Source organism: Ursus americanus, chromosome 7, assembly GCF_024610735.1.
Source record: "Ursus americanus isolate L20-20 chromosome 7, mUrsAme1.1.p, whole genome shotgun sequence".
Taxonomy (NCBI): Eukaryota; Metazoa; Chordata; class Mammalia; order Carnivora; family Ursidae; genus Ursus; species Ursus americanus.
Window position 1 is genome coordinate 50,009,348 of NC_142133.1, and position 144,179 is coordinate 50,153,526.

At 43.5% G+C, this 144,179-nt stretch overlaps 4 protein-coding genes and 2 long non-coding RNA genes across 6 annotated transcripts; 3 read left to right on the forward strand and 3 right to left on the reverse strand.

The window, feature by feature from the left end:
* The first annotated feature begins 7,933 nt into the window (after window positions 1–7,933).
* Window positions 7,934–14,588, forward strand: IL1B (interleukin 1 beta). The gene is made up of 7 exons (XM_045808917.2): window positions 7,934–8,024; window positions 8,470–8,531; window positions 9,087–9,138; window positions 10,783–10,987; window positions 11,522–11,686; window positions 12,906–13,036; window positions 13,793–14,588. Exons 1-7 carry the CDS (start codon window positions 7,953–7,955, stop codon window positions 14,000–14,002), a joined length of 897 nt encoding a protein of 298 aa, XP_045664873.1. The 5' UTR covers window positions 7,934–7,952; the 3' UTR covers window positions 14,003–14,588.
* On the reverse strand, window positions 10,879–79,223 carry LOC123799743 (uncharacterized). Its single transcript, XR_006781683.2, has 3 exons — window positions 79,094–79,223; window positions 17,909–17,999; window positions 10,879–10,994 (listed from the first exon to the last, which is right to left on the reverse strand). It is a non-coding gene; the product is annotated as an uncharacterized LOC123799743 (long non-coding RNA).
* On the forward strand, window positions 56,965–66,549 carry IL1A (interleukin 1 alpha). The gene is made up of 7 exons (XM_045808919.2): window positions 56,965–57,034; window positions 57,671–57,725; window positions 58,701–58,749; window positions 59,439–59,649; window positions 61,202–61,375; window positions 62,695–62,813; window positions 65,226–66,549. Exons 2-7 carry the CDS (start codon window positions 57,679–57,681, stop codon window positions 65,421–65,423), a joined length of 798 nt encoding a protein of 265 aa, XP_045664875.1. The 5' UTR covers window positions 56,965–57,034; window positions 57,671–57,678; the 3' UTR covers window positions 65,424–66,549.
* A 182-nt stretch (window positions 79,224–79,405) lies between the features above and the next one.
* CKAP2L (cytoskeleton associated protein 2L) lies at window positions 79,406–106,025 on the forward strand. The gene is made up of 9 exons (XM_045808920.2): window positions 79,406–79,512; window positions 81,328–81,394; window positions 82,998–83,049; window positions 86,486–87,738; window positions 91,111–91,318; window positions 95,896–96,051; window positions 101,584–101,647; window positions 103,240–103,429; window positions 104,837–106,025. The coding sequence occupies exons 1-9, from the start codon at window positions 79,482–79,484 to the stop codon at window positions 105,060–105,062; spliced, it is 2,247 nt and encodes a 748-aa protein (XP_045664876.2). The 5' UTR covers window positions 79,406–79,481; the 3' UTR covers window positions 105,063–106,025.
* Window positions 106,026–107,896: 1,871 nt separating this feature from the next.
* NT5DC4 (5'-nucleotidase domain containing 4) lies at window positions 107,897–118,231 on the reverse strand. The gene is given in 19 exon segments (XM_087863199.1): window positions 107,897–110,129; window positions 112,760–112,784; window positions 112,786–112,812; window positions 113,113–113,164; window positions 113,869–114,039; window positions 114,165–114,222; window positions 114,471–114,587; window positions 115,123–115,134; window positions 115,409–115,429; window positions 115,744–115,827; window positions 116,059–116,112; window positions 116,339–116,438; window positions 116,760–116,790; window positions 116,793–116,816; window positions 116,927–117,015; window positions 117,230–117,284; window positions 117,287–117,324; window positions 117,409–117,522; window positions 118,155–118,231. Coding segments are annotated over 19 exon segments (1,239 nt in total). The 3' UTR covers window positions 107,897–110,039.
* Window positions 118,232–138,191: 19,960 nt separating this feature from the next.
* LOC148109687 (uncharacterized) lies at window positions 138,192–142,805 on the reverse strand. Its single transcript, XR_015725085.1, has 3 exons — window positions 142,677–142,805; window positions 140,047–140,152; window positions 138,192–139,129 (listed from the first exon to the last, which is right to left on the reverse strand). It is a non-coding gene; the product is annotated as an uncharacterized LOC148109687 (long non-coding RNA).
* Window positions 142,806–144,179: the final 1,374 nt, after the last annotated feature.

Here is a 144,179-nt window from a genome sequence, read left to right on the forward strand (position 1 = left end):
CTCATAGATTCATTAGTACATATTGGAAGAGTTCCCAACCTCTAATGCCAGGGAGAGAAAGGAATCCCAAGTCAGAGGTTGCTGAACTCTGGAATATCTATCCATTTACCGAAGTGTGGGCAGAATTTGTATAACACCTTTACACAATCAAACTTCCTCATTCCACATTGCTCAGTAATTAGGGGAGATTAACCACCTAGAGTCTGGGTTCTAGACTTGACCATTGCACCCAACAAATCCTGAGTTGCTTTGCTAAGAACTTTGTATTCCCAGAACATAGAAAACTCAGTTCCAGCCAACAAGGAGGAAGTAATTGGAGAAGTGAAATTAACTAAGTCCTGGAAGGAAATGGCCAAATCACCTTCAATTATGTAATAATCAGCAAGTAGAATACATACACCACTGACCGTTTAGGAGAGAAGTATTTCATCATAGATTTTAGGAGCAAAGTATTTTTAAGCATTACTTTTTTTTTAAAGTGTATGATTCCAGGGGCAGTAATCCTAAAGGGTTTTTTTTGACAGTGCTATAACAGTCTTAAAGAATAAGGAAAGGACATAGGAAATAAACAAGAGAGCTACAAGTAGCAGGTGAGAAAATAAAAAGGAATAAGGAAGAAACTCGGAAAAGGGAAGAGAGAGCACTGAATACCCAGTTTGGAAAGTCCCAGTGCTACTCTGAGAGAAGAAGAAAGAAGAGAATTCACACAACATGTCACAGCCAGGTGGGAAAAGGAGGAAGGGCAAGGGAACAAAGTTTACCCTAACCCTAAGAGGTCAGTGTGGAAACATTTATGGGCGGAGTTGCCAAGATAATGAATCTGCCAAACTAATGTCATTTAGAATATGATTGAATCATTGAGAAAGAGGTCTGCAGATGGGCAACTGTGGACAGCACAAGATCGGAGCAAAAAAATGTTTGTAACAATTAAAAGTGACTTTTAAAAAAAGGACCTGGTTTAGGTTCAACTAAACCATGTTTGAGTCATGGTTCCAGCCTTTACTAGTTGTTTGATCTTCGATAAGTTCTGTCAGTCTCAGTTTTCACATGGGTGAAGTGGGTCAATACTATCTACCTTAAAGTTAATTGCAAAGACTAAATAAGACAATGAAAAAAGTGTCTCGTACTCAATAAAGGACAGGTTTTTTTAAGTATTGTTCCTAAATTTATATCCAAGAAATATGGTTTAATACAATGGTGTAAGACAGGGGCCTACATCCTATGACCTGCAGGACAAATCCAGTTAAGCCCATTCATTTACGTATTATCTATGGGTGCTTTCTCACAACAATGACAGGGTTGAATAGTTGTAACAGAGACCCTATGACCCACAAAGCCTAAAATATTTACTATTTGGTCCTTTATAATGTTTCCAGACTCCTAGTATAAGCAGTACCAGAGCTCTGTGTTTGTGACTGACTATCTTATATCCACTATGTGCAAGAAAAGATATAGAGTAGAAATGCCTTGCATCCCCCTCACCTACCAAAGGGCTTTTGCTGTTGAACCTAAAGGAAGGACAAGCTTTCATCGGCCTCTCAGAGGTGGAATAACAACTCAGCGGTAGGGAGAAGCCTCTGCAGACCATATACCTCACCAAACCCAGAAGCTTGCTCATGTATTTGAGTCCTCCTTGTTTTAGACCAGGGAGGAGAATGGAGCATCCCTGGAATCCGCCTGTCTTTTCTGAGCACCTAGATCCAGGAGGGGGCAGACTCAAAGGAGATGATGCTAGAAGAGGAAGAGCAGAGGTCTCAAAACTAAATATCAGACTCTCCAATCTGAAATAATCCCTGAAACAGAAAGAAAAGGAGAGAGGTATCCATGGAGACAGGCATGGCTACACAGGACATTTTAAATACTTCCAGATACCAGAAAGACCCATAGGAATGATGGAAAGAAATGATAGACTCTTAAGAAGAATATTAGGAAGTCAATGCCAAGGATGAGATGGGACTTGGAACATGGTGGGGACAGTCACGGCTTAATGCTTTTCTGTGCAAGACAATCAACAAGAACAAAATGGCCCATGGCAGAGAGTAGATATTACTATAACTACACATGATAATATAAGAACTAACCCATGATTATTTGTCTTCTTGCTCAAAATGATTGAAGACCATTTGGGTGAGGCCGATCTTGCTAAGAGAGGCTAAAATCTTAAGATCAGACATAAGATAGTACCAAGGCATTTGCTGCTCTGAATAAATGTCAGTCTCCTGTCTTGGAGAAATGACCTGCTAGTGTAGAGGACAACTTGCAGGTGAAAAGGGCTTGAGTGACTCAAGAAGGAAGAATCCCCCTAAAACTGGAGCTTCCCACTACACCCTGGCATTGCCAACTCCCTACTTCTGCTTCTTTCATTTTCTTGGGTCTGCGTTGCTATTTACATCATCATCATTCTTCCAGGCCCTCCCCCAGTGCAACTATTTCTGTAGTGAGAAGTTTTCTGTTGATTAGGCACTGGAAGGAAGTGCTATGGCCTGAGTAGTCTCCTTGAAGAGACAGGGTTTGATACATGCATTGTGCAATATGCTCGCCTGACACAAGAAGAAGTTTCACTTCCTGAGATGGACAGGATGCTGCCAGGTTTGGGGTCCAGGCTGTGAGGCTGGGATGAGACATGGCAGAACTGTAGAAACTACTACGTCAAGGGGCATTGCCCCATGGTTCCAAAATTTCCCTTGAGCAAAAAGAATGGGAACTTATGCACCCTGGATACTAAAAGATGGAGAAGTAGATTCAAGATTCCTGACCTCAATCTCAAGTCCTTAGAAACAGAATGGATTAACTCAGAAATGACACTTGGGTCTTTTGCATACCTCCCTTTCTGTCACTGGCTTTCACCCTCCTTCACTCAGCTTCTAATCACATCAACAGGCTGAGGGCATCTCTGTGTTCTCTGTCAGGAGAGCCCACAGAGCTATCAGACCTCCAGGTCTTGCTGACCCCAGCATAAAGACTCTAAGGAAGACAGTAGTTCCTTCAATGAAGTTTGGGGACCACTACTTAATTTACAGAGTGAAGCCTGTGGAGGCAAAACAGAAAAGTCGATCAGGCTCCTTAGACAGGGCCTCTAAAGCATCTGCAGAACCAGACACCCGATTTTATGAGGGTTCAGAGCTGGGAACTGACTGTCGCTTACCAAATTCACAAGAAATTGACACATTGAACAGGATGCCCCTTTTATTTTATTTTTAAGATTTTATTTATTTATTTATTTATTTATTTATTTGAGAGAGAGAGAGTGGGTGCGCACAAGCGAGGGGCAGGGGCAGAGGGAGAGGGAGACGCAGGCTCCCTGTTGAGCAGGGAGCCAGACGTGGGGCTCAGTCCCAGGACCCTGGGATCATGACCTGTGCTGAAGCCAGATGCCTAACCGACTGAGCCACCCAGGTGCCCCCAGGATGCAGCTTTTAGATTGCCTGTGGAACATATAACTTACCAAAGATGGCATTCTTGTGTCTGCCTTCCTGATATCAAGTCACTAGGAGCCAAATTAAGAATCAGAAGGCTGTTTGGTGAGCCAGCTTGCTGGGTAATCCCTGCCCCACAGTAGAGTCTATTTCCCTCCTATCTGGAAAAGTCAGGGACTTACAACCATGGACAACACCAAGCAAGCACAGTACCTGGCACATAGTAGGCACATGCTCATTTGAGGGAAAACACTGTCAAATTCCTGCTCGCCCATGCAGGCAAGAAACTTTTACTGCCTCAGTTTGCATGCCAGGCACTATGCCAAACCCAGCTCTAAGAATTCATAGCTTCCTAAGGGAACAAAATAAGCCAGCAAGGTTTCAATTCAGTGCTATAAGTGCTGTAATACAGATGTGCCAGAAGGGATGGGGAAGGCCCCATTCCTAGGCTTCATGCACAATTTATGACCTGGTCATTCAATCATTCTACAAATGTGAAGGCTAACCTGGGGTAGTACTCTGGGCAGGTACTCTGCTGGTCTCTGATTTCAACAAACTCTGGGGTATTCTGATACACTAACAACAAAATATCTATAAGAAAAATAAAAGAATCCCATTTATAATAGTATCAAAAACAATAAAATAAATAGGAATAATTTAACCAAGAAGATGAAAGATCTGTACACTGAAAACTATGAGACATTAATGAAAGAAATTAAAGAAAACACAAATAAATAGAAAGATAGCCCAAATTCGTGGACTGGAATAATTAACACTATTATAATGTCCACTATAGATTCAATGAACAATTACTAAAATTCCAGTGGCATATTTTACAGAAATAGAAAAAAAAAATCCTGGCGCACCTGGGTGGCTCAGTCACTTGAGCATCCGACTCGTGATTTGGTTCATATCATAATCTCAGGGGCCGTGAGATTGAGCCCCGAGTCAAGCTCTGCCCTGGGCAGGAAGCCTGCTTGGGCTTCTCTCTCTCCCTCTCCCTCTGCCCCTCCCCCACCCTCTTATGCTCTCTTTCTCTCGAAAGAAAGAAAGAAAGAAAGAAAGAAAGAAAGAAAGAAAGAAAGAAAGAAAGAAAGAAAGAAAGAAGAGTCCTAAAATTTGTATGGAACCAAAGACCCCGAATAGCCAAAACAATCTTGAGAAAGAAAAACAAAGCTGGAGGCATCACGTTTCCTAATTTCTTTTTTTTTAAAAGATTTTATTTTATTTATTTATTTGACACAGAGAGAGACAGCCAGTGAGAGAGGGAACACAAGCAGGGGGAGTGGGAGAGGAAGAAGCAGGCTCCCAGAAGAGCATGGAGCCCCACGTGGGGCTCGATCCCGAACCCTGGGATCATGTCCTGAGCTGAAGGCAGACGCTTAACGACTGAGCCACCCAGGCACCCCTCACATTTCCTAATTTCAAACTAAACTACAAAGCCATAATAATCAGAACAGTATAGTAATGGCATAAAAACAGACACATAGACCAAAGGAACAGAATTAAGAGCCCAGAAATAAGCCCATGCATATATGGTCAGCTAATATTTAATAAGGAAATCAAGAGTACTCAATGGAGAAAAGATAAGTCTTCCTAATATATGGTGTTGGAAGAACTGGATATTCACATTCAAAAGAATGAAATTGGAGACCCCTACCTTGCACCACTTACAAAAATTAACTCAAAATGTATTAAAGACTTAAAGTAAGACCTGAAACTGTAAAGCTCCTGCAAGAAAATATAGGGCAAATCTCCCCGACACTAATCTTGGTGATGGTTTTTTGAATATGACACCAAAAGCACAAGCAACAAAAGCAAAAATTAACAAGGAGGACTATGTCACGCTGAGTAGCTTTTGCACAGCAAAAGAAACAATAAAAAAAAAAAGAGCAATATCAGAATAGAAGGTATTTGCAAATCATATTACAGGTAAGGGGTTAATATCCAAAATATATAAGGAACTCTTATAACTCAATAGCAAAAAATAAATAATCCAATTTAAAAATGGGCATGGGCACCTGGGTGGCTCAGTTGGTAAAGTGTCCGCCTTCGGCTCCAGTCATGATCCCGGGGTCCTGGGATCAAGCCCCACATCGAGCTCCCTGCTCAGCGGGGAGTCTGCTTCTCCTTCTCCCTCTCCCCACCTCCCGCTCGTGCTTTCTCTCTCTCTCTCTCTCTCTCAAATAAATAAAATCTTTTAAAAAATAAAATAAAAAGGGGCAGAAGACCTCAATAGGCATTTTTTTCAAAAAAGACATTCAAATGGCCAACAGCTACATGAAAAATGCCTAACATCACTAATCACCAGGGAAATTTAAATAGAAAGCACAAGAGATAATTGCTTCACATCTCTTAGAACGGCTATCATCAAAAAGATAGGCGATCACAAGTTTTGGTGAGAATGTAGAGAAAAGGGAAACCTAGAGCATTGTTGGCAGGAATGTAAACTGGTAGAACCTCTATGGAAAACAAACAATATGGAGGTTACTCAGAAAATTAAAGCTAGAAAGACCATATGATCCAGGATTTCTCCTTCTAGGTATATATCCAAAGGAATTGAAATCACTGTCTCAGGCATCTGCACTCTCACATTCATTGCAGCCAAGACAGGGAAACAACCTCAATGTCCATCAACAGATGAATGGGTTAAAAATGTGATATATAAAAGAATATCATTCAGTCATAAAAAAGAAGAAAATCCTGCCAATTGTGACCATATGATGGACCTTGAGGGCATTACGCTAAGTGAAAAAAGTGAGACAGAAAAGAAAAAATGTTTTATTATTTCACCTACATGTGGAATCATTAAAAAAAAAAAAAGGGCAAACTCATAGAAACAGAGAAAGGAATGGGAAGAGTTTGGTCAAACTTCAAGTTATAAGATGAATAAGTTCTGGGAATCTAATACACAACATGGTGACTATTATTAACCACAGCATATCATATACTTGAAAGTGGCTAAGGGGTAGATCTTAAATGTTCTCACCATAAAAAGATAAATATGTATAATTATGTGAGGTGATGGATATGCTGATTAACCTTATTGCGGTAATCTTATTGTAATGTGTATGTATAGCAAACCATTGTGCTGTACACCTTACGCTTACACAACGTTTTTTTTAATTATATCTCAATAGAGCTGGGGAAAAAAAACAGTCTAATAACACTTGGAGATATTAAGAGATATAGTCACAGTTGGATATTCTTATAAAAACAATATTCCACTTTTCAAAGTTAAGAGAAAAATTATTTTAGGCAGAAAACATCTTATCTGCATTTTAAAAAAGGGATTGTGATCCTGAAAGCTTGACTTATTTGATGTGGGGAACAAAGGCAGAAGAAAAAATAATAAATTTCCTTACTACCTACAGTCCATTGACAAGTGCTTGAAACAGACAGAGTGACATTCACCTAGGGACTCAACTGCCTTGATGTCAATACTTTGCTAAAGGCAAAAGACAATCCTAGCCTGACACCTCCCCCCCTCCAGGATCCTGTAAGTCTACTTTAACATATAAAAATTCCTTTAAAAATTTCCTTTATCTCTAAACCCCCCAAGATACTTGTTAGCAATCACCCCCCCCCCCCCCGCATATGGCCCACTGATATACATGTGAAAGGTTTCATGAGCAAGATTTTGTTAGATGGTAATAAATGACCTTTTTCCCAACAATAGCTAGCCCCCTCAAGGTCCTGGAAAACTTGCTTCCAAATTCCTTAGAGACTTACGCTATCCCTAACCCCAGCCCAACTTGAAAGTATATAAGCCTCGTGACCCCGGTGCAGCTCTTCCTGCCCACTGGTCCCATCCCTGTGCTTTAATAAAACCACCTTTTTGCACCAAAGACATCTCAAGAATTCTTTCTTGGCCGTCAGCTTTGAACCCTAACATTCTTTCCAACATCATTTTTCACAACCTGGTCTGAAAGGGTTGAATGAGCTTATCTGCAAGGTTCTCCCAGCCCCATCAGGAGCCTGAACACCTGCACAACTATATATTTTCTGCCCCATCCTAGGAGGTCACCTGTCTCCCCAGAGGCTTCTGTAACTAACCCTGAGCTAAAGTAGAGAACAGCACCCTCAGTTCAGACTGAAAAGTTTACTGTCACTTCTTTATACCCCTTAATCTATCTCCAAGTGGGAAGGCTCCCAAATGTAAGTGCAATGCATGAGTGAGGGAGCCTGTTCATGTAGGTATCTGTGTGTCCTCCATTTTGTTCGAGACCCTAAATTAAAATAGTATTCTAACCTAGGAAAATCCTATATTTTAATATTGACATAATTTGTGTAACAGTTATCAGAAAAACTATATGTATTTGCATAATGACACATTTGCAAAAATGTGTCATCATTTGCTACCACTTGCCCTTCCATGCGCTAGACAATTATTTCAGTTTACCCTCCCCCAAAAGTTCCCACTGATCGTCTTTTTTTTTTTTAAACTTGGTTGTGAAATCAGTTAACCAAAGGGGAAATTCTTCAGCTCTCCACTTCTGCTTTTGAAGAATATAAAAGTGGGGTAGCAATTGGCAGATGGCACAGCTTTTCAAGGCACAGTGGTCTACTCCAGGATTCTATTCTCTCCAGCTGGTCTTCACTACTCAGGTACAACTTGAACTAACTCTTCTTTATGACTGGGTTCCAGTCCAGTCTCTCTGTCTCTCTGTCTCTGTCTCTCCCTCCCTCCCTCCCTCTCTCCCTTCCTTTCTGCCTGAGGGCTGGGCTTTTTACAAAAATGCCACATGTATTATGGCTATGATTTGTGAAATATTCTGGGAATGAGTATTGCTTATGTAGCAGCTGACATCTGAGAGATCAGTGTCAAAGCCTCTGCTCCAGATCTAATGAATATACTCCTGGTTTGGGTTTGGTTTAGCAAATGTTTCTTCTGGACCCAAAGGAAGGCTCTCTCATACATTCACTCATTCATTTAAAGATTGTTCCTTTACATGCCTGCCATGTGCCAGGTGCTAAGGGAAACTCACATGTGAAGGCAGCCCTCATGGATACTGGCGTGGCAGGAGTCACTTATTTTCTCCTCTTTACACAGGTTTCTGAAGCAGCCATGGCAAGAGTACCTGAACCCACCAGTGAAATGTCTTACTACTGCAGGTCAGTGGGGAGACTGAGACCAGCAATGGGAGCAGATCCAGAGCTCCTCTTTCAAGAGTGGAGTGTTATCTGTGCTTGGAGACCAGATTTGTCCCCCAAACTGCCTCTTTCAGTGGCAAGCACGGCTCCAAGTTAACCTGGTTTAAAGAATGATTTCCCACCACGAGTCCAGCCTTTGGACCCATAGGCCATCCAGATGTTGCTGCAGCGGCTTCCTGCAGATGGCAAATAGGAAGAAAAGATTCCAAGTGCACAATACAGGAGATCTCTTGGCAAAGTCTGGCTTGACAGAGAGGAAAAGCTCAGATGCGAAGTGGGTGGAAGTTCGGTCTCAGGATCCAACAGGGCATACCCAGGATATCTGTCCTGCCTCCTATGCCATTCCATGCATATTACCACAAAACTTGCCAGCAGCTTTCGGCAACTTTAAGGGACATACTATTTGCAGTTTCCTATTAATAATGAAGACTGTTTGCAGGGAATTTAAAAAAAAAGAAAAGAAAAGAAAACTTGTCTGGGAGATGTACTTGAGCAATCTCTCTGTTTTTATTGCAGTGACAATGAGAATGACCTATTCTTTGAGGCTGATGGCCCCAGAAAGATGAAGGTAAGACCATGGGCTTAGCTCACAAACTCCTGGATAGACTCTGACATGGGAGAGGCTCCAGGAAAAGGGTTCTGGGCCACCTTGTTTCCATGGTATTTTGTGATGGAAGGACTTTTACAACTCTTCTAGTGAGACAGACACAGATGGCACTGCATGCTGATTGGTCACTATACCACTCCCACAGTCACTCACTAAGGCCTGGTGACGATGGCCAGGCTTGTGGAGAGCAAGGAGGAATGGCAGTGGTGATAAAGTTCACTGTGTCTTGTTCGGAAGGCAGCCAAGGCTCCAATGCAAATTTGATTTTCCTTTTAGGAGAGGGTTCTGCCTACATAAAATCACTTAAGTCCTTGGGAATTAACATATGCCTGCCCCCCTTAAAAGGAAGAATAGTTTTTCCTCCCTGGGGTGGAGCTTATGACAATAAGATGTGGATGATGTAAACAAAAAGATGAATTAAGAGTTGAAAGAGATTCATTCACTTGCTGTTTGACCTTAAAGAAGCCATTTCACCCCTTGGGGCTCTGAAAAATAAGGGGAATGAACTAGATGATCTTTGAGCTCCTGGCATCCTATAACGTTCAATTCTGAAATATTGTCAATGATGGCTAAGTTTATCCCTGGAAATCGGTGTTTCTCTGACTCTCAACCTTACTGGGAGCCATTTTAACATTCGAGCTACCCCTTCTCTTCTGTACAAGGCCTGATGGCTTTCCGAGGTGGTATAGCCATCAACCCAGCTAGGTCAGCGGGACACATTAGCAAGCAGCTACTTTTCTCCTTTTTTTTTCCAATTCTTGGCAGCCTCCCCTAGCCTAATAATCCAGTCCCTACTCGTAAAAAGCACATTTCTTTAAATGTTTTAAAACCAGTCACTGGTTTTAAAACCAGCCCCGGGTGCGGTGTGGCTTCTCAGTCCAGCCCTAACCCCCACTGCTCCTTCCAGCATCCTGGCTCACTGTCATCCGGAGCCTCAGCTCTGGGCAGGAACTTCTGTCACACCCAGCTTTCCTCTGTGTCGTTAGAGGCCTCTTTAACTGTCCTTTGAGAGTTCAAACCATTATCATGCTGCCAGGGCAACCCCACTTAAGCCTTCATACAGTTATACTGTTTCTCTGAATAACGGGAAGGTGGGAACATATTTCACAAACAGTAACCACTTTTAAAGTATTTGTAGAATGCTTATAAGACAGTGTTTAGAAAAAAAGAAAGAACTTGTATAGAATAATTAAAAAACATGTTGAATGAACATAGATGAATGGAAAATGTTATGATCATCATTGCCATGAAAAATTAAATACATTGTGTTAAAGCATTAGGGATACAAAAAGACACAGAAGGTAAGAAGGTATAAATTTACGGTTAGGTGGAGTAGTGTATAAAAAAGATAAATGAGGCAGACATGGGTTTTATTCTAAAAGAATACCATATAGGGCACCAGAAAGCCCACAGTTCTGGTTTTGGGTCTGCCAATAACTTGCCACGTGCCCTTAGATAAACCACTGAACCTCTCTGGGCTTCGGAGAGAAGAGAGTTGAACATTAGAAGCTCAGTTATCTCCACGGTGCCTTGGCCTCTCTGATGTAAAAACAGGAGTTCTCTGGTCCAAATGCCTTAACACGCTCTTCCTTGGTCTCTCCACAGTGCTGCTTCCAAGACCTGAACAACAGCTTTCTGGAAGATGAGGGCATCCAGCTGCACATTTCCCACCAGCTCCAGAACAAGAGTCTGAGGCATTTCGTGTCAGTCGTTGTGGCTTTAGAGAAGCTGAAGAAGATCTCTTTACCCTGCTCACAGCTCTTCCAGGATGATGACCTGAAGAATGTCTTTTCCTGCATCTTTGAAGAAGGTATTTACTGAGAACCAAGCATAGACAGGAGATCTCTGGTCATCTGCTTCTCAGAGTCCATAATGCGTCAACTAAACTACCCCGAAGCTGAAGCCTTTTAAAAGTAGAAGGCCTAGTATTGAGAGAAAAACAGAGAAGCCTAGAAACCAAATGAATTATCTCTTTAGTTGAAACTATTCTTAAAGTAAGACCTTGATAACTACTCACATTTGCCAGTCACTCTACCCATCTCAGAGGCTTTCACTTGCATTACCTCCTGCAAGTCTCACGATGTCCTTGTTGGGCTAGTGCTACTGCCATTGCCATTTTATGTGAGTAGCTCTATTGCTAGTCCACAGCAAGCCTGAATCCACATCTTATGGTGCCAGGTCCAGTGTTCTCACACACCCCACCTTCTCCCCACCAAGGTTATAATCAAACTCCAGCTGTGCATGCTCAGATATCCTCCAAAAAAAACCAAATTCTGCTGCCTTCTATGCTCTGGCCTGCCCTTCCAATTTTCTTCCTAAACAGCATATATGCTCCACATTTCAGAACCCATCATCTCTGAAGCGTGTGATGATGATGCCCTTGTGTGTGACGCACCCCTGCAATCGGTGGACTGCAAGTTCCGGGACGTGAACCAAAAATCCCTGGTGCTGTATAACTCGTATGAGTTGCGGGCTCTCCACCTCAATGGGAGTAGTGTGAACCAACAAGGTAAATGGGGACATCTTGATTCCTTTCTTGGCCTCCTGGCTGCTTGCTAATTCTTTTTTTTTAACAAAGTAGAATAATAAGGCAAATTATGAACATAAATGAAAAAACATGTAATAATGAACATCTAAACTTTCTGTTTGGGTCCTAGCAATGACATCAGATTGATTCCCTTAGAGTGTTCATTTTTCAACAAGAGATGAGACTCTGAGAAATTAGAATGCTCAAGAACACCCAGGACCATTGTCCAGCCAAGTCTTTGAATGATAGTGCAATGTCGATGCTTCCATTAGAAAGGGGTCATTTGATGGACATGACCTAACTGCCTGTGGGCTCCTTTTTCCTGTTGTTGAGGTTGAAACTAGAGTGGCAAACAGATAATGGGTCCATCCTCATTCCCAACTCTGCCCCGTTAACCCTAACATCCTTCCCGCCCCATACCAGATGGTTCCTTGTAGGGAAATTTTACTGACAAGCAGGAACTTATCTCTCCCTATTGTAACTAGCAAATGTTTCGAGTCTGTAGAGCCCATTACTTGTGGAAATCTGCCTGGCGCCTTGCCACTGTGGCTGAACCCCGTATGCAGGAGCACAGCCAAGGGCGCAGCTGAAAGGAGCAGCCTGTTCTCTTCCAAGGCGGCTGACCTTGGAGAGAGGCATCTCAGCCAGGCCAGGACAAACCTGTTTCTTTAGAACTGGGTTGTGAGCATGACCTAACGGTCCCCAAATGAGATGGCTGTGACTAAGGAAGATTAAAATGAGTGTCCCTTTGGAGCCACTTTTCCCAGCTAAGCCTCCCCTCTCCCAAGTTCTTCCCATTTGCTCCATGTTCCTGAGACAGATTTGGGCCCGTTTCCCTTCAGGAGCCCTGATCTACCTCTTTTCTTGCCTTTCCCATGGATCAAATTACCCCGCTCACTTGGATGGCCACACCACCGGCCGGTCACCAAATGGCTTCCTTCCTTCAGTTGTCAAAACTTAGACCCCCTAAGTCTTCATTGCCACTGTAATGAGGCTTTAAGAAACCCCCAGACCTTCTTTGGAGAAAAGAATCAACCAACTGACCCTGCTATTGTCTGTGGGAAGCCAAGTTATCCTACCCGTTAGGCCACAGGAACCTCAGTGTGGGTTCCCACGGAAGATGTTAATTGTGAGTCCCGTGGTTGGGCCAGCTCTGCACTGCTGTGTGTTCCTAACCACAAGGCCCCTTTCTTTTCTCTAGCGGTGTTCCGCATGAGCTTTGTGCAAGGGGATGAAAGTAGTAACAAGATACCTGTGGCCTTGTGCATCAAGGAAAAGAATCTGTACCTGTCCTGTGTGATGAAAGATGGGAAGCCCACCCTGCAGCTGGAGGTGAGTGAGTACCAGGGGCTGAAGGCTTCCCAGGCTTCTCTCAAACACTCTCAGGCCTCACTTACTTCCAAGATATCCACCTTCCCCACCGCCCCCCAGGAAATCTGGGAGCAGAGCTACTTGATAATTTTGCATAAATGTAAATAAATTTAATGTAATTGTTAGATGCATGCAACTTTCACTCCCAACACAGAAAACTAAGTCATTTGCTGATATATTATATCCTGCCATTGTTACCACCCAACAGATGACACAATGTTAGGGTTAGAAGCTTTATAACCTTGTTAGGGTTGCTCCATTTGATAAATGACACTTTGGGAAATTAATCAATTCAAGGGAGCTGCCACTTGTCATCTCCTCCACTCCCAAAATCACCCTCTACCCTACCTCACCCCCAACAAGCTTTCCCAGCAAAAGTTTCATTTCTAAGTTGAAGTCATTCTAGCCAAGGCCATAAGGAAAAATACAGCAAAAGTCCCTGGAAACTAGCTACTCCTAGAAGTTTTAATCCAATTTTCACTTTTTAATAAAATCCCCACTTATATTATGCTCCCTACCATTTGATACTAAGTTTCAGAAAAGAGTAGGAGTTTTTCAGGCACTACACAGAAAGTTGGGGTCACAAGGGTAAATCAGGAGTCTGAATCCTGGTCCTATGACTCATCAGTTTCCTCTCTAGCTGAACCAGAGAATAACTTCAGCAGAGTGTCTTTTGTCCCTTCCCTCATAAAAATTCTCATTTCTGTTTTGTTGCAGATGTTAGACCCCAGAGTTTACCCAAAGAAGAAGATGGAAAAGCGATTTGTCTTCAACAAGACACAAATCAAGCACAGGTTGGAATTTGAGTCTTCCCAGTTCCCCAACTGGTACATCAGCACCTCTCAAGCAGAAGAAATGCCTGTCTTCCTGGGAAATACCAAAGGTGGTCAGGATATAACTGACTTCACCATGGAACCCACTTCCTAGAGACCTGGACCCAGAAAGTCCACAAGTGCTGAGTAACACTTAGTGCTAGTGGAAGGGGAATAGAATGCTTTAAACATGGCCTCAAGCCGAACTTCACTATCTCATCGGTGCACACATCACTTCATTATCTAATCAGTGCACAGCTGCCTTCCCTAAATCACTGCTAAGAAAATCTCCTGCCTACCAGCCAGGTGGAATAGCCCCCTTTTGCCAAGGCCAATCCTCAGACCCCCTCTGCTGAGTCAGGTCCCTCTCATCTCTTCTACTTACTCGAAGCCAGCATGGCAGAAGCCATTACACCTTAGGTTCAAAGGAACCCTCTGTCCTTTGTGCCCAGCTTCTGATGAACAACCACAAAACTATTTATTTATTTATTTATTTATTGGTGGGTTATTCTATTTAATTTAAGTCAAGCGGGTCAAGAAGCATCAGTGTCTGTGAAACAGCCCACTCTTCAATAGCTATGAAATGAATTTAATTTGCACTAATGTGCCATCTTTTCATCAAGTCCTTTCACCAAGACTGAAAAATGTATAAGCTCAGATTGTTTAAATAGGAATATTTATGAATGATTAAGTATGATCACACTGCTTCAATGATTCTGAAATAAATTTCACTGAAAAAAATTTTTTTTCCATGTGGTAATTGCCTTTTCTTGGCTCTGACACAGAAGAGTAAAGATAAATGGGGCCATAAGAGTTCTCCTTGGGAAGCTGGAAGCCCACTCCTCATCACTGAGCATGGCAAAATACCTAGGAACATCACTGACCAACAAAGACAAGCCCACCTTCCTCCCCTTCATTTCTGTTTCTCCACAAAAGGATATTTGGTACACAAGTTTCGTCTGAAAAAATAGGATCAGCTGAAGTAAGGGAGGAAGTGTTGGTGGTAACCACTGTCGACAATTTCTCTACTCATTTATTCAACAAACATTTATTAAGTAAATCCTATGTGCCAGGAGCTGGGAGTACAGAAACAAGACAGGTAAGACATTCCTAGTTAGATAGGAGAGGCAGATAGATACAAGCAAAAATAAGGCAATGTGGCAAATAGAGGTAAGATAAAGTATGAAAGGAGCAGCCAGGAGGACAACATCTACTGTGGAGGACAGAGGGTCAGGAAGATGACATATGAGTCAGACCTAAAAGAATGAGCAGGAGTTCCTCACATAGAAAAGAAGGGAAAGGGTACTCTTAGTAGTGGGACCAGTATGATCAAGAGCATGGAGCAAAAAATGAATAATAAATGATGTAAGGAGTAAACTGTCAGAATTGCAGAAGTCACCAGAAGCAAAGTCAAAACACAAAAACAACCCACGGAAAAAATATTTGTAACTGTACCTCAGGCAAAGGGGTAATTTGTTTACTATATACAGGGTTTCTTCAAAACATTAGAAAAAACCTGAACAGGGAAAAATCCAACAAACAATATATTAACAGGCAGTCCACAGAAAAGGAACTACTATTAGATCTTGGACAGAGTAAAACATGCTCAATACTACTTACGATAAGAAAACTGAAATAACTGTACTTTGATATACCAACGTTCTCCTATCAGATTATCAAAAGTCAAAAGTTTAACAACACACTCTGTTGGGAAGACTGGGGAAACTCCTGCTCTTAACCACTACAGTTGGGAGTATAAATTGGCAGAACTCCTGTAGAGGAACATTTGATAAAACTATGAAAATTACAAATGAACAACCCCTTTGGCCCAGCAATTTCACTTATGAGGATTTATCCTATGTATATCCACCCATGTGAAATGACACATGATCAAAATTATTCATTACACATAACTTGTAAAAGCAAAAGATTGAGAAAAAGAACCCCAAATGTCTATCAATGGGAGCCTGTCTAAATGAATTATGGGACAACCATACAATGGAATGCCATGCAGCTGTAAAAAAGAATCAGAGGGGCACCTGGGTAGTTCAGTCTGTTAAGTGTCTGACTAGATTTCAGCTCAGGTCATGATCTCAGGGTTGTGAGACTGAGCCCATATTGGGCATGGAGCCTGTTTAAGATATTTCCTCTCTCTCTCTCATTCTCTCTCTCTCCCTCTCTTCTCCCCTCCCTCCCTTTCGCAAAAAATCAGAAAGCATTCGATACCAACACGGAAGCCTGTTCAAGATATGCTGGTAACTAAAAAAGAGCGAGAGGCAGACAGTGTTTATAGTGCACTGACTTTTAGGTAACAAAGATCAGGGGGAAAGATTAGACAGTACTTTCCAATGTGTTTGTATTTGATTTCAAAAATTCTGAAAGATATGTATGAAATTTAAAAAGTAGCTGTGAGGGGCTGGGGAATAAAATATAGGGAACAATGGTGGGAGGAAGACATTTCTCTAGATACTTTTTATACAGTTTGATTTTTTAATCGTGTGACTGTATTACTACTTAGAAATAAAATGGTAAAAATTTTTAAAAGGTATTTGTCAGATATATATATATAATATATAATACATATATATTATATATACAATATATATATATATAAATTGCTGGGCCAAAGGGGATGTTCATTTATAATTTTCATAGTTATTATCAAGTCATATATATATGACTTAATTGAAATGTCCCAGTTGTCAGCAGCTCGCTCCTAGTACCCTTTCCCCCTCCTCCTTCACAGCTTTCCAAGCTAGGGCACAGGAGCTGGATGGAGGCCCTACAACCTGGCAGAGCCCCCTCTCCCAGCTCTGTCTGCTTCATAACTGCACTGCAAAGGATGGGAAGGTATCCAAGTGGTGCTCATTCCCCAGTACATGATAGAGCTGCTGGGAGGTAGGCAGCTGGCCCAGGGAAGAGAGCAGAAGTACCCCTGGGAGTCCCAGCAAGGATACTGTCCCCTTTCCTTGGTTGATTGATACAATTCCACCCACCTCTCACAGGTCCAAAAGAGAGAACATGAGAAAGAATGACAAACCGTGAAGCCATCTAACCTTATGGGGAAGCCAGATTCCAAATCATCTATGTGAGTGTAAACTGCTACAGCCATTTTAGAGAGAAAATTGGCAGTGTCTCATTTATTTTTAACATGACTTATGACTCAGCAATTCCACTATTTGGTGTCTTCCCTAAAGAAACAATTTCAAGGATGTTTATTTTAGAATTGTTTATAAAAAGTTAAACAAAATAAACTGGAAACAACCTAAATGTCTACGGGTAAGGAAAAGGTTAAATAAACCATGGCGAGTTAAAAATAAAAATAAAAATAAGTAGTGCTGAAATGGAAAAAGATTCAGACAAATCATTGAAAGAAAAGGTCAAACTGCAAAACCTTAAGTACAGGATGATACTGTTCACATAAAAGAAAAAAGTACCACACATCCAAAATGCATGGCCATATGCTTCTAAGAGTAAGTAAGTAAGACAGAGAGCTCTGGAAAGGTATTGACTAGACTGAAAAGAGTGGTTTTGTGGGGTGGGTTGGGGCAGGGGAGGGGATCATCAAGAGGAACTTTAGCTTTATTTATGCTTGAATTTTTTACAAGAAGATGTATTTGTGAATTACTTATATAATTTTTTTAAAAAATCCTCTGCATTAAAATGTTCAAAAGGCCTGAGTTTCAATTCCTGGAACTGAGCCAAAGATTAAAACTGATCCCCCAAAGACTATCATATTCCTGGTTTGGAGTCAAGTTCTTTCCCTGTTAACAGCTCTCCCTTTCTCTGCACTAGGTGTTCTTATCCTGGAAAAGAGAAATAGGCTATTTCTAAATGGAAAAGATCAAATGATTTGAGTGCAGAGAACCAGAACCCTCCCCCAACTCTATCAACCACATGAAATATGACCAGAAGTAGGAAGTCTTTATAATGGGCTGAGAAGTTAATTTTTCTCCACCTCCAGCAGGTAACACACCATATCACCACAGCTCTTACCAGCTTTCAAAGAGATCCCACGTACCTGGAGAGTAGGAGGCAAGTGCTTCTAAATTTGAGTCCATAGGGTTAGGGTGTGTCTTATCCTATATGCTTGGGCTGGAGTAAGCCAGTATCTGTTGGGGGGGGAAGATAAATGATGCAATGGTATGAGCACATCTAGTCTGAAAGGCAGGTTGAGGGTGGGTGGCTGCTACAATGTCATGGTCAATGACGGAAGCATTATTCAGCGTGTCTTCTGTACAGATCTCCTCCCTGTCCCATCCCTCATCCCCCTGTACAGCCTTGCTGAATTATCCACAAACATCTGATTCAACTGGAAGCCAGGGTGAGAATGACCTAGAGAACTGGTGTGATGCCCACCCAGGTGTGTAAGACCATAGTCAGAGCCTCCTCCCAGTTCTATGACATCTTACCCACATCTTGGCTCCTAAATTGGCACTTTGGACACAAGCCGAGTGATTAGCTTTTCCCCCCTGGGAAGTTTAGAAGCAATGTTTTTCTTATTTGTATGATTGTCTGTTTACACAAATAATCATGAAAATTAAATTCCCTCTTGGAAAGCAAGTCATAAAACCATGAAATGAAGTATGTGGACGAGGCAAGGTAAGTCTGGGAGGAGCAAGGAGGGTGCCAGGGGCCTAGGCAGCTCTCTCAAATCAGGGACCTCCCTGTGTCTGAGAACATCTCACCTTCTGGCAAATAGGGCAGCTGGAGATAGAGGGGTCCAGGTAAAACCTATCCTAGGGCAAGTGGGGCCCTCTGGGGACTAAGGAGTAAGTTGTTAATGGTATTCAGCCACTCCCTTTCTTGACCTGAGCTTCTACATAGGCTGTTTGAAAGAATCAATGCTTCGCTTTCTCTCCAGCCCCTCCTTGCACCCAAACCCATCAGCTCTCAGAGCCAAAAAAAGGTATGATGTCCTTCATCTGCCAGGGATCAGAATTGTGAGTCAAGGGAGTCCTCCCAGACACCACCTGAGCATCCTGATACTGCAAGTCAACCTGAAGAAGTACCTAGCCAGAAGGGTCCACATGGTTTGCTTGTGAAGGCTGGGTTTGGATGAGTCCTTGGAGCAGAGGGATATGTGGAATCCAGATACATACAGGAGTATCTACACACACATGATTTGGCTTTAAAATATAACATACCAGGAACACCTAGAAAAGATGTCAAATGTGGGAGCTGAGCCTCAGTTCCCTCCTAGCCATAGGGATAAGAACTTTGTCCCAAGTATGTAATGTCCTCTTGATGCACCATCTGTCATGGACCTCGCTTCTAGAGCATCAAGTCCAATTCTCTCCCCGAAAGGCCCTTCCAGGGCCCTAATCTTTGTAGAATGTTGGTCTTCCAATATCTTAGCTTATAAACCACCTATGAGAGTTTTGAAAAATTATGACCTCACCCCTTTGCCAACATACATGTTTTAGGTTAAAACCTAAAATTTTTTATAATTTTTTAAATTTTTTATTTTTTTTATTTTAATGTTTTTTTATTATATTATTAGTCACCATACAGTACATCCCTGGTTTCCGATGTAAAGCTCGATGCTTCATTAGTTGCGTATAACACCCAGTGCACCATGCAACACGTGCCCTCCTCACTACCATCACCAGTCTATCCCATTCCCCCACCCCCCTCCCCTCTGAGGCCCTCAGTTTGTTTCTCAGAGTCCATAGTCTCTCATGTTTCATTCCCCCTTCTGATTACCCCCCCTTTCTTTATCCCTTTCTTCCCCTACCGATCTTCCTAGTTCTTATGTTCCATAGATGAGAGAAATCATATGATATTTGTCTTTCTCTGCTTGACTTATTTCACTTAGCATTATCTCCTCCAGTGCCATCCATGTTGCAGCAAATGTTGAGGACTCTTCTTTCTGATAGCTGAGTAATATTCCATTGTATATATGGACCACAACTTCTTAATCCAGTCATCGTTGAAGGGCATCTCGGTTCCTTCCACGATTTGGCTATTGTGGACAATGCTGCTATGAACATTGGGGTGCATATGGCCCTTCTCTTCACTACGTCTGTATCTTTGGGGTAAACACCCAGTAGTGCAATGGCTGGGTCATAGGGTAGCTCAATTTTTAACTTTTTAAGGGACCTCCACACTGTTTTCCAGAGTGGCTGTGCCAACTTGCATTCCCACCAACAATGTAGGAGGGATCCCCTTTCTCCACATCCTCTCCAGCAATTGTTGTTTCTTGCCTTGTCAATTTTTGCCATTCTAACTGGCGAAAGGTGGTATCTCAGTGTGATTTGGATTTGAATTTCTCTGATGGCTAATGATTTTGAACATTTTTTCATGTGTCTGTTAGCCATTTGTATATCATCATTGGAAGAGTGTCTGTTCATATCTTCTGCCCATTTTATGATTTGTTTATTTGTTTCTCGCGTATTGAGTTAGAGAAGTTCTTTGTAGATCTTGGATGCCAGTCTTTTATCTGTAGCATCATTTGCAAATATCTTCTCCCATTCGGTGGGCTGCCTCTTAGTTTTTTTGACTGTTTCCTTGGCTGTACAGAAGCTTTTTATCTTGATGAAGTCCCACAAGTTCATTTTATCTTTTGTTTCTCTTATAATTTTAAAAAGTTAAAAATAGAGCTACCCTATGATCCAGCCACTGCACTACTGGGTATTTACCCCAAAGATACAGATGTAGTGAAGAGAAGGGCCGTATGCACCCCAATGTTCATAGCAGTATTGTCCACAATAGCTAAATTGTGGAAGGAGCCGAGATGCCCTTCAACAGATGACTGGATTAAGAAGTTGTGGTCCATATATACAATGGAATATTACTCAGCTATCAAAAAGAACGATTTCTCAACATTTGCTGCAACATGGACGGCACTGAAGGAGATAATGCTAAGTGAAATAAGTCAAGCAGACAAAGACAATTATCATATGGTTTCTCTCATCTATGGAACATAAGAACTAGGAAGATCGGTAGGGGAAGAAATGGATAAAGAAAGGGGGGGTAATCAGAAAGGGGAATGAAGCATGAGAGACTATGGACTCTGAGAAACAAACTGAGGGCTTCAGAGGGGAGGGGGGTGGGGGAATGGGATGGACTGGTGATGGGTAGTAAGGAGGGCACGTATTGCATGGTGCACTGGGTGTTATACGCAACTAGTGAATCATCGAACTTTACATAAAAAACCAGGGGTGTACTGTATGGTGAATAACATAATACAATAAAAATATTATTATGAAGAAAAAAATAGTTAATTGCAAATGTATCATTCTGGAATATTGTAAATTTGACATTTAAAAAAAGCCTGTTACGTCACTTGTTAACATATCCAGCAAAATCCTAATACCATAGTAACTATTTCTTATTGTCATCCATCTAAAAATTACAGAACAAATTCCTCTTCAACAGGTGAAAATTAACAACATTCCTTTTTTTCTTGAACTGATATTTCCATTCATTTCCCCCATGAAATTTTATCACAATGTAATACATGTTATGCTTAAAAGCATTTTACTGATCATTCTATGATGCTTTTTTACAACAATAAAAATGTGTTCAATCATAACTTAATTTTTTTAAAAGCTTATTTTTTATGTAATCATAGGATGTTAAATTTTTTTTAAATTCTTCTAGATTGAGTCATCATTATAGTCATTGTTAGTACACAATTGATCAAAATAACATAAATATATAAACATAATATATTATGAATGTTGATTATTAGCAATATATCTTGATGAGACCAAGCTTTTTGGAGGGGTAGGTGGAGAGGGAGAGGGAGAGAGAGAAACTTAACCAGTCTCCACACCCAGTGCTACACCTGATGCGGGGCTCCATCTCATAACCCTGAGATTATGATTGAGCCAAAATCAAGAGTCAGACATTTGACTGACTAAGCCACCCAGGCACCCCAATGAGACTAAGCTTTTAAAAAAGTTATTTCATATATTTATATATTACTCATAATTAGAATGATACTGTTCGACATTGATCCTATTCTTATTTTGTTTTTTTTTAATGTAAGTAGTGGGAAAACATGTACATATAAGTAATACACAGATAGGAATGAAAGGAATTTTATTGTATCAATGTCACACAATTCTTTGAAATCCTTCTAAGTTACTTGCTAAAATCACATAGTCATCTATCATCAAAAATTAGGTTTAATGACTTATTAATCAACAACTTATTTAGGTTCTTTTTCAGTTTTGTTGGAAGATAGAAATGGAAATCACAGGGCGCCTGGGTGGCTCAGGTGGTTGGGTGTCTGCCTTTGGCTCAGATCATGGTCCCAGAGTCCTGGGATCGAGTCCCACATTGGGCTCCTTGCTCAGCGGGGAGTCTGCTTTTCCCTCTGCCTGCTGCTCCCCCTGCTTGTTCTCTCTCTCTCTCTTTCTGATAAATAAATAAATAAAATCTTTAAAAAAAAAGTAATAAAAAAAAATGGAAATCACCCGAGCTGCAAAAGTCCTTAGAGTCCTTCACTGGACACTGAGATATCCCTTTGTTTGTGCCCCAGGAGCTCTGATACTGTAGGGCAAGGTAACTTCCTAAGGTTAGGAATGTGTGGGAAGACTGATGTTCTCATCTTTCTTGAAGAGTAGGTGAAGGGCAAATGTACGATGGGAAGTGAAGGTCAGTCTGGCCTCCTTTCTGCTACTCATGTGGCTGTCTGCCCTGGTGCTGTTTACTGGACTGGATGAATGCCAAGCATGACCACAGCTGATGTCAGGATGTCAGGTGACTACAGTGACAGCATCTAATGGAGCTCCGCTGCACTGTGAGGGGGAGAAGATTGGAGTGGGAGGCCTGGGCCCACTCTTAACCTCTGAACCTTTTTTCTTCCTCTGTAATAATGCAGGGTAGGGGCAAGGTCAGATAATCAGCTCCAGCATATGTGGTTCAGCTCACCATCAGTGATAGGAAAATAACTAAACACAGCAATAGGATAGAGAACAACTGGGTGGGTGCAATGAAAGGTGCTATTTTAGGTAAGGTGGTCAGGGAAGATCCCTCTGAGAAAGTGCATTAAGGAGACACCTGAATATAGATAAGGAACCAATCTTGCAAAGATCTGGGGGAACAGTGTGCCAAGAAGAGGGAACTTCTAGATGTAAAGGCCCCAAGATCAGAAGTGGACTTGACATGAATAAGGCACAGTAAGAAGGCCAACGTGGCTGAAGCAGAGTTAGCACAAGAGAGAGGGGCTACAGAGGAGGATAGGGAGGCAGGCAAGGGCCACGTCTCTATGAGTTGGGACTTAGTGTGTCATACAAAACCACTGGAGGTTCTTAAACGCGAAAGGGATGATTTCCTCATACTTTTTATCGCTCTTGCTGTTGTGTGAAGAATGGACCCTGGAGACAAGAAAAGAGGATGACAAAAGTGGACGTAGACAGACAGGTTAGGAGCTGTGGCAATGGACTACACAGGAAATAGTAGTATCTTGGACAAGGGTAATAAGTGGTGGTGGATATATTCTGGGCATAGAGACAACAGAACTGGCTGATAGAGTAAATGTAGGAGATGAGGGAAAGACAGAATTCAAGGGGGACTTACAGGTTTGAGAGCTGATTAAGTGGGTAAACAGGGGTATATAAAGAAATAGGGAAGCCCTGGGAAGCAGCAGGTATCCTGTTTGTGGGGGAAGGGGTGAACCAAAAGTTCTGTTTTAGCCAAGTTATATTTGAGATACCTATTAGCCATGAGAATATAAAATCCAAATCTCCCTGGAGATTCAGATTCAGGAGTAACTGGCATGTAGAAGGCATACGATACCATGGGTCACCTGACACTACCTAACAAGAGTTTGTTGCTAAAAAAGAGAATGGCCAAAGACTGAGCCCTTGGTACAACAATATAGAGAGGTGGAAAGTAAGAAACAGAGCCATTGAAGGAGACTGAGGAGTAACCAGCGAGGTGAGAGAAAAACCAGGAGAGGGGAGAAGACGACGGGAGGAAGAGGGTAAAGGAGAAGGAGATCCAGCAGGTCCAACAATACCGAGAGGTCAAGTACATGAGGGCGTGGCCTTTGGATTCGGTGATAAAGGTTGTGGGTGGCCATAACAAAAGTGAGGATAGAGCTTGAGGGCTAAACCGTTCTCAGAACTGATTCAGGAGAGAATGAAAGGCAAGCAAGTGGAACCAATGAGTAGGCAAGTCTCCTTTGACTAGTTTTGCTGTAAAAGAAAAGGGGTAGCAAGAGGGACAGAGAAATGCAGTGATAGATGGAGGGGGCCGTGGGATCAAAAGAGGATTTTTCTGTTTAAGATGGGAGTTGTTATAGTACATTGGTAGGTTCATATAATCAATCAGTAGGAAGGACAGAGAAATATGCAGGAGAGAAAAAGACGGATTTACAGGAGCCAAAGCCTGGAGTAGCCTATAAGGGAGGTGACATACATGAATATAGATGCAAATCGGTCAATAATGTCTGGGGTAGAAATACGAGGCAACTCTTTCCTAACCGCACTTGTCTTCTGAATAAGACAGCACAGAGTGTGCTCAGTCATGCTAGCTACTCAGGGCCTTGTGGCTGTTATTCCTGAACAGACTGGGTTCTCTTCTTCTGGCTCCCTAAGCAGGACCATTTTCACTGCCCAGCTCTTACTCTCAGACCAAACAGGTTGAGCTGCCCTGGCCACTGGCACATTCTCTTGGAGTCATCCTCTAACAAACTCCAAATGTTGTGCTTTACCTTTAACCCTGTTAAGGTCCTACTGGATTCTAGAAGAGTCTGAAAGACATCTCTCTCCTACTCATTATCACATGGCAGCTGTGAGCAGTGGCTATCACAGGTATTAAATGCATAAGAATTTATGCCATCACAGGCAATAAATGCATAAGAATGCTGAGATTTTAAAACACTCGTTAATCATTATAATAAGTACAGAATTGTAGTCATCAGGGGCGCCTAGGTAGCGCAGTCGTTAAAGCGTCTGCCTTCGGCTCAGGGCGTGATCCCGGCGTTCCGGGATCGAGTCCCACATCGGGCTCCTCCGCTAGGAGCCTGCTTCTTCCTCTCTCACTCGCCTGCTGTGTTCCCTCTCTCGCTGGCTGTCTCTCTGTCACATAAATAAAAAAAAATAAAATCTTTAAAAAAAAAAAAAAAAAGAATTGTAGTCATCAGCAAACATTGGGGGGAAAATCAGGTACTAAAGAAATTAGAAATTAGCCAATAAAGCAAGAAAATGTATTAACTAGGATCCAGATCAGGGTGAAGATTTCATCTATCTATATCAGGTGGGGAAAGTTGAAAGCAGTTAAGATAAAAATTGGGCAGGGGGCATTTGAAAGATGTCCACGGAGATTAGCTCTGAAACCAATTCCCACTGACTTATCAGTCTGGCCCCAACGTTAAGAATTGACTCTAAGAATTGACTATGGTTTGCATCAAGTTACCCAAGAAGAGACAAATGACAGTGTCTCACGTTCTCAAGGCAATAGCTCACACAAGTTCCTGAATCTTTGACCCGGGAACCTCAGGGTTAGAATCTTTGGCATAGGAACCATCTCAGATGATTAATCTGTGATCTGTGTCCCTGTATTAAGTGGCTTTACAACTCCAGGAAAATATTTAAGGGGAAAAAAAAAAGCATAGAGCTGATGATGTAAATGAACCCACAGCTTTAACACTTTTGTGTTTAGAAATAAGTTTTAAGACTGTCCTGGTAATCTGTCTTCATTATTTAATGAGTTTGAAACGATTAAAGAAACTGAAACATTAAAGAATCTGAAATATTATCTTTGTAATTTCAATTTGAAATGTATAATTGATATTAGACTTCTGATTTTAATTTGAAGGGTAGAAAACAATTTGCTTATGTTTGTTAAAATTGTTTCAATTTTTATAGCCTGATTTACTACATTTTTTTTTTCATCTGCTCTTTTTGGAGTTACAGGAAATTACTTAGGTGCTTGGAAAGATTTTGCTTATTAGATTTTTAAATCTGCCTTGGCAGACATTTGAAATGTTTGAAAGAATTATAGTTAAATTTGCAGATACATTAAATTTGTAATTTAAAATATTTACGGGAACTCGATTAACTGTGGTAGAAAAGAGAGTTAAATACTTAGGGAGACTTAATATGTTAAGTGATAAAATAATTGAGCATGAACTTAAAAATTAAAAGTGGTTTTTCTCATTGTTAAACCCAAAACTGGCCTTATAAATACAACAGCAAGATTTGTAAGTTGAACTTAAAATGTTAAGAAAGTTTTGGTTTTTTGAAATTTATAATTGTAGTAAAATTAATCATGTAAATGTAGGGCTCCAATAACTATAAATGTCTTTCCCATGCACACAAGCAACTCTTAAACAACCCCTCCCAAAAAATTAATTAACTTAATTAAGGAAGTCAGCCTGCCATGGAGGCTGACTCAGAAGACTATGAAGCGAGGTCCCTCCCCAAGTAGTCTTTACGAAGCTGTGCCTTCCTTACTGCTTTCCAATATATTAACAGTCCCTTTGAATCCCTGATGATGGGCAACTGTGCTGCTGAGTCTCAGCACTGAGTCTCAGGACCTGAGTCTCAGTCTGAGGAGTGGACCATCCACAGCCCATCCTCATGCGTACACACACACACACACACACACACACACACACACTTTGGCGACAGAAACGCAATTTAAAAATGATTCAGATTCTCTGCTTATCCCCATGAACCCCATGAAAAGTACACACAGCCCACGTACCACATTTCTTGGTTTTTTTTTTTTCTCTCATCCAGTGCCCGCACCCGCATAGCTGTCTCCACTGTCTCCACCACATTGTTAAAATCCCTACCCCATGTCCTAGACTCTCTGATCTTTACAGATTTGGCATCACTAAAGTCTAAACAACGAGATTGGCTGAGATAGAATTGCCCCCTTGGAGGTTAGAAATAAGAGGAAAAAGGCTAAAACACTGTATGAAGAAAAGTTATCTAAAATGTGGGGGAAAAGGCAAAAAGCCTATTCATGACTTTTCACTAACTAGCATCCATTGCTCTAGGGTAGGAGTTCACAAAACATTTTCTATAAGAGGCCGAATAGTAAATCTTTTAGGCCTGAGGGCCGTAAGGTCTCTGGCACAACTATTCAACACTGCTGTTCTATCTCAAAAGCAGCCATTGACAATCTGTAACAAATGGGTATGCCTGTGTTCCAACACATTTTTATTATAAAAACAGACAGAAGGCCAGATTGAGCCCACAAGCCAGTTTCCTGACCCCTTCTCTAGAGGAAAGTATCTTTTTGTTTGACTTACTATTTACTGTTGATCAAGGCCCAGACACAATAGAGCTAGATGTTAACTTGCAGAAGATGGATGAGTTGTGAGTCATTTTTGTCCAGTAAAACAGTAAAATTGCAAATTATTTCTGTCCAGGAAAACATTAACCCAGCTGTTATGATATTATTGCCCTGGTTTATATCTAACTACTATTTTATTCCAACATTCTTTATCCCACTGATTAGATAGATAGATAGATAGATAGATCTAGTATCTACCTACTATAGATAGACAGATATATATATATATCTAGATGACAGATATATATATATGTAGATATATATATCTAGATGACAGATATATATATAGATAGATATCTATATCTAATATCTATCTACCTACTATAAATAGATAGATAGATAGATAGATAGATAGATAGATAGATAGATAGATAACTCCAGGTGTATATCTATCCCTATCTCCTCCTTTAACCAGCTTTGCCATATTTGGTTGCCCTAATACGGAGTTAAATAAATTTTTGACACATTTACTATATACTTGTAAGACAGTTATATTTTTAATAATTTAAAACTTATACTTTGACAACATCTATGTCAATAATTTTTTTCCTGTCCCCTTAGAACCAGTATCACTTGGGTTAACCCAAACCAGACAGCCTCACCATTCCCCAGGTATTAGAGCTTTGCAGTCCCTCCTCCAGCCCTGACCCACCCTCAGTGCTTGAGCTCCTGGAGTTAAAAGAGACTTGGACATTAAGACTGGGCTGGGTAGATTTAAAGGAAGTGCAGGAAGCAGGATCTACCAGGGCAAGCTCCACCTGTCCTGACTCTCTGACCTCACCCAAGGAGGTCTGTGGGGACAGGGAGGGGACCACTGTCTCCACCTCCTCCTCTGCTCCCCAAACCATGAGTCACACTGAATGCAATAAACCTTTTATAGAATACTGCAAAGGCAGTAAGTATCTGAAATCTTCAAAATGTCTCCCCGTTGGCCCAGAAATTCCACTTATAAGAAAAAAGGAGGGATGTACAACAAATTTTATGTATTTTTATAGATGTTTACTAGCATTATCCTAAATAGCTTTTAAAAAGTTGGAAATAACGTGATCACCCAACAATTGGAAACCAGTTAAATAATTTTTGGGATGTCCACATAATGGAATATTGTGCAGCCATTGAAGATCACATTTAACTAGACTATCTTATGACAGGGATAAATGTTCATTATATAGTGTTAGATGGAAATAAAAGTAAATTACAAAATAAACAATTTTATTCCAAATTTAACCAGCATATATATCTACACAGAACTGTAACATGTTGTACATATATGTTATATACACATACGTATATAATATATAGTATATGTGCTACATGTACTTTATATTATATATAGTACAACATAATATACATTATATGCATATACTATATATTAATATCTGTTCTAGAGAGCATAAAGACTGGACAAAGATGATGGTGAGGATGGGCTATATCTATCCTCCTGCTTAGCCTAGGGGACTGGTTTTGAGCCCTCAGGAGAGGGAGAGGTTAGGACCAGAGAGCAAGGTGACTATTTGTTGAGGGTCTGTGTCTCCTGCTCTTTGTTGGGAGACAAATGACAGCATCACTGCTGAAGACCCCTCTTCACTCATTCTATAGACCGTGGAGCAGCCTTGGGACCCCCAGAACTTAAGGAAGTAATCTGTAGAAGAGAGGAAGTGAAAATGTGTGGACTTTCCCCCGAGCTGTACCATGACTGTGGAAAATTCCTGAAACAGTGGGGAGACTTGGGGAGAAGGAAGAGGCCCTGCATCAGCAAGTCCAGGAGGGAGCCCACACACCATAGTTGTTCATCTCTCTGGCTGATGAGGTCTCAGAACATTTGGTTGCAACATTTGGTGCCCTAGAGATATACAAATACGGTCCTTTGACCACAAAAGGAAATAAGCATAGACTCTGGCTGGGGGTGGGGAGTTGGGGGTGGGGGCAGGGAGGAGAACAGGGATGAGGTTCAAGAAAGTTTTCCTAAAAGAGGTGGAATTTAAGCTAGACCCCGAAAAATAAGAATTTCTATTAATGGACATGGGGCAAGTGAAGCAGAAGCAAAGAAGATAGAGGGGGAACAGTGCAGGGGACAGAGTCAGATGTGACCAGAGGGAGGGTGGGCCATGGCTAATGTAGAAGGAGGTAAGACTGGTGTTTGGAAGAAACAGAATGCCACAGTACAGTTTGGATTTAATTCTGTGGGCAGGAAAGCCAATTGGTCATCTCCCAACCCTGTGACCTGGCTCCAAGATAACAGGAGTTTGTGGAATGTCTGCCACCATTCTCTCCCTCTTAAGAAAAAGAAGACTGAGGCACAGAGAAGGGCGGTGATTTGTTCCAATAGCACCATGATTTGGCACGAAACAAGGACTACACCTCATACCCAAGTATGCTGACTTACTCCCTTCATTGCTAACACATCTACTTTAGCCACTGTGGACTGTTCTTGAGGATAATATTGTTCACCATTATCAGAGCTTCAGCTTCCAAAAAAAAAAAAAAAAAACGGCCAGTGTTAACCATTAGGCACAGAGGTAAGAGTGCTAGGCTGGGATTCCCAGCTTTTAATCAAACTTGTAATCGCCCACTTAACTTCTCCACTCTATCTTCCCACTTATAAAATGGACTCCTTTGAACCAGATGGTATCTGAGGTCCTTTCCAGTTATAAAAACAAATGGTACTGGGATACCTGGGTGGTTCAGTCGGTTAAGTGTCTGCCTTCAGCTTGGTTCATGATCCTGGGGTCCTGGGATAGAGTCCTGCATCCGGCCCTGCTCAGCGGGGAGCCTGCTTCTCCCTCTGCCTGCTGCCTCCCCTGCTTGTGCTTTCTCTCTAAATCTCTCTGTGACAAATAAATAAATAAAATCTTTTTAAAAATAAAATAAAAACAAATGGTACTAATGCCCTATTTTTGTGACTAATTTTGCTATTTTATTAAAAGTAAATTCATCTTTGCCAATTCCCTTCTTATCTCTGCTTCCTCCAGGCCCTTTTCCTAGAAGGAACCAGTACTAATCTTTATTCCTCTCTTAAGTGCTTTATCTCCTTAGTTATTGAGATGATATTTGTCCAGATGGCGGTCCTGGAATGGCCTGGAGGCAACGAAAAAGCAAGTGAAATAGGCCAGTTATAATGAGAATAAAAATACCAACCAACAGTGTAAATTCCTTTTTTACACCAAAAAAGATATTTTCAGTGACGAGAAAGTAAAGAGTAAATCTCCTATAATGCCCACACAGTCACTGAATAACCATATTTGTATAGCACTTTACTATTATTTTTACAAACTTCACATTTTATTCTGCAGAACAATCATGGGGGTGAGTTTAATTTTCAGTCCAATATCTGGCACAGTGCCCAGGACAAGAGCTTAATAAATGTTCAATGAAAAAAAAGGTCCCAATTTTTGTGTCTGTGCCCCTTTTTTCTGGCTTTACTAAAACAGAATTGACATATAATATTGTGTAAGTTTAAGGTGCACAATGTGATGACTTGATAACTGCATATATTGTGAAATGTTGACTACAATAAGGTTAGTCAACACATCCTTCATCTCACATAACTGCCATTTTGTTGTTGCTGTTATGGTAAGAACATTAAAGCTCTATTCTCATAGCAACTTTCAAGCATACAGTATTTTTAACTATGGTCACCATGCTGTGACTTAGATCCCTGAAACTTACTCATCTTAGAAATGAGTGTTTGTACCCTCTGACCAACATCTCCCCCTCCCCCCCATCCCCTACCAGCCCCTGGTAGTCACCATTCTACTCTCTTTCTATGAGTTCAATGTTTTTTATTTTTAATTTTTTTTAATTTATTTTTTTAGAGAGAAAGAGCGAGAGAGAGCACAAGTGGGGTGAGGGGCAGAGGGGGAGAGAGAATCTCAAGCAGCTCCACGTCCAGCATGGAGCCTAAGGTAGGGCTCGATCTCATGACCCTGAGATCATGACCTGAGTCAGATGCTTAACCGACTGAGCAACCCAGGTGACCCTTTTTTTTTCTTTTGTTGTTTTGTTGTTTTGTTTTTAGATTCCACATGTAAGTGAGATCATATGGCATTTGTCTTTCTCTGACTTATTCACTTAGCATAATGCCCTCAAGGTCCATCTGTGTTATTGTAAATGACAGGATTTTCTTCTTATTTATGGTTTAATAATATTCCACTATATATGTATGTGTACATATATATGCATTATATATAACATATATAACATGTAATATATAACATAATATATATCACATATATAACATAAAATATATCATATATATAACATATAATATATAACATATATATCACATATGTAACATACAATATATCATATATATGTTTTCTTTATCCATTCATCCATAGGTGCACCCACATTGTTTCCATGTCTTGGCTATTGTGAATAAAGTTGCAATGTATATGGGAGTACATATATCTCTTTGAGATCGTGATTTAATTTCCTTTGGATATATAACTAGAAGTGGAATTGCTGGATCGTATGGTAGTTCTATTTCCAATTTTTTTTAAGGAACCTCCGTACTGTTTTCCATAATGGCTGCACCAATTTACATTCTTAAAATAGTGCACCAGAGTTCCCTTTCCTCCAAATCCTTGTCGGCATTTTATTATCTCTTGTCTTTTTGATACTAGCCATTCTAACAGGTATGAAACGATAACTCTGATGGTTTTCATCTGTATTTTCCCTGATGTTGAGCACCTTTTCATGTATTTTTTGACCACTTGTATGTCTTCTTTGGAGAAATCTCTATTCAAGTCCTTTGCCCATTTTTAAATTGAATCTTTTTTTTTTCTTTTTGCTATTGAGATATATGAGTTCTCTCTATATTTTGGATATTAACCCCTTACCATATAAATGACTTACAAATATTTTCTCCATTCCATAGATGGCCTTTTCATTTAAGTGCAGAGACATACAGATGCCTGTGTAGCAGCACGCGCCAATTGCAGACATTCATGTAGTAGTAGCAGCCAGAACCAGCAGCAATGGCCTGGGCCAACTGCAAGTGTACTGGCAGCTGCAGGGCCCTGGCTCTAGACATGCACTCCTGTGGCTGCAGGGTCTCTCCACAGGGTGCATGGCAGTGGATACCAGTGCAGGGAGCTGGGCCGGGGCGTGCAAGTGCAGAGCTGGAGGGTCCAGCTGCAGGTGAGCCCAGTAGTGCAGGTCCAACCCTACAAGCAGCTATTAGGACCTTGGCTGTCGGCATGCACTTCCATAGCTATAGGATCTCACCATGGGTGCACACACAGCAGTAGAGGCTAGTGGTGAGAATCAAGCCAGTGGCGTGCAAGTACACAGCTAGAGGGACTAGCCACAAGCAGGCACAAATGGCAGTGGAGGTCAGCTTCTAAGGTCTATGCTGGTATCTCGCACTCACACAGCCACGGAGGCCTGGGTTGGCTGCTGGTTGCCGGTCCCAGGTTCTGGTGGAGGAATGGGGGATGAAGCAGGGAGCGTTTCAGGCAGCTGGAGGCTGGGAATGGGAATGCCTGTGGGGCAAAAAAAAATAAAGTGCAATCTGCAGAAGGTTCATGGCAGCTATGCTGGCTGTCGGTTTCTTTAGTGGTGAAAGCTGCCGGGGTCCTCTGCAGAGCAGGTCACTGGGAACCATGGGCACTCCAGTGCCCAAGACTGATACTTGGTAGCTCCTGCTCTTCTTCCTTATTCCTAGCCATCTCTATACATCTAGCTTTGCTGGCCTCTGGGTGGGGTAAAACTGAAGAGGATCCTTCATGCGATGCCCCAGAAGGCTGGGAAGCTGGCTGCTGACCCCGCTCTCCCCTTCACAGGGAGCAGAACTCTATCTAGTCAGTGAGTTCCCTCTTGGTGCTGAGCCACGTTGGTTCAGGGGGATGGGATAATGCAAGGGAAATGAGGCTGTTCTCTTCCTTCCCTTTTCATGCAGTTATTCTCAGTACTTTTGTTCCACTACATTGCTGAAGTTTCTAGTGTACTCCAGAGATCTCCCAGAGCTGTTTTTCTTCATGGATAGCTGTCAATTGTTGATCTCTATAGGGAGACAGAGGCTGGAGTTTCATATATTACCATCTTGGTGACATCACTTCAATGATCCCATTTTTAGATGAGGAAATTGAGACCCAGAAATTATAAACAATATTAACAAAGTTCATTTGTTCATTCAATAACATTTAGAGAGCACCAATCATGTAGTAGCCCCTCTATCCCTAGGTGCTAGAAACACAGGAGGGAATGTTTTAATATGGGGAGACAAGACAATAAACAAGTACAAAAATAATTTACTTCAGTTAGAGGTAAATGCCATGATGGCAATAACACAGAGTGGTGTGATAGAATCGAAAATGGGGTTCTTGAATAAGTTCATCAAGGAAATGACTCTGAACTAAGATCCAAATAGTAAGAGGGCCCCAATAAGGGAAAGGAAGAACAATCCAGACAGAGAGAACTATAAGTATGAAGGTCCTGAGACAGTAACCAGCTGGATGAGTTCAGGAAAAAACTCAAAGGCCAGTGAGACTGGAGCATAATAAGAAAGGGGAAAATCAATGCTAGGAAGTGGCCTTCTGAGAAACAAAACAGTCTTGGTTTGTAGCATTTACCAGTTGCAAGGTGTAAATACTTCCACCTACCAAGCTACCAAGGTGATGTCACTAAATACAAAATTGGAAAGAGATGCACACAGCCAGCTCTCATGAGCAGCCACCACTGAGAGTGAGATGAAATTGAGAGACAAATAAAGGCCATCCCCACTCGAGTTTTTGTAAGCCATACTGAGGAATCTGGATCAAGATCACTGGAAAAACATGGAAGATTTTAAGCAAAATGTAACATTACCAGATTCATGTTTTTAAAACATTATTCTAGGGGCGCCTGGGAGGCTCAGTTGGTTAAGCAACTGGTTTCGGCTCAGGTCATGATCCTGGAGTCCCAGGATCGAGTCCCACATGGGGCTCCCTGCTCAGCAAGGAGTCTTCTTCTCCCTCTGACCCTTCCCCCTCATGCTCTCTCCCTCTCAAATAAATAAATAAAATCTTAGAAAAAACTAAAAACATTATTCTAACTTCAGTGTGAAGAATGGACTGTATGCACAGGATAAAAACTAGGAGACTATTGCACCATCCAAGGGATGATGGTGGCTTAGACTGTCATGTGTCCAAGCTTCAATAATGGAAGATGAAGAAAAAATAAAGAGATATTGGATTCTAATTTAGAGGTAGAAGTAATGATCTTCCAAGGGCACTGGATGTGGGAAAGAGGAAAATAAATAAATCAAAGGTAACTTCTTACATTTTTCATAAGAGTAATTGGGTAAATCTTGATACCATTTACTAAGGAGGACCAGGAGAGGAACAGGTTTAAAGTAGGTGGTGAGTCAAGGGTTCTGTTTTGGACATGTTTAGTTTGAGACACCAATTATGTATCAAGAGAAGGTGTCAAGGAGTCAGCTAGATATACAAGTCTGAAGCTCAGAGAAAACACACAGGCTGGAGGTACACACTTAGGATTGGACAACAGAGAAATGGACAACAAATGAAGCCATGGGACTAAATTAGACTCCTAAGAAGAAGGCAGACCCGCAGCTGAGCCTGGGACATGCCAACATTGAGAGGTATGAGAAGAGGACCCAGAAAAGGTGATTGAAAAGGACAGCTAGGGCAAAGGAAAACCAGGGGAGGGAGTGTCACAGAAACCAAGGCAAGGAAGCATTTCAAAAAGGAGGGTGTGGTTACTCTGTGTCCTAGGCTGCTGACAGGGGAAGATGAGGACAGAGAAGTGGCCACTAGATGGAGATCAGTCCTGGCTTTGGCATATGAGTCTTAGAGGAACGAAGGACACAGACGACCCATCAGGATAGAAGGAAGAAAGAATTGGGTGATGTAGGCACAGAGACAGCAAATAAAAGTACAACTCTCTGGGAAGAAACACAAAGAAGTGGGGTGGTGGCTGTAGAGGGATATGGGGTCAAGGAAGGATTTCTTCACAAGGGCAGACCCTTGGGCATGTTCATAGCTAATGGCAACAACCTGAGAGAGGGAGGAGTTGATGGTGCTGGTGAGAGAAAAGTCCTGAGCAGGCAGTGGGACATAAACTCCAGAGCTCAAGACAAGGGTTGTCCTCGGGGACACCTCTCCTGTCTTTAGAGAAGGGAGGGTGAGTGGATTCAGTATTGTGGTGGGAAGATAAAGAGCTCCTGCCCAATTGCCTTCGTTGTTTCCATAAAGAACAAGGTGATTATCTTCGGCATGGGAGTTGGGCGAAGGCAAAAACACTTCCTCCTCCTGGTCAGCCTTCTCCCTTCTCCCCACTAAACGTTGTTATACTCAATGCCCAGAACTTCTCCCCCCTCTTTTTTGGGCTGGTTCTTCTGATCCTGCTCTGCCTGACAATGCCATCTCTCTTAAGTAAGATGTCTACTTTTTTAAAACAAAGTATCTGAGAATAACACATTAGTCCCCCCCCCCAAAAAAAGCCTCTCTCTAACAGAAGCATCTCAGATTGGTATGGGAATTTTGTTCCTCCAGAGATGGTAGGAAGACCCTAACCTCAGACCTGATACCACAGCTATTCACATGAACAAAAGATGAATGATATATGAGAAGACTCTGGCATGTAACTCTCTGGAGTTCCAGTACTGTTGCATTACTCATGTTTGACCACCAACCCTCCATTCATGGAAAGTGAGCTTTGGATCATCTGCCCCAAAGAGGGGCAGGACAGCCCAAAACCATTTACATTCCTTGCCAACTCATCGGAAGTGGCAGGATGAGGTTGAGTACAGTCTGTGGAGTATCCATACACTTGACATTCATCTCTGTCTAGTGTTGTAAGAGGGTGGAACTCAAGGGTAGATAACCACACATTTCCCTCCCCCAACAACATCAGGGACATTTGCATCTGCCACCTAAGAGAAAAGTACAATAGGCCTCTAATCAAACAATGGGTGGAGGCCTATCTGAAAAATGAATTCTTTCACCCACAGCTATTTTCTTTTCTGTCAGTAGAAATACTTAGAGATTGAGTTGGCAAATAAGAGCCTGAGACACGTGAGGGGAAATTCTGGTCCCTGCTGCTGCTACTGCTGCTACCACTGAGTAATCACTCTGAATCCACTGTCTCCATAAGAGCTCTGCCTCCCCTCCTTGGGAATTCCCCCAGAACCGGGAGTATGTAGTCATCTTGATGTACTGCTATTTCTAAGGCTGGAAATGGAATATTTGTGGAACTTATTTTGCAAGAGGAAATGGTGACCTCTAAACTTTCATCAAAAGAGAAGGAAGTGAATGCTAATAATAAGGTTCCCTCAGTTAATACCACCCATCAAGGCTGAGAATCTCGTATCTTCACGGTGACCTCAGAAGAGTCCCTGAGAGACAGCTAAGCAGTGACTCCACGGCTCTCCCCAACATAAGCCCCAGTTACCCTTCTTCCTACCATCCACCCTCCATTCTCAGGGGGCCTTGGATTCCATTCCCTAAGATTAGGGATGAAAAAGACTCATCAATAAGAACTTTGCAGTCCCTATCTGAGCCTATTTCCCAAACCTGTCCCAGGGATGTCTCTGCACGGCCCCCCTCACTCATCTGCCAATGTGGCCTCCCCGTGTGAAGAAGGAACTTCCTACCTGGTCACAGAAAAAAGTCCTCCTTTGGATTTCAGGCTGCTCATCAGGCTCAGGCCTCCTAATAGTCTCTTCCTGACTGAAGACCCTGAAATCCCTATCCTTAGGTTCATCCTAAGGTTCATCCTTAGGGTTCATCCTTAACTCTCTTCCCATTCCCCCTCACCTCTTCCCTGGCAGAAGTCCCTTCCCTCGGTGGGAAAAAGACAGTCTCTTCAATAAATGGTGCTGGGAAAATTGGACAGCTACATGCAAAAGAATGAAACTTGACCACTATCTCACACCATACACAAAAATAAACTCCAAATGGATGAAAGACCTCGATGTGAGACAGGAATCCATCAAAATTCTAGAGGAGAACATAGGCAACAACCTCTACGACATCGGCCAAAGCAACCTTTTTCATGACACATCCCCAAAGGCAAGAGAAACAAAAGATAAAATGAATTTATGGGACTTCATCAAGATTAAAAGTTTCTGCACATCCAAGGAAACAGTCAGAAAAACTAAGAGGCAGCCCACGGAATGGGAGAATATATTTGCAAATGACACTACAGATAAAGGACTGGTATCCAAGATCTACAAAGAACTTCTCAAACTCAATACACGAGAAACAAATAAACAAATCAAAAAATGGGCAGAAGATATGAACAGACACTTTTCCAATGAAGACATACAAATGGCTAACAGACACATGAAAAAATGTTCAAAATCATTAGCCATCAAGGAAATTCAAATCAAAACCACACTGAGATACCACCTTACGCCAGTTAGAATGGCAAAAATAGACAAGGCAAGAAACAACAATTGTTGGAGAGGATGTGGAGAAAGGGGATCCCTCCTACATTGTTGGTGGGAATGCAAGTTGGTACAGCCACTCTGGAAAACCGTGTGGAGGTCCCTTAAAAAGTTAAAAATTGAGCTACCCTATGATCCAGCCATTGCACTACTGGGTGTTTACCCCAAAGATACAGACGTAGTGAAGAGAAGGGCCATATGCACCCCAATGTTCATAGCAGCAATGTCCACAATAGCTAAATCGTGGAAGGAGCCGAGATGCCCTGCAACAGATGACTGGATTAAGAAGTTGTGGTCCATATATACAATGGAATATTACTCAGCAATCAGAAAGAATGAGTTCTCAACATTTGCTACAACATGGACGGCACTGGAGGAGATAATGCTTAGTGAAATAAGCCAAGCAGAGAAAGACAACTATCATATGATTTCTCTCATCTATGGAACATAAGAACTAGAATGATCAGTAGGGGAAGAAAGGGATAAAGAAAGGGGGGGTAATCAGAAGGGGGAATGAAACATGAGAGACTATGGACTATGAGAAACAAACTGAGGGCTACAGAGGGGAGGGGGGTGGGGGAATGGGATAGACCGGTGATGGGTAGTAAGGAGGGCACATATTGCATGGTGCACTGGGTGTTATACACAACTAATGAATCATCGAGCCTTACATCGAAAACCGGGGATGTACTGTATGGTGACTAACATAATATAATAAAAAATCATTATTAATTAAAAAAATAAAAATTAAAAAAAAAATAAATTCAAGAGGTAATAAAAAAAAAAAAAAAAAAAAAAAGAAGTCCCTTCCCTAACTAGCTGACTCTTGAGATATCATCAATGGCCTTCACTCTCCTAAATTGAGCTGCGGCATCTCTTTTACCCTTGCAAGATGTCTCCCTTACCTGTGGGCTGGCACATTCTCTTCCTGAGAAGTTTCCCCAAAGCAGCTGCTGAAGTAGAAGGAGGAAAGGAGAGAAGAAGGGAGAGGAGGGAGGTAAGGAAGGAAGGACGACTGGAGGGGAGGAGGAAAAACTACTTTTTACCGAATACCAAATATAACCAATATGTTGGGCAGTCTGAACTTAGTGAATTACAAACAAGAAATGACCTTGTTTTCTTCCAGCAACTGCTTCACACATGCTCTGACATCTCCGGCCAGTGCAGAACTTCCTAGTGAACAACCTTCATATAGGAACAGTCTCAGCCTCCAGGTAAAGATGGCAGATATGAACTCTTTCACCTAATTCTGTTTCTTTCCCAAAACCCCATTAAAATAATAGTAAAGTGATCTTTAAAGGCACAAACCCACGAGCACGGAGAAAATGACGCGGCAACAATGGTGGGGATAGGCACCGTTTTGACCCATCAGGCAATTCCTGGGCATGCACTTCACTGACTTCACATTCACAACAAAAACTCAAGAGTTCCCAGTCTCGTGCAGGAGTTTTTTAGGGGGGAAAATTGCAAGCTGGAAAGCAGTTGCACAAGTGGAAGCTGATCCTAAATGAGCAGTGGAAAAACCGAAACCAGCCAACATCTAGTGCCTCCGAGATTGGAGCAGAGGGTAAAATAAGGAAGACTGGAAGCTAGTTTATTTTTTAATTATTTTTTTTTAAAGATTTTATTTATTTATTCGACAGAGATAGGGACAGCCAGCGAGAGAGGGAACACAAGCAGGGGGAGTGGGAGAGGAAAAAGCAGGCTCATAGCGGAGGAGCCTGATGTGGGGCTCGATCCCATAACACTGGGATCACGCCCTGAGCCGAAGGCAGACGCTTAACCGCTGTGCCACCCAGGCGCCCCAGGAAGCTAGTTTAAACAGTGGTTACAAATCAAAGAAAAAGTATATTTGTAAGTACATATTGTATGATTCCATCTGTATAAAAGTCTAGAAAATATAAACTATCTATAGTGACAGAAAATAGGTTAGTGTTCACTCAGGAATGGAGAAGAGGAGAAAAAGGAATTGCAAAGAGGCCTGAGGAAACAGGTAATAAATATGTTTCCTATCTAGACTGCAGTGATGGTTTCAAGGGGTATGTCAAATCATAAATCGCACAGTTTAAATATGTGCCGTTTATTATATGTCAGCTTTACCTCAATAACACTGTCTTTTAAAAGTACTGGCAGAGCTATGAGGAAATTCTCATTTGTTGCTGACTGTTCAGTCTTTTTAAAGAACAGCATGATAATAATTTAACTAATAGTTGTATCCACAGATCACCTTTCCCATACTAGTAGAAGACAGCAAGTTTATTCTGTAGAAAATGCAAAATAAAGGGGGAATGTGGGACACCAGGCACATTTGAAGGTGGGAGAAAAATACTGAAAACAGGATGATTAATGGAAGCATGTAGCATGATGTTGAGAATCCCAGACTTTCTTCCCCACACCACTTGCAGAAGGATAGTTGCCAGGCTTTTATCCTTTAGGCAGGAGACTAAAAGAGACTTCCCTGGGGAATAAAGTCAATACTAATATTAGGGTTTCTCCAAAGCAATGGCCCTGCCAAGTCATCAAATGGCAGCACTTATAGTCAACAGACCTCACATACACTCAGAACTTCCAATCTACTTTCAAATTACCTAATCTTGAATATAAGCAGAAAAGCTGCTAAACATCTGCAGAAAGTTTTTAGTAAGATGTATATCAAAATAAACCAACCAAACTCTGAAAACTATAAAACACTGATGAAAGAAATTGAAGATGACACAAATGGAAAGATAGTCCATGCTCATGGACTGGGAGAACACTGTTAAATTATCAATACTATCCGAAACAATCTACAAATTTAATGCAATCCCTATTAAAATACCAACAGCATTTTTCACAGAGCTAGAACAAACATCCTAAAATTTGTATGGGACCACAAAAGACCTTAAATAGCCAAAGAAATCTTGGAAAAGAAGAACGAAACTGGAGGTATCACAATCCCAGACTTCAAGATATACTACAAAGTTGTAGTAATCAAAACAGTATGGTCCTGGCACAAAAAATAGACACATAGATCAACAGAACAGAATGAATAACCCAGAAATAAACCCAGATTATATGGTCAGTTAATCTTTGACAAAAGAGGCAAGAATATATGATGGGAAGAAGAGAGTCTCTTCAACAAACGGCGTTGGGTACACTGGACAGCTACACACAAAAGAATGAAACTAGACCACTTCCTTACACCATACACAAAAATAAGCTAAAATGGATTAAAGACCTGAAGGTGAGAGATGAAACCATAAAAATCATAGAAAAGAACACAGGCAGTAATTTCTGACATTGACCATAGCAACATTTTTCTAGACACGTCTCCTGAGGCAAGAAAAATAAAAGCAAAAATAAACTATTGGGATTACATCAAAATAAAAAGCTTCTGCACAGCAAAGGAAGCAATCAACAAAACTAAATGACAACCTACTAAATGGGAGAATATATTTGCAAACGACATATCTGATAAAGGGTTAGTATCCAAAATATATAAAGAACTTACACAACTCAACACTAAAACCCAAATAATCCAGTTAAAAAAATTGGATTTCTCCAAAGAAGACACACAAATGGCTAACAGACACATGAAAAGATGCTCAATATCACTCATCATCAGGGAAACACAAATCAAAACTACAATGATATATTACCTCATACTTTCAGAATGGCTACAATCAAAAACACAAAAAGGAACAAGTGTTGGCAAGGATAAGGAGAAACAGGAACCCTCTTGTACTGTTAGTGAGAATGCAAACTGGTGCAGCCACTGTGGAAAACAGCATGGAGGTTCCTCAAAAAATTAAAAATAGAATTACCATATGATTCAGTAATTCCACTACTGGGTATTTACTCAAAGAATATGAAAACACTAATTTGAAAAGATACATGCACCCTTATGTTTATTGCAGCATTATTTACAATAGCCCAATTACGGAAGCAACCTAAATGTCCATCAATATGAATGGACAAAGAAGATGTGAGATACACACACACACACACACACACACACACACACACACGCACGCACACACAGAATAGAATATTATTCAGCCGTAAAAAAAGAATGAGATCTTGACATTTCCAACAGCACAGATGGATCTAGAGGATATAATGCTAAGTGAAATACGTCAGTCAGAGAAAGACAAATACCATATGGTTTCACTCATATGTGGAATTTAAGAAACAAAACAAATGAACAAAGCAAAAAAGAGAGAGACAAACCAAAAAAGACTCTTAACTACAGAGAAAAAAGCAGTGGTTACCAGAAGAAAAGTTGGTGTAAGGATGGGTGAAATAGGTGAAGGGAATTAAAAGTACACTTATCGTGATGAGCACTGAGAAATGTATAGAATTGTTGAATCACTATATTGTATACCTGAAAGTAATATAATATGGTATGTTAATAACACTGGAATTTTTTTTAAAAGCAGGGGGAAGAAAGAAACTATGCAAAGAGAAGAAACCTGAAAAAAGTATTATGAATATCCTCAGCGTAATAAGATAATAGAACCAGGAAACAAGAACAAAATACTATGTGGGAGAGGGAAGGGAAAATATTCAAAGAACAAGAAAATATGAGAAGAGAAATGAAAACTTAATTAAAGAATTGAAGATAATGTTAAGCAAGTCTCTCAGAAAGTAACGCAAAACGATAAAAGACAGAATAGAATCAATAAGAATATCAGAGGACAGGAAACTCAGAAGGTGAAAATAGAGATTCCAGAGAAAAGGAAAGATAGAAAAAAACTGAGAGAAAAGGCACTTAATCAAATAATTAATAAAGTTTTCAGAACTTGAAAAACAAGTTTCCAGATTGTAATGTTCCCACTGAGTATCTACCATAATGAATGAAAAAAGACCCACCCCATGAGCTTTCAGACACTGGGGATAAAGATATAATCCTACAATATTCCAGATAGAAAACAACAGTCACATGGAAATAATTAAGCATTTGAATGGCATCAGACTTCTCAGCAGCAATATTGGAAATGAGAAGAAAATGGAGCAATACCTTCAAAATCCTAAAGGAAAACTAATTTCAGCCTAAAATTCTTTAACCAACTAAACATTAGCCTGCCTCTGTGTGGGTTTGTATGAACACACATGCGCACGCATGCACACACATATGAAGCAAATATGACAAAACACTGAGGACTCTTGGTTTAGGAAGATGAGTATGCAGATGTTCATTGTGCCATTCTTTAGACCTATCTGTATGTTTGAAAATTTTCACGGCAAGAATGGATGAGGAGGGGACAGAAGGAAGAAGAACGCAGCTTCACACCTAATTCAAAGTTTCTCGCCTTCCCCTGCTCAGCCTGATCTACAGCTCTGGGAAGGGAGAAATGTCTATTTCTTCACTCTTTCCTCCTTCCCCTCATCTGCCCAAGTCAGGGGAGGACTTGGAACCTAGGAAGAGGCAGTGGGAAATAGGGGAAGTCTTCCATACCTGGGGTTTGCCAGAGAAACCAAACCTCCCCAGGGAGCGGGAGTCCTAGGTGGTACTGCTGAGGCCTAGGTGGTATTGGTGCTTGGATACAACTTGTCCAAGCAGGTCAGATGAGGGGGTGGGGCGAGCAGCAGGAAGTCATTCACTGGCATGAGCTGATCTGTATGCAGGTTTGGGAGAACCTGCAGAGGAACCAGCCATGAGAAAACAGCACGGTGTCCCTCTTTGGTCAATGCCTTTGCTCAGGCACAGGAAATCATGGAGAAAGGGGCTTGTAGGAGTTATTTCACCAGAGACTCTGTGAGCCATGGATGTAAAAGTACCCAGGACACAGAGGGAGGCAGTGAATGTGTTCTTTCTTCTTCAGCACAAACATGAATAGCCTCGGTACCTGTACACATACACAGCCCCTCTGGGAGAAACAGGCCTCTGGTGTGGGCACCAGCCTTCTCTGTTGGTCCCAGCAGCAAGGCCAGTGCTGTGCCCTCTCAAAGCATCACAGGCTACTCTCAACAACAGCAGGGGTGGTACGATATGGGAACTGTAGCTGCCAGACTGATTTACATGTGAGATAGCCTCAGAGGACTCTAAGATAAGCCAGGTAAGATTTGCAGGGTGAGGCTCCGAGTTCCTGGTCAGAATGGAACAGGAGCCAAGGAAGCTGGAATGAATTGTTACTACAATTCCTTTACACCCACATAGTTGTGAGGCCAGAGAGTCTTTGTTTGTTTTTCTATGAACAGTCTTTTAACAAAAAACTGCACAAATTTATACAATTTGATCATTGTGACATAGCCATACACCAGTGAAACTATCATCACACTCACAATAATGAACATAAACATTACCCCCAAATGTTTCCTCAAAAAATTTTTTTTCATACCCTTGTATAACCTTCCCTCCCCCTCCCTGCACACCAACACCAGACAACTACTGATGCTTTCTGTCCAATATATGAGTTTGCATTTTCTAGAATTTTATATAAATGAAATCATATAATATGTACTCTTCCATGCCTGGCTTCTTTCAGCATAATTATTTTGAGATTCATCCATATTGTTGCATGTATCATTAGTCCATTCCTTTTTATTGCTGAATAATATTCCATTGTATGAATGTACCATAGCTTGTTTATTCATTCACTTGTTGAGGACATTGCGTTGTTTCCATTTTTAGTAATGACAAAGAATGTTGCTATGAATATTCCTGTAGGGGTATTTGTAAAAACCCATGCTTTTATTCCTTGTGGGTAAATAAAAACCTGGCAGTTGAAGGGCTAGGTCATATGGTAACTACATGTTTAACTTTTTAAGAAACTGTCAAATTGTTTCCCAAGTGTTTGCATCATTTTGCATTCCCACCAGCAGTGTATAAAAATCCTAGTTCTCCTCCATCAACATCAACAATTGGTATGGTCAGTCCTTTTCATTTTACACATTCTTATAGGTGATAATGAAGCCCAGAGAGTCTAGGGTTACATTGGTATCTTCTTCAGCACCCAGAACAATGCCAGTCATAAAGAAAATACTTCTTGCTTGACTGATCGGTCTTTTTACAGTAAATAGAATTAGTTATAAGCCAGTTTGGCCTGGTCGTGCCTCTGGAGACAAAGTTGCTGAGGATTTAAAAAAAGAAAAATCTGTTTCACCACTGCTCCACTGGAGATCGACTAAAACTCAATCCATGAGAAGCAGAAAGGCCAACCCACACTGGCCTTTACACCCTGAGTATTTAGAGTCCACCATATTTCAGGAGGGCCATGGGTACACTGACCCTGCACTGCTCAGAGTAACTAGCTCAATGAGGGTTCTAAGAAGGAAGCAATGTGAGGAGCAGTTAGAGAAGACTTACGGGAGCATATAACAGATGTCATCACATTCCTGAGAGGCTCTCCTGCAGTATCAGAACTTCTATGCATCTTTGAGAGCATACCTTGGATAAACAGATGGAACTCACAGAGTAGCTCATAGCTTTTGGTCCACCAGAGGAAGAACATTCTAATGACAGAGCTTTCCAGGTATAGAGTAGGCTGCTTCACAAAGACACAGGTGTCCCATTTCTCAGATCACCCTCATCTTTGCAGGAATGCAACAGAAGATACCACTCTTACCCTGAGGAAGAAGAAGGACTAGGAAAAGAGCACTCAAATTATAAAAGGTAGAAGGTCAAGCACATACTAGGAGTTTTCTAAAGTCTTCGTTTAATGAAACTGAGTAAGGGCAGAAAATGCTAAATTAGACTCAACAGAGAATGCATTAAAGCAATCCAAGTGGATGGTGATAAAGTAATGAGTTCTAGAGCCTGGCTCAATTAGAATGATGAGAGTTGGGTTGGAAGATTTCCCAGAATATTAAGTAACACTGAGCATGAGGCCAGCTCAGCTGGGGAGAGAGAAGCTGGAAGAACTTTATACAGGGGTCTACTACCCAAAAAACCACCAAGGTTTCCAATAAAAAGAGAAGATCACCTTCCAACCTGCCAACTTCAGAAGCCCAGGAGAGAATATTCCTAAGAACTGAAGGCCAGAGGAAGATCTCTTTATAAAATTTTCTTCTTTTTTTTTTTTTTAAAGATTTTATTTATTTATTTGTCAGAGAGAGAGCGAGCACAAGCAGGGGGAGCAGCAAGCAAAGGGAGAAGCAGGCTCCCCGCTAAGCAGGGAGCCCAATGCAGGGCTCGATCCCAGAACCCCAGGATCATGACCTGAGCCGAAGGCAGACACTTAACCAACTGAGCCATTCAGGCATCCCTCTTTATAAAATTTTCATAGAAAGTTGGGAAAGACATTTTTTTAATGTTTTAAATGTTTTGCAACATGTTTTAAATGTTTACCCCTACCCTGAGGAAGAGGTGGAACTGGAAAAACAGCACCCAAATTCTAAAAGGTCTAAGGTCAGGCACATACTAGGAGTTTTCTAAAGTCTTCGTTTAGTGAAACTGATGAGTGAGGACAGAAAATGCTAAATTAGACTTTAACAGAGAATGACAAAAGTAATAAGTGTTTGTTGTAGAAATTTTTTAAAATAAAGAAAATCACAAATAAGAAAATTAAAAACATCTGTGACCCCACTACCAAAATATTTCTATCGTTGACATACTGGTAGATAGAGAGTCAGTCTTATTTGTTTTTATAAAATGGAATCATAATACAGATACTGCTCAGTAACTGAAATGTAGACCAAAATGGAAAAATACATATTTATTTCATTTGTGTCGATTGGTTTACATTATTATTTTACGAAGAGCTCTTAAAAGCTTACAATAAAAGTTGACCTCTTTCAATAAAAAAGGTAAAAGTCATTAACAGGAAATTTATGAAATATTTTTAAAGCAAAAATAACCAGCACTGATAGAAGTGTGGGAAAGTGGGCGCTTTCATACAAGGCTGGTATCAGTGTAAAGGGACACAACCTTCCTGGAGGGCAATTTGGCAATAGAGTGCCATAAACTTTGGACCCTGAATTCCACTTTTAGAAATTCATCCTAAGGAAATTTCTCCCCAGGATTAGATAAATTTGCCTTTATTTTCTTCTGTTAATTTTATGATGTCACTTTTTTTATGTTTAAGCCTTTTATTTGGAATTTAATTTGGTATGAAGAAAAGAATGTAACTTATTAATTTTTTATTTTTCTGAATGGCTTATTGGTTCCCAAACACTATTTATTAATCAATCCACACTTTCCCCTTCTGATTTTAAATAGTGGAGTTGACTTCAAAATGTAATCTGCTGCCTCTCGGGCAACATTTGAGGAAATCCTGTTTCCTCGCTCAAATCTGTGAGACGATGAATATGTCACTTCCCCTCTTTACACTTTGTTTCTACGAATTCTTTCTTTCCAAACTCTGCAAGGCCATTAGTTTGGTTCTATAGAAATTTCCAGGGCCCAAGGACAAAGCAGAACTAACTACTATGAGGAAATCTAGGAAATGCTTACCTATTCAGTTCGGTCTATCCTATATGGTGACTCAAACTGTCTACAGCCTAAATCATCATTTTCCTCCCCAAACCATTTCCTCCTCAAGATTCCTTTATTTCTATCATCTTGATGTCATCCTAGAGTCCTCCTTCTACTCTCCTGCACACCCAAGACACATTGCATCAGTTCTTCCTTCCCTGCATGGGCCTCTCAGGTCCATTGCCACTGTGATGTCCCATGTCTGCTTCCCTCAGCCCAGGCTCTCCCGCCTTTCACCAGGAGGAGCAGACCAATCTGATTTCACTCACTTCCTGGACTAATCCGTTAAACTCACCACTGTGAGACTTCTGCAGCACATCACTGCTCTGCTCAAAACACTCCAAGTGTTCCTCATTGCTCATAAATGAAAGGCCCGTTGCAATTTGGTCCTACAACACCTACCTCTCCAATCTGTTCTCCTTATTCCGACACAGTACTCTATCTCTTAAACATTTTGTCAAATGTTTCTTTCCTCTTCTATCTCTAGTCTGAACTGGATTTAAGGATGTTTATTCAAGGGACACCAGGGTAGCACAGTCAGGTAAGTATCCGACTCTTGGTTTCAGCTCAAGTCATGATCTCAGGGTCATGGGATTGAGCCCCCTGACAGGCTCTGCACTCAGCACAGAGTCTGCTTAAGACTCTCTCTCCCTCTCCCTCTGCATCTCCTCCCCAAAAATAAATTTTTAAATTTTTTTTAAAAGGATGTTTATTCAAGTATTGAATAAAGTGTTATACCGCCCAGTCTCAATTTTTAAAATTTTAAATATCATTGCACCTTAATGCCTGCGTATTTACTTTTCTCAGTGGGTCAGTAGCCCTTGCAAAAGCAAAATTCCCAGGCCCAAAGTAAACCCATGCTTTTTCCAAGCTCTTCTTTTAAAAGACATAAATATGTCTGCAAGTTGCACCATATTAGGTCTTGGAAATTTTACATCAAATATTTTATCAGACCACTTTCCTCCAAGTCAAGAAAGATCTGGGAACAGAATAGGATACTGGTGACTGAAAAGAAAGTGCTGAAACAAGGTCAGAAGCAGCTGGAAGGAGCAATGAGGCATGCCAAATGAGAGCCCACCATGATTTGGCTGCACTGGGAAGGGTGTGACACACCAACTGTATCTCCATGCGGATGGACCAGGAAGTCAGCTCTCTTGACTCCCAGGATACCACATCCCACGTTTCCTCCTGACATGCTGGGCTTCTGCTTCCCAGTTGCCCTGATTGCTATTCCTGGATGCACACACTCTGACTGGTGGGTATGCTCACCTCCACACCCTCCCCTGGGCCTCGTGCCTACTTCCAAGACTCCATGCCTTAGCCTGTTGCCTCTTCCAAGCTTCAAATCCATGCATGCAATTCTCGTGGGATTTGCTTCATGGGATCCTCACAATCTACTCCATTTTCTCCAATTTTGCCAGCATTTCTCTCAGGATACGGTACTTCAGTAGTCCTCACTACTGCTTCCAGAATATGTATTACTCAAATATCTAATCTGTCTAAGGGGGTGCACTTTTCTTTGAGTTGTCTATCTTCCTCATGCCCCACCTCTAACCAACCACCAAATTGTGATGATTTGACCCTTCTAATAATTCAAATGCACCCACTTCTCTCCATCTCCAAGGCCACCACACAAGTCCAAAGCCATCCTCACTTCTCACCCAGACAATTCATTAGCCTTCTGCCCACATTTGCTCTCTCCTCTTTAGAATCCAGACAGATCTTTTAAAAACACAAAACCAATTTTGCCACTCCGCTGCTTAAAACACTTCTAAACTGCCTTCAGGATATATCCAACGTCCTTAACCTGTTTGCAGGGTTGCCCATGACCTGGCCATGCCTACCTCTTCAGCCATATTACCTGCCACTTTGCCCCTCAGTCTCTGGGCTTCTGCCACCCTGGCCCTTTTCAGTTTCTCTAATACACCAAAGTCCTTCTAGCTTTGGGGCCTATGCACACACTGCTCCCATTGTCTGACACATTAATCTCTTTTCCTACATCTACCTGCACCTTCATCTGGCTAAATCTTACCCTTCCCATCCATGATGCTGCTTTCTCAGGAAGACTTTCCATGACCTTTCAGACTAGATAGGTTTCCCTCCCTCCCCCCTTCCACTCCCCCTGCATATATCTCCACAGCATCCCACACTACCCCCTTCTTAAAAACTACAACTATGATCATGTGTGTTTCTCCACTAGCAGAGATATTCTATGAGGTTCAGAACCCTGTTTGTCTTAATTCACTCAGTCCCCTCCTCCAAGCATGTTCCTGGATCAAAGATCCCCATCTTCTATGAATGATGGCATGTACTGATAATCTTTATAATTATTCCAATCTACCATTACCACTATGGACAAATTTGCATTCTACTTAGAATTCCTTTAACTATAACCTGATTTTTGGTTAGCCACATTGGAAATTCACTGCAACAAATATATGTTTTCCATTCTGTGTCAAGAAGGGCCTGGACTAGCAGAGTAAAGAAAGGTCTAATTCCATAGATATGGAGCGGGGGATAAATCCCAAACAGGGCACAGCCTGAGGAAAGGTATAGAATCAGGAGAATGTCGGACATTTGGGGAGAAAGGAAAGGAAACTAACACTGAACTAACCACTCTTACAAACACAATCTCATTTAATCCTTCCAAAGCCCTGTGAAGTAAGAATCATTAGCCCAGTTTTATAGATGAGGAAACCGAAGCTCTAAAAGTTAAGTAACTTGCCCAAGGCCACACAATAGGGGACATTGACATGAAATACTATGCCTTATGCCTTTACTCACCCTATTTCCTCAGCCTGGAATATCCATTCTCCACTATCCAAACCTACCACTTCAAGTCACAGCTAAAATGCAGCCTCCATGAAATCTTCCTTAATTCTCCATGTTAGCTTCAGCCATTCCCTTCCCATCTGCCTGCTGTGCTCTCTTATAGGACATCTTTTATTCTGCTTGCACTGTGGTCATCTGCACAGGTCTTCCCCACAAGTTAAAAGCTTATTAAGGGCAAGTGGAGTTCTTTGCCACCTCTTTCCCCATGGCCTCTGATACAATACCTCACTATGAAACAGACTGCCAAGTTGGCTTCAGGAAGGTTTCACGCAACTCTGCTCTGTGGGAACTCCTGCTCTCCTCTGACCCCAGGTCCTGGTCCTGAGTCTAGTCTCTCTCAGTCTGCTCTTCCTCTCCCAGGGGAGCTCCAGTGCCTTTGAGCAACCCTGAAGGGAATATAATGACCTACCCGGGACTGCACTGAGATCCCATGGAGAGAAGAGTGCAGAAAAGAGAAAGTAAAATCACATTTCTTCCTTGGATGGCCGTTTTTTTAAATCAAAATACTGTAAAACTTGTCTAGACTTTCTGACTCAGAAACTTAAACTCCCTTTTCTTAAGGGTAATCAAGGCCCCAAATGATCCTTCATCTGTATCAAGCCTGAGTCATCATCAATGGAGTAAAATTGTCATTTCCTTCTAATTTATCAGCAACTGTTATATATTTCTGTACTAGAAATGGAACTTGTTTCTATTTATACCCAGAGTGACAAATCAAATTGTCCAATGAAGTAATGAAAAAGCATGTATCTATTTGTAAAGCAACTATACATGTGACAGAGAAAGATTCTACAAAAGAATAGTAAGGAATGAATCCAGGATGGGCCTTATGCAACCAAACAACACTTCAAGAGTGTAGAGGTACCATGAAGCTGACGTGGTTATGTTCAGGGTAGTCATAACGTGTGGAATGAACAGTCATGGCTGCAAAAATCCCAGTAGACACCCAGTGCAACCTCTTCCCTTTGTAGATAAGGAAAGTTCTGAGATGTGTAGAAATGTTGTAGGTCACACAACAACTGGGTCAAACAACTAGGGTCAAAGCCAAATCCAAGTCTCTTGCCTTTCCAACCACACTGTGTGCCACACCTGCCATTCCCTGCCCTGTGCCACAGTTGCTCTAATCAGGAGTCCATCCTCTCCAACAGCCGGGAATTCATACCAAAAGGAGGGAGAAGAGAACCATGCACTGGGCATAGGACCTTTGCTATTAACTATTTGCATGCATAATAAGTCAGCTTCACATCATAGTGGATGCTTATATTGATATTTATTTTTAAAACGCCTTGAAAAACTATAAAGTACCATATAAATGTTAGATGTGTAATGTAATTATTACATGATTTCTATCTGGGATGTTAACCCAACAGTTTATTACTGGCCTTTTTATTTTCACAGCTAATATATCTTTATATCTGGAATCAGAATTTGGCCAAAATGAAAGCATCTGATTAAGTTCTTGATTCACCTCATTTGAAAATTCATCTCCCAGAGAGTAGAGAATGTGATAAGAAGAATACTAATCTAGACACAATTCTGTCCAAAAAGGAATTGATTATGTGAAAGAGGAATTTTGAGATAAAGTGCATGTCACCTTGGAGTTTGTGATGGAGAAAGGAAAGATAGTTATACATAGTGGTAGTCAGAATAGGTTAGGTTATACCACAGTAACAAATTCTGAAATCTCAGTGACTTCACACAATTAAAGATTTGTTTCTCACTCATGCAAAGTCAAATGCAGGTTGTTCTACTCTCATGCACTTGCAAGCACACCTCATCCATTTGTAGCCACACATCTGGAATACATGACTTCCAAAGTTGCTGCATCAGAGGAAGTTGGAGATGACGGAAGCACACACTGGCCCTCAATTGCATAAGCCTAGAAGTATAACACATCACGTCTCACTTCCTGCTCACAGTGCTTTGGCCAGAAAAAACCATGTGTCCCTAAGCCAACTCTGCAAGGGAGACTAGGAAATGAAGACAGACATTCATCAAGTAATCCCACAAATGGATATTTGGTAAGGAGAGTCTAGCACATATACATTCCCCAGATTTCAGAAAAGCAAATATCGAAATCCTCAGAGTATCCCATTTGTATAAAAATAAATCTATATATGCCTTGACAAAGGAAAGAATGAAAGAAAATACACCAAAATAGTAATAGTGAATACCTCTAGTTATTTAATTGTTTGTGGGTTTTATTTTCTTTTTATTTTTTTTATATTTCCCTAGCAATATTTAATAATCGTGTTTTAAAATCCAGAAAAGTAATCCAGGTGTTTTTTTTTAATTGTGAAACAAGTTCAGACCAGAGACAACTATGACTCCGTGAAGAAAATGACTCAAAAGAAAAGGGAATTTCTTTAAAATGCACTTCTGATTGGGCAATCACAATTAGCCAGCAAGAAGAAAGGTGAGAGACGGGCACAGACATGACTGCGGTCACACAGAAGCTCTCTGATGAACTCTGATTTTTAAGTGCATCTGTGAAAGACAGAAAGACAGTGTGCCAAGGGAGAAGGCAACAAGAGGGCACGGCCCCATGAACTACCATCCCAAAAGAAGAGAGAAAGGGAACTTAGAAACAAAACAAGCACATAAATTAGGGAACAAATAAGCTAAGGCAAAGAAAAGAGAGGGAATCACAGCTAACTGGGGATTTGGTGGCTCAACATGAAGCTGTCCCTTCCCACTACAGGCTTCTGCCAACTTGAATTTCTCTATCTACTCCAAGCCACAGCCATCCCTCGGCTGAGTTCCCAGAGCACTTGCCCAGAGTTTACCTGAAGTTGAACAGGTAAAGACCTTAGTGAGCTCTACACAGGACCCTGATTGTTTAGCTCTTGCCTCCCTTACCATCCTCATCTTACCACTCCATTGGCCCTGCCTTTCTGAGCTCCAGCCTCAATGCCCTACTTTCACTTATTTGACCCCCACAGCCTTTGCTCAGCCTGGAATGTTCCCTCCTCCCTGCCCATTGAACTACCCACTCCCAGTCTAATACTAGCTTCTTTGTTCAAGCCTTTACTAAACTTAGTTTGTTTATCTGCTTATTTAGGTGATTATTGTTGAATGTCTTCACTGTCAGCTTCCAGGAAAGCAAGAACCATAGCTGGTTGTGCTCACTGAATGGGGTTTCATTCTTTTTAGCCCCTTTTTTACTTATAGGTGAGAAGTCATGGGAGACATTTTTTTCTCCCCTCTTTCCTGAGGAGCCAGTATCACTGGGTAGTATCGTATTTTGAACTAGAAATCGATGAAATGGAGTTTTCATTTTTGCTCCCGCTCTCACACAAACTCTCCATGTGACCTTGCAACCCTGACACTTCCCCTCTCCGAAACTGCTTCCTCTTTTAAGAGATGAAACCTAGATAGTGTCTGAGGTGCATCCTTCAATATATCATTCTAGATCCTTCAATAGACTAACAAGACAAAGCAGAAAAACTTAGAAATTAAAAAGAGCAAAGAAAAGGAAGAGGTCACACTAAGAAAAAGAGACAGCCCGGTAGTTGCTTGAGCCTAAGCTCTGGTATCTGAATCCCGTTTCAGCAATTTGGTAAACACGAAATCTTGGACAGATTGGTTAATCTCTCCAGACTTTTACTTCCTCCTCTATGAAATGTGACAAGAACACCTACCTCACAGGTTTAATGCGAAGACTAAATGAGACAATGTATTAGAATGCCTAGAAGACTATGTTAGGTCCTTTCCTCCTGCCCATCGCACTGTCACAGAATTTAAAAGGTTATAATTAAATAGGGCATGAATTGAGACAAAAGACTCAATTGTCTCTGTATGTAATAATGGTTTATGCACACTTCATTCCTCTGAAAAGGCTTTCTACAACCTAAAAACAAATAATTGCATCCCCTGGAAAATTCACAGAGAAGAGCTGTGTTTACTTTTTCATTCAAGCAATGCTGTCAGATCCAATTACATGCAATGATTTTAAAGTTGCTTCCATAGATGTTTATGGATATTTCTTGTCTTCATGGTACAATGGCAAGAGCATGGCTAAATTCCATACCAGACTCCGCCACTGACCATGCACTCAACTATGTTGATCCCCTTCACCCTTTTCCTGTATGTCACAGAATAAAATCAGCTTCCATTGGAGGAGGAGGAGAGAAGGAGGGGGGATATTTCAAACCATTTCTTTTTTCATCTTTTTTTTAAACAAAAAAATCCTAGAATCAATAAATGACAGGGTGTTTGAGGCTGAAAAGACCTTTAAGAATGATCTCTTTCAGCCCCATCACTTGGCATTTGGTGGAGGTAAGAGACTTGAGCACCTAAATGCAGTGGAAAGAGAAGATTGGACTTGGAACAGAAACCTGAGGTTAGGGGCACCTGGGTGGCGCAGTCATTAAACGTCTGCCTTTGGCTCAGGGCGTGATCCCAGATTCCTGGGATTGAGTCCCACATCAGGCTCCTCCGCTGGGAGCCTGCTTCTTCCTCTCCCACTCCCCCTGCTTGTGTTCCCTCTCTCGCTGGCTGTCTCTCCCTGTCAAATAAATAAATAAAATCTTTTAAAAAAAATAAATAAAAACAAAAATAAATAAATAAATAAATAAATAAATAAAAAGAAACCTGAGGTTAGAGTGCTGGCTCTGCCAGCTTTGTAACCATAGGTTGGCCACTTAACATCTTCAAGGGCCCTCAGCTGCGAAAAGAGATAGTGATCACTATCTCTGTGGGTTAAGTGTGGAGCCAGTGAGACAATGCAAGTGAGAGCTCTTTGTAAAGTAGTGAGCGGTTTTCAAATGAAAAGCACCACCATGATTCTTTGGACCCACAACATCCAGGCTTATAGGGTGTATCCACTCACCTACCAAAATATATCATCTCATCTTGCATATCTAATTTTGTGAATCCTGAAAGAAAAATACTTATGTCTAACAAAAACTCTGGCACAGAATAAGTATACAATAAATTTTTTTTTCTGTATGATATAGGTGGGAAATGACTAAAGTTTTTGAAGCCTCCTCAGAGTCAAGAGGTGGGTGTTTGAAGCTCCCAAAGTTCCTGTCACAGGACAGCCCCCAAAGCTGTCACAGGACAGCTCCAGTAGAGCTCTACCTAGTGTGTTTCTCTCTCCATTCCCCAGGGGGAGGTGGTCTGATGATGAGGCTTGTTTCCAAGTCAGTCTTGGTATACACACACAGAAAAATACATTCCCCAAAACAAAGTGAGGACTTCCCACTCTCTAAACCTCACCCATGTTGTTCTTCCTTTAAAAGCCAGTTTCCAAAAAGGTCATATGAAGGAAAGAATTAAGTGAAACCTCAACCTGAGTTGGCTGTCTCAAAAAAATTCCAACTGTCCTTGAGAAATTCAATAACCACATTCAGGGAATTCTAATTCTCTACAACAGAGGAGGGACAAAGACTGGGACGGTGTTAACACTAATGGTAGAAACAAGGATGTTTTCCCGGATTACCAAACAGATGCTATACATTCCTCCCAGAAACTAAATACCTTCAGGGTTTCAAGAGAGGCCTTTACCTGAAAATGTCCTCCCTGCTGAAGTTTTCAAACCAATATTGTCATAAAAACTATATTTTCTTCGGTGAACTAAGGCGTTACAATAATGACTATACAGGTTCCCAAGTGACAGAAGCCATTATTAGCACTGTTATTATTTTTGCTTAGTTGCATCTCCATAGCAGCCCACAATCACCATGTGCTTCGCAACTGTTTCTTGGTAATAGTCCTCACAAGATCTCCAGGAGGCAGAAGGAATAACCAGGATTAACATCTGCGTTGCCTGAAGGAGAACCACAGACATAGAGAACTGGCTACCATCACCATTCAAACAAGGATCCATCCAGAGACACACAAGATCTGCCCCAATCTGGTCCTAAATTTACACTGTCTCCATCAAGGATACATTATTTCTGTGGCTCTTGTTTATAACAATTGTGATCAGGTCTATGACCAGGAGGATCTGGACCGCCAACAGAATCAGAATCAGAGATTTTACACTTAGGATAGACCTTAATAATCATCTAACCAGACCCATTACTTACCATTAAACAAGACTAGAGAAAATACTTTACCCAACTCACACAAGCCTCACTTGACTCCCTGTTCTAAATGGTCTTGCCTTTTTATACCATGTTACATGCATGTTACATATTTATACCATGTTACATTGCAGTGCCTCTCTTTTCTCTCTTTACCTTTTTGTTCCCCTCCTCTACCCTCTTTTTCCATCCGTTTTCTTCATTTAAAATTTACATGGCTTAAACTCCAGGAAACCTTCAACATTTATCTGCCAAGAGTCTGATGTTCTACCACCTGAACGGAGCCAGCCTCAGGATGTCGAAAAAGTCTTTGATAATAACAGCCAGGCAACACTGATGTAGTGTTGTATATAAGAGTCCCTTCCCTTCCCTCAACCTCTATTTTCAAATCCAGCTACCAGCTTTTGGCCAGGGCCTTGCCCATATTTTGCTGAGTCTGCAGCTATCCTCACACACCTTAGTTTTATTCTAGAAAAGACCAGACTTCCCTTTGGGCCCTGATAGGGGGCCACTTTGCTATAATATGGCCAGAGCAGAGAGTTCTCTCCTAAAGTCCTGTCACTTCTGTAGGAAATGGGTTAACAGTATTCAGAGGAATAAGAGGATTAAGACTTTCGTGGTTATCACCTCTCTCTCTCCTACCGGGCCCTAACCAGGAGGTTGTCTCCCCATACTCAGAGTGATTTATGCCTATTCAACAAATGTCCCTCTTCAGAAAAGATGGATCATCTTCCCTCGCAGCCAACCCTTATCTGCCAGGGGCTGCCAAACATTCCATCAATTCATACTCAGCCCTGGGGTACAAAAAACAAATTAAGCTAAAACACAAACTACAATTCCTAAGCTCCTCTCCAACTCCAGCCATCTAGAACTCTGATTTTAGGAGTTCTCCCTTCCTTCCCACCATATGTTTTTAGAAACTTACATTTCCTGCCCTTCTTCCCTTTTTCTAAGACTGCATGTTTATAATTGTTTAGAGCAAAGCCATAAATAAATGAGCCAAGTTAGAAACTCTTGGAATCTCTGCAAACAACACTATTATCAAGTATGTAATCTGTCATTATTTGGCCAGTTTCCGGTTAAAGGAACATAAAAAAATACAATTCTTCCCCGTAAATTCCCCGTGACGCACACAGACCACGCCTACTCCAAGAAGACAAAAGGCGAAGTAGCCTGTCTAGGGCTAAGTCTCCAGACAGAGAGGGAGTCATTTCATTGGCGCCTGAGTCAGCAAAGGTATTGTCCTTATCATATCGTCAACTTTTAAAATATATTTTGCTTTTCTCCCTGGCTGTTGTCTCTCAAACTGCCTTCTCTGAAGTACAAGCCTCTTCCTTCCTTTCTTGTCTGTCCCTGGTTTGGTGTGTGAGTTAGAATCATGGTCAGATTTCAGAAAATAATTCTTTCTACTGATGGGGAACTGAGGGACAGAAGAACTGGTTTCATATGAGGGCATTGGTGGGTGCAGTCAAGCCTTCCCTTGGAGAGTGTCTCTACTACTAAAACTATTAGGAGAAAACTAGAAATTTCCAAATCTGTCTCTCTCTTGCATCTATCTAAGGCAAATACCTCCTTCTTGTGGGTTTTTTTCTTTAATTTATCCAAGCTTTCATTGAATGCCCACTGTGTACAACACATTGGGTTGGGTACATGAAGAATACCAAAGTTCTAAAAGAAGTTTACAATCTAGGAGAGGAGGCAGATACATATGCAAATAACTCACAGGAGTGAAAAGAAGAATGGGGACAATGCTGAGTGTGGGCTAAGTCATTCATTAAGCTTCTCAAGAAGCACAAAGCAGAGTGATTCCCCTTGCAGGCATTTGGTTCAGTGGCTGGCTAGGCTGACAGCCACCCGTGTTCTCTGTTGCAGAAGTCAAGATGGCCAAAGTTCCTGACCTTTTTGAAGACCTGAAGAACTGTTACAGGTAGGAAATCAATTCTATCTCTTGTGATTTAATGAAGGGATCAAGGTACATTAGAATCCATCTAGGAGTTAACAGTAACTAGCATGGAGCCAGACTGGTAGAGGTATAGAGATGTGTCCTACCTGTGAAGTCAGGGCAGGTTCAGCAAAGATCCAGAAAAAGTAAGCATCTAGCATGTTACATTGAGATGACACTGACAGGGAGACAGCCATTTTAGAAAAATTATTTTTACAGTCTCTTGAATCCTAGTGAATTTCAACATCTACTTAGACACAATCTCAGTCAAGTTCACGTGCTCTAATACCATAATGGGTTTTAACAGACTGTCAGAGAGAGAACCCATTCTCAGGAAAACTTCTGGATCGAATCTGAAAGAGGTAATGGCTCCACAGCAATTTGAGCATGCGAATGCACATACATAGTCAAACCTCATTCAGACATAAGAGAAGGGTAAATGAATAAAATTAAAAATTATAGAATACTTTAAACAAACCTGGCATTCCCATTACCTATCAATATATACTAACACAAACTAGGCTATCAAAATGTTGCTGGATAGTTCCCAAGTATAAATTATTAAATCTGTTTTAGTGAATACATGAAAGCAACGTACAACACATGACTTATTTGGTTAAAATTAAAATGAGGGTGCTTCAAAAGCATTTCTCTCTTGAGGAGGTTAACATTTTTCCCTGAAATTCAACTACAACGCTTCAATTTGTTAGCCAAGCCCCATTTTTAGAGATAAAGCACAGGTGAAGTTCAAGACCTGTCCTGATGATTACTAATTCCAAATTAGTGAGGCACAAATTACTGCATATATGTATGTATATGTATAGAAGTCCTTAATTTCCAAAGATGACAGTAATGACTGTATGTGTGTTACCCAAAGCTAATGTGGTCATTAAAATATGTTGCCCAGTGACTGCAGTGATATAATAAACAGAATTACATTCTCATTATCTTGTTTAACAGTGAAAATGAAGAATACAGTTCTGAAATTGACCATCTTTCTCTGAATCAGGTAAACAAATGACTGTAATTCTTATGGGATTGCTATTCTTTTCTTTTTTATTATTAACATATAATGTATTATTTGTTTCAGGGGTACAGTTCTGTGATTCATCAGTCTTATATAACCCAGTGCTCATTACAACACATACCCTCTCCAATGTCCATCACCCAGCTACCCCATCCTTCCCACTCCCCTCCCCTCCAGCAACCCTCAGTTTGTTTCCTAAGATTAAAGAGTCTCTTATGGTTTGTCTCCCTCTCTGGTTTCGTCCTGTTTCGTTTTTACCTCTCTTCTCCTATGATCCTCTGCCTTGTTCCTTAAATTCCACATATAGGATTGCTATTCTTATGCAGTATTTTCTCTACCAGGAGAAAACAGCAATAGCTTGAATCCTAGAAGCTTCTGTTTCACCCTCATTAGAGGTTCAGACCCATATATTTCTTCATTATAAGTGAGACCAACTACCCCTCTACACTAATAGTTGATGATATTCTCCACATTTAACAGATTTTCCAAGGGAAAGATGGGAGGGAGGGAGGGCAAGACAGGGGGTGGGGGGAGAAGAGAGGGAATGGGGAGGAGAAGACTGATGAAATAGAGATCCTTCTCACTAAATCTATTGGATAAAACTTCTACTGAAAGGGATCTCCTTCTATGACCATATGTAGCCCCTCAGTTTCCATTTTCCTTCCTCATAGAAATCTTTCTATGATGTGAGCTATGACCCACTTCATGAGGACTGCATGTCTCTGAGTACCTCTGAAACCTCAAAGACATCTCAGCTTACTTTCAAGGAGAATGTGGTGGTGGTGGCAACCAATGGGAAGATTCTAAAGAAGAGACGGTTGAGTTTAAATCAATTCATCACAGATGATGACCTGGAAGCCATTACCAATGATGCAGAAGAAGGTAAGAAGTCAAGTGCAAATAATATCTTTGTTTTCCATTTTTAAGCAAATAGAGACAACAGAGCACAGGAGAAAATAAAACCTAGAATCAGAGTAAGTAGAGGGCAACCAGCCATCAATCTGATAACTATAAGGAAGGAAAATTAGTTTTTATCCTTCTCCAGTGGGGAGAGAGGAGCAGTGACCTGAGTCTACAGAATATTTCCTCATGGGCTCATTTTGTGGCCATATTGTAAAGGTCATGTGACTTCTATCCTTATGGCAGAAAGCAGTGATGTACTATTAGTGGGTGACTATTTACAAGCTATATTCCTCCAGATAATAACTATGCCCCTTTGGTTAAGTTACTTAACCTTTCCATGCTTCAGTTTCCTCTACTGTAAAATGGAGATAATCAGAGTCCCTTGTTGTGAAGATTAAATGAGTCAATACTTGTAAGCTCCTGGACTAGAATAATGCCTAGTATATAAATACCCAATAAATGTTAGGTATTGCCATTACTCCTCCTACTACTACTAGTACTACTACTACCAACACTGCTAATTTACTAATGACGGCACTATCTCTACACTTCACAACAATCTTACATTCTCATTTTACATAGGAGGAAACTAAGCTCAGATAAGTACCATAATGTGTAAGTGGGAGAGCTTTAAACCAAATTCAGTTCTGATTTTAACAGTCAGGATTATTCTCCCATGCTTCTACTGTATAAGCCTCTACATGAAACATAAACCACATATTTTTTAAATAATAGCTTTTTAAGGTAACAGGCAAACACTAATACACATTCACCTAGAAAATAGGAAGATAAAAGAAAATATAAAAAAGAAAATAAAAATCATTCATACTAACACTAAGAGTTTGCCACTGCCAAGACTAGAGAAAATACAGTATTTGATTAAGGGTCCATCAGGAACTTAAAATCTTTTTCATGTACATATACATTATAAACAAACATTATTAGGATTATATTATATACAATTTTATATTTACTTTTTTCACTTAGCAACATATCAAGAGCATTCTAAGGTACCAGCTTTTCAACATTCTAAGTAATATAACAGTGAATATCCATATCAATAACATCCATATCACATTACTCAGAACCATGAGGAATTGTGAAGCTGTTGATATATACCACTGTCAGAAAGGGGAGTAGACATTTAGACCTGCATTTTCAGCGACATATATGTTTAAATATATTCATTTTTTTTCTCAGTGTATTCATTTGAAAAATGTAGATAGTGGATGCTAGCAGTCTTCCTATTTCCTTAGAAACCTCCAAACGAACAAAATGAGAATATTTAACAAATAATCTCTTTTTAAAAAATTACTGCCAGAGGAACTGAAGTTTAAAAAGAAATAAGTAACCATGAGGATAATCCTAGAAACCACTTCTACTGACCGGGTGACTTCTCCCCAGTTTCTTCACCTGGATTGAAATATTCCTAATGTCCCTTCCATAGGTACTTCTGATGCTTATATTAGAGCAGATATATCATCTGTGTTTATACTTAGACATTAATCTGAGCTTGTGATAATGGTTTTAGAAATCATGAAGCCCAGATCAGCAGCATACAACTTCCGCAGCAACGAAAAATACAACTATATGAGGATCATCAAATCCCAATTCATCCTGAATGACAACCTCAATCAAAGTATAATTCAACAAACAGGAGGAAATTACCTCATGGCTGCTGCATTACAGAATCTGGATGATGCAGGTAAGTGGGTAGCTCCGTCATCTTCCCCCCTCCTCTTATTTCTGTATTTCTTTCAAACTTCCTGCTTTCAAAATAAAAACCTCTCTAGATTCCTAGTTTTGCACAATGCTTCTAGAATAGGATGAAGCACAACACCGCCAGTAAAATCCTGGGCAAGGACGGGGCTTCAGCCAAATCAGGAAGCAAAGTTTCCTATCTTTGAGAGCACTAAGTGTAAACCTTTCTGATGAAGTATCTCCTTTGGTTCTCTCAGATATTCTTATCCTTGGTTTTAAAGATGAGGAAACTGACTCTCAGAAGTATTAAATGACTTATCCAAATTTACCCAGAAGCCAATAAGGAGCAATTACACTCTCCGTTAGAGCTCAAACTTACAAATAACACCAAACTAGAAAGAATCATCATCTTTGATAACATAGTTGTGAAGCAAAACATCCAATAAGCTGAGAATATGTTCTGGAGGATGAAATTTAGTGCCCAAGAAATTTTGTCACACAAATCCAATTTCCATGGTGTACATATTTTAGCTTCAGAATATGTCCTCAGTATACAAAATTAGTTTCAGAACACCAAAGAGTTTACTTTGCAATAAACAAACAGGGCTCTTTCTGTTTGGACATACTTCAGATAACATGCTTTCCACTCCATGACATTTACAAATTATTTTGTGCTATTTTCCTACTTAATATTATTTCACATAATTTCCCCACATATTGAAATAGCGTATATATTTGCCATGTTTAATGGCACAAGAATATTCAATCATGTTGCTATGCTGGTCCCTTGGGATTGCTCTAAGTAACTCTATTGCAAATATCTTTGTATATATAATTTTTTCCCTATGAGGTTATTTCTTTGGATCATACCCCAAAAATGGAACTGCTGGGTTCCTAGGGATAAATAATTATACAGCTCTTATTAAGCATTGTTCTCTAAAGAAAACAACTACTTTTCACTATCACTAGCAACATGAGTGTATCAGCTTCCCTAAACCCCTCCATTTTAGGTTATTATGAGCTCGTGAGCTCACAAGTTGAAGGGTCTTATCCCATTAATGTAAGTACAAGAGATTCAACAAATAGCCCCCAAGCATTCATTCAACATAGAAAATTCTAAAGACATTATGTAAGTATTTACCTAGTAATGCGGCAGTAAATGTGGCAGACATTGTGAAGGATACAATGATGTATGAAATTCCTTTCTGGTGTTTACACCATAATTGGAGACTTAACTACAAACACATACACACAATATACATAACACTTGATTTCATTCAAATACAATGGATTTACTTTCTTTTTGGCTTTTCTCTTTGCCAGTGAAATTTGACATGGGAGCTTACACATCAGAAGATTCTAAACTTCCTGTGACTCTAAGAATCTCAAAAACCCGACTGTTTGTGAGTGCCCAAAATGAAGATGAGCCTGTATTGCTAAAGGTCAGTCATTCTCAGTCTCCAATTTACCTTCATTTATATCCCATATGTTTGTTAATGAGCAGGGTAGCACAATCCTCTCCTCTTCCTACCACAGTTTCCACCTGCCCACCTGCCCCCACATGCTACTTCTCACCTCACTTCTAGGCAGGATCTATGAGAAAGTAAAATGGAGGTGGCAAGAGTGAATAAAAGTTAAATTGCCTTCTTCCTTCTTTTTCCTTACCCTGCCTGACCCTAGCCATCTCCCATCCCAGGGCATCCGTTTACTCCATCCATCCTGAACCTTACTAACATCTACCATCTGACCTATGTGATGGTAGGCATTAAGACAAGGTGCCTGATTCCAAGAAACTCAAATAAGCCAACTAGGAGCAGAGACTGTTAATCACCTGCCAATGGACGCAAAACAAAAACGAGCCAAGACTCAAACCCTGGCCTTTTTACGTCATTGCCTCTCTCTGTTCTTTGGTGCCAGCATTATCCTTCATCCCAGCCCCATCTCCACTACCATCTTCCCCTCAAACATACAGACACACACCTGCACATTATAGCCTCAGACGTTTACTCCACTCATAAGTAGGTGACTCTTATTTAGTAAACATATAATGCAAACCCCCAACTCCAACCAGGATTTTTGCAGGTACATGTATTTCTCTACCTGGATCAAGTGAGGTAAAAGTGATGTCTGCAGACTAGGGCAGTAGCTTCATTCATGAATTCATTCAACAGGCATTATTTATTGAGAGCCTTCTATCTTTCAAACATAGTGCCAACAGCTGTGTAGACCATGGTGAGCCAAAGTCCCTAGCCTCACAGAACTTGGTCTTCTTGGGGACACAGACAGTAGACAAGCCAAACAACCAGCAAAAAAGTACAAGATGCTGTAAAGCAAATAAACAGAGTACTGAGAGAGAAAAATGGGAGAGTGCTCTTTACATAGAGTGGCAAGAGCAGAGCTCCCTGTGAAATGGGATCTGCTGAGAGGAAGGAGCATGACGCAAGGGGGCGGGTGAGGGTAAGCATTCCCAACAGAGGGATCTGAGCGCATCTAGAACCTAGAGCTTCAAGAGTTTAAAGGCCAGCTTCAGAAATCAAAAGGAAGGGGCACCTGGGTAGTGCAGTCATTAAGTGTCTGCCTTCGGCTCAGGGCGTGGTCCCGGCGTTCCGGGATCGAGTCCCACATAGAGTCCCACATCGAGTCCCACATCGAGCTCCTCCGCTGGGAGCCTGCTTCTTCCTCTCCCACTCCCCTGCTGTGTTCCCTCTCTCGCTGGCTGTCTCTCTGTCACATAAATAAATAAAATCTTTAAAAAAAAAAATCAAAAGGAACACTCTAGAACATGGGCACTGTAAGAAGGAGGAAAGACAAGCAGAGGCTAGTGTTTGTACAGCCTTGCATTTGGGTTTCATTTGAGGTACAATGAAAAGCCATTAAAGGGTTTCAAACAGGGAAGTGTTCTAACTTCACTTATATTTTCTAAAATGGAGAAAAGATCAGCAGGAAGACAATGGAGAAAGCACAGAGTCTAATTAGGGGATGATAATAATAATAGTCATGGGAGTGGGGATAGTGAGGCAGATAGAAATAAGTAGACAGAACTGGTTATATCTCAGAGATAGAACCAACAGGAGGGAGGGGAGAAAAAACATTTACTGAGATGGGAAAAAACTAGGAGAGGAATGGGTTTGGGAAATAAATTCCTTGTTGACATTGAAAACCCCAAGGAAACCTCAAAAGAATAATTAGTTGCTTTAGATTAAAAAGAACACAGAAGCATCATCTCAAGTTGAAATGTGAATTTCACTTTTCCATGAAAGTATTATTATTCTATTCATACACACAAGTATAGTACAGCCTAAAGAGATCACAATTGTCAAAAATTGTATTGGAAGGAGTCAGCTGCTGATATACCTGGAAGTGTGGAGGGGGAGGGGGTTTAAACTTTTAATTATTCGCTTAAATATGGAGACAAACATTTCTAATGATAAATTATTTTCCCAAAGATATGATCTGCACACTTAGCGGTCAAAATGTTTAGAAGTCTCAGTTGCTAGTGTCATATTTTATGCAAAATGCCTTATGCATATGTTGAAGGCAGGACAAGAACAATGTTTTTACTCTACCTGCCATGATATAATGAGACACTACTGTCATTGGCAACCCATGACTAATTTGGAATTCTCTCCAGTTAAGTAAGGAAATTAACTATTATGTGTAGACTGGACCATACATCTAATAGGCATGTAATAAATGCTTGCTGAATGAACAAATGAATGAAGAATCTGTATCATCATATTACAGAGTCAGAGTCCTAAAGTGCTATATTTCTCACAAAGGCCAAATGTCAAGGGATTGTACTTCAGTTGTCTAGAATCTTGTTCTCTAACATATCTCTGTTCTCCTTATCATAGGAGATGCCTGAGACACCCAAAACCATCAGAGATGAGACGAACCTTCTCTTCTTCTGGGAACGTCATGGCAGTAAGAACTACTTCACATCAGTTGCCCAGCCAAAGTTGTTCATTGCCACACAGGAACGAAAACTGGTACACATGGCAAGAGGGCAACCCTCTATCACTGACTTTCAGATACTGGAAACCCAGCCTTGACTCTGGAGTCTACTTACTTGTGAAGTGTTGACAGTCCATATGTACTATGTACATGGAGGAGTCAAATCCTTTACTCCTAGTCACTTGCTGAGCATGTGCTGAGCCTTTGAGATTCCAAATGAATGTTTACTCTCTTTGTAAGAGAGTGAGCAAGGTGCAATGGAACCAACACTAATATATAATGTTGTTTGTTATTTAAAGAACACCCTATACTTTGCAAACTACCAATCAGTTTAATTATTATTCTTCATAACAATCTTGGGAGGACTGGAGCTACTGACTATGGCTACCAAAAAGATTCTACCCATATTACAGATGGGTTAAGTAACTGAGGCATTAGAAAACTAAATGCCCACAGCAGCAGTTGGAATAAAAAGCCATAGGCCCAGGATTTCATTCCAACTGCTTGCTCTTAAGTTATTGATGGACTCTTAATCAAATTCTGTAAGTTTCTGGGACCTCAGTTTGATCATCTTCAAAACGGAGGGGATTATACTTATATCCTTCCTGCCTCAACAGTATTTTATGCTAATCAATGACATCAGTTGAATAAAATAATTCTTGAATGAAAATGCTGAGCCTCAAGAGAGCAAAGCATAAATATTTATTATTATTTATGTGTACATATATATTTATAAATATTTTTTAAGATAATTATATTTATGGCAATTCCTTGCATTCTTTGAGTGTGACCAGTCATCCTTAATAATAAGAAAGAGTGTTTTTTAGGCTAAATGAGTTTGATTTAGTTATACTAAGGCATTTTGATCAAGTCCTGCTTTTTATAGTACCTGGGAGCCCTATAATTGTGATAATAAATTTATATTACTACTTTGTGCTGATAATTAACCAATCTTTCACTTCTTTACTTTTAAACTTGCTGTTGCATTCCTTTATCATTCCATTTCACCTGCTATTGAGTCTTACTAGCTAAAATGGGATAAACTTAACTTTGGTAACCCTGAGACAACTGTAAATCAAAACTTTCTTTTCTGGAATGTAAGCAACATTCCTTCTAGGTACTAAAAGTTGTGATCAAACTACAGTATTATATTACTATCAACAATAAGGACTGATACATTATTATTATAAGTTATAACTGAATAAAATTTACAAAAAAAGTAAATCTGACACACATTTATTGTCTTAATCATTATTTTAATGCATGGTAATTAGGAATAAAAGATAAAACTTCACATAAATAACTGTAATTAGTGTTACTTTACAAAACCAAACCAAGGTTTTATGGTTTTTCTCTCCCCTTTGTTAGCTTGCCAGTATGCACAAATGGTATTAAGAATGAGGGACGCCTGGGTGCCTCGGTCGGTTTAGCATCTGACTCTTGATTTCGGCTCAGGTCATGATCTCAGGGTCGTGAGTTCAGGCCCCACAACTGGTTCCCTGCTCAGCGGAGTCTGCTTTGAGATTTTCTTTCTACCTCTCCCGCTGCCTCTTACCCAACCTCTCTCTCTCTCTCTCTAAAATAAGAATAAATAACTCTTTATTTAAAAAAAAAGAATGATAATATTCCCAGGTTCATGTAAAGCTTACATTACACATGTACAACAGTTGTGTTTATAGCCATACAAACTCACACATACAGAACCACATTAAAAACTAATGGACCCATACACCAACAGAAGAAAGAGAAATTCAGGAGTCGATCTCATTTACAATTGCACCAAAAACCTAAGATACCTAGGAATAAAACTAACCAAAGAGGCAAAGAATCTGTATTCAGAAAACTATAGAATACTCATGAAAGAAATTGAGGGAGACACAAAGAAACAAAAAAACGTTCCATGCTCATGGATTAAAAGAACAAATATAGTTAAAATGTCAATGCTACCTAGAGCAATCTACACATTTAATGCAATACCTATCAAAATACCATCAACTTTTTTCAAAGAAATAGAACGAATAATCCTAAAATTTGTATGGAGCCAGATAAGACGCTGAAAAGCCAGAGGAAAGTTGAAAAAGAAAAACAAGGGGCACCTGGGTGGCACAGCGGTTAAGCGCCTGCCTTCGGCTCAGGGCGTGATCCCGGCGTTCCGGGATCGAGCCCCACATCAGGCTCCTCTGCTATGAGCCTGCTTCTTCCTCTCCCACTCCCCCTGCTTGTGTTCCCTCTCTCGCTGGCTGTCTCTATCTCTGTCATATAAATAAATAAAATCTTAAAAAAAAAAAAAAAGAAAAACAAAGCTGGTGGCACCATAATTCCAGACTTCAAGCTCTATTACAAGGTTGTAACCATCAAGACAGTATGGTATTGGCACAAAAAAACAGACATATAGATCAATGGAACAGAATAGAGAACTCAGAAATGGATACTCAACCCTATGGTCCACTAATCTTCCACAAAACAGGAAAGAATATCCAATGCAAACAGGACGGTCTCTTCAACAAATGGTGTTGGGAAAATTGGATGGCCACATGCAGAAACATGAAACTGGACCATTCCCTTACACCATACACAAAAATAGACTCAAAATGGATTAAAGACCTAGATGTGAAACAGGAATCCATCAAAATCCTTAAGGAGAACACAGGCAGCAACATCTTCGACCTCAGCCATAGCAACTTTTTTTTTATAATAATATTTTTTTATTATATTATGTTAGTCGCCATACACTACATCCCTGGTTTTTGAGGTAAAGTTCCATGATTCATTAGTTGCGTATAACACCCAGTGCACCATGCAATATGTGCCCTCCTTACTACCCATCACCAGCCTATCCCATTCCCCCACCCCCCTCCCCTCTGAAGCCCTCAGTTTGTTTCTCAGAGTCCATAGTCTCTCATGCTTCATTCCCCCTTCTGATTACCCCCCCTTTCTTTATCCTTTTCTTCTCCTACCAATCTTCCTAGTTCTTATGTTCCATAGATGAGAGAAACCATATAATTGTCTTTCTCTGCTTGACTTACTTCACTTAGCATTATCTCCTCCAGTGCCGCCCATGTTGCAGGAAATGTTGAGAAATTGTTCTTTTTTTTTTTTTTAAAGATTTTATTTATTTATTCGACAGAGATAGAGACAGCCAGCGAGAGAGGGAACACAAGCAGGGGGAGTGGGAGAGGAAGAAGCAGGCTCATAGCGGAAGAGCCTGATGTGGGGCTCGATCCCATAACGCCGGGATCACGCCCTGAGCCGAAGGCAGACGCTCAACTGCTGTGCCACCCAGGCGCCCCGAGAAATTGTTCTTTTTGATAGCTGAGTAATATTCCATTGTATATATGTACCACATCTTCTTAATCCAGTCATCTGTTGAAGGGCATCTCAGCTCCTTCCACGATTTAGCTATTGTGGACAATGCTGCTATGAACATTGGGGTGCATATGGCCCTTCTCTTCACTACGTCTGTATCTTTGGGGTAAATACCCAGTAGTGCAATAGCTGTGGTCATAGGGTAGCTCAATTTTTAACTTTTTAAGGGACCTCCACACTGTTTTCCAGAGTGGCTGTACCAACTTGCATTCCCACCAACAACGTAGGAGGGATCCCCTTTCTCCACATCCTCTCCAGCAATTGTTGTTTCTTGCCTTGTCAATTTTTGCCATTCTAACTGGCATAAGGTGGTATCTCAGTGTGATTTTGATTTGAATTTCCCTGGTGGCTAATGATTTTGAGCATTTTTTCATGTGTCTGTTAGCCATTTGTATGTCTTCATTGGAAAAGTGTCTATTCATATCTTCTGCACATTTTATGACTTGTTTCTTGTGTATTGAGTTTGAGAAGTTCTTTGTAGATTTTGGATACCAGTCTTTTATCTGTAGTGTCATTTGCAAATATCTTCTCCCATTCGGTGGGCTGCCTCTTAGTTTTGTTTTGTTTTGTTTTTTTTTTTGACTGTTTCCTTGGCTGTGCAGAAGCTTTTTATCTTGATGAAGTGCCACAAGTTCATTTTTTCTTTTGTTTCTCTTGCCTTTGGAGATGTGTCATGAAAAAGGTTGCTGTGGCCGATGTCGTAGAGGTTGCTGCCTATGCTCTCCTCTAGGATTTTGATGGATTCCTGTCTGACATCGAAGTCTTTCATCCATTTGGAGTTTATCTTTGTGTATGGTGTGAGAGAGTGGTCAAGTTTCATTCTTTTGCATGTAGCTGTCCAATTTTCCCAGCACCATTTATTGAAGAGACTATCTTTTTTCTACTGGATGTTTTTTCCTGCTTTATCAAAAATTAGTTGCCCAAAGAGCCGAGGGTCCATTTCTCGGTTCTCTATTCTGTTCCATCGGTCTATGTGTCTGTTTTTGTGCCAGTACCATGCTGTCTTTGTGATCACAGCTTTGTAGTATAACTTGAAATCTGGCATTGTGATGTCCCCAGCTTTGTTTTTTCTTGTTTCCGTGGCGATTCGTGGCCTTTTCTGGTTCCACACAAATTTAAGGACTGTTTGTTCCAGTTCTTTGAAAAATGTCATTGGTATTTTGATCGGGATAGCGTTGAAAGTGTAGATTGCTCTGGGTAGCATGGACATTTTAACTATGTTAATTCTTCCAATCCATGAGCATGGAATATTTTTCCATCTTTTTGTGTCTTCTTCAATGTCTTTCAAGAGTGATTTGTAGTTTCTAGAATATAGGTCCTTTACGTCTCTGGTTAAGTTAATTCCAAGATAACGTATGATCTTTGGTGCTATTGTAAATGGGATGGATTCCCTAATTTCTCTTTCTTCAGTCTCATTGTTCATGTATAGAAATGCAACTGATTTCTGAGCATTGATTTTGTATCCCGCCACATTACTGAATTGCTCTATAACTTCCAGTAATTTGGGTGTGGATTCTTTTGGGTTTTCCATATAGAGTATGTCATCTGTGAAGAGAGACATTTTGACTTCTTCTTTGCCGATTTGGATACCTTTTATCCCTTTTTGTTGTCTGATTGCTGTTGCAAGGACTTCTAGTACTATGTTGAATAATAATGGCGAGAGTGGGCATCCTTATCGTGTTCCTGATCTTAAGGGAAAGGCTTCCAGTTTTTCCCCATTGAGAATGATATTTGCTGTAGGCTTTTCATAGATGGTTTTTATGAGATTGAGGAATGTACCCTCTATCCTTACACTCTGAAGGGTTTTAATCAGGAAAGGATGCTGTATTTTGTCAAATGCTTTTTCTGCATCTATTGAGAGGATCATATGATTTTTGGCTTTTTTCTTGTTGATATAATCTATCGCACTGATAGATTTGTGAATGTTGAACAACCCTTGCATCCCAAGGATGAACCCCCCTAGTCTTGATGGATAATCCTTTTAATGTACTGTTGGATCCTATTAGCTAGGATCTTGTTGAGAATTTTGGCATCCATATTTATCAGGGAAATCGGTCTGTAATTCTCCTTTTTGATGGGGTCTTTGCCTGGTTTGGGAATCAAGGTAATACTGGCCTCATAGAATTAGTTTGGTAGTTTTCCTTCTGTTTCTATTTTTTGAAATAGCTTTAGGAGAATAGGTATTATTTCTTCTTTGAATGTTTGGTAGAATTCCCCAGGGAATCCATCAGGCCCTGGAGTTTTGTTTTTTGGAAGGTTTTTAATCACTGTTTCAATCTCTTCATAATTAATTGGTCTGTTTAAAAAATCAATTTCTTCCTGTTTCAGTCTTAGTAGTTTATAGGTTTCCAGGAAGGCCTCCATCTCTCCCAGGTTGCTTAATTTATTGGCATAAAGCTGTTGATAAAAGTTTCTAATAATCCTTCCAATTTCATTGGTGTTGGTTGTGACCTCTCCCTTTTCATTCATAATTTTATTAATTTGGGTCCTTTCTCTATTCTTTTGGATAAGTCTTGCCAGTGGCTTCTCTATTTTATTTATTCTTTCAAAGAACCAGCTTCTAGTTCTGTTGATCCACTCTACTGTGCTCCTGGTTTCTAATTCATTGATCTCTGCTCTAATCTTGATTAACTGCTTTCTCATGCGTGGATTAGGCCTGTTCTTCTGTTGCTGTTCCAGCTTCTTGAGGTGAGAATATAAAACCTGCATTTTAGATTTTTCTATTCTTTTGAGTGAGACTTGGATGGCTATGTATTTTCCCCTTAGGACTGACTTTGCAGTGTCCCATAGATTTTGGACCATTGTGTTTTCATTCTCGTTGGTCTCCATAAATTATTTAAATTGATTTTTGATTTCCTGGTTTATCGAATCATTCTTGAGCAGGATGGTTCTTAGTCTCCAAGTGTTTGAGTTTTTTCCAAATTTTTCCTTGTGATTGAGTCCCAATTTTAAAGCATTGTGGTCTGAGAATATGCAGGGAATAATTTCAGTCTTTTGGTATCGGTTGAGACCTGTTTTGTGACCCAGAGCATGGTCTGTTCTTGATAATGTTCCATGTGCATTAGAATGAGTATTCTTTTGTTCTGGGGTGTAGTGTTTTATATATATCTATGAGGTCCAACTTGTCTAGTATGGCATTCAAAGCTCTTGTTTCTTTGTTGATTTTCTGCTTAGGTGATCTATCTATTGCTGATAGTGGAGTGTTGAGGTCCCCTACTATTAACGTATTTTTATCTATATGTCTCTTTATTCTGGTTAAGAGCTGGCTTGTGTATCTAGCTGCTCCCCTGTTGGGGGCATAGATATGGTGAATACTGTTGGTGAACACTGTTGGTTGTCCATTCAACTGCCAAACCCCCATCTCTCTTACTAACAGAACCCTGATTTCTTTTCCTTTTAAAGATTTTGTTTGTTTATTTATTTATTTATTTGAGAGAGAGAGCATGAAGAGTAAGAGAGAGATAGAGTGTGCATGAGCAGGGGAGGAGGAGTGGGGAGGGGTAGAAGGAGAGAGAGAAGCAGGCTCCCCACTGAGCAGGGAGCCCAACTCAGGGCTGGATCCCAGGACACTTAACCAGCTTAAGGCAGACACTTAACCAGCTGAGCCACCCAGGCACCCCAGAGCCCGATTTCATTCAGAAGGAAATGTATTGACCCAAAGAATGAATTCAGTTGCTCTAAGCCAATCTTGACCATTCTATCCTCACATTACTGAGTCATGTTGAGTAAGTCCTGACTAAAGAAATGCCAATGTGCTGGGGGCAACTTCTGGGAAAGATTTTCTACCCTGATAAAAGACAGAAGAAAGTCCTTTCCTCCATCCATCTTGCATGAGACATGTTCTATGAGGATGTGAATTTTGGAACTATGTAGCCACCTTGCAACCTTTGCAAGGACATGCTGAAGAAGATAGAATGGCAGGAGAAAAAGAACCAGAATCTATGATGACACTGTTGTACTAAGTACCTATTGCCAGACTTTTTTAAAAAAAACAAGAAACATTATTACGGTTTTAAGCCATTGTCATTTGTTTTCCTATTACTTACATCCAAACTAAGCCTAACTGATACAGAGCACCATAGGGGGAAAAAAAACAACAACAGAAAAAAGGAAAAAGTTTGATCTGTTTGTTTCACCTGGCTCTTTCTAGCTGCCACAACTCTCCTTCAGTGTCCATACCCAAGTCTGGCTACAATAAAACTAGTATCTTGATATTTTAAGAAAGAGAGAAGTAGAGAACACTGAGCAAGCAATACCAATTCAAGAAAACTTTGAAAGTATAATAGCTGCTCTGTCTTTAATAGTGAAATATTGAATCGTTCTAGAAATAGCCTGAAAATGTTATTCTGTATACTTTCTAGTCCAAACTCTCCCACTGCCTAATCAGTAAGAAGGTCACTGCGATGAAATTCAACAGTCTTAGCACTGAACTTGTTGAAGTCTATTTCTTTTATTACAATCATCCAAATTGATGAGAGTAAAGCCAAATTTTCACCATTAAGACTAAGGTACAAAAACAAAAAGCCAAAAAAAATATTTCCCTAACCCACCTCCCACTGTCACCCCTCTGACACTTAAAAATGCCTACATTTGAAATTTTTGGGGTGATGGGAAAAGGTGGGATAGCAATAATTTCACTGTGGTAGATATAAAATATGCTTGTGTATCTATATTTATTCTTGATTGTGATTTACGGCTATATACATTTGTCAAAATTATCCTCCTGAGTCTTGACCAATGTTGGTTTGTCAATACCGTTCATAAAATTGTTGCCAACTGAGTATAGTACTCAAGATATGGTCAGACCAGCACAGCCTAGGGGTGGGATCTTGTCTTTCCTATTTGAGATACCATGGTTTTGTTAGAAAGTGACATTTGCTCTTCAAAAGCAAGTGACATTGTTGATTCAGTGTTTGTAGGCAATTAACACTTATAGGTTCTCAATCTAATTTCAAAACTTTAAATGTATCCGCACTAGGTTTATTCTTGTTAATTTGGCCCCAGTTCTTTCTAGGTTGTTCCAGATTCTAATTTTTATTTAATATACTGTCTCTTCCTTTTAGCTTTGTGACATCAGTAATTTGGTGTGCATATTTTTGTTTATAGTATATTGTACAGTATAAAGAATAGATTATAAACATTTTTACAGTGCGATCCTGTTTTTATTGAAAATACCTACAACTTTACCCATTGATGGACAATTGTTTCCATATTGTGGCTATTGTAAATAATGCTGCAATAAATGTGGAAATGCAGATTATCTCTTTGATATCTTGTTTTCATTTCCTTTGGATATATGCCTAGAAGTGGAAATCCTGGATCATATCACAGTTTTATTTTTAGTTTTTTGAGGAACCTCCATACTGTTTTCTATAGTGGCTTCAGCAATTTACGTTCCCATCAACACTCCCTTTTCTCCATATCCTTGCCAACACTTGTTTTCTCTTGTCTTTTTGATGACAGCCACACTAACTGTGAGGTTGATATATCTCTTTGTGGTTTTGATTTGCATTTCCCTGATGATTAGTGATGTTAAGCATCTTTTCATGTACCTGATGGCCCCATGTGTATCTTTGGGGAAAAAGTCTATTTAGGGGCACCTGGGTGGCTCAGTCAGTTAAGCACCAGACTCTTGGTTTCAGCTCAGGTCATGATCTCAGGGTCATGAGATCAAGCCCCACCTCAGGCTCCACGCTCAGCACGGAGTCTGCTTGAGATTCACTCTCCCCCTCTCCCTCTGCCCCTCTCCCCATTCGTGCTCTGTCAAATAAATAAATAAATCTTTAAAAAAAAAAAAAAGGAAATGTCTATTCAGTTCCTCTGCCCATTTTTTAATTAGAGTGTTTGGGTTTTTTGCTATTGAGTTGTATGTGCTCTTTATAATTTTAAACATCAATCCTTTATCAGATAGACGGTTTGCACATATTTTCTCCCATTCTGTCAGCTGCCTTTTCATTTTATTGATGGTTTCTTTAGCTGTGTTTGTTTGATGTAGCCTCATTTGTTTATTTTTGCTTTCATTGTCTCTACCTTAGTGTCATATCCAAAAAAATTATTTCAAGCCTGATGCCAAGGAGCTTACCTCCTGTTTTCTTTTAGGAATTTTTACAGTTGCAGGTCTTAAATTTAAGTCTGATTTTTGTGTATGGTGTATGACAGGGGTCGTTTCCCAACACCATTATTGAAAAGACTGTTCTTTCCCCATTGTATATTCTTGGCTCCTTTTTTAAAAAGTAATGGGCCATGTATGCATGGGTTTATTTCTGGGCCCTCAATTCCGTTGCATTGGTCCATGTGTCTGTTTTTATGCCAATATCATACTGTTTTGATCACTATAGCTTTGTAATGTAATCTGAAATCAGAAAATGTGATGCCTCCAGCTTTGTTCTTTCTCAAGATGGCTATGGCTATTTGGACCCTTTTGTGATTCCAAACAAATTTTAGGATTGTTTTTCTATTTTTTCTATTTGTGTGAAAAATGCCATTGGAATTTTGACAGGGGTTGCATTGACTCTGATTGGTGTGGACATTTTAAAAATATTAATTTTTCCAATCCATGAACATGGGATATCTTTCCATTTATTTGTGTCTTCTTCAATCTCCTTCATCAATGTTTTTCAGTTTTCAGTGTACAGATCTTTCACCTCTTAAGTTTATTCATAAATATTCTACTCTTTTTGATGCTATTGTAAATGGAACTGTTTTAATTTATCTTTCTGATAGTTGTTAGTATATAGAAATGCAACTGATTTATATATATTGATGTTTTATGCTGCAAATTTACTGAATTCATCACTGTTTCTAACAGCTTTTTTGGTAGAGTCTTTAGAGTTTTCTATATATAATATCATGTCATCTGCAAATAGAGACAATTTTATTTCTTCCTTTCTGACATGAATGCCTTTTATTTATGCCTAATTGCTCTGGCTAGGACTTCTGATACAATGTTGAATAAAAATGATAAGCGTAGGCATCCTTGTCTTGTTCCTGATCTTAGAGGAAAAGCTTTCAGCTTTTCACTACTGAGTATGATGTTAGTTGTGGGCTTGTCATTTATAGCCTTTATAATGTTGAGCTACATTACCTCTATACCCAGTTTGTTAAGAGATTTTAACATTAATGGATATTGAATTTTGTCAAATGCTTTTTCTGCATCTATTGAGATGATATGAGTTTTATACTTCTTTGTTACTATAGTGTATCACATTGATTAATTTGAAGATGTTGAACCATCCTTGCATTCCTGAAATAAATCCCACTTGATCGTGGTGTATGATCTTTTTAATGTAGTGCTGAAATCAGGTTGCTGGGGCGCCTGGGTGGCACAGAGGTTAAGCGTCTGCCTTCGGCTCAGGGCGTGATCCCGGAGTTCTGGGATCGAGCCCCACATCAGGCTCCTCCGCTATGAGCCTGCTTCTTCCTCTCCCACTCCCCCTGCTTGTGTTCCCTCTCTCGCTGGCTGTCTCTATCTCTGTCAAATAAATAAATAAAATCTTTAAAAAAAAAAAAAGAAATCAGGTTGCTAATATTTTGGGGTGATTTTTGCATCTGTGTTCATCAGGGATATTGACCTGTAATTCCGTTTTCTTACAGTGCCCTTGTCTGATTTTGGTATCAGGGTAGTACTGGCCTCATAAAATGAGTTTGTAAGTGTTCCATCCTCATCTACTTCCTGGAAGAGTTTGAGAAGGATTAGTATTAATTTGTCTTTAAATGTTTGGTAGAATTCACCAGTGAAGCCATCTAGTCTTAGATTTTCTTTTGTTGGGGGGGTAGGGGGAGTGACAAGTGTTGAAAATATATGTCCACAATAAAAACTTGTACATGGATGTTCATAGCAGCATTATACTTAATAATGGAAACAACCCAAATGTCTAACAACTAATGAATGGGTAAATAAAATACAGTATATTCATACAATGGAATGTTAACCAGTTATAAAAAGGAATGAAGTACTGACACATGCTACAACATGCCTTGAAGATATTATACTAAATGAAAGAAGTCCATCATAAACCACATACTGTAGAATTTCATGTATATGAAATGTCTAGAACAAGCAAATCTATAGAGATAGGAAGTAGACTAGTGTTTTCCAGGGACTAGGAAGAGGGAAGAATGATGGGGAGTGACTCCTAATAGGTATGCAGTTTCTTTAGGGGGTGATGAAAATGTTCTAAAATTGAATTGCATACTCAAAGTGGATGAATTATATGGTATATGAATATCTTAACAAAGCTATTATAGTAATAATAAGAAGAAGGAGAAACTAGGGAAAAAGGGGAGGAAGAGTTCAGTTCCCAGAAAGGAAAGTATGGAAATGAAATGAAGAAAAAAAGCAGTGTGACTGAACTACAGTGAGCAAGGGGAGAGTAGGATGAACTGAAGCTGAAGAAGTAGACAAAGGTCAGGCCCTGCAGGGATTTGTAGGACTTTAGCCCGAGAGCAATAGGAAGCCATTAAAGCAATAAGGAGAGCTACTGTGGATACATTACTTGATGAGCTGAAAATTGTTAAACCTACCTAGCTTTCTTTCTATACTTTGTGTCCCACAAAATAGTCCCTCAACTATCCAAAGAATGTAGAAAAGGGTGCAGAACTGGCCTATGTTGCTCAAATTGGGACCAATGAGCAAGAGGCTTATCTGAGCACATTTTAAAGAAAGTTTCATAATAATCAGGGCTTTCTAATAAGGTAAGGCAATTCCCTGATACCAGCAGTATTCCTACAAAGATGCAATACCTAATGGGATCTGTAGAATACTCTAGCACTGGGTGGGAGATCAGGAAAGATAATTTCTAAAACTGAAACCCATTCAATCACTAAGATTCTGTAAAGACGAACAGAACTCACTTTCCTTTTCTGAAACTGTCTGTAAAGGAGCCCCTTTCTTACTCATTAACCAAAAAGGCTCTTGCCCAGCTGCTAGTGTTAACCATTAAGAAGACTCATTGTCCTAGACAAAGAGTCCAAAATTTTCATTAAAATAATTATCAATTGTCATATTTTAAGCATATCTGTATACAATTAATGTAAATGTCGAAATGCATAAATCCAGAAACCCCAGTATGACTCCCTACTAAACTCCCCACTTGAGGCCAAAGTGAAGAGCTGCTATACTAGCTTCATGCCTAGCTGAGTACTCAACTGGTGAAGCAAACGTGGCAAACAGGGACCCAGACATAACTGTCCCTCTCTACCCACCTCCCCAGCATCCAGGAGAGAGGAACCCTGACATGCAGAATACCAGAAACATTTCCCAGACCTCTCCATGAAAACAGAGAATAGTCAAAACAGGGGCAAACTTCGAAGGAAAAAGTTTTCAGGCTGAAGTAAGAGGAATGGGGTGTGTCTAATGACTCAGGAAGACTGGGCTGGCCCCTCATCATCCCTTTCTCAGGTCAGCATATACCCAGGTGATAAGGTCAAAGAAAAAACATGCATTAAAAGGAGCCACCCCAGGGGCACCTGGGGGCTCAGTCAGTTAATCAGCTGCCATCCGCCCAGGTCATGATCCCAGGGTCCTGGGGTGGAGCCCCACATCGGGCTCCTTGCTCAGCCGGAGCCTGCTTCTCCCTTTCCCTCTGCTTGCCATTGCCCCTGCTTGTTCTCTCTCTCTCCCTCTCTCTGCCAAATAAATAAATAAAATCTTAAAAAAAAAAAAAAAAAAAAAAGAGCCACCCTCAAAGCATGGCACTTCCTCCAAAAATTAAAAACAGAAATACCATATACTCCAACAATACTACTTCTCTATATACACGCCAAAGAATCGAAAGCAGAGATCCCAACAGGTAGCTGTACACCCATGTTCATAGCAGCGTTATTCACAACAGCTAAAAGGTGGAAGCAACCCAAATGTCCATCCAGAGATGAATGGATAAAGGTGGTACAAGCATACAACGGAATATCATTCATTCAGCCTTAGAAAGGAGGAAATCCCGCCACATGCTGCAACATGGATGAAGCTTGAGGCCTTAATGCTAGGTGAAATAAGCCAGTCACGAAAAGATACGATTCCATTTAAATGCGGGGTCCTAGAGTAATCAAAATCACACATAGAAAGTGAAGTGGTGCTTCCCCAGGCGTGAGGGGAGGAGGTAAGGGGGAGTTCCCCTTTCATGGGGATAAAGTTTCCATTTGGAACCATGAACAAGTTCGGGATTTGGATGGTGGTGAGGGTTGTACAACATTGTGAATGTACGGAATGCCACTGGACTATACACGTAAAACTGATTAAAATGGTAACTTGTCTTACGTATATTTTACCTCAGTGAAAAACAAAAAGAGCAGCCAGACTGCAATACTAAGAACTTAGAGCTTTTAGATTCACGAGAACCTTCACAAGTAGAGCTAATATGCTGGCGAGGCGCCCCGAATTCATCAGCTTTGGGGTTTACCTTACTTTTTCAGAGCTCCTGTGACCTTTAGGGTGTGAGAGGAGTAAGGCGACCCTGCCTATGCGGCCGAGCGAGTTTCCGTAACCGACTCCACAACCGGCCATGCACACGTTCTCGGAAGATACCAACCGGATTCTCCCGCGGACGCGGTCGGAAGTCCCAGCCGCCGCTCTTTATACCGGGGAGCTGCACGTTCTTCCAATCAAAGGGTCCCCGCGGAGGGTTCGAAGGGCAGAGCCAACCGGAAGGCGCTTATTTTCTTTTGTCCCGCCCTCCCCTGCTTCCTACTGGCGCGTTTCAAACCCACAGGAGCCAATGAGAGCGAGCGGACGCGTTGTGCCCCGGCCTTAGCTTCAGGCGCGGCCTTTGAAGAAAAACTGTCGCGGAGGCGTCATGGTGCCACCGGGACCGGCCGCAGCCGCGGGTGAGTATGACCGTGAGTCTCTGCCTCTTGCAGGCGCTCCAGCAACGGCGGGGAATAACGGAAGCCACCGAGTCAGTTATTTTCGCGGAAGGTGCCCGTCCGCTCCCCTGCCTGCCTCGTTCTTCCCCTGGGCGTTTGCAGTCCAGGGAGCGCTAACGGGGAACCCAGGCCCTGGCGCTGGTTGAGACGTCTGACTCTGGGTAGGGGAGAGTAGATGCGGGGCCAGATCCCTCACAGGCATCTTCCCCGTAATTCCTGCAGCAGCTCTGCAAAGAGATGTCATTGTCACCTCGTTTAGGGAGAGAACCTGAGTCCCCTTGCCCGGGTAGCACACCCAGAAGGAAGCCAAGCGTTCCCTAACCCAGATTTTGCTCCAGGCGGAGCCTGGGCGTGGTCCTCTATGCTGCCGTCTGATCTTTGCTGCCAAGAGGCGGGGTCTGACCCCAAGGGGGGTAGGGGAGTGAAGGGGGGGGCGTGGGCGCTGGAAGTTGATGGTTAAATCTGCACCCAGAACTGAGGGTCCTGGGTTCCCTGATCTCTTGAATGTACCTGGAGCCCTTAGCTGCCTTTAAAAATACAGCTCAGATGCCGCCAGCTTCCAAATGCACGCAGTGTTTTGACAGTTTCAGTAACAATACCTGTTGACTATCTGCTAGGTCCTGGGCACTGTCCTAGGCGCTTTACATAACAGCCCTTAAAGATGGGCATTTCTGTCTCCTTTTTATAGGTTCAGCAGCAGCGAGGTTTGCTAACTTGCTAGAAGCCACAGCGCTGGGATTCTAACCCGGTCTCTCAGCCGGTGCTCTCTACACTGCCTGGCATGGCCTAAAATGCATAATCCTCAAAGCTGTCTCCTAGAGATGCATCAGAGCCAGATAGCAAAACACACAGCAACTTTTTTTTTTTTGCCATTATTGAATTTTAGCCTTTTCCAACCACCTATTCCTCTCACTCATTCGCTGCCTCTGAACTCCCATAATTCTTTCTTTGACCCTTTCTAATGATACCTAGATTTTGCCTTATATTGTAATTATTTTATCTTCACTACTAGATTGAAACTTCCTGAAGACAGACATACAGAATTTTCATTCCCTCACAAATGCTTAGAAAGTCACCATGTAATAGATGTTTGCCATGGACCCCCTAACCTGGCCTGTTTTGTCCTTAGGTCCAAAGGAAGCCATGTAAGGGTTTGTTGCAAAAATCATCATCCCTGTCAGAAAAAAACATAATAAGACCAGAGCAAGGGGCGTCTGGGAGTCTCAGTAGGCTAGGCATCGGACTCTTGATTTCAGCTCAGGTCTTGATCTCAGGGTCATGAGTTCAAACCTCATGTTGGGATCCACGCTGGGCATGGAATGTACTTTAAAAATTTTTTAAATTAAAAAAACAAAAACAAAAAACCAGGACTGGTTCCCCAGCTCAGATGAGCCAGTAACAGATTTCTTTGTGCAAAGCATAATATGGTGGTTGTGAGAAAGGACTCTAGGGGTTGGATAAATCCTAGCTTTGCTACATATTAGCTAGATAACTTGGGCATACCATTTACCCTCTTTAGATTTCAGACTGTAAAATACCTCATAGGATTGTTGTGGGATTAAAGAAAATAATGTAAGTATGAAGAGCTTAATATAGGACGTGGCATACAAATGATATTGTTGATATAAACATTAACTTGGAGGCAAATTTGTGGGTTAGGGACTTTATAACATGTGGTCCAAAGCCAAAATTATTACAGAAAAGTGCTATCTTTTAGAATATTAGTTAAAATCTCCAGCTAAAGTTCTGTTGTTTGTTTGCCTGCCTATTTTGCAGAAGAGCGGCAGAGAAAGCTCCAGGAGTACCTAGCAGCCAAGGGAAAACTGAAGTGCCAAAACACCAAGTGAGTTTGTCTCACCCAATTATGCAAGTTTTGCTGCCCTCACTGGTACTAGCAATTTAAAGCCTTTCAAAACATAGCCCTTTTGGGGCACCTGGGTGGCTCAGTTGGTTAAGCATCTGCCTTCGGCTCAGGTCATGATCCCAGCGTCCTGGGATGGAGCCCCGTATTGGGTTCCCTGCTCAGTGGAGAGCCTGCTTCTCCCTCTCCCGCTCCCCATTTGTGCTCTCTTTCTCTCTCTGTCAAATAAATAAATAAAATATTTTTTTAAAAAGGACATACTCTTTAAAAACAACAACAACAACAAAACATAGCCCTTTTGTTTGCAGTCTACTCGGACTGCGTTGAGATCTTATGATAACTCAGAAAAGGGTATATTGGTTCAGACATGACAAAAAAAACCCGGAGCAGTTTAAGCACTATTATTGTGACAGGCTCTAAAGGAAGGGGGAGAAGGTCCACAGTATTATCTACAATGCTGGAAGCTTTTCCTATCCCTGCTTTTTTTCCTGGGAAAGTGATTCTTGTGAAAGCTAGAAAAGGTCAAGGAGTTGAATGACCCTGGTTCTGTTGTTCCTTGCTAAAATAGGAGAGCCAGTTATAGTCAGTCCTCATAGCTGCACACCAGCATCCTCCAGCCTGACAGTGCTCTTTGGCTATTCTCTTAGCACTTACTCCCAACTTAGACAGAATATGACTGTTTCACTTTTATCTTTTGTCAACATCTTGCCATTGTAATGGTGTTATTAGTCCCTCTTGCTTAACATTGATATATTTTCTCCCCAAAGAAGAGGAACTGAATTTTTACAAAGTTAGTTTATTCTAGTTTCCTTTTACTTTGGGGTTTTACTCAACTCTTTTTTCTTGATTAAATAAATCTAATTAATTTATTCAACAAATATTTAATACCTATAATATATCAGTCACTCTTGGTTCTGGAAATATGGTACTTAAGACAGAGAGGTCCCTGTCCCTCCAGAGTTTATGTTCAAGATGGGGGAAACTAACAGCAAGTCATGATCGAAGTCCTTCTTAGTCTGGCAATTGTTTTTGATCCATGCAGATTGACTCCTTCTAAATTCTCCTCTATTTTCCCATCCTTTTCTGCATTTTCTGCTCACTGGCTAGATTTCATATGTGCTCCTGTTTTTTTAATTATATCTCTCACCCCCGAATATTCATTATCTGAAGATACTTAAAACAAAGAAATTTTTCAAAGAAGCTGTTAATTACCTTACTTGACATTGTATCTCTAGTGCCTGGCATATTGTGGTGTTCAAGGAATGATGTTTGGATGAACAACACTATGTAAATATGAAGAAAACATATTTCATTAATCTCGTTAGAATGCTGTATTTATGCATAGAACATGTCTGAAAGGGTCACAAAAAAATGGGTAAGAATGATGTGGTCACTGAGGAGTAGAATAGCAGGACTAAGAATGGGATAATAAGGGGACTTTATTGAATATAATTTTGAATTATTTTACTATATACAGAAATTCCAATGATTTAAAATTCTAATCTTAATAAATTGTAATCACTATACTTCCCAAGCCTTGCTGATCCTTCTGTACTAAGAATTAATCTTATCTTGTCTTTTATAGGCCCTATCTAAAAGCCAAGAGTAATTGTCTGAATCCTCCACCTTCTAAATCTGTAAGTAGAAATTAGTCTTTTATAAAATAATCATTTGGGGGGTGCCTGGTAGCTTAGTTGGTTAAGCGGCTGACTCTTGATTTCAACTCAGGTCATGATCTCAGGGTCATGAGATCGAGCCCCATGTTGGTCTCTGGAGTTTGCTTGAGATCCTCTGCCTCTGCCCCTCCCCCTGCTCATGCACATTCTCTTTGTCTCTAAAATTAATAAATAAAATAAATCTTTAAAAAATAATAATCATCATTTTGGGGGCACCTGAGTGACTCAGGCAGTTGAGCAACTGACTCTTGATTTTGGCTCAGGTCATGAGAGTGAGAGCTGTGGTCTTAACCACTTCGGTATGCTGCCATGGAGTTAAATGGCTCAGTAGTCATTAAAAGGGAACACGTATATTGAATCTTCCAAGCTACTTAACAAGATATGCTTCCTAAACAGTTCAGTTCAGCTAGATTATGGATAGAATGATAAAGGATCCTCACATTTTCAAGGTTTAAATGGAAGAAATTAGCCTTCTGAAAGGCTACATACAACATCATTAGACACTGTGAAGGATAGAAAATGTATATAAGGCAAAATTGGTACATCATGATGTGAACAGTTGGGAATCACTAGGTCAGACTTCTACTTCGAGCAGATCGAACTAGTGTAGCATGCAAGCCTTAAAGGAAAAATCTGCTGGGAAGAAAGTGTCCTCATTCAGAGTTCCCAGAGTTCATTCGGAGTTCCCAGCTTCTCTAGAAGCTGACAATACTGATTTCACTAAGTCATCTCTTAAATGAGGTGATGCCTACCTCTTTTTTACCCAGTTGTGAAGATAAAAATTAAGTGGGAAAACCAAGTATGGAATAGGAGGAACTAAGAGGACTAGGCAAGTAATAGTCATCATTATAATTGTATAATGCCTTACAACTTATAAAAAGTTTATAAAACATTTTCATACCTAATTATAATAGCTAACATTTGAGTATCATCCGGATACTGGCCAAGACACTTTATACACAATATCTCAATTAACATTCAAAACAACCCTGTAAGAAAGGTGGCCTTACAATTTAATGTCCAGATACCTTTGTGAATAAAAGGAGGTACTGTTATGTTGGGCCAACAGCCATAAATAAAAACTATCTTGTGAAAAACAGGACATTATGACACCCTTCCTAGAAGATAGATGTTATTATTGTTATTCCCATTTTACAAATGAGAGGACTGAGGCTCAAGGAGATTATGTACTTTACCAAAATTACATAGCCAGTAAGGGTCAGACCCAGGACTTGAACAAAGGTCTTCTGGCATACTCTTACGAATTATAAACTTTAAAATGGTGAATTCTATGTGATGCAAATTATATCTCAATTTTATTTTTTTTTTTTAAGATTATTTATTTATTTATTTGACAGAGATAGACAGCCAGCGAGAGAGGGAACACAAGCAGGGGGAGTGGGAGAGGAAGAAGCAGGCTCCCAGCGGAGGAGCCCGATGTGGGACTCGATCCCAGATCTCTGGGATCACGCCCTGAGCCGGAGGCAGACGCCTAATGACTGCACTACCCAGGCGCCCCCTATATCTCAATTTTAAAAAAAAGAACAATTAGGGATGCCTGGGTGGCTCAGTGGGTTAAGCGTCTGACTTCGGCCTAGGTCATGATCACGGGGTCCTGGGATTGAGTCCTGCATGGGGCTCCTTGCTCGGCAGAGAGCCTGCTTCTCCCTCTGTCTGCTGCTCCCCCTGCTTGTGCACTCTCACTCTCTCTCTCTCTCTCCCTCTGACAAATAAATAAATAAAATCTTAAAAAAGAAAAAAAGAAACAACTAAGGAATAGCACGTTTGGAAACTTTGATACCACCATCCCTGCCTCTTCAGTAAGCAATAATGTGATGATCAGAGGTAGATGTAAATGTTGGGGCTCAAGGAGTAACCCAGCTATAGCCATGTGGGTATCCATCCATCTCCCTGCCTCCCACTTCCAACCCTCACTTATTCCACCCCCAGCAACACCACCTTACACATACCATTCTAGAGCGGACATCTCTTTGCCCTTAATGCCAAGTGGTCTTGGTTACAGACTTTCTTTACACATTCACTAAGTTTACATAGTAATTCTCAATAATATTACCATATCAAAAGTAAAGAGTGGTAACTCTAGCACTCCCATATCTTCCCCTGGAGACATATAATCTACAAATCTCTGCCCAATTCTCTCTTCTGAATACTTGCTTTTAGTGCAAATGCCCCAGAATCCACAGTGACCTGCTCCAATTATTTACCATACCAATTCTAAACTCCCATCCCTAGTTTGTTAAGTTCTTTATAACCTAGCCCTACCTTCCTTATCCAAGATTAAATCACATGACTGAAACATTTACTTGTTAATAATGTAGAACCTAACCTTAAAACCCTGTCCTGATTAACTTTCTACTGAGATGTTAGATTGTATTGAAAACTGTTCCAAAGTATCTCAGGCCTCCCAGCATCTACCACCTATCCTTGCCACTGATCTCCAGGGACGAGACGAAGGTTTTTGAGTGACACTGTGACCTTTACAAAAGCAGTGTTGTTTAAAAAAAAAAAAATTAGTATAGCAATTTACAGTACTACTAGGAGGAACTTGAGAAGTACCCTAGCATAAGTTTATTATGTATATATCTTTTCAGAGTCCCTAGAAGGACACTTCATTTGGGATATAATGGGCATTCAACAAGTACTTGTTCAACTGAGGCAAATTTATTTTTTTTTTAAAGATTTTATTTATTCATTCGACAGAGATAGAGACAGCCAGTGAGAGAGGAACACAAGCAAGGGGAGTGGGAGAGGAAGAAGCAGGCTCATAGCAGAGGAGCCTGATGTGGGGCTCGATCCCATAACGCTGGGATCACGCCCTGAGCCGAAGGCAGATGCTTAACCGCTGTGCCACCCAGGCGCCCCAAATTTATTTTTTAAACAACAATTTTTGTATGTTCACTGCATATCTGCTTAATTCCATCAAGCTAAAATATTCTAGTATATTCCTGATAAGAGCTCAAGTTATAAAGATCTTTTAGGGGCACCAGGTGGCTCAGTTGGTTGAGCATCCTGACTCTTGGTTTCAGCTTAGGTTATGATCTCAGGGTCATGAGGTCAAGGCCCGCATCAAGCTGCATGTCGAACCCCTCATTGGTCTCCAAGCTCTGTGCTTAGCAGGGAGTCTGCTTGAGATTCTCTCCCTCTCCCTCTGCCTCTCCCCCCACTCACATGCTCTCCCTCTCTCTCTCTAAATTAAATAAATAAATCGTTTCTTAAAAAGGTCTATTAGCGAGCCTTTATTTTCTCAGATTCAGCTTTATTAAGTGAAATTCTAAATAAAATAACTAATTTTTAAATTTTTTTATTAATTTTCTATTTTAAAAACTGAGCTATTGTTATGAATTTACTTTTTTGATATTTTTCTTTATCTTTTTAGCATACTATACCCAAAAAGGATGTTACCAGTCGTGTTGCTTTGCCTACCAAAGCTACAAGACCCATCAGCATTAAACTCCAACCCAGACCTGCCAATATCACAGGACTGCAGAAGCCAAAGTTGGAGGCACCAAAACTTCTGGGCAAAAGGCTGACTTCAGGAGGTGTTTCTTCTAACTCAAACTGTAAGCCTTCCAGCAATAGTCAACAACAGCATAAAGCTGGATCATCCACTACTGGAGAACTAGCTAGAAAAACTTTGGGGTCACTTAGCATACAAGAATTGAAAACTGCAAAGCAGCAAGTAGCAGATCAAGGAAATACTAAATGTGCAGACTCTGCGGACAATAACCATATTGAAAATGAACACTTGGATAGCTGTCTAAAAGAGATAAACAAAGAGAACTTGCCCCAAACCTTACCAGACTATGAAAGGAAGTCAAATCCTGAATTACGGACAGTATGTAAGCCAAAGACTAACTCTTATAATCAAGTCAAGAGCAGTTTGGCTCCTAAACAAGCCTTGGGCAAAAGTTCAGGGAATGGAGCTGCTCTGAAAGACAGAGTTAATAAACCATTTGTTGGAAAAACACAAATTAGGATCCTACCAGTAGAGTCACAGCAACTATCTAGAGGAACGAGTCTTGCGAGACCAGGAGAAAAACTCCCAACGACAGTTCCCTCTCACAACGTTCAGACCCTTAGTAGGACTCAGGCACCAAAGAAACCAGTGGTCAAGGACATAAAGGATATACAGGTTAATAGGGATAAATATGAAAGACCAAATGCAACTAAGTTACAGTCACACAGTGTTACTGAACAGAAAGTAAAACAAACCAAACCCTGGACATGCCCCAATGTGCTTCAGGGAGGCTTTAAAAACAGACGTCCAGACATTAAGCAAGATCAGAAATCCACTCAACCTTGTTTTAGAACTCGGACATCATGTGCATTGCAAAAATCAAAAGCCATAAGCCAAAGGCCTAATTTGGCAGTTGGCAGTTTTAATTCAGTCATTCCTAGCACTCCTAACATAACAGTAAATAGAACCAATGGGAATAAATGCAGCAACAACTATCAACGAAAAGCACAGACTTTGGACTCCAAGTTGAAAAAGACTCTTTCCCAGAACCATTTTCTGAATAAGACAGCTCCCAAACCTCAAGCTGGTAACAAAACCATAAATGGAAGAAGAGTCCCAAATGGGGCCCAGACTAACCCAAATATTAAGAAGATCACAGCAGAGGATCGAAGGTATTTGCTTAATTCCATAATTTTGCAATTTAAGATTAGGCAAATTGACCATCAGGAATACTCAGGCCATAAATAATGGCTTCTGAGTAATTTTTAGCTACAGCCCTGAAAAAAAAGACTGGAAGCAAATATAACAAATATCGACTTGATAGAGCTGGGTGGGACATATATGTGTTATAAATTATTCTCTGTAATTTGCTGTATGCTTGAAATAATTTCTTTTTTAAAAAGATAGTTAGAAAGAAACAGAATGCTTGAGTAAGAAATAGGGGTTGTAGGTGTAGACCACTCGGTCAGGAAGTACCCTGCAGGGACTGAAAAGCGATAAAAAAGGGCCAGGTGGGAGGAGTCAGAGTAGTGAATTTACATAGCTAGGAAATGGGGAGTTGGTAGTCCCTTGTTAAGCAGACCAGTGGTTAAATCCAGGAAGAAGGAACAGGAAACTTCCATGAGTGTGGGCAGGCCAAGTTTTGAAAAGTAAGCTAAGACAAAGAGAAGCAATGAGTTCACATCCAGAGTTCAGACAGTAGAACTCGGGATCTCAGGGTGCTGAAGGTTCACATTAACATGCATGTAGCTGGAAACCAAGCCAAAGGATTTCACACCCTCTGCACAGGACTAGATAGTCTCACAATGCGGTGACCCTCCAAGGAGAAGCATCTGTGTACACTTGGGTGGGGTAGAAAATAAGGAGATTCCTGACAAGGGTGAAAGAAACATGTAAAATTAGATCGTAGCTAAAAGGTATAGCAGGATGAAGTGAGGGCAGGATCGATTCTCCGAATACAGCCCTGAACACCACCGACAAGCTCTCTGCTCTCCTGAAGAGACAGAAAACAAACCACTTAATTTAGGGCGATGTGATCGAGAGAGTGAGACTGGGCTGACTTCTTTAGATAGAAGGATCAGGGAGGTACTTTCAACAGTGACATCTGGTCTAGGAATAGGATAGAGACAAAAAGAAGAAGGAGCCTTCTGAGCAAAAAGAAAACTGAGTACAAAGACTCCGAGCTAGTGAGTGAATTCAGGGTCCCTCCCCTGGTGCTCACAGTTTAGACCAGATAACGGCTGATGGGTCTTTGAGACAGTGTGTGGAGTGCTGACCATGTTTGATTATGGTCAAGAGGAATCTGTGGAGAGGGACAGATCACTCACTCATTGCTCGAGTGTTCCTTCAGCACCTACAGTGTGCTGGGCACTGGGAGATACAGCGGTGAGCACACAGTCACAGTCTACCTTAACTGATGTCTATATGGAAAGTACTAGAATAATAAAAATCATAGCATTGGGGTCCTGGGAATAGGTTGACTTTAGAAAAAGGTAAAAGTTTCCTCTGGTGTCTATATGGAAAGTACTAGAATAATAAAAATCATAGCATTGGGGTCCTGGGAATAGGTTGACTTTAGAAAAAGGTAAAAGTTTCCTCTTCATTTATGATTGGAAGGAAGGCTGACAGAAGAAGAATGCCAGCAACATAGAGGAAATATGCCAGACGTCTCAGCTTCTGCCATAAAGCCGGTGGTTAGCGTGAAGGTGAAGGGGTCAAGCAGTTGGGACTGAAATAAGTGCTATGGATTGTGCTCTGGAGTCAAGGAGGGAAACAAGGGTTAATTAGTTAACTGACATTCTGGAAAAAGAAAAACCATAAGGTCAGAAAACAGATCAGTGATCACCAGGAGCCGGGGATAAGGAGCAAGGTTGACTACCAAGAAGCATGAGGGAATTTTTTAAAGGAGTATATCTTGATTATAGTTGTGGTGACATGACTTTAGGCATTTGTCAAAACTCGAAGAACTGTACACCAAAAAAAGGTGAATTTTGCTGTATGTTACTGAACATTTGTGGGTTCTAGACACTGAGCTAGGCACTGGGACATTCAAGGTTTCTGCCTTCACAGAACTTGCATTCTAGTGGAGAAGACAGAAAATCAACATCTTGATGAAATAAAATAGTTACACATAATTACCCCTTCAAAGAGGTATCATTTGAACAGAGGACTGAATGAAGACTCAAGACCCTGAGACAGGAATGAGTGTGGGTCAAGTAACTGAAGGGATACCAAAGCTCCTGGAGGGGAGAGAGTAAGAGGGAAAGTGGTAAGACACGAGGTCGGAGAGGCAGGCAGGAGCCTAATTACACTGCCTTTCTGCTGTGGAAAACATGCTTAATTTTATCCCAAGAGCCATGGGAAGTTTCTGGCAGTGACACGGTCTGCTTTACACTTTAAACACCACTCTGGCTCCTCGGCACAGGATGAACTTGATGAAGGTGAGAGTGGAGCAAGGACATGAGTTAGGAAGGAGGCTGCTAGGGCACTTCAGGCAGAAGGTGACAGTGATATGGACCAGGATGGTGGTAATAGAGGTAGAAGCCTATAGTCTGTACAGTGGTGTGTCAGATGTGAGAGAAAGAAGGAACTACATGAAGACAACTCTTAGTTCTAGGTCCTAGCAACTGGGTAGATTGGGGTACTATTCATTGATATACGATAAGCTATTTGGGAACCGATTTGAAGATGAAAATCAAGACCTTTGTTTCAGACAGTATTAAATTTGAAGTGACTGCCAGACATCAAATAAAAAATACCAACTAGGCAGTGGGTTTTACAGAGTTTGGGGCTCTAGGGGAAAATCTGGCCTGAAATGTACATCTGTGAGTTATAAACATGTAGTAATTTAAAGAAGCTGAAGAGCCGACATTCACATGCTTGAGTCTCTGGATCTTGGCGCCTCTTCCAACAGTAGTCTGTTGACTGCTTAGAAGCAGGAGCAGAGAATGTGAAAGATGGAGGAGAGTGAGAACTAAGATTTGGCCACCATCAGAGCCTAGCTACTTAAGACTCCTGAAATTGTTGATCTTGTTTAGGAAGAAAGGGGGTCATGTGTGGTCAGGAGAGGGCTAAGGAACTGGGCAAAGTGCTTCACTCTGGCCAAGAACCTACTAAGGGCAGAATGCAGGTTCGGCTGGGTTCGGCTGAGTGGCAGATAGAGAGCTTATGGTAAGAGAAATGGAGTGCCGAGTTTGTGATCTCAGAGATGGAGGGATGTTTTAGGAAAGCAAGTGCCAGAAGTAATATACAGGTGAAATGAAAATTTTTAGAGAAAAATAATGAAGAATAATCATGAAGATGAGGAATTTGAAGACTGAGATCCTAGTAATCCCTCTGCAGTCTGCCTTCTGAAGGGCAGGGGCAACCATTGTTGCCATTACCCATTTGTCAATTGTTTTTAGTTCCATTCTCCTGACTTTGTGTGTAGTTGAAGGTATTCAGTGGTACTCAATCCATGCATATGTTATACTTTGAAAGTGTGACTATATACAAAAAGAAACCTAAAGAATTTTCCCACCCCCCCACCCTTAATTTTTTAACAGGAAACAATTAGAAGAATGGCAGAAATCTAAGGGGAAAATCTATAAACGGCCTCCTATGGAACTTAAAACAAAAAGAAAAATAATAGAGGAAATGAATATTTCATTCTGGAAGAGTATGGAAGAAGAAGATGAAGAAAAGAAAGCACAACTTGAACTGTCCAATAAAATTAACAATACTCTAACACAGTGTCTGCAGCTCATTGAGGAGGTAAGGAGGATAAGCTCCCAAAGCTTTGGCCTAGAGTCTTAGAGCTTTTAAATATTTTTCTTTTTTTTTTTTTTTTAAAGATTTTATTTATTTATTTGACAGAGATAGAGACAGCCAGCGAGAGAGGGAACACAAGCAGGGGGAGTGGGAGAGGAAGAAGCAGGCTCATAGTGGAAGAGCCTGATGTGGGGCTCGATCCCAGAACACCGGGATCACGCCCTGAGCCGAAGGCAGACGCTTTAACCGCTGTGCCACCCAGGTGCCCTAAATATTTTTCTTAAATATGGTGTAAGAGAGATAACCTTGGTCTAAGCAGAAAGTCAGCTGCTCTTTTTAATATAGAAGAAGATGGGGAGCCTGGATGGCTCAGTCGTTAAGCATCTGCCTTTGGCTCAGGGCATGATCCCGGAGTCCTGGGATCGAGCCCCACATCAGGCTCCTCCACTGGGAGCCTGCTTCTTCCTCTCCCACTCCCCTGCTGTGTTCCCTCTCTCGCTGGCTGTCTCTCTCTCTGTCAAATAAATAAATAAAATCTTTAAAAAAAAGAAGAAGAAGAAGAATAGCAATAATAATGACGGCATGCACTTAAATAAAGGCTCTTATATGCCAGGCACAGTTCTAATACTTTACTCATATGATCTCACACAATTATCATAACAACTATTACCATGCCCACTTCACAAGTGAAACTGAGGCATAAAGAAGTTGGAAAACTAACCCAAGCCGTCTGCCTTTCAAGGGATCCAAAAGGAATTTTGCCTTCTTTAGGCATCAAGGTCAAGGTGTAAATACTTGACATTTGGATATGAAGCTGAAGTCAAAGGCAAGGTCATGTGTAAAATTAGATTATCCTGATGACTCTGGATAGCTATAAATGGCATCTAAATTGTATCTTGGATTCTGCAGGTAAGGATAAAGGAGACGGTAAGCAAAGGGTATGATCCCTAGGTGATGCCATGAAGGAAAAATATATTAATAAAAAATTGTGTAGACATCTATACTAAGGTCCTTGCCGAAGCAAACCCAATTCTGTCCTTTGGCTGGTGGTGTTGAACAGCAACAGAAAAAGTGAACCTTCAATTTAGGTCTACTCCAGGTAATTTTTTCACAAAATTCAGTTAAACATTAATTATTTCTCCTTTATGGAATTAAAGTTCAATTCTTTTTTTGTTGTTTCTCTTTCTTTTGTTTTCGTTGTATTAAAGAGAATGCATGAACATTCTTTAACAATTTTTGCTTTAGATTTTATTTATTTATTTGACAGAGAGAGAGAAGCAGGGGGAGCTACAGAGAGAGAAGGAGAAGCAGACTCCCCACTGAGCAGGGAGCCCGATGCGGGACTTGATCCCAGGAACCTGGGATCAAGAGCTGAGCCGAAGGCAGGCGCTTAACTGACTGAGCCACCCAGGCACCCCCATGAATATATTCTTATTATTAAAAACATTTCAGGGACAACTGAGTGGCTCAGTTGGTTAAGCATCAGACTCCTGATGTCAGCTCAGGTCATGGTCTCAGGGTCCTGAGATTGAACCGCACTGTGGCTGCGCCTGCACATGGAACCTGCTTAAGATTCTCTGGCTCCCTCTGCCCCTCCCTCCCCCTCTCTCCCTCTCTCCCTCTCTCCCTCTCTCTAATAGTAATAATAATAATAAAATTAAAAATAAAAACATTTCGAACAATACGGAATATGACTAGACCCCCCCACCGAGCACGCCTGCGCACGCACACACACACCGGTTATGCATCCCAGGCTGCTCCCTAGAGCTGACCACTATTGCCATTTATCCCTCCAGACAGCTTTTATGCATGTACATACCATGTGAGCACATAGAGAAATGAGGTACATAGTTTTATGAGCTGCAATTATTTTATTTCAGATTTTTATATATGTTCTTTGGTTGTCTTTTCTTGTGTTGCCCTAATATTAGTATTATTGTGGCTTTGTCAAATAAGTTGGGCATTTTCCTCTTCTCCTATACTCTGAAAATAGTTTATACAACATGAGAATTATTTTTTCTTTGAAAATTTAGAACTTGCTCATAAAGTTATCTGGACTATGGGGGATAGTTTTGTGTATATCTTTTCAATTTTTCCTGTGATCATTGGTCTATTTGGGTTTTGTATTTCCTGAGCTAATTTTAGTAATTTCATGCCTTTTATTTAAAGATTTCTCTATCAATCTTTTTAAAAGGCCATCTTTGGGTTTTATTATTTTCTTCTTTTGCATCAATGTCTGCATCTATTTTTATGTTTATTGTTTTTAATTAGCCTCTTTAGTTGAAAGCTTAAATCATTTATGTCAGTCTGATTTTCTTAAAAATACATTTTAATGCTATACATTTGCCTAAGAATTTAGCTTTGGTCATATCCTTTATGGTTGTTTAGGTAATATTCTGTATTAGTCAGAGTCCACTCAGAAAAACAGAAACTGCACCAGGTATCTTAATAGAAAGAATGTAATGTAAAGGTTTCACAATGTCTTATGTAAGTTCCCTAGAAGCAAACCCTAAGAGGAGAATTTGTGTGAAAGTAATTTATTAGGAAGAGAATCCCAGGGAAAACATAGGGGAGTGGGGATGTGGGTCCAGGAAAGGAAAGAGGACAAGTAGGATGTGATATCAAGCAAAATCCATGGACTATAACTGTGGCACAATCCCGCAGGGGAGCTCTGGAGACTGGATCAGACCTCTCAGAGTCATCCTGATCAGGGGCAAGGACACTATAGTATTAATACTTCCGTGGTCATTGATTAATGGCTGTCCCTTGGGAGACAAAAATTCCCAGGCACCCTGACTCTGGTACATACAAAGAGAAGCGATTCTGGCTGTTGGACATGAAAACACTTTGTGAGCCTACATGCACAAAAATGGTAAAGGGACCATCAGAGGAAATATGGGTACTACACACAGGGCTGACAGTAAAAGGGAACCCGAGGTAACAGAGACCCTAACTTCAGGAAGCAGCTATCACCCACTGGGTCTGGGGGGAACAAAGAGAGGTTGAGGGTATCAGAATCTAGAAGCTAGGAGAAACAAACTCCAACTCAAAGGAGACCATACTACCCAGCAGATGCTGGTACCAGACACTGGAGGAGGGGCCCAGCAGGGCTGGGACTCAGACCTTGAGGAAAGGATGCTACCCAGTTGGTGCTCTTGTGTCTGAAAGAGCCCAGTGAGGCAGGATCTATAAGTGCCCGGGAAAAGGTGGAGGCCAGAACCAACTATTGCTGCCAGAGTGAAGGACCATTGCTGGGGTGGGAAAGCAAATGGGGGAAAGGGAAGTCCCTCTCTTCTCCAACCCCACAATCTCCCTCTGCTCCCCATACTGGCAGAGCCCAGCAAGGAGCTGCTGTGAAAACAGTGAGTGAGTTACAGAATTCCAGCCCCAGTGTCTCAAAGCAGAGGATAAAAGGTGGGTTTGGAGCTAGGAGGCCATAGGTTAGTAATTGACCTGCATACTCATTATTGTTCATCTCTAAATAGTTTGAGATTTCCATTTTGAGCTCTTTAACCTGAAAGTTATCTTGGAAGAATATCTTTTAACTTCCAGATAGAGTTCTGTTTTGTTTTTCCTGACTATCTTTCTTCCAACTGTAATTATACTGCATTGTAAATGTAGCCTGTATGTGTCCTGCTTGATAGAATTTGTTGAAATTAACGTCTGGCCAGTTGTGTTGAATGTTGCATCTCTTAGATGGGTGTTGGAATTCCTGAGTAATAGATATTCCCTCCAAAACTCAGCTTTGCTATCATACTCTTCATTTCTTTGTTCTGTCGCACTGAGTTCTGGGAGAATTCCACAGCCAAATCTTCGGCTCACTGATTTCTTCTTCAACTCTGTTGAGGTTTATGCTTCTTTCATGTAGTGTTGGTTTTCTCAAACATCGATGATTCTTGATTGTGGGCTTACCTTTGGGGCTTCCCCACCTCAGGAGGAGTAGGAGGCACTGCCTAGCTGAGTGCGCCAGTATCTGGGTTTCCGGTCATGGTAGCTCCCATATTCCTCCTGTCCATGTCACTGCCCGCTCTGGGTACAAGCCAGAAGGGGACCAAATTAGTGAGGACATTTTAAAGTGACTTTTGTGAGAGTTAGCCCTTTTTATACAGGCTGCATGAGTCCCCAAAACACTCACATATACACACCCCTGTGACCTTTCTTACCTGTGCCATCCTTCATACTTTGTTAGAGACATAGGAAAATTCTGTTCACTATTCAGTGTTCACATTATTATGAATATATAAGAAATATATGGATGTTGATTACTGTAGGGTTTGGTTTGGGGTTTGGTTTTGCATAAAAATGTAAACATATTCCTTACCTTCAGCTATGAAAAATATTTTACTATTTGGTCTCATTTAACTCTTAAAATTGAATGACCAGTGTCAAAACTCATTGAAATATACTGTTTAAATGGATGCATTTTATTGTATGTAAACTGTACCTCAGTAAAATCGAATTTTTTTAAAAATTAAGAAAAAGTGATCAGACTGATTTCTGCATAGCTGCTCTGATGAATATTAGATGTGAGAATAACAGCAAAATGGCAGTAATTACCTCTGGGTATTTTTTTTTTACAGGGTGTACCATCTAATGCAATATTTGCCATATTGTCCAGTATTCCTGAGGTCGAAAAATTTGCTAAATTCTGGATCTGTAAAGCAAAGGTGTTGGCAAGTACAGGCACCTTTGATGTTATTGGGCTGTACGAAGAGGCCATTAGAAATGGGGCAACAGTGAGTATCTGTCTTGGGTGGGTGACTTCCTGAAAATTCTCTCATGCCAGTTGTCTGTTGTTTGCAATATGGCAGTCATACAATGTCATGTTAAATTTCGAATTCATTTCATAACGTATACACAGATTATGAAGCATAACATGTCCTTTATGTACATTTAATTAAAAATTTATTTGCTAGAGGGGCACCTGGATGGCTCAGTCAGTTAAGCGTCCAACTCGTGATTTCTACTCAGGTCATGATCTCATGAGTCATGTAATCGGGCCCCCGTGTTGGGCTCTCCATTCTCCACTCAATGGGGAGTCTGCTTGAGATTCTCTCTCTCCCTCTCCTTCTGCCCCTACCCCCCCACACACACTCTCTCTTCCACTCTCTCTCAAATGAATAAATAAATCTTTAAAAACATTTTTTAAAATTTATTTGGTAGAAAGTAAACTAATAGAATCACTGTTCTTGTCAAGTGAGTGTGACTCACTTTACACTCATTGTAGAAATTTGCACTTGTGGAAAGTAACAGCATGGAAAGTTACAACATCAATATGCAGTACTTACAAAATCTTACCTCACCATAAAGAACCTAAAAATACATTAAGCCCAACATATCAATATTCATAAGGCACTAATTCAGAGCCAGTACATGAAAAAAAAATTAATTCTAAAACCTAGTAAAACCACTGTCTCCATATAACTTTTTTTAACAAAAACCGCATCCAACAGTTTTATAACTCTTTTCACTTAAATGTCACTTGTCATGTCATTTAATATTCTACCATACCTCTTCCCATGATTGTTCAAAATCGGAGTTGTACATGCACATAGTTTAAACAGTCATAGTCAAAATCATTCAATAAGTTTCTTTCCATAAGGCCTCTGTCCCTCCCCTCCCATTTCCCACTTCCCAGAGCAAACTGATTATTTTCATATTTACCTGGATAGTTTCAGATAGTGTGCTTATATTGCTATTTCTTGATTTTTCAGTTTTAGACATGATTTGTAGACTTCTAACTATGCAGGATGAGGATTTAACCCTCTTTCTGACACACACATATATATATATATATATATATATATGCATGTATCCCCAAGAGACACATGCCTGCAAATTTTGCCATCCTCCATATTTCCATTAGAGTTATATGGAAATCCTGGTCACTATTGTTATGAATAATCTATGCTCATAGTTATGAATATGTAAGAAATACATGAGTACATTGAGCCATGTAATATATACTATAACTATTCTGCCTTTCAAGCATGACTTTCTACTTTTCCTGAAGTTAATTATTGTCGTGTTTTTCCTTTGCTTATTTTTCTGAGTATTTATTACTATGTAATTGATTCCAAACTTTTCTCTAATTGTCTAAATTTCTCAATACTTTTTTTTTTTAATTCAAGTTAGTTAACATATAGTGTAGTATTGGTTTCAGGAATAGAATTTAGTGATTCATCACTTACATGTAACACCGAGTGTTCACCACAAGTGCCCTCTTTAATGCTCATCGCCTATTTAATCCATCCCCCCACCCACCTCCCCTTCAGCAACCCTCAGTTTATTCTCCATAGTTAAGAGTCACTTACGGTTTATGTCCCTGTTTTAATCTTATTTTATTGTTCCTTCCTTTCCCCTATGTTTATCTATTTGGTTTCTTAAATTCTACATATGAGTGAAATCATATATTTGTCTTTCTCTGACTGACTGACTTCACTTAGCATAATACATTCTAGTTCCATCCACGTTGTTGCAAATGGCAGGATTTCATTCTTTTTGATGGCTGAGTAATATTCCATTGTGTATATATACACCACATCTTCTTTATCCATTCGTAAGTCAATGGACATTTGGGCTCTTTCCATAATTTGGCTATTACAGATAGTGCTGCTATAAACATTGGAGTCCATGTACCCCTTTGGATCAGCACTTTTGTATCCTTTGAATAAATACCCAGTAGTACAATTTCTGGGCCTTAGGGTAGTTCTATTTTTTTTTTTTTAAGATTTTATTTAATTATTTGACAGAGATAGAGACAGCCAGCGAGAGAGGGAACACAAGCAGGGGGAGTGGGAGAGGAAGAAGCAGGCTCATAGAAGAGGAGCCTGATGTGGGGCTCGATCCCATAATGCCGGGATCACACCCTGAGCCGAAGGCAGACGTTTAACGACTCTGCCACCCAGGCGCCCCAGGATAGTTCTATTTTTAACATCTTGAGGAATCTTCATACTGTTTTCCAGAGTGGCTATACCAGCTTGTATTTCCAACAACAATGCAAAAGAGTTCCCCTTTCTCCACAGCCTCACCAACAACTATTGTTTCTTGAGTTGTTCATTTTAGCCATTCTTACAGGTGGGAGGTGGTATCTCATTGTAGTTTTGATTTGTATTTCCCTGATGCCGAGTGATATTGAACATTTTTTCATGTGTCTCTTAGCCATTTGTATATCTTCTTTGGAGAAATGTCTGTTCATGTCTTCTGCCCATTTCTTAACTGGATTATTTATTTTGGGGGTGTTGATTTTGATGAGTTCTTTATAGATTCTGGATACTAACCCTTTAACAGATATGTCATTTACAAATGTCTTCTCCTATTCCCCTGGTTGCCTTTTAGTTTTGTTGATTGTTTCCTTCTCTGTGCAAAAGTTTTTATCTTGATGAGGTCCAAAATTTCTCAATACTTTTAAAACATCAGATATCCTATCGATTTCTTTTTCTTAGAGACCCTTCTCCGAGAACTTTCTGACATGTTCCAGTCTTAACAGGTTGCTCTTTACCACTGTCTTTGCCTGTCATTCTGGGATCTTACACCATCACCCTCACATTCCTGTATCTATCTGCATTGTCTGTTTTTCTTCTCCAGTGCTTTGCTTCTCTGTCTGTTTTTTGTTGCTGCTGTTGGTTTTATTTTGGTTTTGTTTTATTTTATTTTTTTTAAAGATTTTATTTATTTATTCAACAGAGATAGAGACAGCCAGCGAAAGAAGGACACAGCAGGGGGAGTGGGAGATGAAGAAGCAGGCTCAAAGCGGAGGAGCCTGATGTGGGGCTCGATCCCATAACGCTAGGATCACGCCCTGAGCCGAAGGCAGACGCTTAACCGCTGTGCCACCCAGGCGCCCCTGTTTTATTTATTTTATTTTATTATTTTTGTTTGAAAGAGAGCGTGCATGTGTGCATGGGGGGAGGGGCAGAGGGAGAGAATCTTCAAGCAGACTCCCTGCTGAGCACAGAGACTGACTCGGGGCTCAGTCCCATGACCTATGAGATCATGACTTGAGCCGAAACCAAAAGTCTGACACTTAACCCACTGAGACACCCAGGCGCCACTCCAGTGTTTTTCTTCTCTCTCTGTTTTGTGTTATTGTTGTTGGTGGTGGTGTTTTTATTTTCCTTTGTTTTCTCTTGTTCATGAAAGGCTTTACTCAGATGCCAGTAAAAACTGGGCTGTATACAAAGAGGTGATTTGAAAAAGTTCTGGACACATGGATGAGGTTTTACCATAGGGTGATCTGGCCGAGCCAATTGGGTGAAGAACCCTCAACAGCAATGTCTTCAGATCTTTCTAAAACTGGTCATATTCTCTAAAGAAGGATCTTCCAATCTCTTCCTGGGAGCTGGAAATCAGACTACCAGTGTTGTGAGGGAGTAGAGAGCTGGCATCTCAACCTTCAGCATGGAAACTTTCATTTATCCCTTTTTTTCAGTGGGCATCCCCACCTTCAATTGTGCATGATATTCCCCAGAGACTTGGAAAATACGTCTTCAGTTGTCTGTTAGGATAAAAACTTGGAGGGGCGCCTGAGTGGCTCAGTCGGTTAAGCCTCCGACTTTGGCTCGGGTCATGATCTCAGGATCCTGGGATCATGCCCCACCTTGGGCTTCCTGCTCAGCAGGACGTCTGTTTCTCCCTCTCCCTCTGCCTCTATGCCTTCCCCAGCTTGTGCTCTCTCTGTCTCTCTCTCAATTAATAACATCTTTAAAAAAAACAACAACAACAAAGAAGACTTGGAAGTTTGACTGCTAAACAGATGCTCAAGAATCCTCCTGATTTTGACCCCACCATTCATTCTTGAGCCTTTCAGAAAGGCCCTGTGGTTGAACCATGTTGTTTCTCAGCCACATTGCTAGCTTAGGATTCAGCTCTTTCAAGCTGGTTAAGTTGGTTACCTCTTCCTTCTACATTCTAGCTTCCAAATCTTGTTGCTATTTCTCCTATTCTCTGTAGTCATTGCCTCCTTTAATCCCATTATCATTTCACTAGAGTTTCCATAGGGATTAGAAATAAATGTATATTCAATCCATCATCTTTAACTAGAAGTCTATAAAAATGTAAAATATGTTGGGGCGCCTGGGTAGAGCAGTCATTAAGCATCTGCCTTCAACTCAGGGCATGATCCCGGCGTTCCAGGATCGAGTCCCACATCGGGCTCCTCTGCTGGGAGCCTGCTTCTTCCTCTCCCACTCCCCTGCTATGTTCCCTCTCTCGCTGGCTGTGTCTGTGTCACATAAATAAATAAAATCTTTGGGGGGGGGGGAAGTAAAATATGTTGATAAATGTTTTATATAATTCAGACTTTTTGCAATGTATTCTGTACATTTATTCCCATTCCCTCAAGCTTAAAGCACATTAGACTTTGTGAAAATGTATAAATAGCTTTGCTTTTATGCTCTGTTGTCAGTTCACATCTATTATTTATGTAATACAGAATTCCAGATCAGAAAGACCAAGCTCCAAATATAATATTCCTATCAGAAATTACAGTTCATTTATGGTATTCTACTTCATGGCATAGTTTAAATACTTTGAAAAAGGAAATCTATCTCAGATAACTTTACCAGAAAAGTACTTTTTAATATTTTGCCAGAAAGGTACTTTAAATAATAATGGCTTTTTTCTAATGTTTTATTTTTTATGTTATGTTTAATACTGTATTTTATATGTTATGTTTAATGTTATGTTTTTTATGTTACTAAATAAAAGAAGAAAGAAAGGAAAGGCTAGGGAAGATTATCCAAAATACTAACTAAAGGCTGCATTTGGGTGATTGGATTACGGGTGATTTCTCTTTTTAAGTTTGACTATTTTTCAGTTTTTCTGTAATGAGGTATATGACTTTTATGATAAAAACAAAAATTCAGTTAAGACAACGCTAAAAACATATGCTGCATTTTTGTATAACTAACTTTACATCTTGGGGCCAGAATCTTTATGTGGGGACACATCTTCAGTGGGATCATAGAAGTCAATTAAGAAAATTAACTGACTTAGAGAAATGTCACTACAGACAGCTTTCCTTAAGCACATTTCTTCGTTAAAGTCAAGCATGCCAGCATTTAACCAACATTTTCTTTGTTTTTTCATTTTTCACATAAAGCAATAGATCTGAAACTTTTTAAATGTCATTTATAGTTAGATAAGAGATCTTTTAAAAGGAAACATTTTTATTATAAAAAGAAGCTCATTTGATGTTAAGCAAAGTTCCTTAGATCATTTTCTCCATGAATGTTTTTAATACTCTTTATGTATTTTCTTTCTTCCAGCCAATACAAGAGTTACGGGAAGTTGTTCTTAATATTTTGCAAGACCCAAACAGAACCACAGAAGGTACTGCTGTTTTTGTATTTAAATTCACTCCCTCCAGCCGCTCAAGTAAAAGTCATCGAGAAACACTTAGGGGAAAAAAGAAAAGAATTCTAAATCCCCTGAAATCCCTCTCACTTCTTGGTTTCCATAGCCTGGTTTTCTCAGCCGTCATCATCAGCTGATTTATTTCTATTATTACAAGTAAATACACTGCTCAACACCAAACATAGGCTGTTTTCACAAGAGCAGTCTACACCAGGGTGTCTTGCTTCCCTGGAGGGCTAGGTGGGAGAAGACAAGTGGCTCTTTCTCAGACAAGACTGAGGCAGAAGGGAGAGATGCCTCTGTGTCATAACAACCCACCAGGACTCACACATCCAAATTCACATTATAGCCTTCAAAATTGGAGGCACCTAGGTGGCTCAGTTGGTTAAGCGTCTGCCTTCAGCTCAGGTCATGATCGCAGGGTCCTGGGATCAAGCCCCTAATCCGGCTCCCTGCTCAGCAGGGAGTCTGCTTCTCCCTCTGCCTGCTGCTCCCCCTGCTTGCGTTCTCTCACTCACTCTCTCTCTCTCAAATAAATAAATAAAATCTTAAAAAAAAAAAAAATGACTGGAGTAGGAACATTTTCACTTAGCTAACCATTGCTGTCATTGGTCAGAACCTTTAGAAAACTCTTCTATGAAAAATACTGTGCCAAATACAGTGAGTGGCCCACTGTAATTGCTTATATTTGTTATATGAATGGCATGAAAAACAAGCTACTTTGAAAAAATAAAACAGATTATTTTTCTGATCTTAGAAGGTGACAAATGTTCTTCCTTTAAGACAGATTGAATTTGGGGGAACAATCAAGTCATGTGGAGTGATAGCTAACTACCCCATTAGTTTTGGGAAAATTTTGGGAATAAGGTCACAGGGTAGATATACTCAATGTTACTCTTATACTGGGAATGATGCTACTATTCAGATATTTGTTTATAATTCATGGCATTGTTCTTCAGACGGATAAGAAAAAAGATAGGAATTCGTGCCTTTCCTACTCCTTGGCCCATGTTGACCTCTTTTAGGGTCTTAGCTTCCAACCACAATATCTGCCTATCTCAGCTAATTTCCTTCCCTTCTCTTGGTTGTTGTGATTGAGCTATCATGTATATTGTGTTAACACAAGACATTTTTTCACCCACTGCCCAAGGTAATAGTCATGTGGTCATCCCTTTTAGGAAGGGATTGGAAGCTCAAGTGAGTTAACTCTAGTGAGTCAAGGAAATTGACCCAAGGTTGGTCAAAAACAATGATTAGTCCCTAAGGGAACCTCTCTCAAGAGCGAATAAGAGATGGGGATGTGTTCAGAATGTTGAAAAGCTATCAAGGATCCAACTCTAGGGGCGCAGAGGCTCAAAGGCTGTCTGGAGGGCTGGTTAGGAGGATGGCCTGGTGTAGCAGGGCCTGGCTAGACGGCTGGGCAGGAGAAACCATACATCTCACTTCAAGTCAGTTACTCTTTTTTCAGTTGGGAAATCATTGTATATATTGATTTTTCATTTTATTGACTTTCAGTTTCAGTATTAAGTTGCTAAACCTTACTTTCCTTCTTGACCTTGCATACACAGGAGTTACCCCTGACTCTTCAGTTGCTGAGACAAATATAATAGCAACGGAAGAACTGGCCAATAAGACAGAATCTGAAAAGTCTTGTCTTTCTCTGAAAGAGAGAGACCAGGTTACAGCAACACCCCACATAACCAAGGCAGAAGAGGATAACCATCCTGGTATCAAATTACAGATTGCCCCGATCCCTAGGTGAGCAAACTCTAAAGTAAGCTTTGTGTTTATGGGCTTTATTCAAGACCTGTTCTCAGTTTCACTTCCACAGATCCAGAGCACCAGCAGTTTGTGGACACCCCTGCGGCATGTGAGGACCAGGTGGTCTAATCCATCTCTGGCATTAAAGAAAGGAGCTGAGGGTGAGGGGAGGGTTGGAACCACTGACAGGAAGACCTGTGCCCTTTCCGTGCACACACACCGTCGCCCTCACAGCACTCCAAGGAGACCTGACCCGCCCTGAGGAAGGTGGTGCTGGAGTCTGGAGACCGGCTAGAACGGATTTCCCCTCCCTGCTGGATTGGGTCCTGCACTTACAGATCCCACGCGCTTTTCCTCCCAGGCCCCAGGGCGGGGACACCGAGTGCCAAGCAGGGGCAAGCTCTGTAGCTGTAGGAGGGAAGGGACAGAGAACAGCCCTATAAAAACAGGCTGTGCAGTCGGGTGTGTACTAGATAGAAGCTGCTCGTTTTATTGGAAGTGTTTGGTGTTTGAATAAGTGTAAGTTTAAGGCAGAAGTCATGGGAACTGTGTCAGGATATCAGTGCCATTTCCTAGAACATTAATATAACATCAGTCTCTATTCATGATCTTAAAAAAGACTTCCAAACAAAAGCACCACGACCACACAGTTCTATATTTTAGTTCCCTGGAAAGCACAGCTGGGCCTCTTCCAGCCCTAAACCCCTCTCTCAGTGCTGCCATTACAGCCGACACAGAGAAGGATGAAGGCAAGCAGGTGATCCGAAACCACTTCTTGCTGGCTCTGGAATTTATTATGAGAGTTTTTAGCATGCCGGCCTGCTAGTTTTGCTTAGGCTCACGTAATCAGTGGGTTTGTGAGATGTAGACCAGATTCACTACAGGGAAAGTTCTCTGCAAACTATCCTCAGGGCTACTTTTTATTGGACACATTAAAGTTTACAAGGAAGACGCCCAGTTTGTTCCAGTTTTAATTTGTGGCTTGGTCCACCATCTTAAAAGATGGTTTTTGAATAATTTTCTGTCAAAGCGAGGAGAATCTTAGAATTCATTTGTCCAACCCCATTTGGTGTTAGGCCCAATTTCCTTAAAACCTATCAACTCTTTGAAAGTTTATGAATAAACAAACACCAACCGCTAAGTGTCTAATAAAAACCACACTTAACACTTCATTCAATAAATCTCTGTGCTTATACCATCCAAGAGCAGATAGACACCACCCAGTTCATTCTGACAATCAAGGAAAAGCCATCTGAGGACAGGAGCTGCTGTACGCGCACTCTTACGTCAACTTTCATTGAAATGTCTACCATGTCTTATTAGGACAGAAGAAAAAAATTCAGAACAATAAGAAGAATTTCCAAAGCAGTTATAAGGCTCTGAATGCATCTTTCTGTCCCACAGAGTAAGCGGAATGCCGGAAGTACAGGACATGAAGCTCATCACCCCTGTGCGGCGCTCGGCAAGGATTGAGCGGGCTGTGGCCCGCTACCCGGAAATGCTGCAGGAACACGACTTAGTAGTGGCTTCTCTTAACGAGCTGTTAGAAGTGGAAGAAACAGAGTGTTTTATATTCCGTAAAAATGAGGCTTTGCCTGTAACATTAGGGTTTAAAATCCTCGAGTCATAATTTCTTAATGCCTTTTTTTTTTTTAAAGGTGTTTCAGAGACTCCGTGAAATACCCTTGGCCAGGTGACCTGGGCAAAACTATATAACGGACAGGCAGACTGTGGGCCCTTAGGATTTAGTCACTGGGCTTACTCTCGAATTTAATATCCCCACGGGACTGTCTTTGGTTTATTTAAGACTATAGTTTGCCACAGTTTATAGTACATAAATTTTAAGCTATTGAATATTCATTTACCCCACAAGTATGGTAAAAAATGTTCACCTTATTGACCTAATTTACTCTCAGTGTAGTTCTTTTTTTCACATCAAGAGGCTGGTGCCGCAGGATGATGGACTTTCCTTCCTGCATCCGCCTTAGCGGAGAGGGCGAGGCCTATCTGCCCCGAGGGGAGCTTCGAAGCTAGCCTTCTGGACCAGATGCCATGCGACAGACTGTCTGATCAAATCCCCTCATTTTACGGAGCTGACGCTAGCTGTGCTTTTGCTCAGAGATCCCAGGTGACTTTTGTATGCGACTCTGACTTCTGTCACAGCACCCTACAGATGAGGGGTAATTCCCACCCTGGCTGTGCCGGGGCTTCTCCAGTGGAACACAGTTCTGAACTGCGGTAGTCGTCTAGCTTTTATATCCAAATCTAATTTTGCATTTGTTATTCAGAAGTGCTTCAAAGAAAAACAAAAGGGAGCAGGGGAGAGGGGAGGGCAGGGTCACTTGCTTCTTCACTTCAATTCTTTGCTACAGGACACCTGACCTGAGAAGACAGTACAAGCCCCAGAGACTATTATAGGTTGCCTTTCCTTCTTCCTGGGCAACTGTTCTTGGAAAGTTAAAATTAGAATCATTATGTAAATATAATGTATAGAAAAACCTAGCCAACATATTGTGAATTTTAAAATTTTAGCTTTCTTAATATTTAAGTATTATCTAAAACAAAAAAATTAAACTTTGTTCATTCCTGCTTATCCATTTATTTTATTTATTATTAAAAAAAAAAACAGTGATGATGGCTTGGCCTAGAGAATCAGGGTTTTGTCCAGGAAACTCTGCTAGGCAATCTCAAGAGGCCTCATAGGGAACAGTCATTACCATGGAGAACTCACCTTGATCAAGGGTCTGCCCATCACCCTCACCCAGGAGCTAGATTTTATCACAATGAGGGAAGCACCATCTTTCTAGGTCAGGTTTATAATGACAAGGTTCATAAAACTGAGCTATAAAACCATAAAGTTGATATACTAATTTTCAATAAGAATAGATGGTCACCACAACCAAAATGCAGGACTCCACACAGCCAGCCCTTTCCTTCCCTTTGGACAGCCTCCCTTTATCTGTGAAGCCAAATAATGCCCAGGGAGCTGCTGAGAGATCACGAGCTCTGAAGGCCAGTTTCAGTTAGGTTTCTGTCGGTTGCTAGGGGAGAAGTCCCACACACACAAACACTTGTGTAGGACACTGTCATTCAGCGCTTCCTCTGGCTGTGTTCCATGCATCTTATCTCACTACATCTTCGCAATAGCCTTATGACATAGGTCTGGAGACGCTACTTAGATGGTCAATGATAGGGCTGAAGTTTCAGACTCAGGGCTGTCTGGCGCCAAGTCCAGACCTTTCAATCCCCACCTCTACGCCAAGTAAGGACAGGAGTAAGAAGGCGATATGGAAGAAGAACTTCTTGAACTGTTCCCATTTACCAAACAGGAATTGCTATGAGAGCCAGAGTACGGTTGTTTATTCTACAAATGAGGTACTTGATTACATTTTTTACCACCAGGCCGCTAACTCAGGGGCGATGCTTCCATTCCCTTCCTTTCTGACTGCTCAGGGCTGGATGTCAGAATTAGGGTATCGATTGAGCTGCTGTAACTAGTCCCAAAGGGAAACGTGTCTCTCTTACATCAGTAGTTCAAGTGAAACTGTCCAGTGTTTGGTGCCAAGGCCAGGCCACATCTGTCTTACGGCTCTGCCATCCCCGGGATACAGCCTCATCCATATAACCAGAGATGGCTCCCCAACCAATGTCACATTCCAGCCAGAGGGACCCGGGAAGAGAGGAGATAGAACACATGCCCCTCTCCTTTTTAAGGTTACAACTTGGAAGATGGACACATTATTTCTATTTAGGATTGTGGGGCCATTGAGCACATACACTTATCTTCAAAGAAGGCTGGGAAACGTATTTTGGGTGCCCACATGCCCAACTAAAAATTCTTCCCGAAATGGACTATCAGTGTCTACTATAGTCTTTGGAATAATGGGGTACATTTCCAACTAAAGTGTAGGTAAATGAGTACAGAGGTAACATTAGGTTTAAAAAAAAAAAAAACACCTGCATTAAATGAACAGCGCCAAATAGAAGTATCTTCCACCCTACCATGCCCCAGCTGACTTCCTACGAGCTTAGCAGAGTTCTCATCCAAAGCTTTCTAGTCTTTGCCCACTTCCTCTTGTCTTACAATCTATCTTTTGCCCCACCCTTTCCCCTGCAATGTAATAATAAACCAGGTGATGTAGTTTACTCAGTGGAACATACAAGACACCGAAGATGCCAGAGATGCAACAATGACCCACGTGACCTGGCCCCGTGAAGCCAAGAGTCCAGCGGGACACAAATGTGTGAAAATGGAATAATCCCCAGAAACCGAGGTCTCTAGGATGGGACCAACAGAAGGACCTGATCCAGTCACAGGGAGGTGGAGAGGCCCCTCGAGTCTGAGGCAAGAGCAGGTTTAACAGGAGAAGAGGTAGGGGATGCTTCAGGCAGAAGGAAAAGCATGTGAAAGGCTCTTTGGCCACCGCTTCCCCCTCCTCCTCCCTCACTCTTCCTCAGACCCCAAGCGTTCTTCTGGTGGCTGTTCATCCCCAGCCTCTCTGCATTCTCACTCCCTAGCAGGGAATTCTAATGGTTGAGTTCTGTAGTATTAGCTACTGCACCATATTTCAGCATCTTTCCAGAAAAGTATGGGCCCTAGAGTCTGAGCAATTTTCCTGATAAAATTCTACCCCATAGCCCTTGAACAAGAATGCAGTGTTTGAAGACGCAAGGCCAGGGATACCTGGTCTCTGCTTGGAGAAGCCGCTTTACCGAACAGGCCCACAAGTCAAGCCAGGAAGAAGAACGAAAGGCCTTGGCAGGGCCAGACCTAGCTTCTGAAACTCTCTCAGTACGTGGCCTGTTGGCCCTTATTTATCCTCAGATATTCCAAATGTTTCCCTTGATTATCCACAGAAAGAGAAACTAGCGAACTGTTTCACAGACCTGTTCCTTTGAGAGTTTGTTGTGTCATTTCAGTTACGTAGGTATATTCCTTCTAAGCCTCTAGATGATGCCAGATGATGCTACCAACAGACGAAACAGGAGCCCTATAAGCGAATTCAAATCAGTGACATCAGAACAACGAAGGGCCCGGGCTTAGTGCCACAGAGCAGCTCCTGCCAAAATAAAGTACCAAGTCTTGAAGTCATGAGTATGACTTTGTATGTGTTTTAATGCATGTATACCTCCAGCTCAAAGATGTTCGGGCTGTCTCATTTACCATCTTTCATGGTGACCCGGAGACAAAGAACAGTTAATGAAGTCATCCACGGCCAATCGACTATTATTGTTATTACTAGGAACAGAACCAAAGTGCACAAAAATACTATTTTTTTTAAATGTGTAGAAATACAACTGGATGTGAACGATGATGCAGGTCACGGGAACTGGGTAAAATAATTCCACTTGTTATGCCCATTTTCAAATGGTTCAAAGGCCACAGGGGGTGTCTTCTAGGATGATGACGATACTCCCTCCCCTCTAAAAGATGTGTTCTTGGGCCTCAGATCTGTTACATTTATATTTCAATATGATTGCTTTTTCTCTCTTCCATACTTTGCCATTTATCTGAAAGCATCTCAGGTAGAGGACGACCATGATGCCAGCCCACGTCCAGGACTCAGTCCTCCTCAGTGCAGCCTTCCTGGTCCTCAGCCCTCTCTCTGCCCTGAGCCTTCTAAGAAACCAAGAAAGCTGGTTATGGAATCCATCCTCCCGAGCTCATACAACGGCTCCAACCCCAGGGTAGAGAATGTGTCAAAATGCCCTGGTCTGGTCTGGCCTAGAGATGAGGGGTAGAGAAATCGAACCACACACATCCCCAGAGAACCCCCAGTTCCTGATGGGAATGTGTCCAGCCCTCTGGTGGGCTGAGATGGAAACCTAGCTGTTAGAGATGGAAACCTAGATTGTTAACGTGCTTGAATTGTGAGCCCCTCCCAGGCAGGAGTAAAGTAGCTTACGAGGTTTCTAAATCACTGGGCAGGCAGGATGCACTCCGTAAACACTGGCTGAAAAAACGCACACTGAGCCTGGCACCGCCCAGCAGAAGGAAGCCTAGGAGATGGACATTTTAAAAATCAAGCCCCATGAAGCCTCATGCAGGGCTCAGGGATGCAGAACCAGGCCAGGAGCCAAGTCTGCCACCCAAGAAAGCTGGAGTGTCTACTCACAGGGGGACCAGGCAGCACAAAGTGACAAGGGAGCTGAAGCAGAGCCCCTACTCATTGGGTTTATAAAGGCTGTCTGGAGAGGAATCCTAGCTTGGAACAGCACGTGTTCTGCAGCCTTTTCCAGAGTGGGAAGCTTCCTGGCCCTGGGGGACCCGATGCCCCATTTTAAAAACAAACATTTAATTTCTTCTTTTCTCTCCTGAATTTGAAATTCATAGATAATATAATTATTGTCTCTATAATTTAAAAAATCAGTGTAATACTATAACATAGGAGAAATACAAAGAAAAGCAATTTACGATAAAATAATAAAATTTCAACACAAATACTCGGGAATGATTACACTTGAAGACAAGATGCCCCCTCAGTTGAACACCATTCCAGGGGGAACCCCTCCTCGAGCACATGGTAGCCCCAGATGGCTGCGCTTCCCCAGCACAGCCAGCTGGCTCCTCCCAGCTCCACCATGGGCAGAAGCAACCTGCCACCTCCTAGCCCTGCACCCTCTGGCTGTAGGAGCGGAGGCAGGAGCAGGGATCCGGGTGAGCTCGTTCCTGCTCCACAGCTGACTCATGGGGCGTCTGGAAAGACATATGCAGGTGGAGATGGAGCCGCTCCCTCAGTGCCAGGGCTTTCTGGAAGCCTTCAGTTATGAATAGACGACACCCCCCCCCCCACAACCCACGACTTCACTCTGCCCACAGCTACTGGCTTCCTGTCCAATGATGCTGTGGAAGAGGAAACCCTGGAGGGTCAGCCGGAGAAGGAAGGTTCTGGCAGATGGACATCCCTTTCTCAAAAATCCCAGGCCAGCACAGTCGAGTAAAGCTCAGGTCTCTACATGTTTCACTTTGGAGCTCAGGCTGCTTTTTCCTCACCTGTCTAGTCACTACTTCAGCAAGGATGTCTAACGACGCTTCGGACCCCCAGCTTTGCCTGGAATTCTCCAGCCCTGCTCATCTGAAAACCTGGCAAGGAGATGGGGCTGCACATTGGGAGCTCGCTCCCACCCCTCGCCAGCATGTGGCAGTGTGGTGCGGGGGACAGAGCGTGTCCCCAGTTCTTCAAGAGCACTGGGTTCCAATCCTAGCCCTGCAGCCTACTAGCCATGTGACAGCAAGGTACCTAGGTTCTCTGCACTTCCATTTCGCCAATGGTACAATGAAGATTTCAAAAACTACTCTGGTGGGTTATACTGAGCATTAAGCAAAATTACTTAGAAACAAAAAAAAGAGGCTCCTAGCCAATGCAAGAAACCCAGGAGACACCCACAAAATGGTTTTCCCCTCTCAAGCATCTGGAAGGCAGCTGAGACTGGCAAGGAAAGCAGGAGGCAAGGAGCCCCAGAGAATCCTTTCAAGTCCAGATCCTTGACATAAGACTCCACGTTATAAGATGAAAATACTGACTCTTCGTTGGGAGACCAGACACGCAGGCTCAGGGAAGCACCGCTCAGGTCCATCTCCTGGCTCCTGCTAACCCAGTGACATCATGGCCACCCCCGCCCCCGCCCCCACCCTCGACCCAGGAGCATGAGCAGATGTTCTAGGGGAAAGCCAGCTGAGACGTTTACTGTACCCTCTGCCATTTCTTCTGAAGTCCCTGTATGTTAACTGAGGGGAGAGGGGCTGCAGCCTTCCTGTTAGCATCTGGTATCCTCTCTACCAAGGAAACACTGAGTTAAGGTGGTCTCAATTTAAAGCAGGTGTGAAGGCTGGGCAGGAGGAGAACTTCCCAGCACCGGTGTCTTATCTCTACCACTAATTCCTCCTGTGCGTTTTTTTATGTCGCCCACAGTTCCCTGCAAGGCCTGGACCCACTTGCACCTGGAGGTGGAAGACTGGGACTGGTGACCTCGAGAGCTCTTGGCAGGGCTGGGGACCAGCGGGTCCTTCTGGGGCAGAGGGTCTGGGATGCCAGGGAGGCTCTGCAGGGACTCACCAGCTCTGGCCGCCCGATGCAGCGAGCTGAGCGGGTAGCGCAGGATGTCGAGGCAGGTGGCGGCGTAGAGGCCTGCGGAGCGCATCAGCTGGTAGGAGAGCGTCTGGCGGAAGCCGCCGCGGAACACGCTGCCCACGTGCTGTTATGTAGCGCGGGTCCAGCTCCCGGGTGACTCTCTGGCAGAGGAGAGATCCCATCCCAGCTGGACCTGCATCACCCACAGCCGATCCTACCCTGCTGGGGCCGGGCCCCACTCTGCCCTCCCTGAGTCTATCACCGGGGACCTTGGGGCCTCTGCCCCGGGTGGGAAGGAGCTGTGTTCTTTAAACCCAGAGGCGGCCCGCGGTGCTCTGGGAGGGGGGGCAGCTCTCCGCTTTGCCCCTGGCCCCCTTCCCTGCTCTCCTCACAGTTACCTGCCTGGACCTGGGGAGTGACCACCCAGCCTAAAGCCTCAGCTTAACGTAGCTTCTGATGCCCCTACAGAGAGCCCGTGCAGAGGCGCACACACCGGGCCCCACGCCTGCCCCCTTGCAGGCCCCCACCTCATCACCAGGCCTTGCTTTCAGCGGCTAGAGAACCGGTCTGGACATTTACTCCCAGAGAGACCAAACGCATGCTATTCCCCCTCACTGGGCCTCCGTTTTCTCATCTGTAAAATAAAGGTAACTGTCCCTGCCCGGCCCACTTCTCGGGGCTATGGAAAGAGAAACAGAATGCAAGGGCTTTGCACCCTGCAAAGGCTCTGCAGAGATCCCTCATTATCGGGCCCAGCTGCTCTGTGAATGCCAAACGGCCTGAATCCCGCGGACGCGGCCTACGGAACTCTCCCCGCCGTGGGGGCTGGTCAGTGGTGCCACGGGGCGTTTTCCGTCCTCCTCTTCCCAGGACCCATCAGCTCACTGGTCCTAAATCCCATCTTCTGGGGAGGCTCATCTAGCGGCCCCCGGACGCTGATCGCAGCTGGCTGGGCAGACACATGACCCAACCCGACGGGCCCGCACCTCTCAAGGAGGGCGAACGGAGATGCAGACAGGCGCTGCAAACCACCCCACAGGCTCCATCAGCCCTTCTGCGGCAGGGCCCTGACGTCATTTGGAACACGGGCCAGCAGAGGGCGCCGGCAGACAAGGACAGGCGTGGCTCTGCGGAGGTCGGGGAAAGTTCCCGAACTGGGCTCAGGAACCTGGACTGAGCAGATGGGGCAGGCAGCCCACACCCCAAGCCCCAACCCCCGCTGGGGGTCTCCTCCTCGCTCAGCATTCACTCGTACCTGAATCTCCCTCTTGGTGAAGGTGCAGCCCATAACTGCTCCCATCCTTGTGCCTGCTACAAAAATGGCCACATGACCCAGGAGAAAAGGATCAGGGCCTCCAAGCTCCAGGCACGACCTCCGTAGATCTCATGGGGGTCAGAGGGCACTCCACGGGCACCCAGTGAGGGGGCTGGGCTGGGTGTGCACACACGTGTGAGAGGATAGGCCTCCTGAGTCCGTGCTGAGTGGGTAAGGAGGAAGGACCTAGAGGTCACAGTGTGACCCAAGGGGTCAGAGGGATCCCAAAATCCAGTTTACTAGGGAAGGCCAGGCCCCTCCATCCCTCTCCCCTCCACGGGCTGGGCTCTCACTGGTGCAGCTCTGCCAGGCGCACATCCAGCCTCTTCAGCTCCTCCATTTGCTCTGAAAAGTGAACAGGGGACAGCAGGGGGTGAGTGACAGCCCTGCCTACCTTTGTCTGCCCCAGGCCCGGTTCAGCCATGTGGTGAGGCTGGAGCGGTCACCAGGGGTCTACACACCCCAAGCTGTGTGCATTACATCCTTCACCCCTTCCTTACATCAAGTGACGCTCCACCCAGAGCGAAGCAGAGACGGCAAAGGTCCTGTGCGACACGTGAGGAAGCCGGTCAGGGAGTCAGGTGACCCGCCCAAGGTCACAGGGGAATGACTCAAACCCAGCTCTTAGAACAAACCCGAATTGTTTGGGCTCATAGCCACTCCTGACCCCAAGGATACTTCGAGTCATTCCCAGGTCGGGAGTGGACCTTCCCCTCTCTAAGAGTCCTCAGGTGAGTGGGGAGGAGAGAGTCAGGCGAGGAAGGAAGCCTCAGACTACAGAACCACCACAGTACTCCAGAGTCAGGAGATAGGAGTTTGAGTCGGCCTGGCCCTTTCTGGCTGTGTGACTTTGGGCAAGCTGCTTAACCTCTCTGGATCTCTCTTTCCTCATGTATAGAGTAGATCCACTCCTATAAACCACAAAGTGAACAGTATTACTATAGTCACTACCAACCCCCAACAGGAAAGAGGGCAAGATGGCAAAGGGGCAGGCCTCTGCACTAGTAGCCAGCGCCCCCCTTCCTGGCCCTGACCGCTCCGCACCCCACCCTTTTCTCGGGCCCAGATGCCCAGCTCCCGGGACAGCTCAGGAATCACCAGGCAAGTCTGCCAGCCCTGCTGCTTCTTAGACTTGAGGATGTCCCCAAAGATGTGGTCCCCGATATACAGGATATCCTTCCCCCGCACCCCAAGCAGCTTGCACACCACATCCAAAGAGCCTGCCCCACCACAAAAGGACAGGCTTGCTCACAGCCCCTCCTGCCTGGTGGGCAGGTTGGGGACATGGGCTCCTAGTCAAGGTGGGGTGCCTGTGGAGGCAGGGGGGCCAGGTGGGAGCTGGTACCTCCAGAGTAAACCGCACAGTGCTTGTGGGGCCCTACCACGTGGAGCCTGCCCGCATCCTGGAGGGGCAGAGGGGCACCCTGGTCAGAGAGAGCAGGGGGCTGGCAGCGGCAGGGGTAATCATGGGGGCCTGGGTGGAAGGAGGTGGGGGCGAGCCCTAAAGGAGTCCCCTGGTTCCCTGACTCCAGGGACAGACAGAGCAGCAGAGAGCTAGCTGCCAAGGGCAGGTCAGCCTCAGGGGCAGGCTCCCTCCCCACAACATGGCCCACCCTGTCAAGGTGGATGGGGCCTCAGCCCCCCCCATTACCGCCATTCCCGTGTCGACCTGTCTCAGCACTGTTCCCTCAGCAAAGAAGCAGGGCTTCTGTGTGTCTACCACAATCGGGTCGAAGTAGGACCTCCAGGGCCTGGCTGAGGCGTCAGCCTGCGGGGCAGGCATGGGACAGCATGTGCAGACATGCACACGCAGTCTGGAACACCTGACCCTGACACATGTCACAGCTCCTCCCTAGTCACCCATGCCCTGGCCCGCCTTGCTTGGTGGGGGTGCCAGCCCACGGTCGGCCACGCTCCGCACTGGTGAAAGCTGGCCAGCGCTCCAGTCACAAGCCATCCTTGCGCCCTGGTCCTGACTCCCAGCCCTGCGGCACCCCTGGGTGCGGGAACCTCGGGGTCTGGCTCCCCAGCATCCTTGACCATGACCATGCTGGCACGAGGAAGTGCTCAAAAGGTATTTGTGCAAGCAGGTGTTGGGTATTGTGCGAGCTCACATCAGCCTCCAGCGCTCCTCTCAGTGCTTGGGCAGAGACCCGGGGACACAGGGGCTGAGCGCGGTGGCTGAGTTCGAGCCCCGCTCACCCATTTGCCGGCCAGTGACTCCTGGTCACACGCGGTGCCACAGGGTGGGTCACACACTCCCCTCCCCTGGGTCTGCCACAGCCTGCTCCCACTCCTTGCACCTCACTGAGCCCCTCCCCAAAAGTCTGATTGCCTCTTCATGGCCTCCTCCAAGGCTGTAAGTGGCCCTCCCTTGGCCTGGCTGAGGTCACTGGCCTCCCACCCCCTGCTCTCTCTGACCACCTCCAGCAAGGCCCACGCATGGGAAACGCCCTCTCCCACACTTAGTTCCTCTTCAGGGGAGGGCCAGACACGGGAGAGGCCTTCAGCGCTGCGGCCTGGCCTGGCCCCCCCTGCCTTTGGCACGGCCCACTCCAGCCAGGCACGTGGCACTCACCTCACCAAGGCCAGCACGTAGGTCCTGATGGCCTGGCAAAGACAGGGCAAGGGTCAGAGCACCCAGCTGGGCTGGGCCAGAGGCCACTGCCTGCCTCTGCCCTCCCCCCACAGCACACACTGGGGACCACAGTAGCAACATGGTGAGAAATTGCTCAATCCAATGAGACCTTAAAAAGCCAAGAAATGGAACCCAAAATGCCAAGGGAGGGTAGCAGGGTCTTGGCTCCTCCTGACCCCTCATTGTTCCTACAGGGCCTCAGTTTCCTCCAGCGGCCAAAAAGGAGGCTTTCTCTGGACTCCGATGGCCAAGCCCCTCCCCACCCCGCCCCCGTCCACACACTCACATCCGTGTAGTTGTAGGTGCTGCTGGTGGCCAGAAACACTTTCCCAGCCTCCTTCATCTTGTCCAGCAGGAAGGGGATTCGCACCTGGAGCAGAGGTAGAAGTCACTTCCAAGCAGACGAGGCCCCCCCAGCTGCCCTGGGATCCCCTTCTAGGCTCTCAGCCTCCCAGGCACGGGGCTCCAGGCCAGGCAGGAGAGTCTGTGGGCAAGGCTGGCTGCAGAGCTCTGTCCACATCTTGAGGGGGAAGCACAGACACAGCCCCACTGCCCTGGGGAGGAGGGGACAAAGGGACAGGCCTGGTCATGACTCACTCACATCCTTCTCCACGTATTTGTCCAAGTCCTTCAGGGTCTTCTTCTTCAGACAGCCCTGCCGGCGGGAACAGAGCCGCGTGTGTGCGTGTGTGTGTGGCCGTGCACGTGCACAGGTGCTTGTATGTGTGTGGGCAGGTGTATGTGTGTGACCAAACTGCCCGCATGCCTGGGTCCAAGATGCAGGGAGCCCAGAGAAGTGGAAACTCTATGGGGGCTGGAGCCCTCAGGGTTGGCCCAGAAGAGCCGAGGGCAGACAGGTCAGGGGTCCCGGGGTCCTGGGCACTCCCCGACTGGTGGACGTTATCCATGGCATCACTCGCATCCTGGAAGAGGCTTCGGAAGGACATGAAGAGGTTCCCATGCTGGTAGCCAGTGTCACAGCTGGGGCAGGCTGAGAGGACAGGGGAGGCTGATAAGGGGGTCTGAGGTGACCACCAAACCTGGATCCTATATCAGAGTCACCCTTGGAACCACAGAGTTTATGTCCCAGCTGTGCTGGAAGGGGAGTCCCCGTGTGCTGCCGGTCATCCCTTGGGGGGCATGAGTTACAAGGTTGCCCCCTCCCCGCAGTGAAAGCTTTCCCACTGAGCTCCTACAGCCCTTTGGGAGGGGTCTTGGCAGGGACTCCAGTTCAGGGCTGGGGCCCTGGGCAGTGGCAGTGTCCTGTTGGTCACCCAGGGCCGGACAGGACACAGGACACACTTGGTGTAGTGGGAGCAGCCAGAGAGGTCCACAGGCAGGAGTACAGGTAGGTCTCGGTGTGGAGAGGCCAGTCAGTCGCTGGCCCAGAGATCCAGGCAGCAGCCCACCCAGGCCAGAGCGGGGCGCCCCGAGGACCACCTCCCACAGCCGCTGTCCAGCCCTCAGCCGACGGTGGAAGAGCGTGGTGAGGCTGTGGAACCTCCACAGGCTGTCCCTCTGAATGAACTTGCTGGGGTCGAAGCTCCAGATCTCTGCCCTGGGGAGGGAGTGGGCTGGGTGCCGTCGACGCCCCCTCCCTAGTGCCTCCTAGCGGCCCATTCAAGCCCTGCCGTTCCTTCCCGCCCGACCCACCCCTGCTCGCCCTCTTTTATCCAGCGGGCATTGCTGAGCCTCTGCTGTGTGCCTGAGTCTCTCCTCCCCCTCCTCCTTCTTTCCTCCAGCGTCCTTGCCCTCCACCCCTGGTCGCTTACTCCGAGAGGAGGGTGAAGCCATGGGTGCCCAGCAGCACGTTCCCCCTGGTGTCCACTTCAGCAGGTTTCCAGAGAGTACATCAAACGCCAGCCCCCTAGGGAGAGAGCACAGAGGCTATGGGTGGGGGTGCCAGGACTGGGAACGGGCCACAGCCTCCTGCCCCAGCCAGCTCCCGCACCTGGTGGGGAAGGAAAGGTTGTCAGTGTAACGCAGGATGTCACGCAGGGACCCGATGCACACCAGGCGCTCCAACAGGAACTCGAAGGCCCGTGCCTCATAGGGGGCCTGTAGGCTGTGGGAACCCAGCAGAACCAGGCTGGTTGGTGCTCCCACCCCCTGCTCCCTCCCTCCCGCCCAGCCAGGGTGGAGTCCCATCAGAGCCAAAGCAGCACCAAGCTGGGGTTGACAAAAATTCTGGAGAGGGGGGAGGAGAATGTTGGAATCAGCCCCCCAGCTCCCCAAGCCTCGTTGGGTCTGAGTGTGTCTGAGCACACGCGTGTGAGCGTGTGTAAGCACGCGCAGGGAGCCTTGGAGAAGCGTCTCGCCACGCAGGAGTGGGCCATGGCGTCCCTGGGAGGGAGGATGTGAGACTGTCCGAGGGGTGGTCATTTTCCTGAGGGGAGTCACCGTGTCCAAGTTCAGAGATGATGGGTTTGTCACGAACAGGTGGCGCTGTCCGCATGCGGGAGGGAAGGGAAGGCCACTGCCTCCCTGCCTGTGTGTATACTGTCAGTGTTTCCACCTGACAGCCCACCCCAGAGAGGGGTCCCCTTGCTAGCACAGGCGTGTGTCAGTGCTTTGAATGTCACCCTATCGGTGTATTTAAAGGAGTCACTCTTGGGGCTGCTCTGTTGTAAGGAGCATCAGGAAATGGGGTGTTTACAGGCTGAGGTGCCTCCGACCCCCCCCAAGTGCCCCTCTCACCGCTGGTGCCAGTCCTGCTCCGGGCCTCGCGGCGCCCCTCGGGGCTCCCTTCGCTCTCCCCTGTCCACCCTGGCCATCACCACGAGGAGTGAGCAGGAGGCCACAGCCCCTCCCCCAGCCTCCTGCACTATCAGTGGGAACCCGCAGCTTCCTTATCCCTCAAACACTTGCGGACACGACTGACCCAGCCAGCCCCACCCTGGGCCCCCATCTCCTCTGTGGGGGGGGAGTCATCCATGTGAGTCTCTGGTATCCATCCCCTCCCTTCTTCAGAAAAGAAAGCAATTATGATCAAGGAAGAACAATTCATCTGTATTACGCTACCCCCATTTCTAGGGCTTATGCATCCAAGGACTTCAACCATCTGGATGAAGCACAGAGGGGTCACAAGGCGGGAGACTCATGTACTTCAAAAAATACGAGTCTTTAATAAATACACAAAGAACTCAGGGCTCTTGCTTTACACACAATTCTAACACACTTATCACTTTGCCAAGCCCAAGGCCCCTTGAAGAAGTGACTGCTTAGAAGTATGCCAACAGTTCTGGGAAGTGCCAGATGAGCAGAATCTCAGAATCGGAAAAAAGTGCAACAGTCAGTGTCAAGAGCAGAGCAATCGAAACCATTTAGTGTCGAGCTGCAAATAGCGCTGAGGGCCCGCAGTGCCGGTTTTACAGCAAAGCACTCTGACTGCCATTAGAGCTTTGACCTGGATCATCTGAAAAGATGGAGGGTGTAGTACGCCCTCTTCTGAAATGGAAGACAAGTTTACGATGCACTTAAAATCTCTTTCTAAAATGACTAAACTAAATGCAATCAGGCACTCTTAAAGGGATAAAAATTATCTGGCGAGAGGGTATTTCGATGGAATAGTTCTCTCCTTGGCAATGCCAGACGAGCAGCAGTTAGTAGGATGAAGCAAGAATATGGAGGCTCAGGAGCTATATTCCCTCACTGGATGGATCTGGATGGATGGATGGAGGGAGGGATGGATGGATGGATGGATGGATGGATGGATCTGGATGGATGGATGGACAGACAGACGGATGATCGGATGAACGGATGTTTGGGTAAATGAGTGTGGGGAGGTGGATGGGTGGACGGAGGATGACCAGACAGTTACAAGAGCAGACGAGTGAACAGACAGATGGACCATAAATGGCAGGCGTTACTGAGGTGTCAGAGGAATATCAAACCTCAGAAATCAGGCACGTTTCCAGAGTCTCTTTCACCCATTATCCTGTGCTTTCTGCTCATGTTGGGTCAACCTTTTAAAAAGCGCCCTTTCTGGGGCACCTGGCTGGCTCAGGCGGTTGGGCATCCAACTCTTGATTTCGGCTCAGGTGGCCATCTCCGGGTCATGAGATCAAGCCCCACACCAGGCCCCACATCGGGCTCCATGCTGGGTGTGGAGTCGGCTTGAGATTCTTGCTCCCTCTCCCTCTGCACCTCCCCCTGCTCATGCTCTCTCCCTCTCTCTCTCTAGATAAATAAAATCTTTAAAAAAATAAAAAGCACCCTTTCCCATATTGCATGGTTCCTCTCTAGCCAGAAAAAAGATGGGGGGCGGGGGGGGGGGGGCAGGAGGGAGACCTGGTTATAGGAAATCACTGGGAAGTTCCTAGCCCTCCCCCTGGCCGTTACCATGGCAAAACTTGCTCTTCTACAGCTGAACTTGGGGTTCCATCCCAAGCGTCCCTTTCACCTGAGGACAGGGAGGCCACCCAGTGACATCCAGGTACACTCTGTCACTTTAGCCTTTCCTCCGGCCACTTCTTCAAGTGTGCTCCTGGCCACCGCCTGGGGTTGACTGCACCATGTGGGGTCTATGCCTGGTCGTGCATAGTTGGTAACTAGTGTCGTCCATCACTTCCCATTGGGGCCAGCTGAGACCTGCACTGGGAGCCTCCCTGCTGCCGTCTGCTCAGGTGGCCAGTCTCTGCTCCCATCCCAGGGTACGGAGAGCCCCTTGGCTCATGGCAGGTCCAGCCGGGGAGGGACCTCGGGCTGTCCAGGGCCCCCCTGCACCCCGACCCCGGTGCCACTGTCACACTCATGAGGCTTGCTGCATTTCAGAGCCCCTTCGGGAAGAGATGTGTCACCGTAACAGTAAAAGAGTCCATGCAGGGCTTACCGTGGGTCTGGCCTCCCGCTTTTGCGAGTTTACAGATGACCAGATGGAGGCACAGGAGTTTAGCATCTTGCCCAGAGTTACAAAGCTAATAAACAGCAGACCAAGGACCGCACCAGAGGCTAGGCACCAACATCTGTGCTCTGGTCCCCACCAATGTTCTTTTTTTTTTTTTTTTCTAAGATTTTATTTATTTTGTTTGACAGAGAGCAAGCACAAGCAGGGGGAGCAGCCAGACTTCTTGCTGAGCAGGGAGCCCGACACGGGACTTGATCCCAGGACTTTGGGATCATGACCTGAGCTGAAGGCAGACATTTAACTGACTGAGCCACCCAGGCTCTCCCTAACCAATGTTCTTATGACAGTGCGCCAGTCAGGGCTTCTCCAACTGTGAGACGCATTGGAATCTGGGGTCTGGTTAAATGCAGCTTCTGATTCAGCAGGTGCGGAGTGGGGCCCAAGATTTTACGTTTCTAACAAGTGCCCAGATCACCACCGGCGCGACGCCGGCCTGCACGACGCCTGAATAGCAAGGGCGGACAGGAGTCGGCCGCGCCAGTCACCCGGGGAGCCAGAAACCTTCTGTTTCGTGAGAATCAGCCAGGCAAGTGCAGGTGGGGGGCATTCAAGCTCAGGGGGCCACGGCCAGTGCGGAGTGACAGCCTGGCAGGTGGACGGACCTCCTTCCTCTCTGAGATGCACGTGTAACTGGTCCAGAGTGGGACCTAAGCATTGGGCATTTTTTATTCCCTGGGTGAGTCTAACGTACAACAAAGTCTCAGGACCTCACTTTAAAAAGACATTGAACAGGGACGTCTGGGTGGCTCAGTCCGTGAAGCGTCCGCCTTCGGCTCAGGTCATGATCCCGGAGTCCCGGGATTGAACCTCACATCTAGGGCTCCCTGCGCAGCGGGATGTCTGCTTCTCCCTCTCCCCTGCTCATGCTCTCTTGCTCTCACTCTCTCTCAAATAAATAAATAAAATCTTAAAAAAAAAAAAAAAGACTGTCAAAGTCTATAAAAAATGATAATAATAATAAATAAAAAGACATTTAACCAATCAACTCAACGCTAGACACAGTGGGTGCACATGGAGGCTGGAGCCACCCCATCCTTGGGCCTTGGGAATCTCCTCCCTCATGGAAACATCTAGCATTTTTCAAGAACTGTGTCTTCCCTTCATTTTCTCATTTGATGTTCATTTTCTCATTTGGTGTGCTGTGGTTGCTACCACTATTATTACCATCCTCTTCTCTTTCTAGAGGAAGAAGTGGAGGCTGAGCCAAGTTAAGGCCTTGCTCTAGAAACCTCTGTCATTCCCTGGGCCTTCACTTTTCCCTTCACTGACCCTCCTCTTAAAGCCCTGCTACCACCACACACAATACCACCACCAGCTCTCTGGGAAGGTTCTGGGGGAAACATCCCCTTCCTGCTGCTTTCCCTGCAGTCTGCCCCGAGTCTCAGTCACAGCCCCATCCCAGTGGGAGGGGGCGGTGGAAGAAGACAGTCACTCCCTTCTGTGTCATTGGTCCCTCTCCCACTTGGTCCAGTAGCCAGATGGAGGCAGGGGAAAGAACAGAAATCCCTGGGGCGCCTGGGTGGCTCAGAGAGTTGAGCGTCCGACTCTTGATTTCGGCTCAGGTCAGGATCTGAGTCCTGGGATTGAGCCCCACCAGGCTCCACGCTCAGAGGAGAGTCTGCTTCTCCCTCTCCCCCTGCCCCTCCTCTGCTCTCTCTCACAAATAAATAAATAAATCTTTAAAAGAATTTTTTTAAAAACCTAGAAAGCCCTACAGTTGCACTAGGCCAGGAGCTCTGCTCCAGGTGGAAAGGCATGGAGAGCAGGAAGGGAGGGGTGGGCAGCCAGGTGTTTTTGCAGGGCTGGTAAGTCCTCTGCAAGCCTGGCCACTATCTGTTGAATCAGGCAGGACGTGGAGAGAGCATGGGACCTGGGCCTGTCCCACGGGCCACATTCCAAGGATGACAACGCCATCCACACAGTGTGTGTGGTCAGCGGGCACTCCCCTGAGGGAAACCAGGCTTCACACAGATCCAGTCACAAGAATGTCCATTTCCTTTGAATTCTCCAGTCCCGAGAATCCATCCTCGACGAAGTCATCCAGAAAAAGAAAAGGCTAAACGCACGAAGATGATTCATGAAAAATCATCGGCCACCTCGGCGTCCAACTGAAGAGCACATCTGTATCTTTCAACGGCTGGACAAACCTGACTAATTGTGGCTAAGAAGACGAACCCAAGGGGCGCCTGGGTGGCACAGCGGTTAAGCGTCTGCCTTCGGCTCAGGGCGTGATCCCAGCATTATGGGATCGAGCCCCACATCAGGCTCCTCCGCTATGAGCCTGCTTCTTCCTCTCCCACTCCCTCTGCTTGTGTTCCCTCTCTCGCTGGCTGTCTCTATCTCTGTCAAATAAATAAATAAAATCTTTAAAAAAAAAAAAAAAAAAGAAGACGAACCCAAACACTGCTTAAGACAGAATGCCACGGGGGCCCCTGGATGGCACAGCGGTTAAGCGTCTGCCTTCGGCTCAGGGCGTGATCCCGGCGTTATGGGATCGAGCCCCACATCAGGCTCTTCCGCTATGAGCCTGCTTCTTCCTCTCCCACTCCCCCTGCTTGTTGAATAAATAAAATAAAATCTTAAAAAAAAAAAAGACAGAATGCCACACGAGAGAAAAGGCAGGACACACAACTGCTTTTGCAATGGTGTGCCAACCGTTTACAAAATGCAGACACAAAAGGACTGGAGATAATAACTCAAAATAAACAATGGCTTAATGTGCGTGAGTCACCTGGGGGCCTGGTCAAAATGCAGGGTTATATTTAATTTCTTGTCTTCAGTATCTCAATTTTCTCATAGGCAGCTTGATAATGAAAAATAAACTGCATGAAGTGACATAGGAACTCAAGAAAGACTTATGCCAATTGAGAATAGCTGAATGCAAAGTGCTATATAATTAATATTTAGTGTTTTAAGTAAAACATTTTTTTTTCCGCATTTCACAAGCCCCTGCCCTGAGCAATGAGCAATGAGCCCTCTGATGGCACCATCCACCGCATAAGCCAATATCTAGCACCCCTGTCCCGAGCCCATGATGCTACCCATGAGGTCCAGAGGCAGCCAGCCAGAGGGACAGGGGAACTCATCCATCAGGAGTCAGGGTAGTTTCCAGAAGAAGGTGATGCCCGCCAGATATTAAAAAGAACAGGAACTCCCTGGACAGATCATGTGAAGAATTCCCACAATTCTTAAAAGGGGAGGGGTACAATGAACCCACAACTCCTTCTGGGAGACCCAAAGAGGTAGGGGAGGAGAGCAAGGCCAGATCAGAAAGGTCCTACGTCCTACTAAAGAACTTGGCCTTGGCCGTGAAGGCGGTGGGCAACCCTGGCAGCATTTTGAGCAGGATGAGGATGTGATCCCCTGTGGTTTAAATCTGCTTCTGGAACCAGTGCCGAGGACTGGCCGGCCAGGAGAAGGAACAGCTACAGGGAGGTTACTGCAGCAGCCCGGGCAGGGGCTGTGTCGTGCCTGGATTAACAGGGAATGGAGAGGGGAGGGCTGACCAGAGTCGCTGCATTAGTCAAGACCTGGGGCTGATTAGCTGGAGGTGGTCCTGAGGAAGGAAGAAGCTCAGATCCTAAAGAGCGACCCACAGGAGAAGGGGCCACCAACCCAGAGATGGCAGCAGGAAATGAAGGGGCTTGTTGGGAGGCTATGAGGTGGGGAGTGAGGTCTGGGTCTACAAACCCTCACCTGAAGCCTGTGGAGCCAGATGTGTTTCAGAATTCAATATTTTCTGAGTTTAAGAAAGTAATACCTGGGGCGCCTGGGTGGCACAGCGGTTAAGTGTCTGCCTTTGGCTCAGGGCGTGATCCCAGTGTTATGGGATCGAGCCCCACATCAGGCTCCTCTGCTATGAGCCTGCTTCTTCCTCTCCCACTCCCCCTGCTTGTGTTCCCTCTCTCGCTGGCTGTCTCTATCTCTGTCGAATAAATAAATAAATAAAATCTTTAAAAAAAAAAAAAAGAAAGAAAGTAATACCTGATTTACTGTATATATGCACAATCATTCCCTTGGTGGGTCCGAGACAACAGCCCATAATCAAACACATTGACATTCCTGCAGCCAACACATGAATATTCATTCACACAAAGTGGTTATATAAAGACGATAAACAAGCTCACGTCAGGGCCAGATCAAGGCTTGCCACCAAATGAGTTTGGGAAATCCTTTCAGTTTCGGGATCTAGGGATTGAGGAGGAAGGAAGTTATATCGGTATCTATGGTAGCTAATGACCCAAGAAGGCCCTTCAGAAGAGAGGAGAGCTGGGGACAGAGCCCCAGGAACAACCACGTGGGGATGGAGACAGGAGAGGAGACAGCAACGGAGGCCGAGAGGGAGCAGCCAGATTTGTAGGAGAGCAGTAGAAAAGGGGGAAACCATGGGTAGGAAGAGAGCTGTGAGCAGGGACAGTGCCACAGAAAGGCCAAGTTGCAGAAGCCCCAAATGTCCCCTACACATGGCAAAGGTAGGTCACAGGAGAGCTGGACCAGTGGGACGTCAGTGGCAAGATGGCGGCCACTGAGTGGGAGCAGAGGGTAGGGAAGCAGGAGCAGCATGGGAGAGGCTCCCCTTGCAGGAGTCTTGACCACAAAAGAAATGAGATTGGGCACAATAGCCAGACTGATGGAGAAGACACATGGTGGGGCTGCCAGATTGGGGTGTCAATGAGCAACAAAGAGGGCAAAGGATGGAAAGTGCATTATAGACACAATGTGTGTCCACCAAAAGAATGGACAAATCCATGGTGATATGTCCACCCGATGGAATTGGCAGAGAAGAATGAACCACGCCGTCCACAATAACAGGGCCGAGTCTTACAGACCTATGAAGCGTAAGAAGCCGCACACTTTACTGCTGGTACCTTGTACCTCAATTTAAAAAAAATGAAGGATGATGGAATTTAAGGTTGCAATGCGGAGCGGTCTGGGAATGACAAGGCCAAGTGCTGCCTTACGGGGGGCAGCTGAAGCAGGTCCAAGGAACCCTGATGCAGTTTGGGAGGGGAGGGACCTCTGTGCTCCACGGACAGAGAAATCACTCAACAGTTTACACAGACGATTGTGACACGGCTCTGAAAACTGTTCTTGCAAGTGGATCGCGCTGCAGTAAACTCACGGGCTCTGCTCCAGTGAGGCTGCCGGTCCCCGCTGTCCCTTCCCTGAGCGCACGCAGATCTGACCCCCAACGCCACTACAGCTCCCCCGGCCGGACCGTGGACACCGCGCCCGCCACCACTCACGCACAAGGGCTGCACCCGGGTGAGGAAGTTAGCGAAACCATATGAGGGGAGTGGCCCCTGTTGACCCTGTTTATAGTCAGCCTCCCTTTTCCCTTGGATGGCCTTCCCAAACCCTGAGACTTTGGGCTCTCATGCAAATGAGATTTCTGAGAATTCTCCCTCCCCCACCGGGCCCCCAGCCAGCCACGCCAGGGCCTGCACCTTCTGACACAGAGCTTACCGAGCAGCCCCCGCCCCCTGCCCCAGGGAGCAAGGAACAAGGGCTGCCTGGCCGAGCAGCTATTATCATCCCAAACTGCTAGCAACCCAAAATGATCAGAATGTTTACTTCCTGAGTCTTACTTCTCTCTTCCATAAAGTAGCGAGGTCTACACTACTTTTTAAAGGAGACGTGCTGGAGGGACGAGAGGGTGGCTGGGGCACAGATGTCTCAAATCCAGACTAAGCTAAATGCAGGCGGAGGCCAAGCAGCAGCCCAGGAGGCTCCCCGCTCCAGCCGAGATGCGAGAGGCGTCTCTGGGGTTCTGCGCGGCGCGAGCTGAGCTCCTTGCGAAGATTCTAGGGCATCAGGAGACTGACCTAATTAAACAGCCGGCCTTATTCTTAGACAAGGAGCCCCAGTTAAGGCCCCTGGGCAGCCACGGGCAAAGGCACAGCCCTAGAGGTGACCAGAATAATTCTTATTTTAAATAGCAGTTACTTCTGATTATAAAAGTAGTCCGTCCTCATCGTAGAACATGTGGAAAATACGGAAAGCACAGAAAAGAAAACGTGAGCCAGAGAGAACCACTATTTTTGCTTATTTCCTCACAGTCTTCTTCTATACATATCTACGTGTTGACACTTGGCGGAAATGGTTATTCACATGATGTAAGTGAAAAAAATACACAAAATGATTGAGAGCGTGATCCCATATTTGTCGTATACATTAGGATTGTCCTATGGTTATAGTTCTGTATCCTGTTTATTTCACTCTACTAAAATGTAAACATCTCCCCCATGCATTAAATATGCAGCTACTTGATTTAGTATAAACTATTACCCTGTAATGGGGCATTTAGGTCGTTTCCAATTTTTCAAATAACGTGATTATGAACCTCCCTGCATATCTCCAGTTATTTTCTTGACCTAGATTTCTAGAAGTAAAAATTATTTTAGGACTCGTTATACATTGCCAAACGGCTTTTTGAACGTTCGAGCCAACTGGCACTGCCGCTAGAACGTATGGGATTTCGTAGTGCCCATGGCGTATCTTGGTTCCAGTAATAACAACCAGAACTTCTTTGTCAATTGGTGGTCAATCCAGACCAAACCCAAAGGCCACTGTCAGCAGGGAAACCGTTCCCCGGAAGCATCTTGGACCCTGTGACGGCGCGCAGCCCTGTACTGTTGCCGAGCATAAGTCAGTTTCCAAGAGGTGAGGCTCCTGGAACAGACAATCCAGGGCTTTAGGGGCTTATGACAAGCGAGGCTTCTTTTTCACCCGCATTACTCATAAGATGTGGATCAACTGTGACTTTTTCCAAATGTCTTCTGGTTCCGGGACCCAGGCTGACAGAACAACCCCTGGCCCCGGCTCATGTCCAAAGACAAAGACACAGAGCAGAAGCCCACCCTGGTTCTGAAGGCTCTAACTTGGACATGGCAGGCGTCACCCCCACTCACTTCCATTGGCCCAGGGAGGTAATGTGGCCAAGCCTGATGCCAATGAGGGGACGTGTCCACCCCTCCCACAGGGACGCACTGACGGTTACATTCAGGAGGCACAGAATCCCCTAGGGAGTGGACAGGAAATACCTGGAAACAAAATTACAATTGACCACAGCCATGAGCCCTCAGAAACAATGTTGGGTATTCGTCATCACCTCCTGGTACTGAAACTGACATCAGGAATGTTGCGCAACCCGAACCCCTCCTCATACTGGAAAGCCCCATGCCCTAGAAGCCTTCCCCAGTGGCTGATGAAGGGGATCACCTAGGTTTGCCTTTTGTGCAAATACAAGAAAAAATACATAAGTTGGTGTGTGTGTTTAGATGTGTATATTTTTAGGTAGCTCCATTAAAAATAGTTAAGATATATTGTTAATTTTTTAAAGGCCAAAAGAAGTGGTGCCCGGCTGGCTCAGTCAGAAGAGCATCCGGCTCTGGATCTCAGGGTCACGAGCTCGAGCCTCATGTGTAAGTATAAAGATTACTTAAATAAATAAATAAATAAATAAATAAATGGCAAAAGAAAAGCCTTATGTATAGCAGGCTACCATTTATTTTTAAAAAGAGAAAGAACACATATACATAATACATATAATTTATGCTTATATATGCATAAAAGATCTCCAAAAAAATCAATAAGGAGCTGGTAACAGTGGCTATTTTAGGAAAGCAAACTACAGGACCAATGGTGGAGGGGAGAGGCTTGCTTGTCACTCTATATTCGGTTTTCTACAGTTTGAATTGTTTTCCTTGTGCTCATATCACCTTTTCCCAATCCTTTCTCACACAATGTCACTCCTCTTGCTCCATTGTTCCCACATTAGGATGCCCTGACTCCCATACCTAGAGCTTCAGAAAGCAGAATCTCCAGAAAGCACTGGAAACCCCAAGAAAAATAGCAAGAGTTAACAAAGAAAAAAAAATTCATGCTCCAACAGGCCAGGCCACCTCACATGGTTGTACGGATCATGCTCGTGACTGCCTGCCAGAAAAACCCCTTCCAGGAAGGTGAGATCAAAAGATAGAGCCGAACGTCTCTTGCATGAGTCAGGAGTCTTGCTCCTGGGAGGAAGGTAGACAGACGGCGAGAAAAGGGGACAGAGGGAAAGCAGCAACATTTGCTGAGGAAGCCATTGGGGCCCCCAAGATGGGGCACTTTAAAGATGGGGCTGCCTACTGGGCCACTGGCTGCCAAGACCCTTCCTCTGTCTTCCTCACATCCCCACGTGTGCTCCCAATCTTTAGAAACGCCTCCCATCCCCCACATGCTTGGTGTGAGCAGGTCCCTCTCTGCAGAACTACAAAGGGCTGACATTTTCCGTCTGGATGAGAGGAACAGAGACAGCACCCGTGGGGGTGGGAGCTGAAGTCAGAGATAACGTGAAAACCCAATCCTCAGGGTATTGCTGAGGACGCCGGGGAGTGCTTTGGATCTCTAGAGGGCCTGGGATACGGGATTCAAATCCAGCGGATGTCTGGCTACGCCTGGAGCCCACAGCAATTGCTGGGTTACGCAAGCAAAGGTGCTGAATAGAGAACGTCCTGCATTTCTGGGCGTGGTGAGGGTGGTCCACACCGTCAGGAACCTGCTGCTGGGATCGTCAGGGGAGGCTCACATTCTCAGAGGCCTCTTCCACAACCTTCCATGTGGAATCTAAAAAGCACATGTATTTTAAAAAGAGGGGCTCCTGGGTGGCTCAGTAGGTTAAGCAACTGACTCTTGATTTCGGCTCAGGTCATGATCTCAGAATCCTGGGATCGAGTCCTGTGTCAGAGTCCATGGTCATGGGGGAGCCTGCCTGAGGATTCTCTCTCTCCTTCTGCCCCTCCCCACCGCCATTCTCACTCTAAAATAAACAAAAAAATCTTTTTTTTTTTTAAATGGAAGGAAGGAAGGAAGGAGAAAGAAAGAAACTAAGCCCATAGATACAGAGAACAAATTGGTGGTTGCCAGAGGTGGGGGTTAGGGGTGGGAGAAATGGGAACTGTTTTTGTTGTTTTAATTTAAATAAATTTCTTAAGAAGTAGGCAAGAACTGCAGAAGAATATATTGTAAAAATTAAAAGTTCCCTCACTAAGGTCCTTCCCTAGTCTCACTGTCCAGGGATAACCACTGTTAAGTTCTCTCTATCCTTCCAGACCTTTTTCTTTTTTCTCTTTTCTTTTTCCTTTTCTTTTTTTTTAAGATGTTATTTATCCATTTGACAGAGAGGACAAGCAGGAGGTCAGAGAGGGAGAAGCAGACTCCCCGCTGAGCAGGGAGCCCAATGTGGGGCTCAATCCCAGGACCCTGGTATCATGACCTGAGCCAAAGGCAGACACTTAACCAACTGAGCCACCCAGGCGCCCCCAGACCTTTTTCTATGTACAACTACATAGACACATGTATGCACATTATGTGTGTGGAATTATGGGATGCAGATCATTATCCAGTAACTTAAATCATTTGTTAACTTGGACATTCTTCCATGTAAGAGCATAGAAATCTACTTCAATTTCCTTAGGCCCATGATTTTTAAAACCACATTAGAAATGCTTATCATTTGTTATAAAATTAATACATGCATATGGTAATAAAAAAATGTTTTGGGGTACCTGGCTGGCTCAGTCACTTAAGCGTCTGCCTTCGGCTCAGGTCACGATCTCAGGGGTCCTGGGATCGAGCCCCACGTCAGATTCCCTGCTCACCCCCTGCTCGTGCTCTCTCAAATAAATAAATAAACAAATAAATAAAATATTTTTAATGTTTTAAAGATATCAATTTTCATCTATTAGATTGGCAAAAATCCAACAAGTTGATAATCTATCCTGGTGGTGAGGCTGTGGAAAAAGGAACTATTACACATTCTTCGTGATAGGGTGAAGTGGTACCGCCCCTTCCGGAAGGCAATGGCAGCATCAGTCAAAATTAAGAGAAACCCTTTGACCCAGCAGCTCTGCTGTTACACTTAAGACTGACTTGTATACAGCCACACGTACAAGTATGCTGACTGCAACAATGTTCAGAATAGTGAAATAAACAGCATATACTCATCCATAGCGGGCTGGTTAAGTAAATAAGCTCCCTCCATAATGGAATTCCTTATATACGCTACGGAAAAGAAGAAAGAAGCTCTCCATCTACTAATAAGGAAAGACCTCCAAGGTATACTGATAACTAGGGAGGAAGAAGAGGTTGCAGAACAATGAGTGCGTGACATTCTGTGTAAATAAAAGGGAGGATAAGAATCTATATTTGTAATTGCTTGTGTTTTATAAAGAAACTCTGGACTAATATATAAGAAACTAAAAATAGGATTTTTAGAGAATAGAGAAGGTGGGAGGAATTAGAGATGGGGAATAAGGGAAAAAAAAAACTTCACAGTACACGGACTCGTATCTTTGAATTATGAGCCACGTAAATTTCTTACTTATTCCAAAGATGAAATAAAAACTACAGGGAAATGATCATATAAAGAAAGCGTGACTACAATCAGATACAAAATTATACCCTGAGCAGAAGTCATCATTAGAATTAAAGATGTATTTTCAACTTAGTGGGGATAAGACCAGTGCATAAGACCCAAACTTTGCAAGATAATTTAAGCGGTATAAACACGCCAAATGTTAATGGAATGTGGAAGTGACAAAGCAAAATGATGACTCTACCCAGTAGTTAGATGCCAGGGAACCAGCTGAACCACCAAACTAGGAGAAATTGTGATGTACATTTCATTTTGATTCCTGTTACGTTACTATGGAAAAGGCGAAGTTTTTGCTTGTCTGTCTCTTAGGTATAAAGAAGAAGGAAGGAAAGAAGGAAGGGAAGGAGGAAGGAAGGGGGAAGGAAGGGAGGAAGGAAGGGAAGGAGGAAGGAAGGGGGAAGGAAGGGAGGAAGGAAGGGAAGGAGGAAGGAAGGGGGAAGGAAGGGAGGAAGGAAGGGAAGGAGGAAGGAAGGGGGGAAGGGGGGAAGGAGGGAAGAAAGGAAGGAAGGAAGAAGGGAAGGAAGGAAGGAAGGAAGGAAGGAAGGAAGGAAGGAAGGAAGGAAGGAAGGAAGAAATGGGGAGGACCTACGAGCCCACTGACAGGACCGTAAGTGATGCCCCTTTTTGCAGGGCAATTTTGCAATATCTAGCAACACAACACACACGTCTTTTGACCCAGGAATGGGTCTGGGAATGTACCCAACAGATAGATAATATTCCCACGGCTATGTAAAAGGTAATTAATGTGGCATATAAAGATATTTAGTGCTGCATAGTTTGTAGAGCAAAAAGCTGGAAGCTACCAAAATCAGCAGAAAACTGCTTCAACTGTGGAGGATTCTAAAATGCAGCCCTCCGCAGAATGAGGCAGGTGCGTCTAGCCTGACACAGAAACATGGCTGCGGTATCGGGCAGGGGAAAACAAGTTGTGGTATAGTCAACAGCATGGTTCTCTCTGTATAAAGACAAAACATGGTGAAGGACAAGCATGTCTAGAGGAAACGTCTGGAAGGATCCACCTGCCTCTGCTAACAACGGGTAACTTTAAGGAGTGAGACCAGGATTGGGGACCGGAGGGAGGGGATGGGGCAGACCAACAGGAAAATGTTTCCTTTCTTGAATAAATTATGCTTACCATGTACAGGGATTACTTTGTTTATTCTTATTGTGTTAAAATCTACATAACAGAAAAATTACCACTTTAACCGTTTTTTTTAAAGATTTTATTTCTTTTAGAGAGAGAGAGAGCATGGCGAGGGGCAGAGGGGGAGAGAGAGAGAGAATCTCAACCAGACCCCCCCGCTGAGCATGGAGCCCAATGCGGGGGTCAATCCCACGGACCCTGAGATCATGACCTGAGCTGAAACCAAGAGCTGAACACTGAACAGACTGCGCCACCCAGACGGCCCCCACTTTAACCATTTGTAAGTGTACCGTTCAGCAGCGTCAAGTACCATCCATCATCTTCCCAAACAGAAGCTCTGTGCCCATGAAACACTAATCCTCATTTCCTCCATCCCCCAGCCCCCGGGAATTTTTTAAATCTCACTATTTTATCTTAATAAGAAAGTCTCATATTTTTCTCTCCTTAAAACTATTGATAGAGTACAAATTCCTGGAGGGCAGGGATCAATTTTTTTTTGAAGATTTTATTTATTTATTTGAGACAGAGAGAGTGAGAGAGCACAAGCGGGGGCAGGGGAAGAGGCAGACAGAGAAGCAGACTCCCCACCGAGCAGGGAGCCTGACTCAGGGATCGATGCCAGGACTCCCAGATCATGACCTGAGCCAAAGGCAGGCACTTAACCGACTAAGCCACCCAGGCGCCCCAGGGATTGATTTTTTTTTAATGCATTAACCACTGTTTTTTAAAAAACCTGTGCCGTCCCTGGAGGCCTTCGTGGGGAAGGAGGGGAGAAAGTCACAAGTGCCTGGGAAGCATGAACTCCTCCTGACCAGACAGCCAGGCGCCCACTGCCCCCACCGCAACCACAGTCAACACCCCAGGCACTCCTCAGGCCCCACGGGCATTCGAGAGCCCAAGACACTAGCTGGCTTGCCAGCTGCCGGGGGCCGAGGCCCTGCTGGCTGCGGCTCGGCCCTGGGATCTGCCGCCACGGCTCAGAGTGGGGCTCTGCTTGGGGCCCACCGGCAGCTCAGTGGATTTCCAAAGCCGGCGACCGGATTTCTCGTTAAATAGGACATCTTCTCAGCCCGTTTTGGTCACATGAGTGTCCCGGAAGACAAGCAGGTCTCTCCGGAGGCTACCCCGTTTCACCTGTTCACCTGCTACCTACTTACTGCCAGCTCGCTGTTGCAGAGATGCTGGCTCTTTGCAAGCTTACTGGGTCTCTACTCTGTCCAAACAATAACCACACATGCGTGGGAATGAAAACCCAAGCGCCTGTGTTTGGGTCCAACACCTAATTTCCATGGAGACACAAGTGGGGGCTTTGAGGAGGGGCTCTTTGGGAATGGGGAGGTGAGTGAGGGGCTGCCTGTCCTCCCAGCTCTGTTTCCAGGTCACTGACACAGCCGTGGCTTCGACCCATTCTCCCAACAGAGCTGGAGGGACCTCAAAACCCGAAGAAGAGTTGGCGGCTGCCAGAGTGTATCCAAGCCTCACCACCCCCACCCCCCCAACCGGCTTCCAGTTCTTCATCCTGGGACCCCTGCTGGCCTCTCCCACCCCATCGCCCCTTCTCCCCTGGCTCATGTTTCTCCAGCCACACCAGCCTTGTGCTCCTTGAAACCATCAAGTCTGTCCTGTTTCAGGCCCTGGCTCTCCCTGAGCCCTCCCAGATCTTGCACGGGCACTCTGCCACCATCTTGTCCCAAAAGGGACAGAGGCTTCCTCTCAGATAGCAGGCAGGCAAGGGTTCATCTGAGGTGCAGATAAAATGGAAGCCGAAGGGGCCTTTCTAGGTGCTTCTAATCTGAGCATTGTGGGCATTCCCCTTTTGAACCTCAGGGTCCATTCACAGCTTTTCAGCTTCGGAATGAACTTAAACTTAGAAACTGAGAAAACCAGAGAGAGTCTGGAAAGCATCAGACAGAACACCGCACAGTACTGGCTCCTGTGGCTTTGATCCTAGGGTTAAGTCACAGGCTCCCAGTCTGAATCCAAATTCCGGTTCTTCTTCTCAACCCTGTCTGAACAAGCCCACCCAGAAAAACCCTCCAGCCAAGTAACAGAGAGCTTGTGTCTCCTCCCAGGAGGAAAGTAGCAGCAATGACTAACTTCTGTCTCCTGCTTTAAGCAGCTCAGAGCTCCTCCGGCATTTGATTCCCTGCCCCCTCCCCCGAAGCATCCTATAAGGTAGAGAACACGGGTTATTATCACACCCTTGTTATGGATGAGAAGCTTGGTGTCCAGAAAGTTCAAATACGCTGTGTAGTTGCTCAGTCCTAAGTGGGGAGCTGGATCTCAAGTCCAGATACTCTGATTTGTTTTTCTTTCTTCTTAACACACCTGTGTCTAATCCTCTCGTGCCTGCTCTTTGCGAGGACTTAATGATAAACCAGTTCAAATGTCCAGATTTTAACGGGTTCACAATTTCACTATTTTCATGTCACAAGAAATCCAAAGATCCTGTACTACCCCAGGCTGATAAAGGAGCTATAGTGCTGAGTAGGGAGAACTTTCTAGGACCCTCAACTCACAAAAGCTCAGAATTCGCCAGTTGAACCTTCAGGCCCACATTCGCGACTCCTTTCCTTCTTTAGGGGCTCCCGCTCTGTCTCCCAGTGGCTCACCCTCCCTCCACCTTCCCGCTTAGCTGTGCCCATCCACTCCCCGCCCAGCCTCACCACACCAGGACCTTCCTACCTGCCGTCAGGGTGACTGGAGGAGAATCACAGGATTGGGGAGAAATTGAGCCCCATCTCTTGGGGTCAGAGGGTTCCAGCATCTAATCTGGGTCAGGCACTGAGGCTCTGGAGAGAAAGCAAAGGCGGGTTCAGGCAGGAGAAGATGCAGCAGAAAGGCCGAGACTGCCTCCCAGGTGGGGTGCGGGAGTGAGGGCGGCAGGGGAGGGTCCAGTGGGGCCTCTGCAGGGAGGAGGAAGTTGGCAACAGTGGAGGGCCCGGGCAGACTGCAGACCCAGAGTGCAGAGCCTGCCGGACCAAAGCAAGGGAAACTGGGCAATCACAGACTCTGAGGACTGGGGCCAGGGGTCCCTGTGATGACTGTCGCAGCCTCACTGCAGAAGCCAGAGGTCAAGTCCAGGCTTGCTGGTTTCTGGCAATAGAGCCAACCGTGGCGAGCCAAAAACAGGCAACGATGAGCAGGTGGGATCACAGAATGAAACAGCAGAAACCAAAGTCAGAAAGGCGGGAAAAAGGGCAGCTGTGAGGACCGGAACAGCAAGCTGGGGCCAGGCATCTGCCAGCGTGCCTCTGGCCCCGGTCTGCACCGGCCACGTGTCTTCGGCTCTCGCCTTACTCCACACGGGAGTCAGAGTCCAGATAGAGTCACTTGCCCTCACACCAGCTCGTGAGGGCCGCTTCCCCCAGAATACACCTGACCTTAAATACGTGGAAGGAAATGGGGTTGCTGCCTCCAGAAAAAAGAGTGAAGGCAAAGGGGACAGGGAACCGAAAATCTTCATTCCAGTTGGACAGTGAAGGACCAGCCTGCAAACCTATCCCTAAAAAATGAAGATTTGAGTTGCTCTGTGACTATAAAAATGTCCAAAAGATATTGGGCCAAGTTGCCAAACAAGTCCCAGGCACCTCATCTAATATAACCATTTCTGGGGCTTTCGTCCAAGTCTTTGCGCTCCAGACAAGGGGGCTCGTCATAGTTGAACAAGAAATGTAGCACTCTGCGGATCTAGCTACTGTTTGGGTTGTGACATTTCTCACTGTGGATTCCCTGCGAAGCCTCACTCAGGTGTCTACACCCACCCACAGGCATATGGAGACCTCACTGGCAGCAGCCCCCCAGGGGGCCACCCAGCCCCCTGTAACTTCACGCCCAGGAGTGCTAAGGGCTAGCCAGCCTTCCTGCCCAGTGGACCTCGCCATGTCCCTGCTCACACAGGGGGTAATACACAAGCACGCGGATGCAGCACGGTTTGAATTCCTAAATATGGACGACTTCACGTTCATCGAGAGGGATATATTAAGAGACACCTGGGCGGCTCAGTCGGTCGGGTGTCGGCCTTCAGCTCAGGTCATGAGCTCAAGGTCCTGAATTGGAGTCCCACATCAGGCTCCCCACTCAGTGGGGAGTCTGCTTCTCCCTCTGCCCCTCCCCCTGCTTGTGCTCTCTCTCTCTCTGACAAATAAATAAAACAATTTTTTAAAAAAGAGTGATGGGGGCGCCTGGGTGGCACAGCGGTTAAGCGTTTGCCTTCGGCTCAGGGCGTGATCCCAGCATTATGGGATCGAGCCCCACATCAGGCTCCTCCGCTATGAGCCTGCTTCTTCCTCTCCCACTCCCCCTGCTTGTGTTCCCTCTCTCGCTGGCTGTCTCTATCTCTGTCAAATAAATAAAATCTTTAATAAATAAATAAATAAATAAATAAATAAATAAATAAATAAATAAATAAATAAATAAAAAAGAGCGATGTATTAAGTAAATCATAGTTCGTTCACCCGTCAGCCATCAACACACGTACGGGAGCTCTCTATTTGTATTACAGTGACATGATCTCCGAGCTATGCTTTAGAAAGCCAGGTGCCAACATTGTGCAGAGAATGACATCACTTGTATAAAAAATGCACACATGTTTTGGTCCCTCTCAGACGTATATGTGGCCGGGATAAAATTATTGACGTGTAAGGGTTCAGAGTTTCCCATCACCCCCTAAGGAAGAAGGGAGCTCCACAGACAGTAGGAGAAGAAGAATGAGCAAGATGGAGTTAAGGAGATAGTCTGGAAAGACAGAGAGAGAGACTTTGGGGCACAGATGAAAGAAGACATTTTTAGGGAGTTGTGCAGAGTGGTATTGTAGAAGACGTTTTTCTTCCTTTGGGCCATGCAGGATCTGAACCTCCATGTTAAGGGAACCCCCTCTTTGGAAGGTAGAATCCCCTTCACAACAGAAGCTGCCGATGCCAGAGGCTCCCTTTCCCAGTTCCTTTTGCAGACCAAGTATGGACACACAGCTCCGTCAATCAAATGCACTCACCCAGCATGTGAATCCCACAGCAGTGACGTGAAGCACTCTGGAAAACCCCACCCAGGAGCCAGGCGGCCTTGGTGGCAGCACATTCACTCCCCAGGGTGGCGGTGGCCAAGGCCGTGGCAGCTGGCAAGCTGGGGCCAGAGGGGGCGCTGTGGTGTTGCGAGCTGCAGCCACCAGCACCTGTGGCGGTGGCCAGGATATTTTAACCAGACCAGCTCCCTGGCATGATTTTGGGGGTTGGTCTCGCCCACAGAGGCTTCCAGCTGTGAGCTCTCCAGAGATTATGTGAGCCCCTAATATTGTCTAACAGAGACAGTGGTTTCTCTTGCTTACAACCAAGAATCCTGACAGAGACGTGTGTGTGCCGTGTACCTCTCTCCCCAGGGCTCTCAAGAGACCTTCAGTAAAGACCTACACGATTTGCAAATGCAAGGCCACATTTGTGTTTCTCGCAGACAGATCACTGTGGTAAGGCAAGAACGTGGAGGCCTGTTTATTTGGGTGCATTTTGGACATTGTGAATGTGGGGGGAGATTCGCCCCAGCCTTCCCAGTGGCTGCCCTGAGAAACGAGGACAAGCTGGGGAGAAAGACTTCTCATCTGACATTTCTTCTGTACTTTTGAATCTGGTTTTGCCATATTCATATATTATTTTTAAATGTTTTTACAGTTTAAAATAAGTACCTAAAAAAGAAATGTGATACATCCACAAATATATCAGAGTGTCTACATAAGAAAAGAAATAAAGTAAAATAGGCATTCTGGCAAAAAGGGTAGCCTTTTGAAGAAGCATGTGATGTGATGAGGAATGGGTAGTCTGCTAAAATCAGGTGAAAGTCTTAATTCGGTGGGTTGTCAGGAGTGCACATATTTTTTTTTTTTTTTTTTAGTTTTTTATTTGGCATCTCTTGTTGTTACTTTATATTACTTGTGTAATAAATGATTATTTTTAACATAATCTTCAACAACCAAAAGAACGGCTTGCTCTGCAGCAGACGTGAGGCAAAGGTGGCAGCAGGGATAGGGAGAAAGGACTTGGGTTGGCAGGAAGAGGCGGGAGAGAAAGATCCAGTATATATACAGGCCTCCAGTGGCCCCGAGGAGGCAACTGAAAAGGCCACCTCTTGCAAAGTCAAGAAAAAGAGGGCAATTCTAAAACTTGTGGGCTGCCCATACGACGGACTATTACTCAGCAACAAAAAGAAAAGCAGCACCGATGCAGCGGCGCCGAATCCCACAGCCACACTGAGCGCCAGACACAAAAGCACACGCACGGCTTGATGTAATTCTTTTTTCTTTAAAATATTTTATGGGACTCCTTTTGATAAGCCAAGTACACGTTCATGATGAAGAAGTCAAAGTAGTCTAAATGATATTTAAGTATCTCAGAATTTCTAAGCAGTTTTTTTCCTCCAGGAAGTTGACAGCGGCTCGTACAGGTGAGGGAAGACGGATGGAAGATCCTAGAATCTGCCCCACACCAGGTAGGGGACATCCTCTGCGTGCGCAAGCCGGGGTAGCTGGGGAGAAGGGACACGGCTCTTCCCTTCTCCTCCCGGCCTGTCCACGCAAGTGGTGGGAGCCATTCAGACGTGCCTCGCCGCGCTTCTCTGAGAGGGTAAATTCCAAACTCAGCCCTTCCGTCGCCAGGTTCGTGCCTCAGCTGTGAAAGGGCCCTGCCCCAACTAGGCTTCGAGAATCATCATGCTTCAGTCAAGGGTAGCCATCGGCGCATGTGTAAAAACACCATCGTGGCACTACAGGCCGGCCTGCGAGGATCGGGGCCTCAGGCAGGAAGCTGAGCAGACAGCGCCCGGCCAGCCTCCCCCCTGCTGCAGGGGTGCATTGCAGCGCTCCCACAGCTCCCAGCAACCACTTCATTGCACAAAGAACCGCTTGGTGTAATTTATGTGAAATTCTAGAAAAGGCAAAACGATGGTGACAGAAAGCAGGACGGAGAGAGACTGACCGCAAAGTCGGAAGAGGGAGTTATGTGGTGTGATGGGAATTTGCTCTAACACAATCGTGCTGATGTTTACACTGGCATTTACATTTGTCAAAACTTACCATACTGCGTACTTAAAATGGGTGCATTTCAGGGGCGCCTTGGTGGCTCTGTCAGTTAAGCATCTGACTCTTGATCTCAACTCAGGTCTTGATCTCAGGGTCGCCAGTTTGAGCCTTGCACTGGGCTCCACACCCAGAGTGGAGCCTATTAAAAAAAAAAAAAGTGCATTTTATTGTATGCAAAGTATACTTCAATAACCTTGATTTTTAAAAATAGAGGAGGGGGTTTGAATGAGAACGGTACATTTCCTCCGGTGTATGTGCTTGGTGGTATTTATGAATGAATGATGGAGGGGTATGACTCCCATGGTTGCCCATTTGGATTCCGGGCAGGACCAGTTGAGGCAAAGTTTCCAAGCATCAGAGAGAAGAGCAAACAGAGCCTCTATCCATCTCTCCACATCCTCGGCCCACGTACCAAGGGACACCAGGCTCTCCTTACCCTCTCAAGAAAGGAGGGGAGACGTTCTCTTGATTACTGCTCTCAGCAGGGCCAACTGCGTGGCCCTGAGCTCGGGACATGTTCATCAAGAAAACAGCAGGTGGGGGCGCCTGGGTGGCACAGCGGTTAAGCGCCTGCCTTCGGCTCAGGGCGTGATCCCGGTGTTATGGGATCGAGCCCCACATCAGGCTCTTCCGCTATGAGCCTGCTTCTTCCTTCCCACTTCCCCTGCTTGTGTTCCCTCTCTCGCTGGCTGTCTCTATCTCTGTCGAATAAATAAATAAAATCTTAAAAAAAAAAAAAAAAAAAGAAAACAGCAGGTGTGTGGGCTGGCCAGAGCTTCCATTTTATTTTCCAGATTTGGTGTTCATCCCTACTGGGAAATAGGCAAACAACATCATGAAAAGTAGGACGAAGAATACCCATGACCGCCACTGTCTACTCCACGTTCCATCTCCCTGGGCAACCCACCGAGCGAGTGCCCCTGCCCCCTACAGTTAGCAGCCTGACCCCACTCTGGGGGCGGGGAGGAAAGCCAAGGAGACCCCAGGCCCTTGCCCTCAACTCACTCACCCTCTCCCTCTTCACTCAAGCTCCAGAGGCCTGCACCCAAGCCTTACCCATCCTTGATCTCCAGGTCCTGGAGCAAGAGTCAGGGCAGCCCAGCAGGAACGGTCTTCAAGAACTGACTTCAAAAGGGGTAGTGGCGCTCCCCGGGGAGCACGTCTAGAAAGATGGAGCAATACAGAAAAGGTAGGTAAAAACTTCCAGTTATAACAGAAATCAATCATGGGGATAAAAAGTACTACATGGGGAATACAGTCGATAAGATTGTAATGACTTCACATGGTGACAGATGGTGACGACACCAATCGTGGCGAGCATAGCAGAGTGTTTATAATTGTCAAGCCACCCTGTTATACACCTAAAACTAATATGTCAACTGTACTTCCATTTAAATAAAGTATTTAAAAGAATGTGAGGATTGGGGCGCCTGGGTGGCTCAGTCATTAAGCGTCTGCCTTCGGCTCAGGGCGTGATCCCGGCGTTCTGGGATCGAGCCCCACATCAGGCTCCTCTGCTGGGAGCCTGCTTCTTCCTCTCCCACTCCCCCTGCTTGTGTTCCCTCTCTCGCTGGCTGTCTCTCCCTCTCTCTGTCAAATAAGTAAATAAAATCTTTAAAAAAAAATAAAAATAAAAAATAAAAGAATGTGAGGAACACCTTTCTCACCCTGATTGTAAAGAGAGGAGCGGTTGAGAGGGAGAGGTTACGGCGGGGTCTGGCTGCAGCCAGCTCCTGGCAGCGTCCCGTGGAGATAGATATATATGTTAGAAGAAGAAGATGGGCTCTGGGCTGAGGCCAGATTCACATTTTTACCCAGGGAATTTAAGATTGCAAGGGCTTTTTGATGGGAATCTTACCAGAAGCTCCGAAGATTCGTATCAGCTGCAGCTAGGTTAAAAGAAACTGAATAATGCTGATTAAGCACGATGGCAACCTACATGTCCTTACAGCCTTAAGATTTACAGGCTTTCACTTAAATTGTTCCACGTTCTTCACGGCAACTTTAAAGACAGAGAACATATTGTTGTCCGGGCTCAAGGTCGTGCTGTAAAATTTTATATCAATTCAGAAAAGCACTTGGAGGATCTAATTCACTGACAAGTGCTATTTGGCGCTGTCAGATAGAATTGGCTAGATGATCTGGACCTTTGTGGCATTCGTGGAGACATCGTGGAAGGTCTCTATGGTGAGCGGTGGGGCTGGTCCCACACGGTATCTCCATTCCCGGCCCCTCCTCTCTCCGCAGCTCCCTCTCTGCCTGGCTAACCCGCACCCGGCTCAGTCTCTGGCTTACATTTTTGAGCTAAGAGTTCATGTCTGGTAGGTAGTTGCTTTTACTGTAATCAAGTATCCTTTAGAAAAATCACCAAAATTCATAGATCACATCAAATAATCTCTTGGTTGGCCACGCCCAGGGAAAACCAGCCTATAGACCACAGTTGGACAGCAGGACCCCGCCATGGGGACGGTCCCCCTGAAGGTCAGCACAGGGCCTGGGAACAGTAGGGGAAGTCCTCCAATACAGGGAATAGTATGTATTCAACGTGCCTCCCAGGAATGGTGGGGACAGAGTACCCTGGTAGCTCTCATCGTATGATAACATGAACGTATCAGCATATCATAAATGCACACGTATGATCATCCTATAATACTAATATTATCATCATTATTGCTATGGATGCCTTCTCGTCTTTCTACTGGGCATTGTAGGTCTCTGTGGAGGGGCCAAGCCTCATAGAAATGCAAAATGCTGTGCATAGATAAACATGAAGACTGGCAGGTGGGTCCTCGAGAAGGCCTCCGGGAATCTGTTATCCCGGCCACTTATCAGGGAGACCTGCTCACCAGAGACCAAGAGCCCAGGCCGTCCTGCTGCTGGGAGATAACCTGACCTGTCCCCTCCAGCCTCCAGGGGCCCTCCCCGCCTCTGAACCCCACTGCACTATCTGGCTTATCGCTAGAACTGGATTGGTTTTGTCTCCCCTGCTTGCCTGTGGGCTCCAAAGAGGCCCGGACTGTGCCACGGGCTGTGGAGGAGAGCGGGCATCATGGGAGAGGCAGCGAAGGAGGAGACGGAAGGCTGGGTGTGTCCCTGCTCTGCTGGGCACACCTGTGGGCCCTCCACACCTCTCTTTTCCCAGCTTTAAAGGAAGGGAAATAAGTCCTGCCTACGTAGAGCTTAGAGCTTAGAGCTGTGCTGTCCAGGACGGTAGCCACTAGCCATGTGGGGCTACCGAGAACTTGAGGTGTGGCTGGTCTGATCTGAGCGGTGTTCTAAGTATAAAATACACACCAGACAGCAAAGACTCTGTACCAAAAAATAAACGTAAATCTCAATAATTTTCTATTGGTTACATGTTAAAATGCTATTTTTGATATTGGCTTAAATCCAATATATTATTCAAATTAATGTCACCTGTTTTTTTTTACTTTTTTTTTTTAAGTAGGCTCCACACCCAGCAAGGAGCTCAATGTGGGGCTCGAACTCACAACCCTGAAATCAAGACCAGAGCTGAGATCAAGAGTCAGAGGTTTAACCGACAGAGCCACCCAAGAGCCCCTTTCTACTTTTCCAAATGCGGCGACTAGAAATGCTACAATGACCCCCAGGCCCGCATTATATTTCTATGGGGCAGGGCTAGTTCAGAAAACCAAGACGGTGCGTAAAGAGCTACTCAGACCGACCGTCATTACAACGCGATTTCTTCTGTTTCCTTCTTCTCCTGCACCTCGCAGCACACGGGCACACCCAGGAAGGCTCAGAAAGTCCTGCAGACATAAAATGTTGGAATATTTCAGCTAAAAGTGTCAGGTTGTCCAAACCCACCTTCCCTCCCCCAGCGAGGAGGATGAAGACACTGAAATCTGAAGCAAATTATCCCCTGATGATCCACCGGAAAGACCAGATAATCCTCTCCCCAGGAGTTCCGGACTTCTCTTCCAGTGGCCTCTCCTGACCGTCTTTTCTCCATTAGCTTTTACATTGATAACACTGCTTTTGTTCCGCCAGCTCACGGATTCCTTCTCCCCTTCATACTCTGCCCAGCTTTCCTTAGTGACTTAATAATAAAGGAGCTCTGCGCTCTCTGGACGTGCAAAGGTCCTGAGGTTAGTAGAGTCCAGGTAATGTTCTTGGACAGGAAAGCATTAAATCTAAGTGATGTCCCCTTCTCTGGACTTCAGCTTGCTAAGCTCTAAAATGGGCCCTGTCACCTCCCTACCTTGTATCTGGCCAAAATTCCAGTGATGGAAGAAACATATTCGTAAGTCTTTTGTAGACAAATTATCTGTCATAAACTTGCAAGGCCCACACTGCTACCTTTTTTTAAAAATATTTTATTTATTTATTTATTTGACAGAGAGAGAGCTCAAGCAGGGGGAGCGGCAGGCAGAGGGAGAAGCAGGATCCCCACCGAGCAAGGAGTCAGATGCGGGGCTCGATCCCAGGACCTCAGGATCACGACCCGCACTGAAGGCACACACCTAACTCTTAATGAATAAGAATCAGGGAATGTTTGGGCACAAAATCCTCACAGGATCGTCAGCCTTGGACAGCAGCAGCTGGCCACGGTAGGCACTGAGTCTCTACAACAGCCCGCCCACATTTTAAAAATGAGAAGACCAAGGCCCCAGACGAGGAGGGAGGGGTCTGGCCCAAAGACCAGAAGCCAAGACTGCAAACCCCTGGCAGAGCACCTGGTTAGGACTCTACAACCACTTTGCTTAAAATTTTCAAATAACATTCATTTCTTATCACAAAGTAGCGCCTTTCAGAAATTTCTGAAAATACACAGAAAAAAAATAGTCCATAATCCAGTCCCCTCAACCAGAGATAATCCCATCAACTGCTTGCTGTCTTTACATGTTTTTTTCTACTCACAGGAACATACGTGTGTTTTTTCTTTCTTTTACAAAAACGTGGCACTACTACAAACTTTGTGATTTTTTTTCTCCCTCTGAATAAATAGTAAACATTCTTCCAAGTGAAATACCCTCTACACAATTATTACATTACCATTGATGACTCCATGGTATTCCCTTGAATGGATGTTTAACTGTCTCTTGATTATTGGGCATTGACTTTTTCTCCAGTTTTTATCTATTATAACAGTGCTACAATGAGAAGACTTGCAAGGTTTTTTTCTTTTTTTGCATACTTTCATTTTCATTCTCTTTTTAAGGTTTTTT

Coding starts and splice junctions, on each gene's coding strand:
- IL1B (XM_045808917.2), top strand. CDS start 7,953: ATGGCACAGCTTTTCAAGGCACAGTGGTCTACTCCAGGATTCTATTCT. Junction 8,532..9,086: donor GAAATGTCTTACTACTGCAG/GTCAGTGGGGAG, acceptor TTTTTATTGCAG/TGACAATGAGAATGACCTAT. Junction 9,139..10,782: donor ATGGCCCCAGAAAGATGAAG/GTAAGACCATGG, acceptor GTCTCTCCACAG/TGCTGCTTCCAAGACCTGAA.
- IL1A (XM_045808919.2), top strand. CDS start 57,679: ATGGCCAAAGTTCCTGACCTTTTTGAAGACCTGAAGAACTGTTACAG. Junction 58,750..59,438: donor ACCATCTTTCTCTGAATCAG/GTAAACAAATGA, acceptor CCTTCCTCATAG/AAATCTTTCTATGATGTGAG. Junction 61,376..62,694: donor ACAGAATCTGGATGATGCAG/GTAAGTGGGTAG, acceptor TCTCTTTGCCAG/TGAAATTTGACATGGGAGCT.
- CKAP2L (XM_045808920.2), top strand. CDS start 79,482: ATGGTGCCACCGGGACCGGCCGCAGCCGCGG. Junction 83,050..86,485: donor ATCCTCCACCTTCTAAATCT/GTAAGTAGAAAT, acceptor TTATCTTTTTAG/CATACTATACCCAAAAAGGA. Junction 101,648..103,239: donor CCCAAACAGAACCACAGAAG/GTACTGCTGTTT, acceptor TTGCATACACAG/GAGTTACCCCTGACTCTTCA.